The sequence below is a fragment of the Aphelocoma coerulescens genome, chromosome 2, assembly GCF_041296385.1.
Source record: "Aphelocoma coerulescens isolate FSJ_1873_10779 chromosome 2, UR_Acoe_1.0, whole genome shotgun sequence".
NCBI lineage: Eukaryota > Metazoa > Chordata > Aves > Passeriformes > Corvidae > Aphelocoma > Aphelocoma coerulescens.
In genome coordinates, this window is record NC_091015.1 from 42,136,967 (window position 1) to 42,281,145 (window position 144,179).

At 41.0% G+C, this 144,179-nt stretch overlaps 4 protein-coding genes across 18 annotated transcripts; 3 read left to right on the top strand and 1 right to left on the bottom strand.

Moving 5' to 3' along the window:
• The first annotated feature begins 11,483 nt into the window (after positions 1-11,483).
• Positions 11,484-32,492, top strand: NFE2L3 (NFE2 like bZIP transcription factor 3). Of its 6 annotated transcripts, none has more exons than XM_069007144.1 (5): positions 11,484-11,548; positions 11,789-11,849; positions 24,252-24,359; positions 25,230-25,295; positions 27,674-32,492. In XM_069007144.1, exons 1-5 carry the CDS (start codon positions 11,526-11,528, stop codon positions 28,877-28,879), a joined length of 1,464 nt encoding a protein of 487 aa, XP_068863245.1. In that variant the 5' UTR covers positions 11,484-11,525; the 3' UTR covers positions 28,880-32,492. The 6 variants fall into 6 exon arrangements, with proteins under 6 accessions (XP_068863245.1, XP_068863243.1, XP_068863244.1 ...); XM_069007142.1 differs by having other exon boundaries at positions 11,485-11,548; positions 25,230-25,313; XM_069007143.1 differs by lacking the exon at positions 11,484-11,548 and adding an exon at positions 11,572-11,600 and having other exon boundaries at positions 25,230-25,313.
• An 88-nt stretch (positions 32,493-32,580) lies between these two features.
• HNRNPA2B1 (heterogeneous nuclear ribonucleoprotein A2/B1) lies at positions 32,581-49,306 on the bottom strand. Of its 5 annotated transcripts, XR_011149005.1 has the most exons (12): positions 49,109-49,306; positions 43,866-43,976; positions 42,827-42,973; positions 41,349-41,559; positions 40,956-41,057; positions 40,777-40,866; positions 40,205-40,267; positions 39,631-39,750; positions 39,242-39,364; positions 38,103-38,185; positions 36,651-36,781; positions 32,581-35,820 (listed from the first exon to the last, which is right to left on the bottom strand). XR_011149005.1 is itself a non-coding variant. In XM_069007150.1 (11 exons), the coding sequence occupies exons 1-10, from the start codon at positions 49,136-49,138 to the stop codon at positions 38,124-38,126; spliced, it is 1,059 nt and encodes a 352-aa protein (XP_068863251.1). In that variant the 5' UTR covers positions 49,139-49,306; the 3' UTR covers positions 32,581-35,820; positions 38,103-38,123. The 5 variants fall into 5 exon arrangements, 4 of the variants coding, with proteins under 4 accessions (XP_068863251.1, XP_068863250.1, XP_068863252.1 ...); XM_069007150.1 differs by lacking the exon at positions 36,651-36,781; XM_069007149.1 differs by lacking the exons at positions 32,581-35,820; positions 36,651-36,781 and adding an exon at positions 37,466-37,951 and having other exon boundaries at positions 49,109-49,305.
• On the top strand, positions 48,103-60,330 carry CBX3 (chromobox 3). Of its 5 annotated transcripts, none has more exons than XM_069007155.1 (6): positions 48,103-48,619; positions 51,045-51,095; positions 54,838-54,980; positions 56,510-56,675; positions 58,044-58,138; positions 59,685-60,330. In XM_069007155.1, the coding sequence occupies exons 2-6, from the start codon at positions 51,072-51,074 to the stop codon at positions 59,809-59,811; spliced, it is 555 nt and encodes a 184-aa protein (XP_068863256.1). In that variant the 5' UTR covers positions 48,103-48,619; positions 51,045-51,071; the 3' UTR covers positions 59,812-60,330. The 5 variants fall into 5 exon arrangements, with proteins under 5 accessions (XP_068863256.1, XP_068863258.1, XP_068863255.1 ...); XM_069007154.1 differs by lacking the exon at positions 48,103-48,619 and adding an exon at positions 49,394-49,503; XM_069007157.1 differs by lacking the exon at positions 51,045-51,095.
• A 22,480-nt stretch (positions 60,331-82,810) lies between these two features.
• SNX10 (sorting nexin 10) lies at positions 82,811-117,859 on the top strand. 2 transcript variants are annotated; one of them, XM_069007158.1, is made up of 7 exons: positions 82,811-82,871; positions 98,273-98,328; positions 103,559-103,645; positions 106,222-106,322; positions 106,907-107,005; positions 115,004-115,219; positions 115,662-117,859. In XM_069007158.1, exons 2-7 carry the CDS (start codon positions 98,305-98,307, stop codon positions 115,738-115,740), a joined length of 606 nt encoding a protein of 201 aa, XP_068863259.1. In that variant the 5' UTR covers positions 82,811-82,871; positions 98,273-98,304; the 3' UTR covers positions 115,741-117,859. The 2 variants fall into 2 exon arrangements, with proteins under 2 accessions (XP_068863259.1, XP_068863260.1); XM_069007159.1 differs by lacking the exon at positions 82,811-82,871 and adding an exon at positions 88,277-88,530.
• The last annotated feature ends 26,320 nt before the right edge of the window (positions 117,860-144,179 follow it).

The window sequence follows — 144,179 nt, forward strand, 5'->3', positions numbered from 1 at the left end:
AGGTTGCAGCAATCCAAACACTAAATAACAATTCCACACAAATAACAAGTCCACTTACTATTAAAAATAGCAGTGAGAAAGTGAACAATGCCTTTCTTCTCTCCAAGCTCTGGAGGGAAACTTCCTTGCAGAAGCTGCTGTGGTACTCAGGTGACAGCTATAAGCAAAGCCTCTGAAATCCATCAACCTTGGGAGTAATGCTGAAGATTTTCAGACCCTCCTCTATGACATATGCTTCCTTTACCACCAAAGAGCTCTTTCTTTTCCTTTTGTGTGTGGATTTTCATAGGAATTGTAAGTTGTTTCTTAGATAGATGGAATGCTTGACTCCATCCTTTCATTTCCTTTAACAGCAAAATGGGATTTGTTGGGTTTTTCAGAAGAGGGAGGAATAATTTTGATAGCTCCTCCATTAGATCTTCTGTATTGCTGATTAAAAGGTTCAGAATCACACAATAAAAGACCAGCAGAACTACCCATTCTGAGCCAAGAAGTGCATTTCTGGCTCTAATTGTGAAGACAGTAGTTTAGAATTCTTTTATTGCATTACAGAAATCTGCATAATACCATATACAAATGCAGTTTATAAATAGACATGTTTGGGTGAGTGTCTTTACTCCTCATTTGTCCAGGGCATATGGACTAGTGTGATGATAAATGCAGTACATGCACATTCAGGATCTCTGGTTAGGCTAAATGTTTGCCTGATTCAGCATAGCGTGCTTTAATAATGTAATTCAATTTTTCCTCATTTTTAATGTTATTTTAGCCCGTTAACATAATTTGGTGAGCTATTATAGTTGTTACAGCTGCTAGTTTTGCCCTTAATACTGATTTCACTTATGACCTCAGTCAGAACTGGATTTAAAGTTTGAGATGATGTAAGTGAATAAGGATTATTAGATTTATTCATATGGCAATTTAAATAAGAAACTGCCTGGCTTAGAATAAACGGTAAATGAAAAATGCATGTGATTTATAGACCTGTCCACTTTAAAGATTTATACACAGAGTGGGATGATTAAGTAAGAGACAGACCTGATTACATGAAATATGTAATTTTTGTAATGCAATATTGGAAGCAAGCTGCTAAACAGCAGCAGCATAACAATGATTGCCCCAACAGCTTTTATTACGATATTACTGTACAGCTGGTATGCAGACATGTAAACACAAGCAGCAGGCTTATGACCATTTCTTTTCCTTGACAACTGGTAGATGTTGTTATGTTCCCATGAAAAGCATCTTCCCCTCTCAGGGACTGCAGTACCATCTCCTGGAAGCAGGCTGTGGGCCTGGAGTTGCCTCCAGGCTTTGTCCGTCCCTCCCATTTAGGAGCATCATTTTCCTGCTTTCCTACAAGTGTGTGTTCAAGCACTCCCAAGGCTGCATGCCAGGATTACTGATCTTACATTAAACTCTTTTGTATCAGAAATAGGTAGAGATTTCTGAGGCTTGGCAGACGCAATCATGCCTTTCCCTCAGAACCTGAGAAGGTCATCACAGAAACAACAGGATCAGCAAAAATACTCTCATTTTTCTACTACATAACAGAAAGAAAAAGCTCTTCCTTTGCTCTCCGTCAAGCTTGAAAAGCAAAAAACTAAATGTATTTCCTTTCATGGGTTTTAAGGCTGAAAGAAGTTGTTGTAATTATTTAGCCTTTCTACCACAACATAACTCAAGCTGTCGACTTCCATTCAGCAATTCCAGCTGTCTTCCCCCTTAGCTGAGAACTTGGTGAAGCCCTCAATCTCACCAGTGCTGCAGTAAAAGGCCTTCATGAATAACACCAGTGAGGTCTGAGCATTGCTACAACCTCTTGTGCCTCCTAAGACACTGTCTTTGCATGTAAGAATAAAAGAGCAATACTACCTGCGGTTATTGTGGCATTTTTGTGCGTATGAGTATTTTCTCCATGTGGAGAATTGAAGACTTTGTGGGAAAAATGGATGCATTCTGTGCAGAGCTATTAGGCTATGCCATTCTATATGAATTAAGACACTTTATAGGAGAAAGCTTAATAAGTTTGTTTCAAACCAGGGGGTCCTCCATAACATAATTTGCAGAGAGCGAATTGACCCAGAAAATTTTAATCTAAATCCCAATCTGATTTGTAGAAAGTAATTTAATTTCCTCCCTAGTAGTTATATGGATTTTATCAATTATACCAATTAAATTGTCAAGCAGATTTATTGACCAGTCATCTACAAGACACTTTCTTTGATGTACTATTCTGGTGTCATCAACTGGTCATGAACGTCTAGCCTTAGTATTTTGGTGTCATTACGTGCAGTTGAATACTCAAAAGAGAAGGTTCTGTTAAATGAGTGTTGTGAACCAAATACTGAAATGAGGATGGAAAGCTCCTTGTTTTGAATTGCAGACACAGAATTACAGGTGATAGCAGATGTGATCCATTTAGATGCTTAGCCATCCTACATGGAAACCACGCATTTGATTTCTGACCTCTGAGCTGCACCTCAGTTAGAGATCTCCATGCTAATAGCCATTACCTAAATGTAATAATTATTGCAAAAATGCATATCCAGTAAATTTCAAAATTTTAAACTGAAGCATAAAATTAAAGCTTGGTTTTGAACTTGACAGCTCATGCTTTTCAGTATGTTGCATTTTCTCTATTGCCTGAGTTCTGGACAAGGGGCAAATCTTTGTTCCTATCTGTCCTGAAAAATTTTGTTATTGAAATAAATTTCACTTTGTCAGAAGACATTACTAGAATCAGACATCTTGCTTCCACTGAGTGAGTCACAGTGCAACTTCTTTGTGACCTTTTCCTAGTTTTCTTCTTCTACCAGTTTGCCAAATGAGAATAGCAGTAGAAAAAGAGTCAAGAAGTTACAGATCTTTGTAGTCAAGGCAAAAACAAAATTTGTAGTTGATAATCAAGGGAGGTTGCTGTGGAGCACATTCAAAAGTCTAAAAACAAAAGTAAATGCAAGTAATGGACCTGACACCCTCTGGAGTGCTTTGGTGCCTATTTGGTCATAAGACTTGGCACACAGACTCCCCTCCAGTTAGGGGTTCAGAGAATATATACCATAGTCTGTAGCATGTTTGGTCTCCTAGAATATTATTCTAGAACTAAGGGGTTTTTTAGAAACTAGATACCCAGCATGAGTAAGAGAAGGCAGACTTGCCTACCATCAATAAAACTAAGTCCTGTTGTGCTTGTTGCAGAGAACCACAAATCTGGGGGTTGGTATTATGTCCTATTATAACTAAACTTAAGATTTTGCTTTTCACTGTTGGCATAGGAAGTCCAAATTTTGGTTCATGTCACTGCTTGAACTCTAGTCTTAAAATATTTGGAGACATTTGCAAAAATCAGTAAATAATGTGAGATGGCAAACAGAACTGATATGTAAAAGAAAAATATTTTTTGGAAAGAAAATAACTTGTTGAAGCATAGAAGAGCTACTACGACTATTCCAGAAACACTTGGCTACATGCCTAATCTCATTTGGTTTTTCTTTTTTGTTAAGCCTGACTGTGAATGCATACTTTAGCCAACAGCTCTGTATCACTCTAGTGAATGATGCCATGAAAGATACTTCATTATGAATATAAAAGAAAAATGACAGCTTTGTCAGTGCCAAGCTCAGCCTTGAGGAGTAACCTTCAGGAGAGCACTCCAGGGAAGGATCTTCACACACCTTAGGGAGGTATGCTAGATGTCTTCGCCATGAAAAAGTGGGACTGGCCTCTTATAGAATAAAGTGTTTGTCTGTCAGTCATATGCATTATTAGATTGTGTCTTGCAGGTTTACTCAGCAAAATATGCTTTGCTGCTGGAAAGGTGTTAGGAGCTCTTCGGTTTCTTCTGCCTGACACTTCTGACTCTCACTTCCGTATGAGTGCCTGCACAGCCTTGCTGATCCCAGTCTCAGTCAGGAAGCACCTGGCTTTCATGTCCTTTAAAAACCACAGACCCTCTTTGCTCAACCTTATCAGTGATCAGCAGACCCTCCTTGCTCAATCCACCACTGATATGCTGTAAATGTGACAAAGTTCAAGCTGCTGTATCCCCACTTAGACAGAGCACCTTGCTACAGAATCTTAGGGAATATTATTTTCTGCTACAGCAATTGAATAGTTTGGGTTTGATTTCTGGTCTCCAGTGCTTAACCTGGCTGTAATTACCCAGGACTGTGATTTAAGGAGACAGTTTCTCATTCCTTACTATTATTTTAAATAATACATTAAAATGTTTAGTTTAAAATGTACATATTGGTATCATCTGAGCAACTCAAGGAGCAGGTATGGCACAGAAGAAGGAATCATTGTTAAATGAACTCATTCATCAGGTAGGTCCATATCTGATACCAGGGGGGAGGAAAGCAAGGTCAGGAGCAAGGTCCTTGTAAGACCCTACTCCAGAAAAAGACTGATGGATCCCATTTGGTCCTGAACAAAGTGATGGGAAGGATATGAGTTGACAGCAATTCCATCTCCTTCTCTGCCAGCTCTTTTTGGCCACTAACATTGGTGATGCTGCTTTGTGAGCTGTGCAGGCAGTAGCACCTCGGTGGGTTACCCAACAGGTGGCTGTACTCCCTGCACCAGCTCACAGACCCATGAGGGACAGTTTCTTATTTCATTGCCTTCTGTGAAAAGCTGTGCCATTAGTGAATTTAAAAATGTCCCCTACCAGGTCACCAAATAAAAGCTCTGTGCTCAAAATGATGTCAAGTTTTCACTAATGTTTCCTTACTGTAAAGTATTTAAAGAAGGCAAAGGATTTTTAGAGTGCTTGAGAAAGTGGTGGTTCTAATTTGATTATGGGATTTAAAATCGATTTTATACTTAGGGTATTAACTCTATTTACTCTGTTAATTCCATTTATTCTATTATATTAATGCTGTGTCTTCAATGCACACCAAGACAGAAGAGAATGGCTCAGCCAACACAGAATTTGCACATAAATGCAGGTAGCAGTCTCCACCCTAGCAAAACTCACCACTAGCAGAACTTGTATTCTTTATTGGTTCTTCAAATATTATTGTTATTGCTACTTTTATCATCCCTGTAGGCATTTTAGCAACAGAAACCGTATTGAGGGATTTAAAATAAATACAAGATGCAGGACCCCAGCAGATAAGAGGGATGTCAGCTTTTTATTTAGGCATGCATAGCTGGTGCCATCCAATGTGCTCCTCACTTGGAGAATTGGTGCAGAAGATGTTTTGCAAAAGATTTTCAATCTGGCAATAATGAATCATTTTGTGTAAGTCATCCCAACTGTAAAGGATGCCATGGGAGAATACAAGCAGGTGCCCGAAAGAGACCTATACCGATGCTGAAAAATAAACAAAAAGCCAACACAAAAAAGCAGGGTGGGGGAAAAAAAAAAAAAAACAAAAAAAAAAAAAAAACAAAAAACAAAAAAAAAAAAAAAAAAAAAAAAAAAAAAAAAAAAAAAAAACAGAAGAAAAAGATGCTACTCAAATGGTGCCCAGGTAAACACAGTGCTAGCAGTGCCTCTGTTTGCAGTCAGCTTCCAAGAGAAAAGACATTATGAGACACATCCAACTTCAATATGCATTTGGTCTAATCACAGTGAAGATGCAGCCGTTACAAAAGTGGAAGCTGTTGTAGTAACATAGATAATATGACACTTTCTACCTTTTTCACCCTTTCTCTGAAAGCATCTCCAAGCCAAACAGGCTGTATACAGTTGACACAAGGCAATCCAGTAGGAGAGAATCATAGAATCATACATATTTAAGATATCAAAAAGGAAAAGACAGCAGGAAGAGATTTTGGAATCCTTAAATGTCTTGAAGATACAGTTATGAAATATGTAAGCACCAATAGGCACTGAAGTGAGTTTCAAAAATTGCTCAGGCAACTATCAATAGCATAAAGGCAGCTTGACTAAGAAAACTCAGAGCTGAAATATTTTCTTCCAGGTACAACAAAATATTTTCTGACAGGTGTGGATCCCTAAATCTTCCTAAGAATCAGTCTTTTGACCTGCTGTAGGCCTCAGCTAAAGAGAAACTCCCATGCTCCTGTTGAAATCTCCAGTCTGAGGTAAACTTCTAAAATTGCTAAGTCTTTTAAGACTGAAGTAAATTGCAGAGCTATTTCTCTGAACTCTTTGTGTTCCAGCAAACCCTCATGAGTCAAAACATGTTCGGCATTTAGCCATGAACTCTATTGCTGGCTGGATGCTATCTTTCCAAATGCTGTGGCTGCAAAATACAATGCAATCTCCCCTTTCACCTTGCACTATCTTTCCTTTCTATCCTACATTACCACGGTCTCAGTGACAAATTGTTCCTTGCATACAACTGCATCAATAAGGAAAAAGAAACCAAATATAAAAACATCTTGAAAGTACCAAGTGTTCTGTCTCTACTGTTTTTCTCTACTTCGGTAGTTAGTGGCCAAAAGTAGAACAGGGCTTCAGGCTGTCAAGAGTATTAAGGCACTGACTGCCTCCAAAAAGTCAGGACCTCTTATCACACCATATATGTCTGGATTCCACAGATGCCACTACTATGGAAGTGGCAGCTTCAGCTGAAAATGAAATGGAAATGTAGTTCTTTCTACTGACAAGTGCTAACCAAGTTTAGTATGTGATGACTTTTGTCCTCTTCCCAAACAAAGCCAACACATTCCTGCCACATACATCAAATTATCTTATTTTCTGCATTTTAGTATATTTTGTTCTGTTTGAGATAGTTTAAAGGATTTTCTTCTTGGAATTTTTTTTTATTCCATCTTCTTTCCCTTAGCTTTCAGCTAGTGTCACTAGTGGGTTTTTTGTTGTTGTCTTTTGGCTTTCAGTGTTTGGTTCTTTTTTTTATATGGAAGGATCAATCACTTCTCACTTATCACTCTCTCCAGGAAGAAGTCAAGTGCTCCTCAGGTTACAACTGTTATTTCCACCAGCCTTGTAGTCCAAGTGTGTTTCTGTACATGTGTGCTGTCTTCTCCTCTGGCACATGCCATTGTGACTGTGTTGGTAGGAGGAATTCCTGCTGAGCTGTGGCCTCAGCTGGTTCCCAGCTACTGTCTGAAGAAGGAATAAAGCATGAAGGCACAGATTCACAAAAAGCCCTTAGGTGTTTTACACCCACCTATACAGGGCTGCCACCAACTGTTCGTGTACTGAGATCAATAGATGTAACAAAAAGATGCCACAGAGGAACAAAGAGTGAATTTCCCAGAGCTCAGGCTACTGGGACAGGACAAATGGCCTCCCTTGTGGAGGATGGAGAGGAAGCTGGATCATATCCAGGCATACCTTAAAAAATGCAATGTTGGAAGTTGGATGTCTGCTACATTTTGAATTGTATGTCAACGAGGGAAAATGATACCTCCCATGGTTGTAAAAGGAATTGACATTTAATATATATTCTCCAGATGGTATAGAGATAAAACACTAAGTAGGTGGATGGTATGGGTCAAAAGAGAAAACCAGGAATCATCCCTTCCTGTGGGAGACTGCTGTGCATAGGCAGAGTGCCAGAAACTGGGGGGGCAGCTTGGGTGTTTGGAGAAGGAGAGTTGGCAGCTTGAATCTAAGAGATGGGTTGTGCAAAGAAAGTGAGTTTCAGCTTCATACCACTTCTTGTCACACACTTAACTAGTTAAATCTGTGAATGAGTGGTTCAATGTCCAGGGAACAAAGCTTTTTACTTTTTACTCTTTCAATATCTAGAACATAAGGTCTTTCTGTGTTGAGGATTAACTGACCTCCCACCCCTGAGGATAGATAGAGAGAAAGATTAGATAGATAGATAGATAGATAGATAGATAGATAGACAGACAGACAGACAGATTTAGATCTGTATCTGCTTATATCCCTTGCAAGGAGGTATAAAGAGAGACAAGACATGAAAGCATGTGTGTGCTACAGCCCTGCTTAGGAGGACTTCATGAGCCACTCTCCCAACTGTGTCCAGCTCTACAAGCCATGGCCTCAGCAGCACTAATGCAGCTATTTCAGAGCCCTTCCAAAGGATTTGTAGTAAGAGCTTAGCAAGATACATGATCCAGCCTGGTGTTTATACAGTGATTTCACTGGCATTGTATCTGTGCATCTGACATAAAGGAGAGTTGGTTTGAGTATGTGAAAGTGATAAAAATGTGGTGTGTAGAAAATGGGTTCCAGATACCTGCTCGGTTTGTGCCTTTTGACTCAGAAAATGCCAGACCTGGCCACTGCAGATTCATTGGTGGTTTTTTTCCTTACTGCCCATACAAACACCTGTAATGAATTAGTTTTTTGCAAAGCACGGGGCAAATATTTGACCAAAATTAACAAAGCGGTTTTTCTTCTATTTGTTTTATAGTTAAACCTGTTAGAAGTGGTAAATGAAACCACTTACATAGTGGTAGGTTTGTGAGAGAGTGGCTATACCCAGTACCAGTTGTAGAATCTCCTGTGACAAAAAAAGTATGAAAGTGAAACTAGAACAGGGGTGTCTGTTAGGGAAGTAATAAAAGTGTTGCTATCTGGTCACAGTTAGGGTGATAAACTAATATCATGGTGAGAAATCAGTCAGATTTATAATAATAAAATAGAAAAATTATTACAGTCTAAAGCTAGGCAACAAATTCTTGACATTTGAATGTTTGTGACTGACAGTACCTGCCTGCTCTAAGAGTCCCAACTTAAAACTTGCATTAGCTGTTGCAAGGATTTCTACTGCATCACTTGGCTTCTGCTGTAAATGCTCTGATGGTAAAGAGCCTGTCCCTTCTGTTCAACACTGGCATGAAGCACAAAGGTGTGATGGGGAGCAATGCACCAGTCTAGCACAGCAGAATCAACACTAAGTAGTTGAGCAACATACTTATTAAAGCTGATGTCAATGCTTCTCTGAGAGAAGATTATCTAAATAGGTTACCTTGATTAAAAGCATGTTTCAAAAGAAATAGGTTTATAAATTGAAAGAATCCAGAATTATGTATGAAATCTCACATGCAAGCAACTTTGCTGATGTGTTATTAAACAAAATAAACTGTTTTCAGAATTCAGCATAAGGGAAAAAACACAGTTATTGACTAGATTTACTGAATGTAAGACTCAGTATTTGAAACTACTGAACGATTTCTCTGGAATTAATGACTACAGATGCACTCAGGAGCCTGTAAACAGATGGGATGTAATCACCTGCAGCTCCATACATGGACACATATGCACTCTTCGTTCTCTAGGAATTCACACCAGGAGTCTGGTAAAACCATTGTGGCACTTACCTGGGCTATGTGTCCAGCTTTCCCATATGCAGAAACAAGTGTAGGGATCAACTCTCACTTCCATTTGAGTAACTTGGAAGAAACTTTGAGAAGTTACTACATTGCAAATTGAGGTAAAGAAGGAGATGGCAGCTTTCATTTTTATGTGCCCAGGCAGCCAGGAGGGCCAACCATGTCCTGGCTGGCACAGAATCACCAGCTGGGCAAGGGAGGGGGTTGTCCCACTCCACTCTGCACTGGGGTGGCCTCACCTCAAGTGCTGGGGGCAGTTTTGGGCACCACAATAAAAAAAACCATTAAGCTGTTAGAGAGTGTCCAAAGGAGGGCCATGACAATGGGGAAGGGTCTGGAGGGGAAGTCTTATGAAATACAGCCGAGGTCACTTGGTTTGTTCAGCCTGGAGGAGACTGAGGGGGGACCTCATTGTGGTCTTCAACAACCTCAAGAGGGGGAGCAGAAGGGCAAGTACTGATCTCTTCACTTTCACAACCAGTGATAGGACTCAAGGAAATGGCATGAAGCTGAGTCTGGGGAGGTTTAGGTTGGATATCAGGGAAAGATTCTTCACCTGGAGGGTGGCTGGCAGAGGAATGGGTTCCCCAGGGAAATGGTCCCAGCACTGAGCCCGTCTGAGTTCAAGAAGCTTTTGGACAATGCTCTCAGGCACATGGTGTGGCTCTTGGGGTGTCCAGTGCAGGGCCAGGAGTTGGACTCGATGATCCTGATAGGTCTCTTTCAATTCAGCATTTCATATGATTCTATGATTTTTCATAGACTCCGATCAAGCTTTTAGTCAGACATAGGGAAGTTAATTGTCTCTTTTCCCCCAGCAGGGAGCTACCAGAGCAGGCCAAACTGATATGAATTGTCACATTTGCTGTTGTGCTGAACTTGAGTAAGAGGTTTGGGGAGGTCTGTTGTTTAAGGGGTTCATTTTAAAAGGAGTGTTCATGCTATGACATTATCTATGTAGTGGTCCTTGCATTGATTCCTTAGTAAACATGCACAGAAAGAATACTGACTGTGCAGATCAGGAGGAAGGGCTATGTAGACAGAGTGTCTAATGTGCAAAACAGCCACAGCATTGACTGGAAGAGGGCACACAAGCTCTCTGACACCAATGCCTTCTCTGCGGGATAGTGCTAACTGAGCACACACTCGTTCATCACTATTTCGGGGCAGGATTTTAAAATCCTGAATCCTGAGCCAGAGACCTGAACAGAATCCCTAAATCTGCCGTCATGGAATCTTTTCTGAGTGAAGGTTGTCTCCAGTTTAAAGTATCTGGGCCAGCCTGAGGTTTCAGTCCCTCTCTAATGCCTGTGTGTGTTGCTGAGGGTCTTAGAGACCATGATTTAAAACTATGTTCAGGCGAAAACCTAACAGCCAAAAGCAACCGTAACAGTTCAGAGCTTCTGTTAAAAATTTTGAACACATCTTGCTAAAGACTAAACGATTAAACAGGCCTGTTTCATGTACACCGTTGCAGTGGCCTACAGTGGCCACAAAGAGGCTCTTGTCTCCCTTGGGGAGTGGGATGTGCCAAGTTCCTTCCTCCTCTCTTGCAAGAAATTCTACAGGCTATATTCACTTGTCATATATTTTCTTATCATTAGAAGACTTGATCGACAAGCATAAAAATTATGTGCAAAGATTTTTGACCATGCTGAGAAAAAACCCCAAACAATAAAAGGTTTAACACCAATACATAATGTGGAATATAAGGACTAACGGTGGCTGTCTGTCTTGGCCTTTATGCAGTGAATCAGGATTGTAAATGTATTTACCTTAACACACATATAATTTATTTTTCCAACACCAAAACCAACTTTACTTCCTCTTTAAAAGCCAGAGATCTCACTCTGGCATTGGAAAAAAAAAAAAAAAAAAAAAAAAAAACAACAAAACAAACCAAACAAAAAACTGGCAATGGAAGATTGGGAAGATTGTATCCTATGCCAGTACATTTAGATTTTTTAAAGAAAACTGTGACTTCGTTAGAATTCAAGAAACAAATTGCAATAAAACGTTAGGAATACTGTAATACACTCGTAGCGTGGTATCACACAGGACCCCACAAAAAGGGAAATGTCCTCTGTGATAACAGTGAAATTGAGAAACTGCACCGGTTACACACAGTTATCACGGGGGAAGTGACAATTTCAGGGTCTGCCCGAAGAGCCTAACGCCTTGCCAATGCCAAAACAAGTCTGAAGCACTCCGATAAGTAGAAGTGATGAGAAGAGATAAGAGACCTTTTCAGAGGACAGAGAGAACACAGCTGGAAAATGTATCTCTACCATGTGCGAGAGTAAGTTCCTGTAGTGCTGAGTAGATGTGCCGAGGAAAATGCAGTTCAGTAGGTGGGAAAGAGAAGCCACTGGAGAGATACTTAGGGAGCAGGTTGATTGTAGTTAAAACCTGTACCTCCATCCTGTATTTTTATTTGGGGTTTCTATTGACCGGGGCTTGTGGAGAATCTCTTTGCTTTTTACTTTTTTTTTTTTCCTTCCGGCTACTGTCCCATGTAACTCGTCTCCTTTATTTCCAGCTTGCTGCAGCAACCGCATGCTGCTCCTGCCCCCGGCACGCAGGAAGCCCCCAGGCCACAGGTGGGGTCGCGGTGCCGCGGTGTCCCCGTCCCGCCCCGGCGCCGCCTCCCGTCCGCGGGCAGGGCCGGTGCGGCGGCGGGGAGAGCAGCGGGGGGCGGGCTTGCGGCTGCGGGGCTGGGGCTGCGGTCCGCGTCCCCCCGAGCACACGCAGCTCCCGACGGCCTGCCCCGGGCAGTCATGGGGCACCGAGCCCCCGAGCCCCGCGGGCCCGCTCCCCCGGCCCCGCCCCGCCCTGGTGGAGCCGTCCCCCGCCCCGCCGCGGGAGGAGGATGAGGCGGCGGCGGCCCCGGCGGAGGCGGCTGCCCCATGGCGGAGGTAAGGGAGGCGCGGGCGGCCCCCGCAGCCGCCTCGGCCGAGCGGGGAGGGCGCGCATCGGGGCGGGAGGTCTGGGGTGTTCGTGGGGGGCGAGCGGTGGGGACGTGAAAGAGGACGCTTTTCTGAGCCAGGCACTGTCCCACAAAGAAAAAAAAAAAAAAAAAGAAAAATATAAGCATGGGGGGACACACACCTTCGGCGGTGTGCGGGGCTGGCCCGTGCCCTGCCCGCGTCCCGGGCAGCGGGGAGCCAAAGCACCGAGCGGCGGGGCCGGGCTGCGGGGCAGCCTCTGCTAACGGAGCGAGCCGCGGAGTCTCCCTGCACCGGAGCGAGGTCAGCCCCGCAGAGCTGCCCTGGCCCGGGCACACGCCGGGCCCCAGCGCCGCTGTCACCTGCCAGGCAGAGTTGTACGGCCAGGACGGACGATTCTGCTTGGCATTTCCTCCGGCATCGCTTCTGTTTTCTTTATGTGGGCACACAGGCTTCTCAAGAATATCACGCAGCTGCAGAAATGCAGCTTCTCCATAGTGTATCACATAGTGCACCCCTCACCTGGGCGCAGGGCACGTGTATGTCGTAGTCCGGTAACTGCACTTGTCAGGAACATTTCTTACATGTAGAGGATCTTACTGTGCCAAGGCTATCCTCTGGGCTCCCTTATCTGCCCTCCGTTATCAGCGCGGCAGTTTGAAAACTCCCCGTGAGGCAGTAAGCACCAAGCAGTGCTGACCCATTTCCCTGGTTATTCGTGCCTCATGCAGTCCGTGCTGCGCTTCTTTCTCCTTGCACCCACCCTGCCCTCGTCCTGCACAGAGCTGAAGAGTTGTGCACAGCTGTAGCTCCAATATTAGCCAAGCCACTCAGCTGCGGCGCCGGCTTTTCTCAGTTAAATTGCTGTTGAGAATAGAGTTTCATTGTTTCGTGCGTAGTTTATGATCTGGGAATTTTGTGGTGCGCTTCGTGGATACAAAAGATACAGGAATGCCAAGATGGTGGGCTTGTGACTCTGATGTTCAGTACGTTTTGAAATATCAAGTTGAACTACCAACATTTTTCAAGTTGGTTTTGAACAATTGTGGATAGCTGGTTCTTATTATGAATTAATGGACCAGCGTCAAATGGTAATTGTTAAATTTTCATGCATGGTAGATTTTATTTTTCTTTTTAAATTTTATTTTAATTTTTTTTTCTTCTCCCCAATTTCCCCTTGTGTTAACTTGGTTATTTCTGTAAAGTAGTTGCAAAACTAGTTTCAACACCCTGACTGTAAGAGATGACTCTTTTATGTGGAGAGAAGATGATTCATTTCTTTGCTAAATGTAGGTCTGGGCCTCTCTCTTAAGTACAATGCATTTAAGTGAAATAATGATAGGAGCAAGACAAGGCATTTGTTCAGTTCTTGAAATAAAATGTAAAGGGACATCTATGTGGAAACCCCCATGTCTCCTCCACCAGACTTCTTTTGAAGCAGATGGCAGCTCCAAAACATGAAACTCAGATCAAAAAGTAGATCTTTGTTTTAAAGGTGGCCTTTGGTAGGTTTGACTGAGTCTACGTATGCTGTCAAAATGTTCTTGTAATAGTATAATGATTGCAGAGTGGTTCAGCTGATTTATAGCATTCAATTTGCCTTTTGTAAGAATAGATTTGAGCTATTTTTAGCATTTCTCTTATCCACGCTAGATCAGGACAAGAAGTCTATGTAAACAGGTGGAAGTATTTGGTTTTTTTCTGCCTGGTATTGTGTTACATCATGAAAAGTTTGCAGCTGGATTTATCCATCCCTGGATTCATTTTATTCATTGAACTCTGGTCCCTGCTGAGAACATTGCTGGCAACACAATGCAAGCTGTTGGTCCTCGTCCTTTGAGATCTGGTACTTAAAACTGCTCTTGAAGACAACTGCAGATGAAAAAGAAAATTAATTCAGTGGCCAAAGCATGCTGTTGGAGCATGCTAAACTGCAGGGGTTTGCCTATTTTTCTGTCCTGTGCTAAGATGAAGTGAAGTGTTAGAACAGCCTGAGCACTTTGGTTTTGATAAGGAGTGAAGTGAGCAGGTGAGTTCCTACACTCACCTTGTTGCCCAGCAGTCTGGGATCATCCCTAACCTTCATATTCACTATATTCCCCGCAAACTATTTCATGCTGTTAATTTCTGTAATCAAACATAGGCTTGCTCATGAAGTGTAAACCCCACAATATCTTACTGCCTTAGTAATAAAAACAACAAAATGTATTTCCTCTGAAATACACCCTTTAATGGAGAAAATAATCATATTATCCCATTGTCTTGCTACTCATTTTCTTAGATGGATGTGTGTTAACAGGACCAGGGATAAAAGTGTTTGTACCACTGCAGAGACTACATTAAAAAAAGGGGTTTTGTTCCAAGTGCTGAACTGTCCATACTACCCTGTTCTGCATCCCCTACAGCAGGTCAAAGCAGGCTACTGGTAGATGTGCCCTAATGGCTTAGGGTATTAGTTTAATGCCTCTGCGCTGTTCTGATCTGGGTCAGCTACAGAATCCAAGCTCATAGGTTTCATTCTCAGGGATGTTTGAGATTAAGGTACCAGGATTCCTCCCTGAGAACCATGAGTTTAGAGGAAAAGAAGTAAAAAAGTAATAAACAATTACTTTGGGTAACTGGAAAAACATGCATTAGTTCATGCAAGGAAATGGATTCATTTCTGTAGTTATGAAAGGTGGTGATTCAGGCCCTACCTCTTTGCAGAACACCGCACACCAAGAGTCCAGGCTCCTGTGGGCATGTTTGCTAAGGAAACAGATAAAAAGCCACCTAAGAGTGAACCAGGTCTTTTCTTTGGGGTGATTATTTCTCATGCTACTTTTTTTTCCAGATCCAACAGTGTAGTGCTGCACCTAGTCTTTCTCTTCAGTTTGCTGAAAAAAAGAGACTGCAGTCCTGGTTGGGTTTTGTTTGGATTTTTTTTAAGGATTTATAATGGGAGCACCACTTACTCCTTAATAGTCAGCACTTGTTTGAATGCTGACGTCCCCCTATTGAAAACAGGGTACCTAACTTTTTTTGTCCTACTCAAACCTACGCACACAAGTAAGTCACATTGAGTTACTCACACACGTAAAGTTGGGCATATCTGCTTATTTTTCCCCAATGTGCTTGTAAATTATTGTTGGATTGCTCAAGGAAATAGCTTATTATAAGGAAAACTAAAACTGAAATTCAGTGAAATTTAGAGGCACTGTGTGGCTGTGTACATTTTGAAGTTTTAAGCACAGAAAAAAAAAAAAAGGAGGGGACAGGGGAAGACATGTCGCTGACACTGGGTGTAGGTCTTACATTGGTGGGGAAAAGAGAGAAGCCATTCTACAGGCACCTAACTTTGGTTACATTCCATGCCCCACTCTGCCAGCTGCGTTTTCCTTAGGCTTCTCAGTGTAATACTGCCTCAACAACACTTCTGAAAGCTCTTACACTGAACCCTAAGTCCATATGAAAAATGGATGAGACACATTTTCCAAAGCACCTTAAAAACTGCGTGTGGGGAAACGGGAGGCCTCAGTGCCGCAAGATGCGGCATCAGTCCTATGTGTGTGGTACTAATATTCCCAAACAGGGAAAGTCTCAAGAAGCTTGTCATTCAACAGTGTCTTAGCTGAAGGTCTTGCAAGGGTTCAGAACTGCTCTACTTGATCCAGTGATTCTCTTTTCCCTTTCTTTTTTTGTATCAGTATTTCTAATGTAAGTATATGTTTATGTATGTATGTAGATATTTGAAGAAAGGGAGTTTAAAAACTCAATGGGTTCTTTATCTTTTACAGAATATACATGGAAAAATGGATGGACTGTGTAGCTCTTCTACTTTTTCTCTGTGTTAGTCTTACAGTAAAAATGTTCATTCTAAATCCCGTGAACCCCAGGCACTGATGCTGCCCATGCCAGCAGAAGAGACAGTGCCTGAATGAGGGCAGGAGTTGCTGTTTTGGGTCATTGCCCTGCATGTGAAACAAGCTCCAGCTTGGGGTGAGACAGAGAAGGATGGTTCTGCTCCTACACATCAAGTAGGTTTGTTATACCTGAATGCATTGCATTCTTTCAACAGATCTTTGAGGCCCTTTCCAAGAGCTGAATTCCTGCACTCGATTAAAGACCTGCTCTAAGGAATAATCGACAGCATAACATTACTGTTGTTTATGAATTACAATATTTAAGGAAGAAGATGCACAGTGTATAATTTGTATTGTTTGTACTGTTGTCTCTATGTTACTGTTTAGAAAGGGCAGTTTGAGTCAGGTTATGTAAAATCTCATACAAACACACTTCTTTGAACCCTGTCAGAGGCAGAGTTTCATGGTATTAAAGCACTGGAAGGGGGGAATCCATCCCAGACTTTGAGCACCGCTTGAAGTGTTTATATTGAGTGAGAATAATTCGAGTTACGGATTTTTTCTTTTTAAATTTTTTTTCTTGGTGAATGTCAAAGTTTGGCAAAGTGAAAATTAAGTATGAACCAGGTAGGCTTTTCTCTTAAGGTTTTTCTCTGAAGGCTTTTCCCTAGTTCATTTGAGAGCTTCCCACTGAAGCTGTGTGCTTAACTTACAGAACATATTTCAAATTATTCTTTTCTTTTTTTCTTTTTGAATTCATTGAGCAGTAGGACATGGCAATATTGCTGTGGAGGGACATCTGCAAATAGATAAATGGGCTGGGCCCCTGTTTGTGGATGGCCTTTACCTGTTGGCCAGAATTCACCTATGTAGTAAGGAGGTGGGGGAAGGACCTCATGGTGTTCCAGAAAGAGGTGGGATAAGAGAAGAACCTCAAACTTAGTCTTGAAAGGGTTTGAAAAAGCCAAATTCATTCAGAGAGAGTGTTAGAGGAAGTTAGAGTTGTGGTGTAGGACTGACTTGAACCAGCATTTTCCTGCTCTATGGAGAGTGGCCAAGATGTTCCCAGTGCTGGGGGTGCATGAAAAGTGCATGTGAAAGTAGATGAGGGAAATATCAGGCAGAAGGAAGGATTAGAGTGTGGTAAATGTGGAAAATAGAAGAGGAATTACATACAGTGTCGAGGGAAGGTGAAGATACTCAAATCCTAGAGGAGCCAAAGTGTCAAGACTGGCTTTTAGCCATGCTTCCTATTCAGAGTTGTGAGTTGGAAGACATTTGGTGTTGCAAAGAGGCTGGTAGCTTGGGAAAGCTGGGAGTTGGATGCCTGAGAAAGTATGTTTGCCTTGGAGGACTCAAAAGGAGGACATCTGGAATCAAATTGTGTACAAAGTTTTATCTGAAAGGGTGGTCCCTGAGTAATTTTATGTTTCTTGAGTAGTGACTACATCATACCAATGACGATATACAACCAATCTAGGGTAAAGGTAGAGCAGGAAGGGAGGCAGAACTTACAGAACCCCGATGTGAGGTAGTTCATTGACCACAGAAGAAAGTATCTTGGGGCACCAGAGGCATAGAAAGAGGTTTTGGGTTTGGGGTTGGTTTTGGTTTTGGTTTTTTTTTTTTTTGGGGGGGTGGCGGGAGGGCACGCTTTGGGTTTGGTTTGGGTTTTTTTACTGTGCTCTGTCTGAAAGAGTGACTGAATAAATTTAATTACCTTCATCACATTTACTGTCAGGGATATTGCATACTTTACTGATACCAAAATTGGATAGAAACTGGAAAAGAAACTTTCTAACACAATTTGAAGTATTAGACAGCAGGCATTCTTTACTCTCAGTACGCTGAACACACCCAGGGATATCTCCTCTAATTGGGTGTGTGTGAAACTTTACAACAAGGTATTTATTCATCATGACCAGAGATATTCATTACAGTGTAGTTCCTAGCTAATAGGGAAACATCACTTTTCCTAGAACTAATTTGCATGCATGTGCCTCTTACTGGAACTCCTTTTATGGTCCTAGAGGGTTGTCTGAAGGGGTCTCTGGTGGTCAGACTCACTGAGTGCTCCCAGTGTGACAGATGACCTTGCCTTGAACTTGTCTTAGGGCATGCGCTGTTGCTTCTTGTTACATGGCTTTGCCACAAAAGCCACTGTATTCCTCATTATCGGTTTATCCACTGGTTCCAGCTACATTTAGCATCCTGTGTGTCTACTTTTGCGTTCTTTTATCTACTTTGCTGCTTAGTCTTTAAGCTCTATTTAGCAGCTTTGAGGGGACCCGAAAATTTTTATTCTCTTTGTTGTCTGTCATTACAATGAAATCAGTTTCTGGTGGAAAACATCTGCACGGGACCAAATGGCTGGAGTGTGCACCTGTTTGGTGTGTATGTTTGAAGTGGTTTTAAAAGCTCATTTTGAAGAGGATATTGAGCTGTTTTCAGCATGAAAACTGATGTTTTAATTGAAATCAGTGACAACACTATCAGTCTCTGTGTCTTCAATTTTTACCTGTCTCTGCCTCCATCTGGGCAGTAGGTTGGTGTTAATTTTGTGTTAGAACAGAGTGCCCAGAGTATGTGTGTTTTGTAATAGCTGACACAGCTGGCCCATGCTGTCTAAAGCCCTGAAATGCATGTGGTTAGAGGTGCTACCATCTCCCTGCAGCACACAGGAGGGCTCTCACAGGGAGTGCTTGGTTGCAGCCCAGGTGGCATTATTAGGATTTAGAGTAGAAACATCATAAATGTTTGACAGGTGCCGCATTTGGAGTCACATCTATGAACCACTTGATTTACTCAGTAGCATTGCTTAGCTAGCATGGTTTATTGTCATTTTTAAGCCTAGCCATATATAACATAAAAGTTACTTTGATATTTGGTGTTTCCATCAACCATTCCACCCTCCACACGTCCTTAACCCTGGCTGCATGAAGTACTCTTCTGTTCTGGTGTTCTCAGGATATTTTAGGGCTCATTATGAATATAGAGAAACAGCAAGAAATACTTTTTTTTCTTTTTTTCTTATCTACTAAGTAGATAGCAGTTTGTAAGATTATCATCACATATTTAAAGTACACAGGCAAAGAGCAAGACCACTAAACTTAGAGCTGAATGATATCAGCTATGCATCATTATATTTAATTATTCATTGTATTTGATCCTACCAAGTAGTAAAGTGAAACTACTGGTTATGTTACTAGGAGCTGTTTTGCTTAACTTCTGCTGGCATTGTGCAAACTTTAAGGATCATTTCAACACAAACCATTCTGTGATTCTATTCTGGAAATGCTACTTAATTATTCAATATGTGGCGAAAAGCACCAGGTCGGTGCCACATCTTTTCAGCTAATAACAAGGAGAGAGCTAGTTCTACAGAGAAGTGCAGTTAGTAATGGTGAAGGGACAAAAGTTTGTAGAAAACCATCTCAAAGGTTAATAACATCAATGGAGCAGTTTAAAACTTAACGACAAAAATAAAGAGAGCATAATGTGGAGTAATTAGAAGATAGCACATGAACAAGATACATGAGTAATCAGCACCAAAAAAAATATTCTTTTGCAAATAATTGTGGTCATGTACCTTTGCTCCAGCGCTGGGATATTTGTAGTGATAACTCTGAGTCTGACTGCAGTGAAAAAGCTTTCCAGGGGCAGGTGTCCCCTGCCTCTCAGTGCTGTCTGTGCACCCAGCCAAACCACCCTGTCTGCTCTGCTCTCTTCCAGCAAGACCTTTCTGTTACTGCAGAGACAGTTCAAGTATTTCTGGTACTTGTAGCCCTGGGTTGTGTAGGTTTACTCCTGTGTGCCAACTGCACACAGATCAATAGCTGAAAACAGCTTGATTATGCTTTCTGCTGCTCCTTCAGAGGGAGCTTATTCACCCACCCAATACACCGCAGTAGGCCTGTTTGTATCTTGGTGTCATTACAGGTTCTGCTCCCTATACTTTCTTTTAAGGACAGTAGATAAGACATGGGTGTAGGAAGCAAGGGGAGGAGGTATGTGGAGGGGTGGTTTGGTGTACAGTACACCCAATTCATGCTGAGATCAATACTCTGATTTACTTAATTGGAAACTGAAAGCTCTGTTTTTAACACAGAGTAAGAAACTCTGGAAACCTGCCAGAGCAGGCAGCATGCTTCCAATTAAGTGTAGGCCAGGCCACCCACAAAACCATACCTTCTCTCACTTCCACATTGATTCTTGACCCTCCTTAAGTAGCAGTTTTGACATAAACTACTATTTTTCGTATTCCAAAGACTGACAAACTGAAGCCTGTAGCTGACCTGTGGTAAGCTGCACCGCAGGGAAGGGGCAGGTGTGCAGTTAGAGCCCAGCCCTCCACATGCAAGGCTGGTGGATAATTTGGTAAATCAGACTCCATCTCAGACTGTGTTCTTGATGCAACTGAAACTAGTAAGTGGCAGAAGCAAGATGAGAATTTAAGATGCATGGGATTTTATATTTTTTATTATTATTTTATGGAGAATTTCAGTGTAACTCTCGGGCTTTGTGCTTGCACAGGGGTCCTTCCAAATGCAAATCGAAGGTTGCCCTCCGGTAGGGTTGCAGTTTACCATTTGGAAACAGTCTGCTGTTGGAGGCATGAACTTCCACACCCTCCAGTGGTAGAAGTGGAAAGGCTGCTGCGGTAGATGGGTTTGGTGGTATTATTAAGTCTTCTACAATCAGCAAAAATCAAGTCTCTCTATACAGAGACAACCACATGCTGTCTCAATTTCTTGGACTCATACTGGTATCACTATAACTTAATTACTGTTTATTCTGTTACCCTTGTTGCAAAACAGGGAACAGGAAGGACAGAAATACTGAGTGTGGCAGCACAGTAAATAGTATCTACACCTAATCCCTCTTGTCATTAGATTAATATCCAGACTCTGTAATAAAGCTTTTGTCATTAGATGTACATTTAGTCTGTAAAATCAAGGTATCTTTAAGGAAATGCCTTATTCAAAACCAGTGTGGCTGTTTCTCGGGGAGACACCCCTCCTATTCTCCCTGTAGCAGTAGTCCAGCAGTCAATCCCAAGTGATACAACAGGCCTGGAAGAAAGCATTCTGTTGTTGAGCTGTGCTGTTGTTCAGCCATTCTTCATCACTGAGGAAGACTAACAAGCTGGTGCAAGGTGTAATGTCAGAGCATAAGCCTTTATCAGCGTATTCCAGGGGATTTTTGTGAAAAGCCAAAACAGAGAAACAAAGGTGAAAAGGTTCTGGTTGATTTCTGTGTAGATTGTCTCGCTGAAATGATCCCATAGGTAAAAATTGGTGATGTGAAATATATGTGCTGTATCTGTACCACCACTGTTGTGAAAAGCTGGCTATAGGGCCAGGATCCTTCAGAAACTGCTCTGGTAGTGGTGGAAATAGGTTTTTTCAAAGGATGGATAACTTATTGCAGTAATAATTGCTGTGAGCAGCCATGAGTATATTTTAATATCATCTGCCAGAGGGAGAAATGGTGTTAGTAAGACTAATCTTAAGAGCCACACAGTGCAGCATTATTAAGCTCGCTCAGAAGAGCTGACACATTCCCTTTGGTAAGCTACAGGGAATGGCCATGACTGCAAATGTGTGACCCTGCTTCACTCCCTTCCACACTGGCACCTCTGCTCCATTCACATCAGCAGGAGCTCTCTGCAAAGATCAGAGGGAGATTCTGACCTCTATTCGGTGCTTAAGCCAGAGAGTCCTTTAGGCAAAATGGTTTGTGATCCTGTAGTGCAGTTGGTACTCTCAGCCTGGAAACTAAGGGTAGACACCATCTATGGCAGAGTAGAGAAAATAGTCAGACATTTTTTTTTTCTTAAAAAATGTATAAAAATGAATGCAGACTCCAGATAAGTTCCAAAATTTGTCATTAGAAATATTCCCCTTCTCCTTAACAGTCAACAGTTTTATAAAGTAATAAGAAAAGACCTGAAAATTCAGTTATCTTTGACATCCTGGGGAAATTAAATCCACAACAGTTTTCACAAATTTCTATGAGCTTCAGGAGCATTTAGTTTCCCTTTCAGAAAGGAGATATCCTATCAGGTACATTAGAAATTCCGTTCTCCTCACAGTGGTTTGGGGAAGGACCATCTCCATTGCAGACTTTAGAAGACCAGCATCATCTGCAGTCAGATTTCCACTGTAAGCAAGTTGAACTGTGAGGATTTTGAATGATCTGTAGAACACACCATGGGCTCTTACCAAAGTTACCCTGAGCTTTTCTTTTCCGTGGAAATTTTAAAAGGAAGAATCAAGTTGTGACTCATACACCTTCTGCATTCAAACCCAGTGCTTGCAGTTGGTTTTTTGAGGCATCACTTTATAGATACTGCATTTCTAACTGTTTCCTGCATTTGCCTCTTCTGCAGCCAGTAGAGTAATGAACTTGCTGTGTTATCCAGGAGCTGAATGCTCTGCCACAGTAGCAGCTTTCCAGGCCACTTGGCTCCAGAGGAGCTGCTTAAGGTCTTTAATAGCAGTTTTCCTTAACTTCTTACTCACTTTTGATGATCATGAATTTTATTAATTAGAATGATCAACAGGTCACATTATTTGGACAAGTATTAGGTTCGTTTTCTGTAAAATTAAAGACTAGCTGTGATCTTGCAAGCATATAAGTATGGGACTAACTTCATGCCTGTGATCTGTTCCATTGGACTCATTTAAGTGTTTGCAGGTAGTTACTTACCATGTTCTCAGTGTCTTGTATACTAAATTTCCTCTCCTCCTGTTGGTTAGGAGGTTTGTTTTGTTGGTATTGTTGTTTTGTATGTGTGTTTGTATGTTTTTAGGCAAGTAAATTTGTTTTCTCATATTTGGCAATAAAAAAATCATCTGGTCATTTCCAACTGCAGCTGACAAAGAAGACATAATGTTCTGGAATATAATTTCTAATGACTAGAAACTGTGTTAGGCATCATTGAAGGAAACTTCACTCTTACATCAGAGTGACAGATGAGTGCCCTGTAGATCTATTTGTTTTTCACAAATGGCTGTTTATAAAGCTCAAGTTCTCTTTCAGTCTTGAAAAGAAAGTACAGAAAAATTGAAAGCCAACAAACAAAATTAGTTTAAAATAAAATTAGTTTCCATATTTTTAAATATTTAAATAGAATGCACAAAATTGAAAATAATATTCATTTATTTTAAGATTATATTTAATTTTACTCCAGGGTCCTGTTTTTAAACTTTTTTTTTACATTTACTTTTTAATGTGTTTTGTATGAAGGAACAATTTAAATACTTTTATATGTTTTGATGACTGTTACAACTGCAAGTTTTATATAGTTTATGGTTTCTTAACAAACCTGTAAAGTAAATTGTTTGCTGAGAATTTTAGAACTGCACACTATCTCATTATGTTTGCTGCTGTTAAAAACTTGCCATAACATTTTGCTGGGGATATATGGAAATAATGCAGTGTGGCTACTTGATTTTCTGGCTGCCATTCCACTGAGTTTGCATTTCAATAACACAGACTTGCCCTGTAAAAGCTGAAATATCAAAGTTTTTTTAAAATATAAATACACACTTTTAAAAAATACGAATTAGCACTGATTACTTCTTACTTTAGCAATACTCCAGGCCTATATAATAAACAATTAAGAAGTCTGATGATATGACTATAGATAAAATAAAAACTGAAAATTGCTTCTGAGGCCCCTAAATGTGAACAATTTCATAACTGGACATTTAAAAACTCCATCATTTGGATAAATGAGAATGGGTAATGTCTACATGGAAGCGATGGGAAACAGAGTTGCTATTACAATACAGGTAAGCCAGGGATTTTGCTAACTGGCCATATATAATTGCCTATTTTAATACTCCATCATTGAGTATCTATCTGGCTTGTATATGCTGTTGTGAAACTACCTCGAAAGACACTGATAGTCCAAACTTTTCATGAAATCACAACGTGGTTCTTTGTCTGGTTTAGAAGAATTTGTTTCCAGTGTCCCATTTCTACTGCAGACAGGTTCAGTGCCTGGGCACCAGAACAGGAGGTAGTGGCTGCCCCCCTGAACTGACACTGGTCTCATTCTGCCCCCAAAGCCTACACACTCAGTTCATCCACATGACCTGTTCAGTGCATATTTTATTTGGAATGCTATCGCTGTAGAAAAAAAGTGCATTTTAAAGATTAATTCTGACAGCATGCTGTGTAATAGAACTGTTTTATTTGTCTTCAGGATGTTGACCTGAAAGCATGTCAGGGACCTTTGGATGACTGCTGTCCACATCAAGGAGAGGATCAGCTGGAAGTGCAAGAGGAGGAGGAGGAGAAAGACATAAATCAAGTAAATGGTGAAAAAAAGGGAAGCAGGGAAAACTGAAGAGGAAGTGAGGGAGGATATAGAACTTATCACTAAGATAAAAAGTAGTGAAAAGAAATGGAGTGAAAGGTTTTGAAAGGAATAATTTATTTCCTCTTTTAATTTGAAGTGTTCCTTGCCAGGGCAGGAAAGGAATGGTCACTTCAGACAATACTTTGTGAATGATGCTCTTGTACACCTTTTTGAAAATTGCCTCCTTCCCTCAATCCCCCACTATTTTTTGTGTAGTTGAAATACTCTCAGGTTTACAGAAAACACTTGCAACTAACCATTTTTCAATTTGGGTTTATTTTCTCCATTGTGAAAGTGTTGTGCTTGTGGGCAAGGATGTTTTTGCCTACAAACACTAGAGACATGGATGCTAAATTATACTGTTCTCACCATTTATTTAAGCTTGATGCACAGAATTACATTTGGGACACTGGACTGTTCAGTTTTATTCTCTCTGAGAGCTACAATTAAAAGGGCACTCAATTTTCTTGAGACCGTGTGGGAGCTGAGAACATCTGATCCAGGTGTCTTGCCAGCCTCTCTGTTTGCCACTCCCCTGAGAGCTTGGCTTTGAAAAAATACCTGATTTTTCCACACTGGTGGGGAGGTGCAGCTTCAGAGGAAAGCCCAGTTCTGCTGCTGTGGGCAGAGCAGGGATGCTCAGGCCATGGAGCTGTTCTGCTCGTTCTAGCAGTGTGTCATCTCCCATCAGGATGAAGACTTGATGATGGGGTCAGCAGCAGTATTGCACTGTGCTCTTTTTCCTCTCAGACTTTGATTTTTACCTCCTTTTACATAAAATAACTGTGCTTTACAATGCATTTCTCTTTTCTTTTGTCACAGAGCAACTGCAACCATGGAGATTCCCTTCTCTCCTTAGAGGGCTATTTACAGCTTCTGTCATCGCAGGTGGGAAACATGCTAGAGGTAAATGAGAAAATACAGGTATTGCCAGTAGATTGGAATACAGTCAGCAATTACTGGGTAATGACTTACTCTGTTAGATCAAATAACCACAGCCTTCCCCACCCACTCTGGGAATATATTAGCAAATCAATGAAGTAAAACTTACCTGAGGATGCTAAAGAGGCTACTATCCACCTTGTACCACAGCTCTCATTGGCTCTACTTGAGAAATTTTCCCCAGCAACTTGTCTGGTATAAGAGCTGTGTCTTTACTGTGATCTGGTGTTCAAAGCTGGATGGATCTACTGGACAACTCAGTTCAACTAATAGTTGCCTTTCTGAAACCAATGCAAATTTGTATTTATGCAGCAGCTGTGTTTCTCTAGAGCAACACTGATTTATTATACAGTAGCAGCTATTGAGCATTTGTGGTGAAAGATTACAGTTGTCATAAATATTGGGTCAAGTGCTTACAAGGTTACTACTCTCAAGAAGAACAGATCCATCTTCACTGCAAATCAGGTCAGTCAGCATTAGTAGTAAACCCATTTAGTGTTTTGGTTTTTTGGGTTTTTTAAAAATCTTGTAGCCGTCTGATACTATATTTTACTTTCTGTGTGCCTGTCTTCACAAAAAACAGTTGTTACCTTAATTGAAGTCTCCTTCTCCCACAGTTCATAGGTGCAACCTATCCTTTTCTGCAATACATCAAGGGCATCTTACATACACTTCCCATCATAGGATCCTCTTCCAGGGTTATTAGTGTTTTCCATGTAACTTCATGCTTATGTAGTTTTGGGAATCTCTAGGTTGGATAGTACCTTCTACCCCACAAATTAGCCTCCTCTTCTGTTCTGCTCTGGAAATGGATTGCACACTAACCAGATGTAGAAGTTCATCAGTTTAATTTTCTCCATTCTCCTCATAATTTGAAAGGAATTTGGCTGTAGCCTTTATGCAGCTATTACAAAACACAGTTGCATGTTTTATTTAACATTATTAATGCACTGCCATCTTGTGACAATCTATCTGTTGAATATGGATTGATTGTTTCTTCCAAGTATCAAGTCTTTACAGCGAGTGGGATTTTTTAATAGCTGACTGCTAAGAATCATTCTTTTTAAGGGATTAGTTGAAAATAGCATCTCTATCTCAGACTAGAGACCACTGCAGGTGGTCTAGTACAAGGCAACTCCCTAGGAGAAATAAGGCAAGACCTTCTTCTGTTACCTGAGCTCCCAGTAAGCATAACAGAGAACTTAAGGTGTTCTGGTCCTTAGGTACTTCATTCCTTCCCTGTGGAAAGTGCTTTTTACATAGTCTGTTTGCTGAATGTAATCAGAAAGTCCTTTCCTGAGACACAGTGAGGACACTCAACTATGGAAGAATCCTATACACTTCTTACTTGATGTTTTTACATTTTCAAGTACTTTGTATCCATCTATTTTATGACTACTCTGCTTGTCAACAAGCACCCGATATAATCTTGGACAGTGGCTTTGTGCTTTTAAGACCCAGCAGCTATAACTCAGGTCCACAAAAGGTGGGCCTTAGTGCTACTGCAGCATTACCAGTCCAGTTTATTGTTTGGACATCAGGGCCAACAGATCATGTATCAGCTTTGATTTTGTAAAAAAAACCCTGAGTAGTAATTTAAAGTCAAGACATCCACAAAAGATGTGATTTGGTGGGGGGGGATGTTACCTCCAAACTGATTAGTAAAGAAGTTCAGCTTAGTTTTGGATGCAGTAGACCTCAGTTAAGTGGAACTAAACCAAATGTGGCACCTCACAGCCCCAAAAACTTCATAAATTGTAAAATAAGCAGTGAGACTGTGACAGCACAGTCTTAATGTTCCTGGCTTCCACTCCTCTTTTCATCACCACTGTCCTCACTTCTGCAGATGAGTTATTTATCTTCTTTAAAAAGTTCATTTTCTTTAGCACCTTGAACCAGCTCACCCTTGAATCATCAATACCACTACCAGGGAAGGGTAATGACCCCTTAGAAGGACCTTTTTCTTAGACCAGATCAGAAAGAACAGATAGGCTATAGTTTGTACACGTGGCAACAGTCCCATGTTTACCTCTCAACCCTCATCAGTCCCACACTGTCCTTTGCCAAGTACTTCTCCCATTCCTTCAGTCACTTTTCTACTGCACCCTTCCTGCTTCCTTTTGCCATATGCCAATACAGATTATGCTTTGTACAGATGGGAAACAGCATTCCAAATAGCTAAGAGTTTAACATACAAAAAATTTGGCTTTAATAGAATCAAATAGTGGAATATTAAAGAATAAATTGATCATGACTGTGTAGGTGAGGGCTGTAGAAACATTCATTTTGTGAAAGATTCCATTTTTTCCCCCTTCATCTTTTAGGTGAACTTACTGGAAGATCCACAAGTTGCTACTTCTAGTAGAGGTCAAGACCCATCACCCTCACACCACAATATAAATTTGACCCAGACATTTCACAACAGTTTGAGTCCTCCTGATGCAATGCTACTAAGAACAGACTACCCCACTCAATCAAAACCAAGACACTTACAAAGGCAAGAGTTTTTTCCTCAATCAAGCTCTGATACCACAAATCCAGAATCACTATTTCATGGGTCAAATTTGACAGGGCTGTTTTCAGCTGCTGACCTTAGAAATCTAACAGCCCATGATGATAATTTTGATGAAATTAAACTCATGTCTTTGGCTTTGGAGGAAGGCTTTAGTCCTATAGAAGTTTCTCAGATCTTTGAAGAGCCTGGCTCAGATTCAGGACTATGTTTGAATTCAAATCACAGCACCACCTCTTACTCAGTCTGCTGTGAAGGTGCTGTTGGGTACAGCAGTAGTGTTAGATCTGCTCCTTCACATGGCTTAGGAGCTGTTGGTGGCCACTGCCAAGAAAACACTAAACACAGCCTTGTGGAATATCCAGGTGATACAGAGTGTTCTACAGAAGCCATGCTCCCACAGTTTCTTCATAATCACACTTACAATCAGCTGCCAAGTCAAGCAGCATCCACTGCACAGCCTCATCAACAGATGTGGATGAAGAAATCAAACGAAGTAAAGGATAGGTGCCATAATTCTACTGCTACAAACCGGAGCAGAGATGAATGTAGTGCCAAAGCTCTGAGAATACCATTTTCAGACGATGAAATTGTGAGCATGTCCGTCGACTCTTTCAACACACTGCTAGCAAAGAACCAGCTGACAGAAACTCAGGTATCACTTCTACGTGACATCAGACGAAGAGGAAAAAACAAAGTAGCTGCCCAAAAATGTCGTAAACGCAAACTGAATGCAATTCTTAACTTGGAAGAAGATGTGTGTAATCTCCAAACACAAAAGGAGAGCCTTAAAAAGGAGCACTCCCAGTGTAGCAAATCAATCAACCAGATAAAGCAAAAATTAAACAACTTGTACCACGACATTTTCAGTAGATTGAGGGATGACCAGGGCAGACCTGTTAACCCACGCCAATATGTCATTCATTGCGGTAGCAATGGTAGTGTTCTCATAATTCCCAAGCACTTGGTCAAATCTGAACAGAAACAAGGTAACAGAAAAGACAAGAAACAAAAATAAGATGACTGAAGATCACCTAAATCACCTATATTTGCCTGAAAGCTTGTGTGAAGACTAAAGGTCAGTGATTACAACAGTTCAAACAGAAACAACTACGCCTGAGGACAAACACTCTGTGTTCAAGGGTCTGCCAAACCCAACCGCGATCTGTTAGAAAGTCTATGAGCTGAGGCTTCTGGATGAGGAAATCTGTTTCATTTTATTTACAATTAAAGGTGCTAGACCATCAGTGTAGCTTTATAGACCTATGTTAAAACTAGAATGTAGTTACTGGTAATGGGGTCAGAGGGGAGAACATCCTGGCGTAAGTCAACTTTAGATCAACATTACACATGCAAGAAAAATGTTTTAGTCTTGTGTACTTGACTCTTCATACAGAAAATGAACTTATTTTATTCTCTAGCACTGAAAGAAAAATTATAGTTTTAGTGCATCTTCAACTTAAATTCGCTGTGGATTTACATAGTCTCAAGAGAGAACTGCATGCTTTGCATTTATTCAGAATGGCTCTGATTTTCCTAGTTTTCCTTTGAGGAGAGCAACCCGGGAGGGTACTGCATTTTTCCTCACTACTTTCACCATCGTAACTCCAAGCAAAGATAATCTACCACTTATTTTACAACTCATACAGTCAATCTGCAAATAGATGCTGAAAAATGTGTCTGATTCAATATTGTCTTACCTGTATCCTCTGCAACTGAATCATTCTCAGCTTTCTTCCACGAAAATGACCAATGGTGAATGAGTTCCTGTTCTGTTTCCTTGTGACTGTTACACATTTAGTTGTGTACCTTCCCTTTTCTGCTCATTTTGATACCTTTGTCAAGAAGTACTTGAGTTTTCTCTTTGGCTTTTTAAACTGGTATTTTTAAGGTGTCTTTAATGTTCCAGATTTAATTTTTTAAAATAAATATTTTACTTAATCTTTAAACTAAATTGAACCAAATTGCTGTTTATCTATACTTGTAATTATGAGATTACACTCTGATAGTGCTCCAAATGAAGAGGTTTTGGGTTTGACGTTTATTTGTGCTATTAAAAAGGAGAAATTTTATTCACTCATGAACTTACAACATCCTATCCTTTACTGTTTTACAGCCTGTAAAAGGTCTGCAAAAGAGATGGCCTAAAAGGCCTATAATGAATGATAAGGAAGGAATGTTGAGGTATATTATTATGAAAATTACTACTAATATTAATGTCTAAATAACAACAAATACTTATTTGTTTTATAACTAAAACACATAAAGCCGGTATTAAAAAAGTTCTCATTGATCATGGCATGATGACAATGGAGCAAATTTACATTCAGGTATGTTAAAAAAATCACTTGCACCAAACACATAAGAACTACATATACAAGCAATACAAGCTTAAATGCCAAATTATACCTTCTGAAGAAACAAACTGCCACTAGCATGTAACTCACACTGGCTGCTTGCACTTAGCTGTAGCAAAACTGGTACTATCAAATGGCATTTTCTAAAAGGGGAGCACTAAGATAGTGTCAAGGGCACTGAATTACCAATAATGAAATCAGCCTGTTTGAACAATTTGCTCAGCATTTTCTCTTAAAAGATTTCTTTAAATAAATGTGTGCATGTGTTCGTTATCGGTTTCAGCACAGCCTCAAATTGGTCAGTGTAAATTCATAGCAGAAAGTCTCATTACTGAGGCCATGAAATTTCTTGCTGTTGGTTACGCATCAGCGAGAGACACATCTATCCTAATTGGTATTCACATAGGATTTGTCTACTAGCTACATCAGAAACTTCAACCAAAACATGCAAGAGGTATCAGATACATATGATGAATTGTGAACTTTATTTCTAGTTGCAGGGGAAAAAGGAAGTACTTATTTAAGTCAGCATGATTATAATCAATTAAATGACATAATAAACATTTTTAAAGTCCATGCACTTACCCTTTGCAGGACCAAGTCCTTAACCCTACTTCACTGCCCACGTGCATAAATTCTGATACTGGATCAGGCTCATTAACTGAGAAATCCAGAAAGCCAAGTATTTCTGCTTTAGGGCCTCACATGGGGAGGAAAAAAAAAAGTAAAGCCTAAACTTTTTGGTGCCCACTCCTTCAGTAGCAGTGGCAAGTGAGCTCTGTGGATTTTGTAAGGCCAGCTGGTAATGGAGTACTGCATCTACCCAGTTGGGAAACAGCTACATGGTTAAATTTTGGCACATGCCAAAAATAAAGCATACTGTAATCCTTTCAGAACACAATCCTAATGGAAAGCAGCTTACTCCAACTGTTCCATTTAAGACATCAGCCCCAACCCCATTATGTGTAAATTTGAAGATTGTAAAGGATTATGAAATACCCTCAGCTAATTCAACTGTCGTTTTTGTTCAGTAACTTTATTTAAAGTTGATGTAATCAATTGTTGATGTGTTGTTTTGATGTAATCAAAAGTTGATCAATTCCTCAGAACGCAACAAGCAACTCTACCCCTACAAAAATCTCTTAGCTGAAATACTAATTTTGGGTGGACTGCAGCAGTACTGATAGATACAATGAGCATTAGGTCTGGCTGTACATTTTTTCAAACCATCAGCTACCTGCCCACAGGACAAAACTGCAGGTAGACCAATGTCCTGTTTTTAGTTGGAATAGACTCTCTCACCTAAAAGCTCTTGCAGTGTCTTCCCTTTCTGCAACCAGGCTGTATTTAAAAATACCAAACACAATCAAAAACAAAAGGCAAAAAATCCACAAACAGTGCCTGGTCTTGGCTATACCTTACAGTTTCATGTCATTAAATGATGTGTGCAATTGGGCTAGACAGCCCGAAGCTTTTAATACACTTCATGTACTGGCCTTAGTCTGTAATTGCAACCCCTATACAAAATTGAGACATTGTAGAGTTGAGCTTTTCAGGTAAACAGGACTGATCAAAAACAAGTTGTTACTGAAATGGTTGTAAAATGTGGGTAACACCTGACTGAAGTCTGGCTTAGTGTCATTACTGACAGATCACGATTTTCACAAAATCAAAATCCCAAGCGTGCAAACCAGGAACTTTATTGTGTGAAAAGACACGTGGTATCAAACCTACTCTGGAGCCAGATGTGACAAAGCCATTATGGCTGTGTCCTACCTTACTACTACAATGTTGAAATGTAAGTCTCTGAAGTTAGAATGAAAACTTTTTAAAAACATAGCTGGGAAACCACAAAGCTGATGATTGTAAACGTAGCTGTTGCCAACAAAAACCAGAAAGACTGAAGTGGGAGTGTTCATTAAAATACTGTTCCCATGGTAAAGCTTTTAAGTAGTCTGTAACACTTCGGTGGTAATCTGCATTTTTATGTTAAATAAGAGGTTATCTGCAAGACATGAGGAAAGGTCAGATTTAAGTATAAAGGAAAAACACTGGGTGGTGGGGACATCACCATGCACACATACTACATTCCCATTACTGATGGCAGCAACACGCACTATGGAGCATTACTTGCTGGCTGCTCTTAGATCCATACCTGTTCTGGAGAAACACCTACCAGCAACAAACACAAGCCAAGTCCTTTATTAAACTGCAACACCCATAGGATGTTTCTTGAAATAGAAGGCTGAACACTCTCATAAGAGATCCTGTGAACAAGCCCTCCCAGAACACGGCACGCTGCTGAAACACTACAGACACTTTGAATGACCACTACAGCACTGCACTGAAGTGCAGCTTTAAATTCATGTTTTAGGTTTTATTCAAAAGATTTGGCTTTTTTACAAGCTAAGGCTGTTCCTGCTCCAGAGCTTACAATCTAGTTTTAGATGGGGGAACCAGAAGGACAAACTTCAATGACAAAATAAAGAACAAAGCAACTTCATGAGTACCAACTTGTCAATCTTTGTCCCTAAGCACACACACATTTGTTCATTCTCTGGGAGTCAGTACAGTTTTAACAAGAATCTCGAGGACAGAAGAGGCAGAGACCTATAAATGAGGCAACAAGACACTCAGCACCACGGTGTAGTGAAAAACTGTTTATTAAGTAAACCAAATAGATGGCAGATGTAACCATGTGAAATCTTATTACTGTAGTGTACCCATAAAGTACTGCAACTTGACACCTGCTGCACGCTACTAGAACTCCATGAAGTCCATCAGCCACCCATTTTCATACAAGAATGCCAAAACAAAGGGGGGGGGAGGGGAGGAGAAGAGTGCTGGTAATAGCAGTTTTCTAGGACTTTCCCCCAGTCACCCTTTCTCATACAGTGAAGCAGCATGGGAGGTCACTCATGTAAGCTAGTTTTTTAACTACAAGGTCCCCAAACACTGCTGACCTAGTATGTTCATAGCACTGTCAGGCAAGTCACACAGCTATTTTTACACTGTTAGTTTTACTGCTGATAAACAAGCCAGTTCTTGCTCCATTAACTGGAGTTAACTGACAAAATTTCTGTGCAACACAAACCAACAGTAGCTGCAAAGCAAGAACACAACTGTTAAAAGGGACAGTACTTCTGGCAAAATGGATCATTATCACCCAGGTAAACCCTTCCATGTAACACTGCTATACATTCCTAGATCCACTGAATGGTATGGCTGAATCGAAACAGCCATCTCCCTTAGGTGGAAAAGAACTAACAGCAGTACTATGGGGTTTCGCTTGCATCACACACTCTGCTTCAAAAACAGAAACACTAAACCTACAGGGAATGTACAGCCCCAGTATGTTCCCAGCAATTTATCCTCTACCAATGAGGTCAAGCTGCCAAAACAAACTCGGCTGACAACTGCTTGAAAATTCAGATCCATTTCTGGACTTTTTCTTCCCCAGAAGTGATACGATTTCATCCCCAAGGTATCATGTACATTCACCATCAAACTAAAAGAATACAGTCTTCTTTCCCACACATAACAAAGTTCAAGTCCTGTCCATTTTACAGTATTAAAAGCAATTGTTTGCATTTTCCTAAAAACTTTTCAGCACCTGCAGCAGAAGAGAAGTGAATAAAATTCAACTTTCTTTGTAAATGAAGTCTGAGTGGCCAGAACCCTACTACTGACCTCTTTCCTCTTTTCACCATCACTTTGTAAGTACAAGTCAGACGCTCTATTTTTGGGTGTCCTTTGGCTCACATACCAGTTTTATCAACGAGTTATGTTGTTTTTCCTTCTTCCCTCAGTTTGCTGCACAAAGTGTTCTCTGGGGGAAAGCTGGACCTAGTAAGGACAACCTGATCCTCAACTGTTAGTACTTCGAAATACTGTGTTACCCTTACTTGGAAAACAAAGTCTGTTAGTGACAAAACACAACTTGATATAAAGTAAGAATACACTGTCTACAAATTGATGACCAGTAATTGACCACACAATACTGTTTTTATTTGAAGTTGCTAACTTCCAGTATCAGTCTGACTCAAAACTGTGACTTCTTCTCACCACATTCATTGCTGAACTTTGTGACTGTCACTTGCTGTAACTCTTAAGATCATACCAAGAGAAAAGAACATAAAGAAACTTAAATACACCAGGTTTTCAAGACGTTAAAATATCCAGTAATTTCTGCACAGCGCTGTCCCCCTATACACTGCCTTCCCCCACTGCCAACTGATCAAAATAAGAACATCCTTATTATGGAAAATACACTTCAATAAATTTTAAATCCTATTGCAAAACTACTGAAGTAGCATCTCAAATAGAAAAATAATTACTGCCCTTTGAAGTAGTTTTGTTTTTTAAATGGTATATGAATGTGGACTTGGCAACTGAAAGAAAAAACTTCCATCAACTACATCTAAGTTATAGGAAAGAAGGCAAATTCCTTATGATCTGGTCATTCTGTTGGAAAGAAGAAAGTAAAGCAGGTTTGTGCGTCTTCATGTTCTGCTTCCGTTGCAGCCCACCGGTTACCTATGCAAATACTTCAAAGTTTAACTTAAGAAACAGAAAAAAAATGGTACGTGAATCCTTAAACAGTATTATAAAGGTTAAAGACATGATGATTCTGCCAAAGTATATCAATTTCAAGTTTGAATAAACCATGTATGAAGATAAGTGGTTAAAACAGTATAACCTCAAGATACCTTCCCTTAAATACACTTCCAACTGAAGCTTTCCCAAGCTCACACTTCATGTTTTAGTGTTTTTGTTTGGTTTGGGATTTTTTGTTTTGGTCATTTTTTCCGCCCCCAGATGCAGCTATCAGTAATACAGTTTTGTACAGCAGGAACTCTCATTTCAGTCAGTCTGTCTTTGTTCATACTTAAAGCTCTTTAGAGATGAAAAGAATAAAGCTCTTGTCCTATTGCAATCTGACAAACTGACTTAGGTCATTAGTTTCATTAACAGGAAAGTATGAGATAATATAAAACACAGCCAAAAAAAGCTACTTTTAGGCACTTGTGTCCAACAGCGAAGACATCAGCACTTTAAATTTGCAGCACTGTTTCTCCCAACAGAGAACAGATGCCTATGGTCAGAGAAACAAGTTCCATGAACACACTTGTCAAACTGATTTTGTTTTAAATTCACCTCAAAATGGAATGTTTCAAATCATGAAAGGGTCTAAACATAAACATTATTTAATGTTAGATACACACTAATTTTTTATTAAGCATTACACTAGAACTACTTTGGTATAAAAATACTTTATTTTAAAGCTATGAAAGTTATAAATATATGTAGTTAAACTTTCTACTCACAGAATGTTTGCTATTTTAACATTAGTGATTTGTTTCTCCTAACGAATCTGAATTTTATTCGAAAGGTTTACAAGACATTATTACTATAATTTAAAAAACCCATCATTACAGGGAGCTGTACTAATTGTGATGTTTTATCAGTATTCATTTAACCTCTAGATTTTTAATGAAGGCAGCAAAAACAACTATTTTCTGATGATACAGAATTTCTTATTTCTTGAAGCGTTTCTGTGGTTGACCACTTCTTCATTAGTTACCTGCAGCATGGCACCTTCCTGCCAAAGAAAAAAAAAGTGTATCTGAAGATGTTTATCACATATGTCTAAACCAAATTATCAATAGGGGAACTTCAGCCATTTTTAAAAAAAATAAGTATAAGCAGTTCACTGGTGTGTCTAACACAAAAGGAACAGGACTTTTGTTAGCTGAGTCCACGTTCTTCAATGGGTAGCCTTTTAAAGGCAATGAACTTTGAAATGAAGGCATTTTTGGTTGCCTTTTGTTTTTGGTAGGTTTTGTTGATTTTTATTTAAAAACCAAATCTAATAGAGTATGCCACTCTTACTCTGAGTAACTCATTCATTACTTGATAAATTTCCATTAATTTGAGGTGCAAACATTCAATGCAGTGAGAGTAAGGCTGACTAAATTTGGCACTAAGGTTTGTTAGCTGCAAGAACTATAAAAAATGGTGGAAACCTCAACATTCTAGCCAAATTCCAATTTACATAAATACATTGTACACTTATGAAATACCACCTGCAGTTTCATTTGAAGTTTTCACTTCCCCTCCTAAAGAACTGCTTATGCAGTTGTTAAAAGAATGGACGACACATTCCTTCACAGAGGCAGATGTATTCTGTGGTGCAATTTTTCCTTACACGTAAACAGTCTACAGTTACTTGGGAACCTTCAGGATGAAATGTGTTATATAAAATAGATTACAGCAGACAAGACACATAACAACATAGTTCATTTTCAACAGCACAGAACTACCTTCATTGCATTACCTTGCAACCACCATAATGCATAGACTCCCAAGAAAAAAGAAAATGTTGCAGGATGCAAAAATAAAGTTGTATGATTTAATTAACTTGTGACCTACCATTTTAACTACCAACACCAGGGATGGAACCCTTGCAAAGCTTTACTAATGGACACTTGCAGGTCTCATTTGTTCAACTGTAGCAGTGTACAGTGGCAGCAGTCTATGCTTGTCCAGGGTTCATATCATAGCTAGATTCCAGTAGGAAAAAAATATGTTAAGTAGCTGAAATTAACAATTTTTTTTTGTAAAAAAATTTAATAATACAAGAAAACAGGATTCACAAGTTTCTTTTCAATTTGTAATTGTTAACTCAATTCATTGCTATGTTAAACTACATAACAATCACTATACTGAAAGAATACTGTCATACATTATTAGTTTCTTGGTTTTGAAACATTAAGAAAGGAAAAGTAAATAAGATCTTACCTAAAGAAGTTTAACTGAAGCTTAGAACTATTTTGCTCTACACCCTCAGCCTTCGTTGCCATCCTTATAAACAATCTACCGTAGTTAAAGCTTTGCAGAGATACAGCACAGCTTTTTAAGACTGGCTGAACTTTTAGTGACGTTTTCAAGAGTTCTCTTGTACTAGACCTGCGTCCCTGGAAGAGTACCTTGCTGGGGGTATTTCCTTTCCTTGCCATTGAAGAAGCAGCATCTAAAAAATCTAAAAAGGTGTTTCTCCTTGCAGAGATACCCCTTAAGTTACCTAGATATTTTAAACCTGGTAATTTACAGACAACATACTTTTTTCTCACCAGCATTAAATTTTACACGTACAACAATAGCTTTGTATTATTTGTGGGACCTTATACTACCCACTCCTTGCCTTATTTTACAGTATTAAAAAAAAAATCTAAAATTACACAATATTTCCTTTAGAATTATTTTATTAAAATCATAAATGTACAACAGCTTCTTAACTCTACACACGCACTTAAATTTTTAAAAGGAAAACGTTATGTCTTATTACACCATGATCCTGGCTAAAAGCTTTTCAAAACTTTGAGAAAAATCTTAAAAAAGGTTTCACATGTCACCTGAAACTTACAAATTTAACATTATCAAAGGAATGCTTCTACACTTACAAAGACCACTAGAAAGAAACAACAATTAAAAAGCTAAGAAACTGTCTCAAAGGCATTTTTACAATCCTTCCTCCACAGTAAGGTAATGTTATTAAATAATCCAAATCCATTCACAAAATGGCTCTCTGCATCTGCTCTGGTGTCTTCTGCCATATCACTGCATATTTATGCATGACTGAGATAAGTGTTTCCTTAACATTGTTATTTCGATAACCTGAAGCTGTTCTGTTACCTCTGGGCTCTCATCCTCTCCTATTTATACAGTGAAGCCTGTTTCAACAGAAGTAAAGAGTAAAAAAATAGGTTATGAAATTATTCATCTAACCATTTTTTAAAGGAAAGATAATAGCCTAAAAAGCTTTTAACTCCTGCAGCTACTCTCAAGAATCACTGCAATTTTAACACTTATAAACATACTTACCCATGGCATGCTTGAAGAAACTCAGTAACGGCTCCTCCCTCCATATCCACCACTTCCTCCACTGCCCCCTGGACCATAGTTTCCTGCAAGTGCAGAACAAGAAACAGAATGGTCCCATCAGTACACTTTTTTAATCTAGGAATGTTTTTGACTGGAACAATCAACCAGAGCTTGACAGAACAAAGAGTAACATCTGCTTTACTTCCAGCAACAGCATATACAACAAAGACTTCTAACATTTCACTGTCTTCCTCTAAATAACCTCCAAGGAGTGCCACAGGAAGCAACTACCTGCTGAAATCTTAGAATATTCAACACTGCCACACATAATTTGATGCACTGTGCTGGATTGAGCCTGTAAGGGCTGACTTTTTTGCATGATAAACCTTACAAGAAAGGGCTTCATGTTTCAGTTTCCATTTCACAAGCTTTATATTCCATATTAAGTAACATTCAGACAACAAAAAGCAGGAAGTGTCAGAAAAAAATGACACAAAAGAAGGATAAAAAGAAATCCCAGCAAATATGCTAGAGATTAAGTAAAATTAAGTAAACTCTCCACAAACAGTGTAAGCTGACAGCAAAGAACATAAAATAAAATCTTTCAACTTGAAATTGCAAAACACTGTGGAAAAACTTAGTACATTTTATCTGCTTAAAAATAATTTAAATAATTTTCCCTGAGACAAGCTTTACAATCTCAAGATGAGACACTGAAGCCAACTTGCAGAAAGAACACAGGCACTGCAGTCCATCTGTTGCAGAAGTTATCCAATTTCTACCATATCCACCTTGGAATCTTAACAGAATGACCTGGGTTGGAAGGGACTTTCAAGGTCATCTAGTTCCAACCCCTCTGCCATGGGCAGGGATATCTTTCACTAGTCTACAATGCTCAAAGCCCCATCTAACCCTGCCTTGAAAACTGCCAGGGATGGGGCACCCACACCACCCTCTGAGCAACCTGTTCCAGTGCCTCATCAGCCTCACAGTAGTTTTTCCTAATATCTGATGTCAGTCTAACATTTTTTTAGTTTAAAACAGTTACCCCATGTCTTATCTTCTTTTCTATTTCCCCAAAGATCTAGAAGCCCGCCCACCCACTCTGGCTACAAGGAAAGTCAGGACATATACAGTACCTCCACCATATGGTCCACCCATGTTCCTGCTGCCACCAAAATTTCCACTCTTCATCGGACCATAATTTGAAGGTTGTTGGTTGTAGTTCCCAAAATCATTATAGTTTCCACTTCCATAATTGCCTGTATTATCAACACAAAAGTTGAAATACCTAGATGAGCTAAAATGGATACAAACACTCAAAGTTACCTCATTATAGAAATTCTAAATAAAGTGCAAAATCACATATGTATTCCAGCAGTGCATGCACCAAATAGTGTTTTCACTTTATTTCCTACTACGTGAAAAACAACAGCTTCCTTAGGCAACATTTACAAACACCCCTCCCTCCAGCCTCAAATGACTTGCAGTAACTGAAATGCTTGAACATTTTAAGCCTAAATATTACCTCCTCCATAGTTGTCATAACCACCTCCATAGCCCCCACCCTGGTTGCCATATCCAGGTCCTCCTCCACCATAACCTCCTCTTCCTCCTCCATAACCAGGACTGCCACCAAAGTTGCCACCTGTGACAACATAATCCCTTTAAATGAACTTTTCAATATAGAGGGCACTCAAATGATACACAAACTAAGTATATTTTCCTGTTTAGAAGAACAAAGAGAAAGAAAAAGGTAGTTTTGTAAAGAAATTTCTATGAACAGTATTTTTTAAAGCACATACCAACTCCCACCCTAACTGAACTGTGACCAAACCCCACCACTCAGATGCCTAAAGACCTCAACTGAAAGGCTTAATTAAAATCTTCATTTTTCAAGAAATTTAAGACCCACTCCTATCCTAAAGAAAAGAATGGTTGTCCAAGGAATAACCATATAGTTTGCCATATGGAAGTCTGACATAAGCCAAGAACCATGTATGCTTCTTACAGCCAAGAAAATGGCTCAGGTAATTAATATAAACATGGCAGTGTTCCCTAACAAGAGAAAAATATATCAGGAACCACAACAGCAAACTAACCTCCAGGTCCTCCACCATATCCGTTATATCCATCACCAAATCCACGGCCGCTTCCATATCCATCTATTGGGAGAAAAAAACCCAAAGGATTTCAATTTACCTGTAGCAAACTCATCAAATTCTCAAACCCTTATGATCCTAAGAACCAAATCCCAGAAATTATCAATTAAGAACATGTACAATTAACTTCAGAAAAACAGAAGTGAAACATCCAATCATCCCTCTACATATTTTTCCTCTTCTTGCATTTGTATAGTACCCAGTTTTAAAAGGTCAGGCAAATACTGCACAGAATCATAGAATCTCTGATGTTAACAAGTAATTAATTACTTTACTATTAATAACAATTAACTTTTGGCTTTCAATAAAAGCTAAAAAAAAAAAAAAACCAAAAAACCCACAACCAAAACAAAAAAACCAAAACGCAACTTCATTTGCAAATTACTTTTCCCAAGAATTATTTCAACTGCTACAGCTGCATTTAAATTAAACAGCACTAGAGCATACAAAGTTACCCAGAACCAGAAAGACAGTATTAATAAAGTAAAAAAATGTAAATGCTACAAACATGCCTGTCTTACCGGCTCCCCCTCTGAAATTGCTGCCAGGTCCTGGACCAAAGTTGCCACCACCTCCACGAGCATCACCAAAACCAAAGTTTCCTGTAACAGTTCAACATTTTTAAGTAGTGAGATTGTGGAAAGTGAACACAAAAATCAACCACAAACCATTAAGCATTACTTGTAATTACCTCCTCTCCCACTCCTAGAATTTTGAACCTCCTGCATTTCCTGTCTAGAGAGAGCTTTCCTTACTTCTGCGTTATGGCCATTGATGGTGTGGTACTTCTGCACTGTAACCATACAAAGTAAGAGGCTATCAGCATTTAACTGGCAACAAGTCAGGTATCAGACTTCCAATCCATACACATTCTGAGTAATATGGAAGAACACAAAATACCAAATGATTTTTAAACAAAGATGACAGTACTTATTTGAAATACACGTTCCCATGCAATTCAGCAACCTATGATGTAGCAAATATACGGGCACATAATTAATCCCAGTATCTCTAAGTTTAGCTTTACACAACCACCAAGGCTACAAGAGTTAATATTATCAAAGGAAAGAGTGAAATTACTTACATACAATTTTATCCACAGGATCATGGTCATCAAATGTAACAAATCCAAACCCTCTCTTTTTACCAGACTGTCTGTCAGTAATGATTTCAATAGTGTCAATTTTTCCATATTCCTCAAAGTAGTCACGAAGGTGGTGCTCTTCAGTGTCTTCTTTAATACCACCAACAAATAGTTTTTTCACAGTAACATGAGCACCAGGTTTTCCAGATTCCTGTTAGAAGAACTCTTTAAATTAGCACAAAGAAAAACAATTTGGCAAAGCACTATTTTGCTAGGATTTCAGGAATAGAATTCAGATAAACTAGGATTTTTCAAGCACAGAGGTACAGCCCTTTTATGAGTCATGACCTTGCAAGATTGTGTAGGGGGCCTTCTGGGAGGGAAGTAACACAGGGTTACTTGGAGGTTTTACCTCTCCTCTTTATGTCAAAGCCTTAAAAGCACTGAAAAAAACACAAATCACCCATTTGAAAGAACTGCAAGTATTTAGTAAGTTAAGTTAGAGCATGATTCTTGTAATTGTTTAAACAAAGATACACAGCTTCTTCTGCCCAATTCCCCAACAGCATCAATACACATTCCACTTGTATCAAGGTCCTTCAACCTCACCAAGTTCAGGACTATGCGTTTTAACCCCTTCAGACAGTTTGCACACGTGCTGCTGTAACTACTTTTTAAAAAATGCTAACCAACCCTACATTCTGCAGAGAATGGAAAGAAAACTGGGATAGCTAACGGGGTACCTGTGATTACAATTTCCATTTCCCCATACCTTTGGGACAGCTCATTCAATTCCAATTTATCAGTTCAAATATATTAAACACCTTGGTCCAACCTTAATCTGGTAAAGCCTCCCAGAGCTCCCATGTGGTGAACAGAACTTGCCTTATAATCCACACTTGGTCCTCAAGTACCTCTGTGCCACAGTAACCTGGCTTACAGGTTCACCTTGTTCCTGTATACATATCCCTAATTCGTACCCTGAAATTGAAATCAAGTATGCCTGGGGCTAAAATCAGCACAAATCCACAGATGATTCTGGACATCACCACTGGAAAAAAGTTTCCCCACTACATTCTCTGTTTTTATATACCTCTTAGAAATACCCCAAGATGATCTTGGAAGAGTCAGGAAGACTGACAGGAGTTTATTAATTTGAGCCTTAGTAACTGTAACCATTCCAGAGAAGAGTTACTTTGGAATTTGCATAATTACAGTATTCAACATGTTTTCTACAACACTATTTTCAAACCCCAGATGTGTCCCTTGCAGATATAATTCCACAACCAGAATAATCTAATAATTCACTGTAATAACAGACATTTATGTAAGAGACCAGAAGTATGGGAAATAGTGCCCCAACTATCAGCTTTTAATTAGCTAATATAACCAGGCAACTTCAAACAAAAACAAAGTGTCTGACCAAAACAGGTATTTTTCAAAGCATGAGAAGCATCTGCTTTCAAAGCCATACTTACCTCTCTAGCCACAGCTCTCTTAGGCTCAACCACCCTCCCATCAATCGTGTGAGGTCTTGCAGCCATAGCTGCATCAACTTCAGCCATGGAAGAGAATGTTACAAAACCAAACCCCCTTGATCTTTTGCTTGCAGGATCCCTCATTACCTAAAACCAATAAACACATTTAAACCATTTATACCTGTCTCATGTTAAGCTTTTTGCTAACGGTATTTGGAGTAACTGTGCAAGCTTAATTTACATTTTCCTTGATTTGATTTCAAAACACAATTATAGTGAAGTAGCAGACTGCTGATTTAATACATGGATGGCACTGCTTGGGATCAAAGAAATTTAAACCACTGTTGTCCTCCAAGACTCAGTTAACTCAGAATTGCTGCTAGATCACTGAGGTGCATTTATATTTATGTTTGCTTTTGCAAAAAAAAAAAAATCATACACATAATTTCTTTTAAGCTTCAGGAAGACCACACACTCAGCAGAGAACGTCTAGCAGAGCCACCATCCCTGTCGGTACTTAAAAGACATACACAGATGTGGTGCTCAAGGACATGGTTTAGTGATGAACTTGTCAGTGCTGGGTTAACAGTAGATGACCTAAATGGTTTCCACTAACCTTAATGACTCTGTGAAAACACCACAGAGACACACATCCTTTTCCAGCTTTACTGAGGCTGCTTACTGCTTACCACAATATCAGCTTTTTGCCAAATGTTACCAACCACAGAGATATAATAGCGCTCTGTGTAAGCACTTCCTAATGCACGACAGCCAATGATACCACAGTTGAACTGTTGAAATCAGTGGTTATAGATGATCTGGGAGCATTTTACAGAAAACATTGTGAATGCTCCCTAACTCTATCAAATTTGCAAGAGAAAAACATATGCATTGCTACAATGGACTGAACTGTGTATAAACCAACTATACAATTAAAATTTAATATTCTGTCTTCTCTAAGCTAACCACAAAACAAACTCCCCATTTAAAATTCCTATATATTCCATGCCATTGCTATGTATTAGTATGCTAAACTTACCACACAGTCTGTAAGCTTTCCCCATTGCTCATAGTAACTTCTCAAGCTTTCTTCTGTGGTTTCAAAGCTTAAGCCGCCAATAAACAGTTTGCGGAACTGCTCCTTTTCCCTCTGCCACAGAAAAAAAGATTACATTAATATAATTTAAAACACCTCTTCTGCATTAGTAAATCAGATACTAGCCAAGATTTTCCTAAGTGTCAAAAACTTTCAGTAAGACTTATTTCCAAAACAATACCTGGCTCTTCCAAACGTTCTCTTCTAAACATTCTACCCCTATTAAAAAAGTTAACCTTTTATGCAATTCTACATGTCCACTTTTACAATACAATTTTTATTTTAGCCCTTTTTCCTGTCTCTCCCTCTAGATATCAAGAACAAGAGACCACACCTGAAAACTTCCAGAATATTCCTCTCAACAACCCGTATAAGATGCTTCTTAAAGAAAATGAGAACTTTAAGGTTTGTTTTTAATACAGAAAATATGAATTAATTCATACTGTCTAAGTCTATCCCAGGTAACATTCATTTTCAAAAACCCTTCTGGCTTAAATTGTTTTACGTAAATACTACCACACTATTCATCTACGGCATTAAGAGTAAAAATAAAAACATCTAAAGGTGTTCTGAAACAGATTAACAATTAGTATTTTCTCCATAATTACTAAAACAAATTAAAGTCAAGCATCTGTAAAATGAATCTGGTATCCCACACCACTGGAATTAGCAACAAGCCCATACAATACACTCTCAACAAGAGCAATATTAAAATAATTCCCTTTAAAATAGAAATGTGAATAATACATATTCATGACCACTAATGTAAATCTTGCTTCCAGTAAGACCTAATTTCCTTGCAGAGAAATTATCACTGCACTTGTTCAGCAGAGATCTCTTTTGCAATGACAAGTGCATCATAAAAAACCCCAAACAAACCCAACAAAACCCAAGACCAGTAACTAGGCATTGCATTTACTATTTTGGATTTAGTGGTAAACTAAAGCAGGACAACCTTCCAACTTCTACCAGTTCAAAACACTTTAATAGTAATTTTTTATACAAAGCAGGCATCTTAATTGCCATTTTCTATATACAATAGAAAATATACAATACAATAGTACCACTAGTCCATACATGTCGAAATTTCATGCCAAACAATTAAAAAATGCACTAAAAAGTAGTGCTCTTCCACAAATTTATTATTTCAGAACGTTGTTTTCAAGCAAACTGTTCTGCTAGGGACAAGAGAACGCAAACCCAATTACTTCAGCTTTATACTGGTAACTAACTTTAAAAATCAAGAAATTCTGCTTGGGTGTTTGGTTGTGCGTTTTCTTTAGTGTGGTGGTTGCTTTTTATACAATTCAAACATTGCACCAGTAGGTGTAATTGACAAACACAGCATTATTAACTGTGCAACAGGCATTAAGATAAATTTAAAAAGGAAACCAGAAAAACAATGAGACTAAGAAAACAAGCAAAATGCTTCAGTGCACATATGCTTTTAGAATTATTAAGCCAATTTACGTGTAGACCAACACGTTTTCTGAAGTTGTCCAAGGCAGGCCTGGATCTAAATACATGTAACAGGAAGACAATTAGGGTAGGCAGTAACAAACAAGTTTTTTTTCAAAATACACCTCCATATTACCAGCTTGACATACTGCAATCTGACAAGGAAGTAAACTTTCTCCCCTCCCCCCTCCAAATATATATTGTTTGAGACTGATCAGTTCAAATTTCTCTTGAAAATACCTGGAATCTGCTGTTGGATCTAGCTTTTATTTTTTCTTCTAGAAACACAAAGAAAGCTAGTACTGTCTCCTCCTTGCACAGACAGGCAAAATGAGACAAGCTTTTAAAAGCAGCAGACACATGTCTTAAGTCATTTCCTTTCACCTCATCAAATAAAAGGAACAAATCGAAGAACGCTGCATACCAGACCAGTGCTAAAAAAATCGTATGTTCATTGTATGTCATACTGTTATTTATTAATTTTGAGTATGCTGGCAAAGAAAAATTTTTAAGCAACAATACTGAAAAAAAAAGTCCTCCCTTTAGTTCTGCTGCTTGAGAATTAGGGACCACTTGCTTACAGTTTCATAGGCCCGCAAAAGACACTTTCCCCTATATTATCATTTGCCATGCATTTAATAAAGTACATTATAACAAAAATACGAGAATCAAGAAAATTTAGTAGGCAAGTAGGATTTTTCCAATAGGTGTTACGTTTACTCCTGAAAACAGTTATAAACCTGTAAATGAAATGCAAGGAAAGAACAGAATCTATCAGCTGTAACAATGACAAAAATATAACACACATTAGTAACAGACATTGAACAGAACAGTAATGCATTTTACAGAGGTATTTAGGGTCATGCCCAGAACAACATCTAGGCACCACACACGTCAGAACACAGCAGTAACGAAACTCATTACCAGTTCTTTAATGAAAACCACTGTGCGAAAACAGCACAAACATGCTGCTCCACTAATGCGCACAACAATCTCCAGATCCGGAGAAGTTGTTTGTCTTAAATGCGTCAGTTTCAAGAAGCTCTGGTTAGCCTAACACGAAACTGTCCCACCTGAGTCCAGAGAGTTCTGCCCATCTGAAGTTTGTGCTGAAGGTATAAAATGTACAACAGTAATTATCATCATGCCAGTACCTCTCAGAATCCTGAAGAAAATACTTTTCTTTTGTAAAGACACAGACACCTCATAGCCACAAAGGGCCACAACATAAAAGCTGGAAGTAACACCTCTTTCAAGATTTCCACAGTACATCCAGGAACCAAGCGCCAGAGGAAATCTTTACAACCTCCGTAGGATCTTCATCCGTGTGTATTTTAAGCTTTCCTTCACAGGCTTAAACCAACTTGAAAGGACTGGAGAACGCACAGCCTTTATTGGAAAATTCATCACCGGATCAAGGAAAGGTGTTTCATATAGCACTAACGTGCGCACACACAATCCACGCTGACTGCGGAATTAAGAACCCGGGTAACAAAATGTTTAACGGAGAGATGCGACGGGGATCCCTGAACTCCAGAGCTCTGCAATCCCTCAGCGGCTGCTCGCCCGCCGCCTGCGGCGGCCGGGACGCAGCGGCCGCGCCGGCTCCGCCATGTGGCGGCAGCGGGAACACCGCGGCCCCGAGCCGGGCGGGGAAAATGGCGCCCGGGAGCAGCCGCCGCCTCCAGCGAGAGCACTGCAAACCACTTCTAGCGTGCACCTACACACACGGTACCAAGACCTCTCCAGCACTCCTCGCCCCCGCGAATACTAGACGACTACAGCTGGCCCCCAGCGATCTCCACTCCCAGAGCGATCACCACTGCCCCTCGCAGTCGCGAGTCTCGGCCAGGCCGCCATTTTACCCCTCCCCCTCGCCACCGCCATTACCCGCAGCGCCGCCTCGGCCGCTCCACGCCTCGCGGGGCCAAGACTGCCCCCGGCCCGCGGAGCTCTGAATCCCCCTCCTCCTCCTCACCAACAGCGCAGCTAACACCCACGACCACGGGCTTAAGAACGCGCTGTCCGCCGTGCACGGTTACCGCAGCTTCCGCCGCCTTGCCCGGCTGCGCACCAGCCCCAGCCGCCGCTTCCAGAACCTTCCTCTGCGCAAAGACATCCAGCATCCGCCCCCTGCTGCGAACCTGCAGCGGCGCCCGGACTTGCGCGGACGACTCAAGCTTTCCTGTAATTCCTAGCCCCGAAAAAATTCACTCTGTCTGCACAAGCAAACGCGTCTCCCTCCTTAAAAGCAAACTCTAAATCCTCCCATCCCACGTACCATGTTCTTCATGGTTTACGTATTCCTGCTCGAGAGTGCCGTACAACCGGTCGGTAATGGCTGCCTGAGCTGTTACGTAATTTGAAATTCAGCTCCGCGTAGTGTTAGCGCCCTCCTTCTCCAGTCCGGGCTCGCTTCCGAGGTTTAATTAATTAAAAAAAAAAAAAAAAAAAAAAAAAAAAAAGCCAGGATCTGGAGCTTAAGTATCTCCAAAGGGGCTGCAGTTGTGAATAACGCCCCTACGTGTTTTTATCGTGTAATGAAAAGTCACCGACTCCGTTAGTAATGGCCGTCTCCGAAATGAGCCGAAGGAGCCGTAGTCGTCGAGCTTATCCGCTTCGACAGCCGCCGGAAAAAGCCGAACCAGGCATGGCAGCCCATTCGGATCGCTTCGGTAATTTCCGGAACCTGCCGCAGCACACGAAAATGGCGCTCGGCGCCACCTCGGCAATTTCCGGAGAGAAAGACGCAGCAAGTCATCGGCTACCTCAGCCCGCTCGGCACTTTCCGACAACGGAGAGGCTCGCGAGACGTGCCCGAACGCAGCCGAAGCGGCCTCGAACGCCGCTGGCACGGTGTCACTTTTTTGTTTGTTTTTTCCGGAAATTGACAAAAGGCCCCGAAGGCTCAAACCTCGGCATTAGTATCAACCGGGGGCGGCCGCGCATCGCCCCCCCACACCTGCGGTAATGGCAGGGAGCGAGCGGGGGACAGCGCACCCCCGAAACCTCGCCCTGGCCCCCTTCCCCCTCCGCCCGGGCAGGAGGAAGTGAGAAGTACACAGATTTTGGCACAAGCGCGACACATCGCGGGGCCCCGGCGAAGGGAGGCTGACTCCACCGCAGCCCGTTCCGCTCTACCCCGCTCCGCCGCTCTGTTCTCGTCCCCTCCTTCATCCCCTCCCTCCCTGCCCTCCTTTTTTCTCTCTCCGGCGGCCCTGCACGCACCGCGACAAAGGGTGAGTGCTGCCGCCCCGCGCGCCAGGGAAATGGCGCTGGAGCGGCTCCTTTCTTCCCGCCCCCTCTGCTCCCCCTCCCTTTCAGCTTCACCGCGGATCCACCCGCGATCTCCTGCCTGCAGCGAAGCCTCCCCAGCCGACTCCCCGGACCCCTTTTCCCACTTATGAATGAATTTTGAAGCCCCAGAGCCCCACTGCTTTTCGAGCCCGCTTCCCTCCCCCCGCCCCTCGCTCACGCCCGGGCCTCCCCGCCGCAACGCGGGAAATGGCCGCGCTCCAAGGGGGGGGGATCCCTCCAAACGAGCTTCAAACCCACTCCGGCGCTCCTCGCCCGCCCTCCCCGCGCCCGGGAGCCGCCCTACCGCACCGACCGAGGGGCCCCCTCCACGGCGGCAGGCAGCATCGGCCCGGCGCGCATTCGCATCGGCAGCCATGATGGCGGCTGCAGCGCCCGGGGTCCGCCAGCCCGCTCCGCTTCCCCGGGCTTACCCAGTCGCTTTCCCTGTCGCCGCGAGGCATCTTCCTTCTTTTGGACGCCTGGCGCGGTCCTGCGCTCGCCCCGCGTTGGAGAGACGTCTTGGCCCCCCTCCTGTGCCGGCGGCGACGACGGTCGGAGGTTGTAGCGGCTCGCGCGTAGGCGGCGGCGGCGTCGTGCGCTCTGCCCCGTCACAGCCGCCGGCGCGCAGTGCTCGCCCAGCCCAGCCCAGCCGCCGCCGCGCCGCTCCCCGCCCTCCGCCTCCCGCCCTCCCTCTCTCTCTCCCTCCCTGCCCCCACCCCCCGCCTCAGCCCCCCGCGGATGTCGCTGTTGCTGCCGCCGCCGCTCAGTGCGCGCAGGGCGGGAGCGAGGAGGAGACGGGAGACCCAAGCCGCTGGGCACCATTGAAGTCTGTATCCTTTTCTCTCTCTCTCTCTCTCTCTCTCTCTCTCCCCCTCTTTTCTCTCGCTGCAGCCGCCTCCTTTCACCCCACTCACCCTCGAGTCCCCTTCCCTGACTCCCCTTTCCTCTGCGGCTCGCTGCGGGCCGCCGCGGGGAGATGCGGAGCGCAGTCCGCCCGCCTCCCCCCACCGCCGCTTCTTCCCCACCCCCGCTTCCTTGGCGGTGGGGGGTGGCGGGCGGAGCGGGGCTGCCGGGGGGTCGGGGCCTCGGCACTCGCGCGCGGAGGGAGGGAGGGAGACCCCCGGACCCGCGGGCGCTGTCGCCCCGGGAAGGGAGGGCAGCGCCGGGGGCGGGGGCAGCGGCACCCGCGCGGCAGACAAAGCCGGCCCGCCGGCGGTCCCTGCGTGTGCCCGGCCTGGGGAAAACGTGGAGGGGCGGGGGAAAAACGGCGTGGAAGAGGCCCTGTCACCGGCGGCGGGAGCGGCCCGGGGCCTCCGTCCCCGTTACCTCGCCCGGGGCGGCCCCGCCGGCCTCATGTGCGTCCGCCGTAGGCCCGAGGCGCAGCCGCCCGCAGCAGGCCTCCGCGGGGCTGCCTCTTTTCTGGTGGGGGGTTTGTTACTGGTTTTGTTGGTTTGGTTTTTTTTTTACCCCTTTCTGCTACCTTTCAAGCGGAGGGACACAAGGCAAGACCCTCCGCACTGGCGCCTTGGCCCCGGCCCTTCTCCCACGTCGCCTACCCCACCACCCATGGGACTGCCAAAATCCACCTCCCGTGTCAGGGGAGGATTGGGCGGGATTGCTGAGGCCGGGAGGCTTTCTCGCCTTAAAGGACTTTTCTGCCTTACCCAGGCATATGGGGAATTCTAACAGTTATATAGCTCACTGCGGGGCGGGGATAGTACATGCCTATGGAGCTGGTCGGTATGAGAAATGACATGGAAAAGGGGATGGATTGTGTTCAACGTAATTTACGTAGGTTAAATGTGTAGTATGTACATTTTAGCTGAGTTAATACTGCTCTAGGACCTTAACTCTTGCAAACTTGAGAATCAGAAGGCAACGTTACAGTTGCATTAAGATAAATATTTTCTGTTTGTAAGAATTTGCTACCATGTAAGAATAATGGGTGATTCATTACACCACAAATATGTATCTGTTCCCCATCAGATTTGCAGTTAATATACCTTAGGTATATCTTCAACTGCTAGAATCTGAACTCTTGTTCTATTTGGTTTAAGGAAATAAGCATCCCTGATGGTCCTCCCCCTTTTCCCTAGAAACATGTCTATGCTTTTGAAAGCCTTGGGAAAAACCTTTTTTCAAGTCTATATACCACCTTGTCCGTATAGTTTATCCTGGCTAGCCTAATGGTGCATTACTGGGTTATACCGGACAAAGTAGTAACCTACTTTTTGTTCTGGATTTAATCCGTATAAGAAATGTTGTATGCAATGAATACATGGGGGTTGGAACAAGGACCATGCTTGTCTTGGGATGCCTTTCTTTGAGTAATGCAAACTTCCTTTTAATTGTCATGCATTTTTCTAGTAAAAGCTCTGCAAGTCTGCAATAAAAATGGCCTCCAATAAAACTACATTGGTAAGTTCATGCACACCTAAAGTATATAAGGATTTAATCAACATATTTTTCTTCAAACTTATAACTTGGCATCTCCATTTAAAAGATACATCCACATCTCCCCTCCCCAGCATTATTCTGACCAAAATTTCAGATCCAGAAAGTAAGGCTACTAGAAAGGACATTGTCTTTGGTTTTAATAAATCTGCCATTTCTAAAGAGAAACTTGTTGGGTAAAAAGTGTGAAAGGACTCTGCACTATTTCATCTGTCCTACAATAGAAAACACTAAGGATTTTTTTAGACTCCTTTCAGCATACCATGTAATTCATCATACATGTAAAAAATAAAGTCTAAATCATGTACTCATTTAATTTCTCCCAGTGTATTTGGAGAAAACTATTTGCCTGACAAAAGGCAGTCTTTACAGATGAAAAGTAACATTATTGAGAAATGATGTGGCATAGTTAAGATGCCTTTTGAAATGATTTTTAACAAATAACAGTTTGTTTGAATTTCATAGGAGCAGAGATTATCAGATGTCAACCCCTCCTGGACCATTTTAATGATGCATTCATGGATCTCAAGTCCTCTAAAGCTTTGCTTGACATTAAAATATGGACTCCTAAGGGCAGTTGGTTGCTGGTTACAATTCAACTAATAATGATACATAGTTTCATGAAAGACAGAACTGTAGAAGTATAATGTGAGATATATCTGAGGTTGAGATGGGGAAGTAAGCAAAAAATATATGTGCACAATTCAAAACTTCAATAGCAGAACAAGTGGTTTATAATACACTCAAAAGGCCTGTTCTTAAATTTTCAGAAATGATTACTGGTTTACTCAGCTCAAAATATATTAAAAACTTGTATTAACTCCAGGCTTAGAAGTGCAATGGAGTGCTTCCTCTGTGTTGTACTGTTTTAAAATACTTCAGCAGGGTGAATGTCTGAACTTTCTGTTCGTAATTGATTGTCCACTTATCCCTAATTTGAAGAAGAGAAGGAGTTAGCCAGCTTGGGGAGGGGGTGCTTTGGAGAGAGGAAAAAAAATCTATGAATGCAGTATTTTTAATCTTCTGATGTTGTTGAAAATTTGCTGCACAGGTCAGGAAAATCAGTTATGGTTCCCATGGGAACCATAACTAATTCTGCTTCGTTATGTATTTGCATGCAAAACCTAAATGTGTTAAGGGATATAGGGTAGCTCTAGAGCTGTAATTCCAATTTTCTTACCTCCTGTATGGTAAAATTCTACACCAAAGTGTCACATCAGTATTTTAACCTTGCCCCTCAAAGAAAGAGTGATTATCCATAGATCTGCATCTGTTATATGTGACTTCTGAATGCAGAAAAAGAAATGAGCTGTACATGAGCCTTCAATGATCAAATGCCCAAGTTACAGCTTACAACATGCAACCCTAGAGAAGAGACCTTCAGGGGTCAAGTGGACATTTAGAACGCTTTAACTTCAGTCAGATGTCGCAATTCACTTGTGGGCTGAGATTTGCATGGGCATGTATAATCTCAGAATGTACAGGTTTTTAACATGTTCAGTATTTCTGCAGGCTCTGCAATCAAGTATTATTTTAATAGGCTCAAGAATTTGAAGAGCAGTGCTGATGCATGAGACCTAATTAAATCTCTAATATTTAAAGCAGAAGCAGCATACTCTTGATTTTGCTATTTCTTACTGCACTTCAAGAAATAAATACAGACCCCCATGACATTTAATTTTCCTCTGTGGAAGATACTTAAGATACTTAAGTCTTAGAAAGTAAAAAAACAAATTGTTGCTTTGATACAGAAATCCAAAACATTGATCTTTAAGTGACAAGAATTAGTGAAGCCGAAAAGAGTACCAGAAAACATTCTTCCATTGAATCAAAGAATTTTAGTCCAACGGAGAATACAGATGGAGATGTTCCCCACTTGTAGCCTGCTTGCCTCATCACCAGTAATTATAATGTTATTACTATGGTATAGTGAGTCTGTCTTTTTCTGTGTTGTTGTTTTTCCCTCTCCTACTTCTATTGTTTGTTTATTTTCCTCATATCTACCCCTTTCTATTTCACACTTCCATTTTTTGAAAGAAGCTGCTCTCATAGAAGCCTTGGACATCTTCATGTTGTATATCTCTTCAATATCAGTCTTGCATTCTTTTTCCTGTGGAGGCAAAAAAAGCCAATGTGCTTAAGTTTACACTTTTCAGATATGAATGCTGTGGTCAAAATACACCTGGGATATGCAGGCACTTAAAATCTAATTGGAAATACATGCTCTGTTCTCCCTTCTATGCTCTCAAATCAAAACGATTGCCATGTGAAGTTATATACAGAAACTTGCTGTTTAAATGAGAAACTAGAATCCTTTTCTCCTTTTTGTTGTTTGAACCTTCAATTTATGGGTTGCTAACCATAAAGACTAAAGTAGTTTGGGGAGGGAGGGAAAAATTAATTACAAAAAATAAGGGGTACAAAGACAGGGCTTTGGCAAGAGAATCATCTTCCAGTCTTCAGTTTACTAAAAGAAGACCGTTTTTGTTCTAACATACATTTTTTTTTTACCTTTCACCACATCAAGACAAAATTCTACTGAGTCCAAAAGTTTGAAAATTTCAAAGTTAGAGAGGACTAGAGAATGGCTATCATGCAAATAGACGTGCTTCATGATATTTGCTCATCTGTTTTCTGTTGTATAGGAAGTGCTTTAGTGAGGAATTAGTTCTGTCCACTTTGATTTAGGGTGCTGCATAACTCTGTTTTAGGAGCTTAATATTTAGTTGATGGCTGCCACTTAATTTCCTTAGGAGGTGCAGTCCAAAATGGCAAGCAAACTGCTTTTGGTCTGCCAGTCCTCTAGAAATGTGATACAACATGATAGGCTTGTTTGAACCTTTTTAAGATTACAAACAAGGAAATTCTGAAATGTGTCCTTCTACTACTATTTAATTGTGCCTTATTAAACTGGGAATGCCTTGAGGATGATGTGGATGTAATATTTGTTTTAAGACCTTAAAGAATATTACTTGAAATATCAAATGTAAACTTTAAAACACTTTAAAAGTTTTGTAAGTTAGCAAAATTCCATTTATGTGTTAAGTATAAGCTGTACTTAAGTGTAGCAGTCTTAAATTTATGCACCTTTGTGACATGTCTTTGTAAGTTACATGGGTGCATGGCTAAGAATGAGAAGGGACTGCAGCAATGGAATGTTCCTAGCATGTGTCCTGTTGGGGGACAGGGGGTTATTGTTGAGTATTTTGCTTATTGTAGCAATACAACATAAACTTTGCTGCCATCAGTTTCTCCTTGGTTTTTTTGGAAAAAGTAGAAACCACCTTTTTTTCAGTACCATCCCTTTTCTATTTTATGCATTTTCACAGTTACCTTATTACTTTTCTTTACTTCTGCCTTGCCCTCTGCCTTTTCACAGGCATAGAGTTAACTTTTAGAAACTCCTGGTGTTTTGAGCATGTAGCACTGAGAATTAAATTTTTAAGGGGAGTATAGTCGATGAGTATGTGGACAAAAATTTGTTTAAAAATTTTTTAAACGTTTTTAAAAACTGGTGTTGGGTATCTCATTAAACAACTGAAAAAAACCCAAAACATTAACATGTCTTGCTCAGGTTACGTGACCACATGCACTAACGTAAAAGGAGTCTGAGCTTCTGGCTTTAGTATTAGTAAGCCAGTGAAGTAACTGTGTAAAGCGGGGAAAAAAAAAAAAAGAATAATGTCATTCTGAATTTCTTTTGTAGCACAAAATGGGAAAGAAACAGAATGGCAAAGGTAAAAAAGTTGAAGAGGCAGAGCCTGAAGAATTTGTTGTGGAGAAAGTCCTGGACAGACGTGTTGTAAATGGAAAGGTGGAATACTACTTGAAGTGGAAAGGATTTACAGAGTAAGGCATTACCCTTTCTTTTTCTTCTTCTGATAGAATGATAAACACTAATCATAGATTTGAAACAACTGTGCAAAGAGGAGATTGAATGATGGGCATCCACTTCAAAGAACCTTGAGGGAAGGACATCCATAAATGCATAGTCAAGGGGGACAGTCGAGTATAGAAGATAATGTAGTTCATTGTTTGCGCTGTATAAAATATTCGAGGACTTTTACCAAGTTCTTACTGATTGTTCTTTTACCACTCTGATAGAGCTTGTGTCCATATCTATCAAGGTAAGATAGACTAACAGTTGTTATATATATAGCAGCATGAATGGTACTTCTGAGTAAGAAATCATGCAGGGATTTCAACTGCAGGCAGCTCTGAAGCAGATAGTTCACTTACTATTAATTTTCCAGAACCGTTCTCAAATTAACTGAATTTGCCTGTGGAATGGTTGCCTTCATTAGGCATACCTGAAAGGAATTTTTGAGTGCCTTTCCCAGGATTTATGTATGTACATGAAAACTTTACAGTAAACTTAAGAAGTTGATTAAGAAGGAATGCAGTAGTGCCTCCTTCCAGTGACACTCTGTGGCAGCTTGCTTTACCAGCTGAAAGAAGATGGTGCACCTAGAATTTGTGCATAAATGGTTGTGTATGGAGTGGTGGTATTGTTGTATACCTCCCAAAGTGAGTGCATTGCAACATTGTGCACTCTGGCACCTGAAGTATGTGTAATGATGTGTGCATAAGCACAAAGCACAATGTTTAGTATTTGAGGGTCTGATTTGAACTTGTAGTAATAGGGATTGTATTAGAAAATAATGTGTAGGTATCCTGCTCGTGCAGTACTGCTGTGGCAGTATTTGTGCGTGAGGTGCATAGCGGTTGTGGAGAGCATTCATGGACTTCTTAAAATTTTAGTGAACAAAATGCATACTCACTGAAACATATGCAGTGCCCAGCTCTGCCCACGTTTGTTTGCTCCTGCAGTCAGTCAGCTAAGGAAGAAGATAGTTCTAGGTATAGTTGCATTCAGTGCTCAGAGACAACTTTAGAGTGTTCCTTGTATCTAAGAGCTTAAAAATACATATATGTATATATTAGGCTGTTTGCAATGACTGCTGTGTACACTGTTCTCTGCAAGTCTTAGTGCTCATATCATATTGTTTGTTTACATGGACAGTCTTTAGAGGAACCAGGGAAGTGAGTCAGTTTAAATGTACAGGTAAGTTTTGGGAGGGTGCAGATTGCTTAACTCTCATACTCCACTGAGAACATAGGTGTTAGTAGAGCTGCTTTTTGTGTTACCTTCAGTTTAAGAACATTGTTTCTCAATACTAGTGGAGTGTCCTTCTTCCAATCACCAAATGCAGTACATGAAGGCTATTAAAGATGGCAAGATAAACATCCTTAGGGTTTAATAAACCTACCTTATATAGTGAGACAAAAATTACCTTGCTTAAATGAAGGGGAGCCATGGGGCTACTTTTACATTTTTCTTCTTTACCTAGTTTTACATAAATGTGTGTATGTTTCAGTGCTGACAACACATGGGAACCTGAAGAGAACTTAGATTGTCCAGAGCTAATTGAAGCTTTTCTGAACTCTCAGAAAGCTGGTAAAGAAAAAACGGATGGTGCCAAAAGAAAATCTTTGTCAGATAGCGAATCTGATGATAGTAAATCAAAGAAAAAGCGTGATTCTGTAAGTATATGTTCACGTATTAAGTTTTTGTTTCCCTGCATCTCTTCCCTACCTCTCCATCCCCCCAAAAAACATATGTTGACTTTGAGAATGAGACTCAACACTGATTTAAAACTGTAAAAATTGCATAGCATCTGGATCTGTGGTTGAAAAAGGGTATATATTCATTGTGGTTAATGAGACTGTCCAAATGGTAAGTGAAGGATGATTGACTGACAGGATGATTAAAAGTTCTTACATTGTCCCATAACACTCACTGAAGAATTGAAAGTAGGACTGGTTAAGAGTTATTAATTAATGGTATTAGGTGATCAGTTTATATTAGAGAAATGGATGGAACATGAATGGAACAAAGATGAAGTTCTGGTTTGGCTTTCATATTTAGTATATGATTTTGAATAGGTGAGTGGCAAGGTGGCAAAATGTGAAAACCAATCAGTTACTTTAACTAGGACCAGACATGATGGTAGAGGAGTAGAAAGGGTGAATGAAGAAAGCCTACCTTTCCTGAGAGGTCTGAATTTCTCCTTCAGTTTAAATGAGTGAACAACTTGACACATTTAGTGCTGATAAGTACAAAGTAATGCACACATAGTAATGTCTTCAACAGTTCACATTTTCTTCCACAAACTTTCAGACTAGCAGTTTGAAACCGCTGACACTGCCAACCATTTTCATGTACTGAAGACAGCAGTTGGACATGTGGTTACTGTCAAAAAGGTTGGAAGGCATCAGAAATAGTTCATGAATAACACAAAGAATATTTTGGGTTCTGTATGGAGTCGGTTGTTCAGCTTCATCTGGTACAATAGTGGCCACTGTCTGTAAAAGGATATTGTGAACCTAAAAAGAAGCTAATACAGGAAATAGTTGTGATATTTTTTGTCACCAGTGTGATCTCAGTGAACCTAGAAGAGTTGAGGTGTTCCCCAAGGGTGCAGTTTCATTGTTAGCTTAGCCAACCCAAACCTGTTGTTTTGCTGGAAAGGATGTGTTTTTTCCACTTCCAGGCGTGCATTTTTACTTTGCTGCTTTTGTTATTTTTACTGACCATGCTTGGTTCTTTATCTAGTAAAATGATTTTAGACCATTTGTTACATCTATTGTGTTTTCAGAAATACATGCTGGAAACATGGATATAAAATCCTTTATTATTACCCTACATCTGAATGACTTGGCCTGAAAATCCGTCATGAAAAAATCCATGTCATATTTGGACAATAATACGTAATTACAGATTTGATGGGGTTTTAAGGCTATTTTTTTTCGTTCTGATACACACACATACATGTATGTACAAAAATTTATGTATCTAGTACCAAAATAGAATTTTGTCTTAAACTAGATAATCATCTTCTAACTTAATAGGTTGATAAACCAAGAGGGTTTGCAAGGGGTCTTGATCCTGAGCGGATAATTGGGGCTACGGATAGCAGTGGAGAGCTTATGTTCCTCATGAAATGGTAAGTCATATCCACAGTTCCTGTTCATGAAGGGAGGGCAGGCAGCTGCACTTAGACTAAAGAGATAACTTCATTTCAGGAGTAAGACACAGATACTGGTGCTCTCCTTATTGTTTTCTTAGAAAGACAAGCTTTATATATTCAGTTAGGATTTAATCCCTCTTCCTTCAAAACCCAAAATATCTTTCATTTCTGTTGGTTCAGTTTTACTTTGAAAGGTAGTTTCTGATAAAATAGGGGGAAATTGGCATTTGTATGGAAAAACTGGATCTTGGTAATGCTCTTGCTGAGAGAATGGCAGGCAGAATTCCAGCTTTACATGTTTCAATAAGCAGAAGCCAGCTGCTGGATAGCCAGCCATTTAACCAAGCAGAGTGCCAGCTGTTCTGCACGCAACAAAGTGAAATTGGAAGCAACTAGGGAAGAAAGCAGAGGTGGAGATGAAAAATAAACAATATGGAGAGGCTTGACCTTATGGGCTAGTAAGAGGGGAGAGTGGTATGGGGAGTTTGTGTTGTTGGGAGGGTAGGTGGGGACCAGCTTCATTAGCTGCAGTGTTGGGAGAAAGATTTCTTGCCATGTGAACAAATGGGATAAAATTAGTGCTTCCTCCCAGTGTTGAGAAATCAAGAGTTTGAATTGACATTTGCTGGGAGTCAGATTTCTTAGGGTGATGGGATAAGAAGAAGGATGGCTTTCCACAGCCTTTGAGAAGGGCAGATTTGCAGAATGGAGTCAAAATGAGTGATCTCCTGAGACATGATTTGTCTTGGGATGTGCCTAGACTGCTGAAGATGAGTGTTGTAGGAGATTGTCTCCCTTCTGCCTTCTCAAATTCTCTGTAAATTTTAGGGGAAGCTTAGAAAAGTTGCAAAACAAAGATCATGAGTATTTGAATTTCTATAGGGATCATTGGCAAAATCAAACACAGAGGACTTCTTTTTTTTGTTTAGTTAGTTGCAGCTGATTAGTTTTTAATAATTGGTCATCGGTAACAAACATAGATATGAGTTTGTATGCACAAAGCTGACTTTCAAGGCAGCATACACTTTAAAATGGAATCTGAAGCATGTCAGACTGGCAAGCGTGATTTGTTACCCCAAGACAGCATCAAGAATAACAATATGAAATACAGGAAGTTACTTGCATAAACAGTAAATATAATTTGCAGGTAAGTACCAGTTCTTAAGATTCGTCCTATTGATTTTTAAGTCTTACTTTGAAGTTTTGATTAGCCTTTAAAAGACAAAATTAACCAAATTTTACTTGCTTCATTGCATACTGCAGTATGTAACCTTATAACTGGTTCCCTTTCAATAGCATTTTCCTTTCAAACAGTAAAAAATATGGGAAGGGAAGAACAGTGGAGCTATGAAACCTCGTCATTACCATTAATATGGAAAGTCTTGGTAGCTTTAGTGAAAGGTATGCTGGAAACTGATTTCTAGCTGACATTCTTTTCAGAACTTAGGACTTACCAAGAGCTGCTAAATGTTCTGAAATACTGATTATTCATTTTCTTAAATCCTGCTCTCTTCTACATCAGGAAAGACTCTGATGAGGCAGATCTGGTGCTGGCCAAAGAAGCTAACGTGAAGTGTCCTCAGATCGTAATCGCTTTTTATGAAGAACGGCTAACTTGGCATTCATGCCCAGAAGATGAAGCACAATAATTGTTTGCATTGCTTTTTTTTATATATAAGAATATTAAAACCCGAAATTTGATTTATTAGCAATGTGAGAAGCATACATTCTAACAAGTTTCAAATTTGATATTTTTTTGAAGTAGTATGTTTTGCATCAACAGCAAGTAAATAAAAGCTTTCTGCAACTTGTTTCATTTATCACAAGAGAGCATTTGATACTACTACTTCCTCCATATTAGGTAAAAGCTTTTATAAAACATTGATGAACTTCCATAGTTATTACGGAATCATAATGAATGTCTAAACAAACTCACAGATGTTTTGTAGTCTTCTATACTATTGTTGTGCATGTATCTTCTTTACCCAAACCTAGCCCTTTAAACCTGTAGGGTCATTCTTTTTAGTATTTGGGATCACATGGTCTTAAGAAGACCAGGTGAAAACTAACTTTGTAGTAATTTGAATGTTATCAGACTGTATATTGTTTACTTTATTGTAAATACTGGTGAACAGTGGTCAATAAAATAGTTTTATATTCTTCCTTTATACTGATAGGCTGTGACTCTTTTGAAGCGGGGTATTTCTCAACTTTTGATATGTTAAACTCAATTTGTAATATATTTAACTGTAAGTTGTTTTTTTGGGGGGTAGGTTGATTATTAATATTACCCCACTGCTACTCTTACCACAATACTGGACAAGTACCAGGCTTTGATTATAAGTTGGGGGTTTTTGTGAATACTGCCTGAGACATGGGTTTTTTTCAGTTAGGAAGGTCCTGTAAAATGAATATGCTTTGGGTACTCCTATAAGTCACAGATGGCCACCACATGGCTTGGGTATAACAGTTGGTCACAGGGCCAAGAAGCCTCTGCAGGCATACTAGGAAATATTTGATGTGTGTTGACAATATTAGCCTTTGCTTTAATTTCATGTCTTAATAAGAGGCTATAGTGTACTTAGGGCTGGTTCAGATGGAATTATTCTTCAGGCCATTGCCTGAAGAATACTTACATAGCTGAGCCTTTAAAGTGGAATATTTAAATGAAGACACTTAAGTCATATACTTGGAACAAAAGACTTGCTTTCTATTTCAGATTGAATTTTGAAATTAGTCCTATAATCAGCTGCTTGGAGAATGCCTTTAGAAGGGCAGAAGTGAAGGGTGGGGAACTCAGGAAGAATAAAGTTGCCATTCATCTTTTCACTTGCTTTTATCTACATGCCTTTTATTTGTGTTTTGACTACCATAGTATAGTTTGCCTTAAGGTGTGCTTATATGTCAATGGCCAAGATTATTTCAGAATTAAACTTAATTTAGAGTTTTGACTAAAAAATATAATTCTGTAGTATGTTGTCAGTGTCAATATAATCATAGAGTGGTTTGGATTGAAAGGGACCTTAAAGATCATCCAGTTCCAACCTGCCTGCCATGTGCAGGGACACCTTTCACTAGACCAGGTTGCTCAGAGCCTCATCCAACCTGGCCTTGAACACTTCCAGGGATGGGTTGTCAGCAGCTTCTCTGGGCAACCTAACCTGTTCCAGTGCCTCACCACCCTCAAAGTTAAAAATTTCTTCCTATAATATCTAATCTAACCCTACTCTCAGGTGGAAGCCATTTCCCCTTGTCCTGTCACTATATGCCTTTGTAATTCCTCTCCAGCCTTGTAGTAAGCCTCCTTTAGGTCCTGGAAGGTGCTCTAAGGTCTCACTGGAGCCTTCTCTTCTCCAGGCTTAACAATCCCAACTCTCTCAGCCTGTCTTCACAGGAGAGGTGTTACAACCCTCTGATCATCTTCATGGCCCTTCTCAAAGGTGAGACAGTTGGGATTGCCTGGGAATGTATTGTTAGAAGATAAAAAAAAGATGGATGTTCCTGGAAACCCTAAGACGGTGTGCATAGCCTGAAGAGTGAAGGAATCCAGTCTGTGCTTGATGTTCTTTTGATACTGTTTCACAAATCATTGCTATGATTATTTGTTGCTTCCATAGTTTCAAAAGCCATTTGTATTGTGAAACAAAACCTGTCACCGTAGAACATCTACTTATAGTTAAACAGCAGTGGCTAAACTTGCTATGTGAACTTTTTCCTAAAGATTTTTTATTACTGGTTTTGGGCAGAATTCAGTCTCTTATCTATTGTGGCTCTAGGAAAAATCTGATATCCCTGTTAACGTGGGGCCAGATAATGATAATTTCAGCATTTAACTAACCTCTCTTGCCTGTTCCTTAGACAAATCACCCCAACTTTGTCACATGTGTAAGCCTTCTACAGAGTTCATGGCTTAATTTTTGGGAGGCCTATAATAGAAATATTTATAAACCTAGTATATAGGATTCTGAAATCCTTGCTTTTTTATCCAGTAGCTTGAGAAACACATGGCTAAAGAGGAATTCCAAAGCAGCTTGTGTTCTCCTGCCAGTTTCTTCAGTATGGAGTGCTTTGTAAAGAGTCTTAAAACTGTTACTGTACAAGTTGCATTTTACTGCCTGAAACTGCAGTTTCTGTAACTCGTTTCAAGTGTGGGTATCAAGTGTGTGAAGTTGCTGATTTGAAGCGATACAGGTTAAACAGTTGTTTTTAATTATTGGTTATTGTAAGTGGTAGACAAAGATTTTTGTTGAGAGGTTGGTTCTTCTCAATTTGTGACCCTTAAAATACAGATTTGTAACTAGATACAGCTTTTTACATTATATTTGGTTCTTCCTTCTGACTTAATAAAAATATGCTGTATTCACTTTTAAACATCTTTGCAGCTTGTTAGACAGTTCTTTAGATTGCTGATTTTTTAATATTATGATGGTAAATATGCTGACTGGCATTTGTTTCCTTTTTTTTCTCCTCACTTTGTGTCAAACTGCATTTTGCTAGTAATGAAATGCAACACTTTAAAGTTACAAGTTATGTAAAGTTATGCTGAATGTGCTGCATACATAGGCAAAAAGTTAACAAATGTTATTAATTTAAAATTAACTGATTAAATAAATGAGATATCTTCTGTAGTTAGTGAGTTGTGCGGAGGTTTCTTGTCATTGTCTCCTTTCTTATACCAAACCAAACAGGTTTCAGTCTGTCATTTCGTGATTGCTCTGTGTTAATGCTGCTGTTCTGGGGAAAAAAAAACACAAACCACAAAAAAACCAGTCGTGTTTGCTCCAATGCTTCTCAGTCTCCCTGAAGAAAATACTCAGGTTAAATGTAACTGGGGAGCGCTAGGTTTTGTAAAATTGAAATCGTGATCAGTTATTACATCATCCTCTTATAGCCTGGTTTCTACTTCTTTGCTAGGAAAGAATAAAACTCCTAATTTGTTAATTAGTATTGTATTAATTGCAAATGAATCAAAGAGTAATTGCTGTTAAATGGAATAAAACAAATACAGTACCTGCAAAAGAACTGTTAGCATTGCAAATGATTTTTATCAGTTCAGCACAAATGGATTCTGCATGCTTTGTGGTAATTCTTCTAGATTCATTGTGCAGTTCTCATTAAAACTGCTTGACAGTTTCTTAGCAATAGATTATAGTACATTTAGGACTCAACATATGTTGTCATAACTTGAAATGTAACTAGAACTACATTTTCCTTTAACTGCAAATTATCTTTCTTGCTTGCCTGAATTAGGCTCTTGCAGACTCTTTCCTAGTCTAAGACCTTTCTCCAACATTCCCAGCATTTTCCTTGCCATTGGTGTCCTTCTCTTTCTGTTTAATATGTCTTCTCAAAATGCCACCTTTTATTCAACTGTTGAATTTAGCTGCTTATGTTAAGGCATGTATACTCTGCTGAGAGAGACTTCTAAACCTGGACTAGTAGCCAAGCCTGATGCCCCCAGATTTGTTTCTGAGGTGCCTCTCCTGAAATGAAAACTTGCTGCACAGACCTGCTGCACCTTAGAAGCTGAAGTGCAAATACCATGGAAATGGGGCTGTGTCATTCCTGGAACAAAATGTCACAGGATCAAATAGAACCATGGTTTTCCCTCTAGTTTTATAAAGCCATGTCTCCACTAGCGTAAGGAGCTGTACTTTGTTTTGCAGAGTGAATATCCAGACTAGCTCCTGGGGGGCTTACCTGACTCTGAAGCATACTTTCACAGGCAGTTTCCACCTGACAGTGTTTTACTGTTCTCCTAGCCCTTAGTTGTGACAACACTTGAAGGCATGCAGCAGTGGAGGTAAAAGTGTTTGGTAGTACCTTCTCAGCAGGACCAGGAAAGAGTAGCAGAGGCTTTGTGCTTCATTCCTGCTCCTTCTTGTTGGCACAATCCCTGCCATCAGTTTAGGTAACACCACATCCTTTTGAAGTTTAAATGGAAAACTTCCATGTCTCAAAATCCCTTTCAGAGACTCCTATGAAAGCATTCTGGGTTCTGATTTAAAATAAATGATAGATGGTTTAAGCTAAAAGAACTAATAAGTTATGCCAAGCAAAATTGAAACACTTGTCCCAGAGAAAGAGCCTGCAATTGTTCCAGTCCGATGCAAGTGGAAATGGTGCTCTTCTTCCTTGTAAAGTGCTGTAGCATTTTTTAACTTGGTGAGAGAATTGGATGTGATTCCCAGGGCTCCAGATGGCACCTGCCAGATGGAAGCTCATATTGTCTAAAGATGCTAGTGTTGATGGCATGGTGTTTGAGAAGGCAATAACTTTTTGTGATGGATTTTCTTACTAGATAAAGTAAGTGGTCAAGTATTTGCATACATTGCAGTGTCTGCAAAATTATTTTAATCTGGTGAAAAGGTCACCCTTCTGGGCATGGGATGGCAGAGTTTGGTTCCCTCTTTTTCCTTGATTAAATGTACAAATCCCTCCAATTTGCTTAGACCAGAGGAGGCATCATTGGCTTCTAGATATGATTTCTCCTTCCCAGAAATGTTATCCAGGTGCATTGCTCTGCTCAGAGTTCCAGTGTGAAATGTGCATGTAGTTTTGCTCCAAAATCTTTCTTGGAAAGCACAGGGCCTTGTTGCCTGAGTTTCTGTAAGCAGGGCCAACGATCAGGAGGTTCTGTCTTTATAAAGAAAAGGCATGTTAAAGAAACTTAGAATCAAAAGAATCATTTCGTTTGGAAAAGACCTTTAAGGTCATTGAGTGCAAACATGAACCCAGCACTGCCAAGTCCATTGCTAAACTGTGTCCCTAAGTGTCACATACACACATCTTTTAAATACCTCTAGGGATAGTGAATCTACTACTTCCCATGGGCAGCCTGTTCCAATGATTGAGAAGTCTTTCAGCAAGAATATCCAATCTAAACCTTCTCTGGTGCAACTTGAGGCCATTTCCTATCATCCTGTCACTTGTTTGGGAAAAGAGACTGACCTCAACCTAGCTACAACCTCCTTTCAGGCAGCTGTAGAGAATGACAAGATCCCCTCTGAGCCTCTTCCAGGCTAAGTGACCCCAGCTCCCTCAGACACTCCACATAGGACTTGTGCTCCAGACCCTTTCCCAGCTCCGGTGCCCTTCCCTGGACACGCTCCAGCCCCTCAATGTGTTTCTTGAACTGAAGGGCCCAAAACTGGACACAGGATTTGAGGCCTGGCCTCACCAGTGCCCAGTACAGAGGGACAATCACTGCCCTGGTCCTGCTGGCCACACTATCCTTGACCCGAGTCAGGCTTCCATTGGCCTTGGCCACCTGGGATCACTCCTGGCTCATGTTCAGCTGCTGTCGACCAGCACCCCCAGGTCCTTTTCCACTGGGCCACTTTTCAGCCACTCTGCCCCCAGCCTGTAGCGCTGCCTAGGATTGTTGTGACCCAAATGCAGGACTCAACATTTTGCCTTGTTGAACCTCAGACCATTTACCTCAGCCCCTTGATCCAGCCTGTCCAGATCCCCCTGCAGAGCCTTTCTACCCTCTTGCAGATCAACACTCCTGCTCACCTTAGTGTTGTCCATGAACAGATTGAGGGTGCACTCGATCCCCTCATCTGGATCATCAATAAAGATATGGAACAGGGCTGGCCTCAGTGCTGAACCTCTTGTGACTGGATGTAGCACCATTCATCACCACTCTCTGGGACCAGCCATACAACCAGATTTTTACCTAGTGAACACTGTACCTGTCCATGAGCAGCCAGTTTCTCCAGGAGAATGCTGTGAGAAAGGGTGTCAAAATCTTTGCTGAAGTGCAGGTGACAAAATCCACAGCCTTTCTTCACTAAGAGGGTCACCAGGTCATAGAAGGAGATCAGGTTGGTCAACCCATGCTGGCTGGGCCTAATCCCCTGGTTATCCTGCACTTGCTAGCACTCAAGATGAGTTGCTCACTAACCTTCCCCAGCACCAACACTAGACTGACAGTCCTGTAGTTCCCCGAATACTTCCAGCCCCTCATGCAGATGGGTGTCACATTTGCTGACTCCCAGTCAACTTGGACCTCCCTGGTTAGCAAGGGCTGCTGATAAATGATGGATAGTGGCTTGGTGAGCATTTTCATCAGCTCCCTCTGTACCCTTGGATGGATCTCATCTGGCCCCACAGACTTGTGTTTGTCTAAGTGGTGTAGCAGGTTGATGACCATTTCCCCTTGGATTACGGGAGCTTCATTCTGCTACTTGTCCCTGTCTTCCAACTCAAGAGGCTAGATACTGGACTAGATAATGGACTTACCATTAAAGACTGCAGCAAAGAAGGCATTAAGTATCTCAGCCTGGGCTCCAGCCAAAGCTGTCTGTTCAGCCAGGCTGGTTTTCCCCACTGGTTCATCTTTTGCATATGGGGACAGCCTGCTCCTCTGCCTTTAAGATTTCCCTGTTGAAGAATGACCAGCCTTCCTGGACTCTTTTGCCCCTCAGGGCTGCCTCCCAAGGGAAAATGTTAATCAGTCTCCTAAACAGGCCAAAATCTGCCCTCCAGAAGTCCAAGGAGCAGTTCTGCTGACCCTCCTTCTTACTTCTCTGGGAATTAAAAACTCTTATCAGTGATTGCTGTATCACAAGACAGGATGTGGAGACTGAATGCAATGTAGTATCACATGATTTTAAGTGGAGTACCATCACCCACCCAGAGCAAAGATGAATTACGTCTCTTTGGATGGAAGATGAGCAAATTACATTATTCTCAGCTTGAAGGTATTTTGAATTCTAGAACAGAGAATGTTTGTTCACACATTTAAAGGCACATGTCTGCTCTGGGAAATCATAATGAAAAGATGGTGGCATTTTTTTTTCTCAATAATTTCTAGATTAAATCATTTCAATCTGAAGTAGTCTTTTCCCTTTTTTAAGGAAGGCACTATTTCTTATCATGTTCTTCTAGAGCCCACCTTTCCCCTTTTGTGTCCATCTCTGCCCCTGTCTCCTAGATGGGCCTGGGATGTGCAATGCAGAGAGATGCTGTCCTGGATGGACCCCTCACTTCTACATCAGAGTTTGTCGTGTATAATGCTGGGCATAACTATTCTATTTTATTCATAGAATGGCCCGAGTTGGAAACCTTAAACATCATCTAGTTTCAATTCCCCCACTGTAGACAGGGACAACTTCCACTAGACCAAGTTGCTTAGAGCTCCATCCAACCTGGCCTTAAATGCTTCCAGGGATGGAACATCCACAACTTCCTGGAGCATTCTATTCCAGTGCCTCACTATGCTCACAGTAAAGAATTTTTTCTATTCTATTCCCTGAACTCACAATTAGCTGAATAAAAATGACACCATTAGTTGCATGAAATGCCAGGGGTTTGTCAGCTACAAAAACCACTTTCAAGAAGACAAATAAAAAAACCCTGAAAACAGGGTTTTATTTTTCTGAATTTGTTTCAGAGTTGATGCTGACAAGCATTAACACAATGTGCATGTGGGCAGGCTTGTAGCATTTCAGAAATCTCTTGGATTTGTTGCAGGGAGTGTTTATAAATTTGCTGGTGTTAATTAATATTAATGTGTCTAGTCTGGGGGTTTACTTGTTGCATTTCTGCTTGAATGCAACACTGCACTGATTGCTGCTTAATTCCATATTGTTGACAGATCAATAAAGCATTTTGATCCCAATTTGGTTTAAAGCTGTGTGGACTGAGCAGGTTCCCTGCAAAACTCAGGAAAAGCAAGAGTTTAAAAAACCTCACCTAATGATCATGTAAGGGTACTGGATAGAAGGCAGATATTTAGAGATTGATAACAAATCACTCTGGCAAGGTTGTTCACATCCTTGAAATGCAGAATGACTGTTGATCTCTCTCCCAACAAGGCTTATTTCTTGAGTGGTCTATCAGGGGAAAAGGGAGAGTCACTGTGCTTGTTATTGGAGATGCTGTAGGCTGTAGAAGATGGCCCCAGCTGGGCTCCTATCTGAAATGAGAAAAATTTTGTGCTTGTTTGAACAAACTGTTCTTTTAGGCACAACACCGTTATTCACATTCAAAAGAGCAGTAGAGAATGCTAGTGTCTTTGCCTATTCCTGGAAGAAAGTGAGCAAAATCACCTCTTAGAAACCACCAGGAAAAAACCACACACACACAACTACACACATCTGTATCTGTATCTGTATCTGTATCTGTATCTGTATCTGTATCTGTATCTGTATCTGTATGTCTATATCTATATCTATATCTATATCTATATCTATATCTATAATCTGTGTGTATATATGTGTATATGTATCTATACCCATCTGCTGGGTTAGTGCAGATAAACCCTGACATTACAGCAGTACTGGTAAGCCCAGGTGAGGGTGTGTGCTGAGGACACCAGTTCAACACAGCAGCACTGCAGCCAAGGCAGAGGGAGACAAGCTGGAGGGAGCTGCAGCAGCAATGCTATTGCAGGGGAGGTACCTAAGCAAAGGCAGGAAACAGGAGAAGCCATGAAAGGACAGGTTGCTGATTCATGCTATATCCTGAAGTGGTACTCAAGGAAAAGGCATGACCTTCTCCATAATTTTTCCAGGTACTGAATCAGTTTTGCACACAGAGTTGCACACCAGTTCTACATCGCCACAGAAAAGGAGCTGTTACAGAAAATTGGGTGAGGTCTAATGATTCTACCAGACCCTACTGTAATTCAGGACTTTGTGTTCAGTGGATTGGTTGCCGTCATTTGAAATTACTGACCTGAAACCAAAAAAACCTGCAGAAAAGCATTGTCTTAATGTTTCAGAAAAGCTTGTATTGCTGAAATCATAGATACACAAGGGAATCTTCTTTGCATAACAAAGAATAGTAGTTTTATTAATTAATTTTTAATCATATGAACAGAGTTGCAGTTTGGGTTTTCAGTTAATTTTCATTTATTTGTTTAATTGAAGAAAAAAAACAAACGGACATACAACTAGAAAGGAGAAATTTTTCACCAGGGCAAGGAAGGCAATCAGCTTATATGCTGAATCTTTAAACTTGATACTCCAACAGTTGTACTAAACCATATATCCTGTGAAGGCAGTAAAATCAGAGATTCAAGGGAGAAACAGCATCTCACCTTGTTGTCAGAGACATTCTGCAGTTGTTGCAGGAACATCACTCTCTGTTACTAAGCAGTATTTCTGATTATTCTCTATGATTCCATTTATTGCAGCTGATTAATCTGCAGTTTTAGATGTTATTGCTAAACATTTCTTGATTTTGACAAGTCACAGCATGGTCAATTTTCTAGCAAATGCATTTCTCTGAATTCAGGATTTTATATTTGGCAACTCCCTTGTTTCTCTCACTGCAACATGAAATCTGACAAAGAAATAGGTCAGTGCAACTCTCTGGATGAGGAAATTTATGGCGAGAGATACTACAAACATACATCTGAGATGTATGTAAAGGTGAATAAAGAGCTCTTGCTTCATTAAGAAATTAGGAACTACAAATTTTGATTTTCACTATAATTCTCAGTGATGTCTGCCCTAATAGACTAAGTTGCAAATTTTCAAGTATTCTGTAAATGATGTTAGAAAGTCAGACCTTCTTTCCCTTTAATGACAACTTTAAACTAGATAACTACAGTTAAACAAATAAAACAGGAAAATACTGAGGAATACATAAAAGCAGTTCTCAGCTAGAGAGAACAATAACACTTACTACCACAATATTGATTTGTGTTGTCTTTTGCTGTCCCATAGGCAATAACAATTTCTCCCAAGTGTGCACATGCTATGGTCAGCAAGCTAAAAATAACTCTCATTTTTGTGGACCATCTGTTTCAAAAGAAGCCAAGAGAATGTCACCAATCAAGATGAATACAGTTATGGAGGCTACTATGATGCCATGAGGATTTTTTGCCTTTTCTTTTACACCCCTGCTGTACCTTTTTTACAACTTCTGTGTTCTTGGTGCTTTTTGCCTGCATTCTTGGACATGTTTGTCAAGCTGAGAGACTGAACATTTTGGAAGCTTCGTAGCTGAAAATCAGTGTGCCCCGGACCCCAAGGTCCTCTCCAGAACAGATTCTGTGGGCTGAGATGAGGCCATCCAGGAGAGAGCTCCTTGGGGAGGGAGGCTCACTCGAGCCTCTCATTAAGGAATCTTTGGTGGATGTGCTAGTTGGTGAAACCTGTAGTGTTGTGCCCGATCTTTTGAGGGGGGCATTTTTGTGGGGTGCATTTCAGTGCATATGACCTAGACGTGTGCACCTAAGGATCCTTAAAATAAATACCAAGGTAAAATCCCTTTTCCCCTTCTAACTGTGTATGACTTGATTTTAAGACCAGGAAAAGAAATCAACTATACAGGAGCCAATATATTCACACAACCTGGACAACAGAAGGCTGCTAAATGTATTTTATTCTTCCACTGTCTGCAATTCAAAGGCTGCTTGAACTTCTTTTCCCCCACCTGTTAAATTACCGATCAAAAGGCAGGCAATGAATTGTGACTTTGGTTTTCCCAGAACCACCAAGTGCTGTTTGTACTAAATGTACTGGGAGGGTGGAGAACCAAAAACCTATTTACTCCTTCAATCACCAAGCACCACAAGAAGCCTGGACAGGACACAACATTTCTGTTGAACAAAAGCCAGGTGAAACAGCGTGCAGGCAGCATGCTTCCAGTCACCTGAGAAATGCCTGTATCCTGACAGTGTTAACAATCATTTTATTAATGATCCAGGTGAAGGTGCTTAAAATTTCTGCTATTTATCTAAGAACTACTTATGGTAGTTCTTAGATAAATAGCAGAATTTGTGTACTTCCCATTAAAATTCTGTTGTTTCTCCAAGCAGTCATAGATGTACAGGTGGCATGTCTGTCAGTATTCTGCACATCACTGCTTAGAAAATGTATGCTATACCCTCAATTTAGAAAAGAACCTAGTCAGATCTATCTTTTTTTTTTTAATGAGTTGTTGACTTACAGCTGATTTTACTCATTCAGGGGCAGCTGAGGACATAATTTCTAGGTTTAAGCATTTGAACATTTGGTTAGATATACGACATAACTGAAGTATCTCTTCAGTTGCTGCTTTTGTTTCAAATTCTCTGGCTATATCACCAAATTGCCACGGGTAGCAGTGGTGGTGATTCAGTAGGTGGCACTCCAGCCTGGGAGTCAGGTTGCTGCCTGCGCCCAGCCCTGCCAGTCCCCAGCAGATGGAGTGGCCGTGCCCGCGCTGCCTGGGCGGGCACCTACGAGGAGATGATGGGGAGCCACGGGCGACCTCTGAAAACACCTGGTTGTGCATGGTGTGAACGACGTCGTGGTCGTGCAGGGAGTCAGTCATCCTTGTGCCATCCTGCTGTTGACTCTTCCACGAGCTTCATGGCTAAAGGGACCCTAAGCTCTTGTGTTTTAACAGCAGATTGCAGCAGTCTGTTCCTCCCCTTTCAGAAATGTGCTGGGTGGTGATGTTTGGGTTTCCCCACATAACTGCAAAGAATTCATAGCCCGTGTGCTATTCTGCAATGAAATACTTTATGTCTGCCCCATGCAATGTGTCTTACAACCTATCAGAATACTAAGGATTGGGGTCAAACTGACAATGTACCCTTTTTTCCATGTTCAGTGCTCCAGAGTAAATTTGCTGCCAATGTTCTGGGTGCCATATTCAAAATACCGTGCACCATCTTTCTGACAGACACTAACACTGAACTGTTCTTCAGCCATATTGGCCCTTGTCTTGGTGGGTGACTTCAAAGAGTTGGAAGATGGGGCTTTGAGCAACATGGTCTAATGGAAAGTGTCCCTGCCCATGGCAGAGGGGGTGAATTAAGCAATCCTTAAGGCCCCTTCCAGCCCAAACCATTCTGTGATTCTATGATTCTATGCCACTGTGACATAACATGCGGAGAAGGGGGACCGTGAAAGCAGCTGTTTCTGTATGGCCATCTCCTTGTGAAGGTCCACTCAGGATGTGCTAGTCCCAAGAATGGAATGGCAAGCAGTGGCTGAAGAATTTCAGAGGTGAGTGGTGACTTCCCTCAAGATGGTTCCAGACATTGACATCTCCTCCAGGAATCTAATTATGCTCATTGCTTTCTAGTGACTGATCTATTTGCTGCCAGTAGATCAGGGGTCAGAGCTGCTGTCATGAAGATTAGTGCTTCCATTAAGAGGATGTTGTGTTCATTTAGAGGGAAGTAAGTGAACCAGGGGAATAAAGGTAGTAATGTAAGTCTTCGATATTAACTGCTTATATGTGGTTCAAGGCTTTAATAATGAGATTTTGATTTTCTTTATCTCATGGCAGATATGCAAGATGCAGGCTGAAGTTTGTAAATGCATTTTTAGGATGAATGATGACCAAATATTAAACTTAAATTCAGTAGATCTGTAAAATGGATTAGAACATTAAAATCCCTTGCCAAAGACATTGTAAAGGACTCTTTTAAAAACTACCAATAGTTCTGATGCAAAAGATCAGCTTCTCAAGCTGATTTTGGGGGAGTCATGGTTGCCTTCCTGCATGTGATTTCATGGCTGCTTGTCACACTGGTAGTGGTGTGATGTTCTAAATACACAACTTACTATGTGCTTCACTGGCTTACAAATGGCCTTACTGAACCTTAGGGCAGGAGGCAGAAGTTGTTTAACTTCATCCAGGACAGGTGTGGAGTAGCAGGAGAGAGCAGATATGGAGGAATGCAGCCCAGCTGTACACAGCAATGTACAGTTTGCCTGCTGTGCCTATGTGCAAGAGCAACAGAAGAACCAGAGCAAATGGTGATAAACAGATCTGGGAAACTTCTCAATAGCTGGAAGTGTTGCCTCTGCAAAATGTGAGTATTTCGAATAGGTTAAAAGACTATGCACTGATAAATCACTATCTTTCCAAGAAAGCTGTAGTGCTAAAAGAGCCCTTGAAGCAGCACCTACCGAAACATTCCTGCTGTTTTTGCAGTAAATGCTGGACGAGACTCACAGAGCTGACCTGCTAATGCAAGGCTCAGGATGCAGCAAGGCACCTGAAGAAAAACAGTGAAAATAAATGAGAGCACTTTACCCATATAGATAGAATGACCGAGTATATACTGGGGATGTTATGTGAAAACAAAAGACTTGGAGCCTTCTTTTTTAACACAGTTGCAAGAAACCTATAGCACCAATGCCATCACAGGCTTGATTCCTAGTCCCTCACTCTTTCCCATGATGAATATAAAAGTATAAAATATAAATATAAAATGAATATAAATGAATAATGTGAATAAATGAATAAATATAATAATATTTAATTAATATAAATTAATAATTAATATAATAAATAAATAAATAAATAATGAATAAAATGAATATAAATAAGATGAATATAAAATATAAAATACTTCTCTCAAAGTAAGATGCTGTATCTTGGAAAAAGGGGGAAATTGATTTGATAGTGCTTTGAAAAAGCAAAATTGAAGTTTAAGGCAATACTAAAGCTTGGATTAGCAGAGGATGATGTATGTACCTAAAGACATCAGCGCTGAAGTAGATTTCAAAGACAGTTACAATCTTAAGAGATACTCTCTCTTGGTGGAGAAATGAGGTTCAAACATTTGAACCAAAACTGAGGTTCAAGCATCCTTCTCTTTCTTATCACCCTTCATATTCCTTGCCATCTGAAGCTGCTCAATTAGAGTGGCTACAGACAGCCCACCACTTGTCTCTATTTTGAATAAACACAAAACCAGATCTGACTTCATCTTTTTGAGTCTGACCCAGCCACATGTCACTATTAAGACAATTTGGCAGGATCTCACTTGAAATTTGCATGCCTCTACGTAGGGAGAAATGAATTTACTAGTTGCTGAGGTTGGTCTGAGTGGAGGTTAGTATATCAAGGCCTGGACATTGCAGATATGAATGAATACATGCTCTGCAAAGGCAGGTGAGTGCCACAGGTAAAGGAGAGTTGCTTATGTAGTCCCTTGAAATCTCAGTTCTCCCTGTTCCCCAGCTATTGCACAATGTTTCTGTAATCAGAGTATAATGGCTGTAACAGCAACAGCAAGCCCAACTACCACGCTCTCCATTCACACAGGCAAAATGCTTCTTTATTATTTCATTTTCGTTTGGTTTAGTAATACAAAAACTTTCTGGGAAAAGAAATAAATAATTGCAAAGATGCTTCTGGTTTCTTGCTTAACTGTGCTAATGAAGTGAGAGAATGCAGCACAGTACAGCATGGAGATAATTACATGAAATCATAGCAAGTGCATAGTAGAGTCCCACATCCCAAACTGAGATGAGACAGGAGGCATTACAAATCTCCCTAGGAATATTGCAATACCAACAAATCTCAAGGTCAGACCAATGACTTTTGTAAAAATTTAACCAAGAAATTATTACCATTCTTCACACATTACATTGTTATCCAAAATCAGTGATTTACAAGGTAATTAAAAACAAACCCAAATGTTTTAAAATTTGGAGTCAGAAAGAGGAAATCAAGCCACAGGTGGAAACTAGAGTCAATCAAATGCCTAAAGCCATGTCTACTTAAGAAACACATTTCAGATAGACCTTGGCATTAGCTTTTTTGGCCATGTAATATAATTTAAAACCTCACACGAGGACATTAAGGGCAGGCGAAGCAATGATCTACACCACAGGACTTGTCTACACAGGAAAGAGCTGAGAATAACCACTGCAGAATATCTGTTCTGCAACAGCTTTCCATGGGGACAATTTTTTTTTTTGCACTAAGTACTCATTTGTGTGGTTTAGCTGACCATGAGAAGTGAGCTGTGTTAAAAGCAAACAGACGCATCCATCATGGAAAATAAGAGCATCTCCTTTAGGAACTGGTATACCACAGCTGCTGGGCTCTCAATTCTGCACTTCAGATCGTTTCCCAGTAACCACCTTGCATGGATCAATCCAAAGTGCACTACTCCTTCAGTGTAAATGCACAAAATGAAGGAAATTGAACAATAGACCACATGGATTCATGATGAGGTAATAGTTAGCCAGAAGTGGCTTGTGGTGCTGAGCTACTGCTGCAACTCGCACAGGTAGGCTCACAAAGTCCAGGCTGCCAACTGCAAAGAAGCAACAATAGTCCAGCACCATTCACACCCTACAACATGTCTCTTTGGCTGTAAATGGCATTGCAGATGTTTTTCAGACAATCAAGAAGCTGTTTCAAATTACACTAGTGCATACAGTGTAATTCATATTGTAAATTCAAATATTATACAGATGTGACTGTTTATTCCATGCAGATTTTAGACTGTGCCTGAAAAAACTAGCAGATTTTCTTTATGGTAATAACTTTAAGACAACTCTTCTGAAAGGAACAGAATATGTGGGAAACAGGGAGGGCAAAACCTGTCTGATGTGGCTGTGCCAGGCAGCAGGCGGCATCTGATGCATCTGACTTACTATTGAAAGAGCCAAGCAAAACATCCTAAAATACAAGAGGGGATTCTGAACAACTGATAGTTTTGCTTGCCCATCTCCTTTGCTGAACAAACCAGTTGGTTTAGTAGATTTCAACCAACTACCTGTACTTGTAGAATTTATTTGCAGCAATGAGGTACTGATAGAATTAAAAGTGACAGCCATTGACATGTTAAATGCTGTAGGTACAGGTTGCCTATGGGAATCTTACCAGCACATGAGAGTAGTCTCATTCTAATTATGCAGGTGTGCCTAAAATAATAAAGCCTTGTTGAAGAGTTCACTAAATTGGCATTCAGAGGGTATATGCTTATGCCTGTGCTGAGGAAGAGACTACATTACACTGTGGTAACATAGCTTTAGATCAATTTAATATATTAATGCCAGGAATTGTACCAGTATATTTATTCTGGCAAAAAAAAAAATACCACCCTAAACAGCTCCTACACCAGCACAAACCCTGCATGTAACCAGGCTATGGGGCCAAGGCAGGGGTAATGGCAGGAGGAGTCCACCATGGGAGTTCACCATCATTCCTTGGCCTGGTGAGATCCATCCACAGACACCATCTCAGAGCACTGGGAAAGCAAGGTGACAGCCTTTAGTTTAAACCTCTCTTGTTTCCTGCTAAATGAGACTGTATGATGTGCCATTAACATGAACCAATAGCAGAGTCACTGAAACTCAGCTGGTGCACAGTAACTTGTTTGGCTGCCACATCTTCAGCAGAGGTGTAAGCCCTGAGACTTTGCTGTCAAAGTACCAGTGGGAGAGGCTTTTTCTGTGTGTGACTAGTATACAAGCACGTGCTCTTTGGATGTTAGGAAAAGGGGTCTGTTCCCCAATATCCTAAGCACTGTCAGTAATGCCAGACCCTGTAAACCTTGTTGTTTCCAAGCCTGCTTCTCCTAATTTCATCTCTGCTGTTCTGGATCTTCTAACTCCATTGGTAGCCATTCGGCTGCAGCTTCTCCTAAAATATTCACCTCTAACTTGACTCCTCCTATCCGTGCTCATCTCAGACAAAAACTATCAATCCAAATGCCTTTCAAAATTACTAATTCCTCCCAGCCTCTTCATTGTCACACCTGGTTCCCATTGCTGGTACTCCAACTTCCTTCTGCCTGATGGGAACAAAAAGTTACCTTATCAGGCCATTGCACAGACACTGCTTAGAAGTCAACTGCAGAAGTCTCACCCACCTCACTGGGTGAGACCCACCTGCCCCTCAGGCTTGGGGTCCCATCAGCAGAAGAAGCAAGTTTCTGAGGCTTTAGGAGTGTGGTGAGAACTGTGGGGTAATCTGCCAAAGGAGAGAGATGCTCATTTGGAAATACACGTGTGCAACCTGCTTAAAGCAGGTCTCCATCTAAAGTTTATGAAGAATAGATAATACTTTAAATTTTATTTTATTTTTTCCAGATGTGGAATAAATGGCTCATGAGAGTTTTAAAAAAAAAAAAACAGAAAGGCTTGTACCAACTAAGAGTATTTGGACTGAAAATATCACAAGCCTCTTCTTATTCTACCTCTTCTTATTAAAGGATCAGGACAACAGTGGGCAGTACACAGTAATCCATGTAGGCACTGCCTTTCATATGACATGCACATATTCTGTGCTAACCAAATGGCAGCTCATGGCCAAGCCTCTGGAAACCCAAAGAAAAAGCTACCATTTTATAGCCTGCCTGACCCAGCCATCTCCCACTTGAGGAACGGAATTGCCGTCGGCTGCCGCTCTGGGCCCTGGGGACACAGGTGTTTTCAGAGGACCAATTAAATCCTAGGCAATCTGAATTTTCTGAAGGAAGTGTTTGTATCTGCCTTGACTACAAACATCTAAGTACCCTGTATAAGCAGGGAAAATAGGGCAGCTAGCTGCTTGGCCTTTGTGCCTTGCATCCCAGTAGAAAGGGACACAAAGAGAAAGAGAAGATGGGAAAGATGAAAAAAAACCTCACTAATCTCAAGTCTCTTCCAAGAACAAGATTGTTCTGGTCTCACATTCTGCAAGAAACCAGCACACAACCAATAAGAAACTGCAGATTGAAAACCAGTGTATGAGGCTCTTCCAGTCAACCACTGCTTTGCACTATTATTACCTTCTCTGAAATAGTCATAAATATCAAGCCAAATTTGAGGGCTGTATATTTTGTTAGCTTAGAATTTTCCCTGGATGTTGATTTTAATTGGTCAGTCTGGTATATTCATGCAAATAAACAGTGGCTCTATGCTATTTTATTAAACTTGACTTTGAGAAACAAAACTGAGCAGAATAAAAATTGCCTAGAAATAAAGGGAGGAAACAATAAAAACCCTGTAAGAAGCAAATTTAGGGGAGAAAAAGGAAAAGAAAATCTGTATTACTTTTTTTCAATCAAATGTGTAAAGGAGGAGTCCCTTTAAAAACATTCATGTTTCTTTCATCCTTGCTTATTTTTAATGCAGAGTACCATGCAAGTCCTGCAGGTTGACTAGACAACACTGTGAAACACTAAGCATGTGGTAACAAATCATAGCTCTCTCTGACGGTTTCCAGTTTTTAATAATGCTCTTGGCTTCAGCTCAAGTTGAAAAGTTGGCAAAGGAATTTCATTAATAATCCTTTTCTTGTCAGTTGATAACTTTCTTCTTCTTCACACTAAAAATATCAAGGCCTTCCATTTGACTTTGTCTTCAGATCAGATCTAATATGGAAAACTGGAATTACTTATGGGTAAAAAAAGAAAAAAGTGAAATAAACAATTCTTTTCCATATTACTTGCAAATCCAAATAATCCTCTTCCTCCCACAGTCTGACCCAATTTTGCTTGGGCAGACTTTGTGCTTCTAAGCCAGACACCTTTGAGACTGCAAACTTAGCAGATACTACTGAATGTGAGAGCACAGCTCTTGCAAAACCAAGTTTAAAGCTACTGCACTCATTGCACTAAAATGTAGTGTACTGGAAACTTGCCTGTTCTAACCAGAAGTCCCCCCTTAGGCGTGGTCACATAAATGGACAAGCTAAACCAAGAGTTCCATTCCTTCTGCAGTTTCCAACATGAGAACATCTACCCAAGTTGCATGAGGGAATGTTCTATTTGCAGGCAGGAGTATTTAAAAATGGTCATCTGCTTATTGCCATACATACTTGAAAAATGGATGCAAATTAGTAGCAAGACATCGGAAAATGTGTTGCTTTCATGCTTTATTGCAAATAAGCTGCAAAGAAATCACTCCTTGACAAACACGACACCATTGTTGAGGGACAATTGTTGTTTTCCACCCCAGAACACAAACCAGTAAGGGGAAAAACATTTGCAGAGTTCCTTCTTTTGCTCTTCTCATTCTTTTCTTAATCCTTACAACTTCCACAAGATGCAAGCACTGAGCATCTTTACCAAACATTTTTCAGAACTGCAGTCATTGACACAACTCCTCTCATATTTTATTAATGCTTTCTAAGATTAACACCTAAGAATCCCACTGCAGCCTAATGCTGCATGATTTCCTTCCCCTTTCAGCCATGAAAAGGAAATCATGGGAAAGTCTTAAAAATATTTTTTAAAAATTTATGTTCATAACATGCCATATTTCTTTGTTCTTTAGTTATTTCATTCAAGGTAGTGTACTTTGGAAATTTAAGAATCTTCCTTTTTATCTGGAATTTTTCATTATATGGTCAAGCAGTCAGGATCCAGTCCTGTAGCATTCTCTGGATGCAGAAATTTATTCAAATCCAATGAAATAATTGAGGGATTAGAAACATGGGGTAACAAAACCAGCACTGTAATCACTCTGTGACTTAGACTAGGTCTATGTTAGCAAGCAGCAGGATTCCAACAGGAAAAGCTCTGCAGTGCAAACCAGCTCATGTGGAGGATGTAACCTTCCCCCTCTGTGTACTCTGGAAGGTTTGTTCCAGGCCAGCTCCATCAGTGGATGGACTGCAGCTTTTTGTTATGTTTCAGGTGGATCATATCTTACTGTGTCTTTTGGGATTGCTCCACACAATGAACCAAAGATTAAAAAATACATACCTCATCTGAAACAAAATGTTAGTGTAGATGAATGCATGCTTAAGTTTACCCTTATGAATAAATAGATGGTCAGGTTTAATCTGAAATAAATCAAACTGATGGAAAGATAGCAGAATAAAATCTTATTTCTGTAGAAATTTTAAGAGAGAGCTGTTGTGGAATAAAGTTCCCTTTATTTTTTTGGCTGAAAAACATAAAAAATACTTTACATAGATTGAATAACTCCCTGAATCGCAATTAGTTTATCATAGCATTGAGAGGCAAGTTCTTGGCGTAGGGAAAGAATTCCCCTCAGACCAGCAGGTCAGCCAATGCCAGCAGCAGGCCCTATCACCCATCCCAGCACTACAGCTGTACCCCAAGAAACATTTGGACATCATGTCAGGACACAGTGCCACTGGCACAAAAAAACTGGACAAAATTACCATGAGGACTTCACAGAAAATACACAGGAATTTCCTTGATGAAAATTATTATCTGTCAACAGAATAAATTGGCAACACCAGTTTTCTAAAATTCCCCCTTGCCCTGATTTCTATCCCTTTCCTCAGGAAATCAATCTCCTTTTTCCAGTCCTTTGATCTTTTTCTCCTCCATCTTTCCTGTCTTTTCCCTAGGATGTTATACTTTATTTATCAGCTGTAATAATATTGAATTTTGCTGTTGAGCTGAAAGCTGTTTTCACTTCAGTAGGTCTGGTGGTAGATGCTCTGAGCAGTTACCAACTGGTCCCTCTGAATCTTTCACCAGACAGCTTTATATAGATCAAGGCAAACTGAGAGCCTGTTCTGCTGGCAAAAACAAGGAGGAAAATCAGTTGGAGTATACAGCCCCCATCATCCATGAATAAATGGAGAGCAGAACATAATATAAGAAACATCATGAAGATGACTTAGATTAGGAAAATTTTGTCCATGCTAGCAAAAACTAGGTACATCAACCAAATTAGGTTATGGACACAGAAGCCCACCCCTGTGAGGAAATCCATCAAGGAGGTTTTGGACAGATCTTCCACTTCAGAAACACAAAATGTGAATATTATGATGATCGGCATCTGGTCTTCCCAATGCAAACTTGCCTATAAAAATGGGAAGGAAGAAAAGATGCTCTGTAGGAGCATCATTCACGTGTTCATTCTGCTGCTCATCATTCTTAGTAAGGTCTGATGTCTTTCATTTTCCATTCTTTCCTTGGAATATATCTGCACACCACAGCCTTATGAAAGGTGGCTATTCAGTATGACACTGAAGTGGGACTGAACAAAAAAAATTCTGGAAAATGAATTAAGGATTGAAATCCTACAAATAAACTGTTTGGAAGTTTGAAAAGACCCCCCAAAAGAAAAAAAACTGTTCCCTGGCATAATTGTTTTTCACATTTTTCCCATTAAGAACACTTGCCTTTATAGCCCCTCTTTGCTAAATTTAACTATATTTAATTATGATTTTTTCTTTGTTGGCAAAATTGTGTGGCTTACAGGTAGCACTATTTCACATTTATGCAGAGGAAACCAAGATTTATAAATCTCATTGATATTAATTTTTTAATGCTAGAATATAAGAAAAAATTGATTTCTGATAAGGAGTTTACACTGGCAATCCCGCAGAGAGCTATTTAATTATGTTAGTCTCATTCTTTCACTTTGGCCTTTTCCCATGCTGGCCATCCTTTGTGAATCCCTTCTTGGACAGGGTGGATGTTCAGAGCCGCTGTTCAGCACAACACCTGACAGCAATAGCAAAAAAAAGGTGATGTTCAGCCTTTAGGTGCTTTCACCATCCTACCACAAAATTTGCCACTACAGGACAAGCGCCACTTGGAGCCCTGTCTACACCCACGTGGGGTCTCCACTGCCAGCGATGGTGAACCACCATCGCCAGATGTTTTGTGGAAAAGACTGATGCAGACACCTCATGTAACATCCCCATAATTCTCTGTACAATGTTACTATGATCCAGTAGTTGTTCATGTTGATCTCTACCTGTCTCTGTAGTGTTTTGCTAAGGGCTCTTATCAGATAAAAGTTTCAAGACAAATTAATAATTATTTTGAGAATTTTTATCCTACAATTTGCATCATATTTTGATGTATTATGGGAAAAGTTAGCCCACAGATTACAGAAAAAGGCAAAGAAAAGAAAATATTATAGCCTTTTCAGTATTTAGAAATGAAGTAAATATGCATAATGGTATTAAAATTACTTCCCTTTTTCAAAATAGGAGAAGTTGCTCAGATCCTCTGGTGATTCTTATCAGTACTGAGATAAGTAAAGATCATTCAAGCTCTTCAGAAGCAGAAACCCTTACCACTTCTTATTGCAACAGAAAATTAACTCTTTTCCTTCCACTCTCATCAGTGGATATTTTCCAAGGTCTCAGATAAATTTCGGCACAAAAGGAAAGCCTCAACAGCAAGAGACAAGCACTGCCACAGATAAATTTTTTCCTTTAGCTTGCCAAGCTCTTTTTCAGAAGACAGATTCCAAAACCCAGGAATCCAAGGTTCCAGAGTTGTGGCATAAAGTTACTACACTATTACGAAGAAAATATCCAAGTGATGGCACACAACATTAATCCCGTATTTCAAATCCCTCTTGGAACTTTAACATCTAGCCAGTAAGGAAACAAAGAACTTAGATTTCCTGAGAAACCAAGTAAAGCTGAAAATAAACCTTCAGGAGATATTTTATTCACCTTTTAAAAACTAGCTGATGGATTTTATCAATCACAGAATAACAGAATCCTTTAGGTTGGAGAAGACTTCCAAGATCATCAAATTCAAGCTTTGACCTATCAACACCTTGTCAACTAAACCACAGCATTAACTCCCATTTCTTGTAAAACTCTAGGATAATTTAAATTTCTTTTCCCCCTTCTTAACTAAAAGGCTTCTAAAAGACTCCCAGTAAAACCTGTGCTTTTTCAGTCTGAGCAAGATGCGTGCATACGGTGCAATGTCATCAAGCACATCGGGCGCCTGCAAATGAGGTGTTACACGTTGCAAACACCGAAGAGCCCAACTCAGTCAAGGTGACGCGATCACGGGACGCTGATTTGATCAGGATGCAGATTTGATCAGGATGCAGGTCACAGGACACCTCCATCCCCGCTCCGCTCCATGGGCGCGGCCCTCGCGCTTAGCCTCCTCCCGCTCCCAAGCGGCTGAGGCTGCCAAACCCTCAGCTCGGGGAAAGCCATTCTTTGCACCTCTGGGTCTCCAGGGGCCGGGCGGGGCGGGGAGCGCGGCCCCGCCCGCCGCCGGTGACGCGCCGGCTTCTGCCGGGCGCTGGCGGCGGCGGGAGCGGCGGCGGCGGGGGTGAGCCGTGGGGCAGCGGGATTGGGAGCGGGACTGGGAGGGGGACTGGGAGGGGGACTGGGAGCGGGACTGGGAGCGGAGGGGTCAGACCCTCCGGACAGCCGGGGAGCGCCGGGCGGCCGCGGCGGGCCGGGCTGCCGGGGCTGTGTCTGTGTGCGGCGCTGGGAGCGCCGGGCGAGGGGTGCGGGCCGCCCTCCCCGGGCTGCGGGGCACGGAGGGGCGCTGCCCGCGCTCGGTGGCATCGGCCGCGCTTCAGGAGCGGCTCGGGAGCCCTGGCCCAGCGGTCAGCCCTGTCGCCCGGCTCCTCCCGGCCCTTTGGAGTGTGTTTTTCCCCCTGATCTTTGATAGAGGGCTCCGCCGCGGTTTACGGCGCGGTGACTGCTCTTAGCAATGATTAACGCCGGGCAGCGAGAAAATTCGGTTTAAGCAACTACTAATCTTGTCTTGGCCCACTCCTTTTTGTTTTGCTACAGCAAATCCATCGCCTTTGGCAACTGTGATCTGAAGATCACAGGGATGTACAAAAGCTCTGTCTGTATATATACACGTTATTGTTGTGTATTTACATTATATAACATACAATATACTTATACAAATATATAATGGATATCATAGCATGTTTTTGTATTAAATGCATCGTATTCGATGTACTATTCTGTTAGTCAGGAGACTGCCTTATTTTTAAATTCTGTGTTATCTAAGTTAAGCAGCATGAGAAATGTTTAGGTACATATGAAGACAGCCTATGAAAACACAGTATGCAATTAAAACTAACTGATTTATAAACCAAAGGAAGTTCCAGTGACTGAGGGTTGCTGGGTTTGCCTTGGGTCATATTCTGGAGTTGGGCACAGAGGCATGGGGGCAGCTGCCAGTGCTTTTCCTTGAGGCGCCTGTGTTTGCTGCTCATCTCACACTTGCTGGGATCACCCCCCTAGAGACACAGTTGCCATCAGATCAGGACAACTGGCTGGATGTTCTCACAGTCCCTCAAGGATATGGCAATTCTAAGTAAATATTGCCTAATTCTGCTAGCAGTGTCCAAGGGATAAAGGCAGATGGAAATGTGGAGCCAAGCTCTTGAGGATCAGGATCTGGCCCACTCAGGTGTGTTTGAGGCTCCCACCTGGCACGTGCCCACATCACGCATTTCCCAAGGGAAACTGCAACTGGAGTTTTCATTGCCCATCCTGTTTCTCACATTGACAGAAATGGCTCAAGTGAGGGGAAAGGTTTTCCTATTTGTGCTAGGGACAACTGAAACTGAAAGTAATGCAAGACAGGGCTTTCCTGAATGACACAGTACTGGACTTCCTTTAGGAAAGTGGAAATACCAACGTTTTATTTGTGTAGAAGATGCAAATAATAATTATGCCTGACTCAGCCTAGGGCATTATTTATGATGCTTGCCTTGAAATCCAGAAATCTCTTGCTTATAATGTATATTTTGTGTTGAATCTAATGAGTGTTTACCTTTTAATGAATTTAAAGATCTTGCATTGGTATACCATGGTTGTATTCACAGAAATACTTTACCTTTATTATAGATGATGATGATGATGATAAATTTTATTAGGAAAATAATTACATTTAATTATTTTTTATAGAAGGAGGAAAATATTTCGAAAATGTTACTACTAAGGTTTTGTGCTCCTGTAGCATTGCAAAACAGCTGTGGTTTCCCACATTAACTCCTGAAGAACAGCTGTTCTGGAGGTTAGCCAGCCCTAGTGTAGCTGCTTGAGCTAATTCTGTGATCTCTGCATGCCCACAGTGATGAGATGCTTTTAGCATAGGTGCAGCATACAGGTCGCACATGAGTGGTGCTCTGCTGTGCCGAGGCTCCAAGTGTCCTGAGATTTCCCTTCCCAAGCACTCTGCCGTACTGAGCAAAAACTACTGAGGATTTGGGTCAAACTGAGCAATTCTCAGGCATAAGAGCAAGCGGAGCATTGAATCAAACCATCAGTTGGCAGACATGAAGTGACCTCTTGGTGGGCTGTAACCATCAAGCCAGGACTGGTGATGTGACTGATGCAAGGTGTTTCAGTGCTACCACTGAACAGATGAGGAACAGAACATAATAAGGGTGAAGGCTCTGTTCACTGAAATTTTAGAGCCCTTACTGCCGCTGTTGCTGCACATGGATCTCTTACAGAATAGCTTTTTCCACCCAAAGGCCATGGCAGTCATCAGTTTGAACATACCTAGCTAAGCAACTGTAGAGCACCTTTCCTTGATGCCTCCCTCCCTCCTTCCCCTGGCAGCTTATGGCCCCTGCCACAGGGCAGCGTTGCCTTTGGCCTGCTGGGTTGAGCCTGCTGGTCAGGCATGGGCTTCAGTGTGGTGTTCCCCTCTGCCCACCTTCTCCTGGGGAATGAGAGATACTGTCAAGGGTACCAATGCAGAAATTGGGGCCTTTCTGACCATAAAGGGCTGAATCAGTCTTGTGGCCTCATTTTAGTCAATTTTTGCTTGGTATGTTTCCTAATTGTCATAGTTTCAGGCAACTGCAACTGTCTCTGCTTGTATCGTGCAATTTTGTAACTTCTCCATGTGAAAGAAGGAAGCGCTCCTCTGGCAGGTTGATTTAGAAAGCAAATGCAAACAAAAAAAACCAGAAGAACGAAACCCACACTATGATAAACCACAAAGCAAAAAAGTTGTGAACATTTACTCAGCAGCATGGACTGCTGGGGGTGTTTCTTGCTTCCTGAGAGTAGGTAGGTGGTATAAGACAGGTGACAACTTTGGTGTATCGTATCTCTGCAATGTGTCACACAGATCTTATTTCCATGCATGTGCTGTGTACTATGCATAAGGTTTTGGCTTTTGTAAACAGAGAAAATAATAATAATTTAGGATATGTGATAATTTAGGATATTGTGTTTTTTCTTTCTTATTAAACATTTTGCATATTTTTATAATCTAAAAAAAAAAAAGAAACCCTCAGCAACTTTTTTGCTCTTCTGATAAAAATACAAAGAGAAAAGCACAGCTATGTGTCCTACAGGAATTTCCCGACTTCTTGGCAAGATAAGTCTTGGAATAGAGAAGCAAATCCTGCATCATGCCTACAGGGAGCTACATGCTCAAGTTTGCTGCATAGTGTTTGGCCCTGGATCTTTGTATCATTGCTTGCTAAATCTCTACACAGATCTTAAGAATAGAAACACCTTTAGTAAGCATTCTTCTTCCCCAGATTGAAGGGAAAAGAACAAACCCAGAAGAATTCTTGATTAGTCTGTTTACAAAACATTCATGTTTTGTATATAGACGCTGAAGGACAGGAAGGCAAAAAGAAAAAGCTTGTCATCCCACTTCACTGGTGGCTGCAGGAGTGATCCCTCCACCTACAGAAAGCGGACTGCCATCACGATTTCCTTGTTGGCAGAAGCTCCAACTGAATCACAGACTTGGTCAACAGCTCTCTATACTCCTAAAATCAAGCATCTGTGGGAGGGAAAGAAGAAGCAGAGAGACTGCAAAGACAGCTTGGAGCTGAAACCACTCGCAGCGGCCCTGGCACAGACAAACCCTTGTGGTGGGAGGTGTTGCAGAAGGAGCAGGGTCTCCTGAGCAATCCCTCTGCACTGCACGTAGGACCAAAGTGCTGCTTGTGCAGCATCCAGCAGTTTGGGCACGGGTCAATTGCCTGATGTGTGTGACTGGTGCCTTTCAAGGTGACTGTCTAGAGGGATCCAAGACACTTGTATGAGGCTGGCACATGACCTACAGTTGATCCACTGAGCAGTAGCTGAAGAGTGAGTAGGACACTTTGTGAGCATTCGTGAAGACACTGAACATCTAAGTTTAGTTGTCTGAATCCTACTTGTCCAGATTCCTGTAGACCAGGCAGAACAGTGGGAGTTTTAATGGAACATAATCCAGTGATGAAATCACAAATGGTTCTGCAGTTTCCATCGTGTTCCTCCAGGGATCCTCTTTCAACTTGGAGAAATTCAAACCTGTATTTTTCTTCTCAAGGTCTAATTAGTGAAATTTCTTCACAGAACCCTTAAATGTCCTCAGGGCTCCTGGTTTCAATTTCCCTTCTGGTTTTGTTGGGCCTGTTCTCCACAGAGAAAGGAGCCCACACTGTCTGCCAGCTTTGTGCTGGCCATGACTTGCTCCCTGGTGTACTTACTCCTTCAGTACTTAGGTGACAGACATAAAAAACATACACACTACATTGTTGCTTGTTTTCTTCTGTGTTGCTGGAAGTCTGCAGTTAAATGGGGTATGTCCCTGGATTGATGATGTGCAGGTGTTGCTCAAGGTGTTCACAGCACACCAGCACTGCACGTTGTCCCACTGGCACCTCAACATGACTTATGTCAAAGTGTCTCCCAGTATGGCAGGTGAATTCATCAATAGACATGAACCTTGCAAAAACCATTACAAAAAGCATCATCCTGTGGGCCCGGCCCGAAAGGAAGTCCTTGATTGGATTGAAGGGAGTTTCTCTTTGCTCCAGCATCTTCGTGTTACTGGTTGTAGATTGTCACAGAGCTGAGGGGCACGATGCACACCAATGAGGTCCATTTGTTTGAGAACAAGTAAACCAGCAATGATTTCATAATGGATCTTCTCGTTGGTAACTCTTGTGCACAAAATGAGGAAGCAATTTATCCCCCATGCCTGCTTTTTTGTGGTATGAAGGAATTCCTGTTTCCTGATATTGAAAGGATTTGTGGCTTAAGAAAATTACTATTTCCTCTCCTTTTCTTCTCCAGCAGAAATGTCTAGAAAGATGCACTCACTTACAGCTAAAACTGCATTTCAAAGCCAAATGTTCTACTCCTGTAGTAAAGCATCTATTTTACTGTAGAATTGACAATGAGTAATTTACTATGACCTCTGTTTGTGTGCTGCCAACGCATCCTTCAAGTTCCTGCTCCTCCTTTCCTTCAGGGAGGCCCTAACTGCTCACCTACCTTGCTTCTTGTGTACAGCAACAGTCACCAGGTTATAAGTTTTGCCTTCTAATAGTCTCATTGTTTTAATTGTGTAATGGTGATGTGTGGTTTTAAATTAGTCATAACTTTAACTTCTGTTTTAATGAGATCTTCAGTTGTGTTCCCGGAGGGGAAGGCTTTGTTTTCCCAGGAGTAGTGTGCTTTTCCCAGAAGAAATGAATTTCTACTAATGACATATGAAAAGGTGAGGTGGCAGTGGAGGTGTTGGGGAGTGGTTATGGGGAGGAGGGACATATCTGCAAGTCTCAGGCACTGAAGAACATCTTGATAATGCCAGAGCCTATGACGTGCCGGGCACTCGTGTATAAATAGTCACACTGGCACGTAGTGTCATTGCAGTCGTGCTTTGAGAACAGCTGAGTCTAACAGCCTTGTCTCTCTGGCACAGCCCAAAGACACCCTCACGTGTCTTCAGACATGTGAAATTATGAGGCTGGTGTTTAATGGCTGAGACATGAGTTGTTGTGCTCCCCAAGGATTTATGACTACGTGGCATTTGTTAGATCAGTCTGGCCACTGGTTGCAGGTATGACTGCTTAGAGTTGGGGAGACAGGAGGGGACATCACTCATTCCAGAAGAGAGAGAGCCCTTTGTCTCCCCCTCTCTGGGTGGATGAAGATGAATCACAGAATATGCCAAGTTGGAAGATCTGTTTGACCTGCTGGCTGGGAAAAAGATGGTATGTAATACAGTGCTAAACCTTAGAGTAGAAATCCAAGATCCTCTCCCAGCTGAGGTCTTTTTTTTTGTGAGCTTTCCACAGCTGAATCTCTGGGGTTTAATGCAAACCCTGGTAGGTTGGTGTTAATAGTGTTAATGACATTCATTCTCCTTCCTGTTCTCCTGCTAGAACAGTAACACAGACCCTGTCAAGGACAGTACTGTCCTTACAGAGTTCTTTCTGAGTACGTAAAGCACTTGCCTGTACATAATGTGGTGCAGGATTTGAAACTCACCTATAAAGGGGAATGCATCCTCAGTAGTGATTGTTTACATCTCTGGTGCACTAGTGACCTAATTGTGTCAGTTGCAGAAAAGTTACAGGCAGTGAGGAGTAGGCTGGATACCTGCAGCGGGGCTTTCCTCTGTGGGCTTTCCAGCTACAGGGGTGTGTGGTAAATGGTACCTTCAGTTTCTGCTTCATCTGGGCTATTGGTTTCATTGAGGCGCTGTGATTGCAGTTTCCTTCAGCAATCCGCACAGAGCCCTGGGATTGTAATTGTCCCTGCAACATCTTTGTGTTTCTACAAGCCAGTAGAGCTGGAGAGGATCTCTTGGTGGTTATCAGATCCCACCAGCCACGTGAATGACATTTAGTATGGATTTAACTGTAGGACCACAAAGTAGCCCTTCAAATACGCCCATACATAATGTGTAGGTTTCAACTGCTTTAGTTAAAGTGATCAATATAAATTGACACTTGTTCTGTTTAAAGACTGGTTTGTGGGTTTTTTTGGCCTGAAGTAAATACATTTAAGTGAACTTGGAATAAGTGTTACTTAACACAAACCAGTTTCATCTTGATGCACTGTTTTCCCATGGGCTTGCCATACAGATCTGTGCATTCTGCTCATTTATGCAGCATCTGCTCTGTGAGTGTGAAATCTTTCTCCTACTGAAGGCAGAAATTGTTGTTCAGACCACTTAGTGGTCTGCTTGAATTCATTGTTGGAAAAATATCACGTGGGTTTGGGCACTGTGAAAGCAAGCTGTGAGCCATACTTGTCCTGCAAGCATTGAGTTTTCTACCTTTGCTTCTTTTATCTTGATCGTGAACCAGTGTTTGTTCCAGGCTGACCAGCAACTTCTTTGACTTGGCTGTGATGGCAGAGCAGTCAAGCCCAAGTGCTGCTTTTCTTCTCTCCCTCCCATTTTTGTGTATTTGTTATGCCTCCTGCTGTTCTCTCACAACTTTGGAAAGAAGTTTGCCACATCACAGATGAGCCTCCTGTGCCAAGAGTTGGACAAAAGCTGATATCAGTCTTTTAAAGTTATGCTGCAGCAGTGGGATGAAAGCAACCAAAATCACATCTTAATGTTCAGTAGGCACAAAACAAATGAGAAGTAGAAAATCCAGGGATATGGATGAATCACTGATTTTCAGCTTGTTTTTCTTACTGGTCAGTCTCATGAAAAGTTTCTCCTGCCAAATGCCGTTTGTTTCTCAGAATTGCTTGCTTTAGTAATAATTAACACTATTTTGAAGCTATTTATTTCCAAAATACTGTTGTCATGCCACTGGCACAGGGTAGCATCTAGAAAGATAACAAAGCCTGTTGAACAAGCAAACTGCCCAATCAAATTCACTGTTAATATGTTCTTAAATGGTTAATTTGATGGTTGATAGACCCAGCCCACAAACTGGTGCCATGTACGGATGCAGCTACACAGATGTGACAGCAGTAGGATTTTGTGTCAGTGATGGGCCATCTGATACATTCTTCAGAGGAAGAGAGCCCAAAGAGTGAATTGCCATAGTGTGAAAGACTGGACATCTGATCCAGCTGCGCTCTTGTAATGATCCTTCATGGGCTTGGTCTGCATAAAAGACACAAGAGACACAACAGTTTGCAGAGAGTTGATCAAAATGCTTTGTGGGCACACTGTATTGACTGCAGTATTTCCTATCTTACCCACTCTTTTGAGCTGCAGTTATACAGATTACTTAGGATCCATCTGTCTCAAGATGTTACTACTTAACCGTTCATTTTATTTTTGACCGTATCTGTGCTGGGTCTTTCCCAGCCATCTCCCCAGACACATGTCATCAGACTGAGACTTCTAATTCTGTGGCTGTGGCCAAAACTATCACTTATGCTTTACTTCCCTCTCTGGGCCCAAGTCCAAACACTAACACTTCCTGGATTGGAGCAGGTAGCACATCACAAAAATAGATGTTTTGATGGCACAAGAAAATTTGCAGCAGGAAAAAAGCCAAGCTAAAACATGTAGTGCAATTCAAGCAGCAGACAAAAATTGTATCATAAATTAAAAGAGTTTGAAATGAGCAAAAAATGAGTAGTTTCTGGCACGTGAGATTCAAAATGTTCCAGTGGGTGAGTCAGGAAGGGAAGGGTCCGGTGATGGCAGCCTCTGCATGTGAGAGACAGAGTCACAAATGTAGTGATAAGACTGCATGGTATTTGCTGACTTTTGCTCTGCTTACTCAGCAGCAAAGATAACGGCTTTCACCAGCCCTTCTTTTCCTGTGATAAGTAAAAGTTAGTTATTACAGAGATACCTTGAGAAAGATACTATTTTTAAGGCAACTTAAAGACTTAATTCCTGAGAGAAACATGCATTTTTCAAAGAAAGACATACATTGTCTGAACCTTCCTTCAGAAGCAGCATTTACTGTTTTTCTTAGGAATTTAATCTGTGTTCCAAAATGCTGAGACTTTAGTCTCTCTTTACAACCCCCATCTTGTTGGTTTCTAGAAGTTACAGCTGTCTGATGTGTTGTTTGTAACTGGCATTATGTGAAAAATACCTCGGGGTGGATTATCTGTCTGTGTTGGTGCACCTAGTAAGATCTGAGTGTGGTTTATGAGTGCAGAACGTGTACATCTTCACTCATCACTTCTGCAACTGAGCGGAACTGTCACTTGCAAAGTACACAGGTGCTATTCAGCAAGTGGTTTAGCCTGGAAATTTCTTGCTGCTTTCCCTTCTCAAAGGTACTTTCAGTGCCAGTGGTCTGCCTGTTCTGTGTAAGTATCAGTAAGAAGCCTAGTGCCTGTCCAGTATTTCCCATGTTGAGTACAGCTGAAAAGATAGTTGAATTTGCTGGCTTGCCAAGGTTGCTGTTTTTTCTGAAATTGATTTCTGCTAGCTCAAGGGATCTTAGAAGCTCTCTGCAGCAAGCATGCTTCCTGAAACTTTACTCTGAAGGTCACCAGTGCTTCCCTTCGAAGACTGCCTTATCTCTTTGTCAGCCTTCTGAAAATGTCCTAACAAAACCTGTGATTATTTATGCCACAAAATCATTTTGTGTAGTTTAATGTATTTCTTATGCACCATGAGAATTGGAAAGAGTAGCAAAGGCAGTCTCACATGGCAGACCAGCTTGACAGGCTGCCTGGAAAACACAGGAGCTGGAGCTGCAGGAACGTTTTGAGTGGTCCCCAGGTTGTCTGCAGAAGCAGTGACAAGCACTAGCCCTGAGTAATAAATAATTACCATGACCAACTCTGCCATGTACTGTTCCTTCAGTGACATGACCCACAATTACTGTTCTGTAGTCGTTGCCTAAAAGCCCAAGATGCCAACGTTAGCCTTACCAGCAGTTTCTAATATGAGAAAACCAGAGTAATAGTTGCTCTGAGATCAGCAACCCCCTGAAACTGCAGAATATCCATGAAGTCCTTTGGTTGTGCGTATGTCTGCAATTTGAGCCTGAAAAGCAAAAAACAAAACAGACCAACAAAACCACCCGTCCCCCCTGAAAACAAACCAGCCCAACAAAAAAAAAGAAAAATAAGAGAATGGGGAAACATATGATGCTCTCTCCTACTCTGAACAGATTTCCTAGTACTTCTTCCTTGTTTATCTTTAGGCTTTTAGAGGTTTCAGAGAGACTTGGTAAGTAAGTCATATTGCTGTCCAGCAATATGGTATTAACTTGAAGCAATTCAAAGTGTGGTATAATACCACTGTAATTGGAAATCTGTGACCCACATCTGACACTGTAATCCTTGTGATGTATTTGTTTTGGAGGGTAGAGGGAAATTAACATTTTTCATTAACTCTTTGATTCTCAAGTTCCTCTGAAATGAGTGAAAATTTCTTGTATAGTGTCTTTTTTTTCTTCTGGTAAAACATGTCTTGATAGCCAGGAAGATTGCAGGACAAGGGAATGGCTGACTGGGGGGAAATGCTAGTGTAATGGTTGAGGAGAAGCTGTCTTATACCTGGTGGCCATAAACAAGTGTTTAGAAACCAAATGGAGTGAAATGCCATAGGAAGGAGTAGTTAACTAAGCATCTTGGCAGCAATGCCTGGGAATTTCAAGTGCAGCCAAAAAGGCATGATGTTTGGCAGTGTCTTTCGAGATTGCATTGTGGTTGAAGGGAAGGTGTGCGAGTTCTGTCAGTGGTTTGGAAAGCTCTTGTTCTTTTAAAAGCAGTTTAGACAGTGTGTTTGTTTTTTGCTCAGCAATGAAGTGATTCTGCTCCTACTGTAATACAACACTGATGAAAGAGGTACCTTGAATATGGGAAGTGTGAAGGATTGGCTCAAGAGGTACTTAATTTTGTTGACTTCACTAAGCAGGCTGTGGCCCCCTGACCGTTGTGTAGAGTTTAGATGAAAATGCTGATGTCTTTCATACTCTTTCCGCATGTGACCAACAGATCCTTATAGAAATTTGCTCAGGGAGGGTGAGGCAAATAACCATCGGGATAGATGAAAGGAAAGATGCTCTGTCACCTGCACAGTCTGGAGTTTCAGTCCTCACCATCTGGTTCATGAACAGTGAGGAACAGAAGTGAACTCATTACCCTCATCAGTGCAGTTGGGTTGACCCCAGGTGTTAAGGTGGAACAGGTGAAGTAGAAGGCATTTGCTTATGCTGAGTTTGAGTTATTCCAGATTGACTGAAAGTCCCTGCTTGAGGAACAGCATTTGAATAAGATTTTTCCCATCAACAAGAGCAGTAGTTCTGTGATAGCCATGTACCCGATTGCTCTAAATGCCAAGCTGCATTAGGATGTGGTCAGTTTGGCAGCACAGAATGGTACACTTTATGTAGGTGGCATACACTCATACATATATAGTTTTCTTTTTTTTTTTCTTCAAAACTGGGGAATAAGCCCTCAAAATGTTGCCTATTTCTTGTATTCTGAGGTTGCACAGTAAGTCACACCTTATATCACTGCTGGACTAGAAGACCTTTCCATGGATACATACAGTATATTTGATCTTACAATTTCAGGCACTTTTGTTCCATAAACAAATTAACATCACTTTTTCTCACTTGTTATCCTTTCATTTGAAACCTCTAGTAGTATTTCATCCATGCTTCTGACTAGCTATGAGTTAGTACTAAGTGGGGATTTAGCTCTGTTACTTCCTACTCCCTTGGAACAGCAGTGGCACAGGCGTCTCAGGAGATGCTCTTTCTGCATCAGTGACTTTCCCTGCCAGTGACTGACCTTTAAGAATTAGTCCAGAACCTGAGGCTTCTGCAAATACAGCGAATGCTCCCCAAAAGAAATTTGCATTATCCTATCCCAAATCTTAGTAATAGTTATGTTTTAGCATGCAATTGAGTTTTTTATAGGTTCAGGGGTTTTTTGAACACTCCAGATCTTCTCTTATTCTTCCTGTTCCTCCCCCTTCTTTACAAATCCACGTGGATCACTTGTCTTTCAGGATTATAGCATGGCCAGGTGTACATGGGCATGTTCTTTGATAGTGAACTCCATGTATGGATGCAGCTGAACTTTCTACAGGCTGTAAATGAAAATTACTGTGATTTTTTTTTGAGTCTTAAGGTGAGCAAAACATAAAATGGAGGAAAGTCTTGTAAGCATTTAGAGATTCAATTTTTATCTTTCTCTCTCGGTCATATTGAAGCCTTGAATGAAAGTTTCATTTGATACTGATGATGGGAACAACCTTGAAAGCACAGCTGAGGACTTTGCTTGTGACTGGATAGTACTTTCAATCATCACCAAGGTCTAAAAATAAATCACACTTCCCCATTAAAGCCTGAAGGTGGTCATTTAGTTATATGATTAGAAATAACCAAAGGTGGTTGGATGGATGGATGCATGCATGCATGCATGCATGAGCTGACTGCCAGCATTTATCCTTGAGAGCAAACACTGGGCACAGGGAATGTGTGAGCATTCCCAAAGCAGATAAGGATATTGCATAGGTCAGTATGAGTGAAATCGTAACATTTCAGTGCAGCTAAATACAGCTACTAGTGAGGCAGCCAGGAGGGTTTGCATTTGTTCATGCTGTTCTTAGAGCAAGTGGTTTTTGTCTGTGCTACTGCTTGAGTTTTCATCTTTCAGTTGGGGAACACTGGGGAGAAATTACTTCCTCCTTTAGCAGCAATCTATCTACATAATAAAAGGGTATTTCCCTAGTAATGTTAGATTATCTGTTTTAATTTAGATTTTAAAATACAAACTAATCTCTAAAACATGAAATAAAATATAATACTTGATATTTTTTATCTATTGCTCTTAAGAAGAGCACTGCAGTTTATGTTTTCCCTAAGAAAAGCACTGCAGTACTTGTGGTTTTTTCCCCCCTCTTCTTCCTGATTCTTTTTTAGGCACAGGAAGTATGGCAGTTCATCCTACGTAATCTTTTTGCTTTTGAGTGGTTGTCATTGGCAGTTGTGGAGCTGTTCCCTGGCAGTTTTGTTGGTTATACAATTAAGAACCATCAAAAATATGTACTGCAAGGAGCAGTTGATATAGTAAGGATATGAAACTAAAAGAAAAAAAGAGGTCTTTGGATTGATAATGGATCAGAAGGAGAACAAAAATGTACTCAAAGCAATGTGGGGGGGGGTTTTCCCAGTCACAACAGAAAGTGTTTTATCAAAACTACAGATCTACCCCTGGCTTTTTTTGATTCTGTTTCCCAGAACTCATTCATTTCTGTCAGAGGAAATTTTGTTTAGAGTAAAAGAGACCAAAAGCCTTCTGTTTGTCTTCTGATTGATGTCTGCTCCATCACTGGTATTTTGGGTAGTTTTTTTTTCAAGATAAAAAGATAACCTCTTAAGCTGAAGTTTCACTGGCTTCACTGTGTGTTCTGCTTCACTGGCTTCATTATGTGTTACAGAAGTCCCCAAATATATATCTTGCTACCAGACAGCGTATTGCATTCAGTATATTTGCAAGTGGCTGCAGCATGACTGGGCAATCTCACGGAAATCAGTGAAAAAAGGCAGCTTTGAGGGGTTTGCATTTTCATTATTGATTTTTTTTCCAAATTACTTCATGAAAAACTGATGTATTTTAAATATTTTAGGAAGCTTTTTGGTGTTGAAATATTAATTTTTTGCCATCAAATATTTAAAATTGTGGTGGCTGTTGGGAGTTTAAGCTGTTCTTGCTAACCTGCACCAACACATAACTCGGTCATTAGAAAAACAGATGACAAAATGAAACGTGCTATTTCAGCCTTGTCATTTGCTAGCAGTGTTAGGAATGAGATATTTTGGGCTTGCATAATTTCTCACTTAAATCAGCTTAGAGACAGGAGAGAAACACACTGCAGAATTTGATGAAATAAAGATATATAACTAGAAAAAAAATTTGAATTGCCGTCTTGAAAAAACCACAGCAGATTCAACAAGGTCTGAAAGGGGGGAAAATAACATCAAACTATATAGGTTTACAACTATGTTTAATGGGGAGAGACAGCAGAAAGAATCTTCTTCAAATAGCCTGAACCCAACACGGCGTTTTTGTCTGTACTCAGCACTTGTGAGGCTGCACCTCGAGTCCTGTGTCCAGTTCTGGGCCCCTCACTTGGAGAAGGACATTGAGGTGCTGGAGCGAGTCCAGAGAAGGGCAGTGGAGCTGGGGAGGGGTCTGGAGGGTGAATCCTATGAGTGGCTGAGGGAGCTGTGGTTGTTCAGTCTGGAGAAAAGGAGGCTCAGAGGAGACCTTATTGCTCTCTACAAGTGCCTGAAAGGGGGCTGTAGTGGGGTGGGGATCAGCCTGTTCTCCCAGGCAACCACTGACAGGACAAGAGGACATGGCCTCAAGCTGCACCAGGGGAGGGAGGTTCAGGTTGGAACTCAGGAAGAATTTCTTCACAGAAAGGCTTTTTAAGCATTAGAATGCACTGCCCAGGGAGGTGGTGGAGTCACTTCACCATCCATGGAGAAGTTCAGGAAACAGCTATACATGGTCCTTAGTGCCATGGTCTAGTGGACAAGGTGGTAGTGAGTCAAAGGTTGGGACTAATGATCTTGGAGGCAACCTAAATGATTATGCAATTTCGTGAAAGGTCTGTGATGTGTGCTTGTGCTCTCCTGTGAGGTAAAAGCCATTTATCTCCCCAAAAGGAAAGTTCCTAATACACTTTTGCATTAACAGCAGTTAGAACCAAATTCTCTACCCCCACCTTGCAGAGGTGCTTGACACTGCTGAGCCTGTGCAGGAAGAAATGTCCGAGTGCTCTTCTATAACTTCAGCTCAGAACATTCATGCCACTTAAGCATAAATAAATGGAGTTAAAAAAGAAGAAAATTTGAGTGTGGTTTTGATATTCCTGTTCTATCAATACCATTCTAGCTATAGAAAAGAAGTGACAGCCTTATCTTTATGGAGATGGGAGCTATACAATGGCACCCCTTAGGATGAAGTCTTATGTATGGGCATTTTTATTTGGAAAAAGAGTATCCTATTTTGATAGAACTGAGCCTATAGAAATTTGACAACAAAGCGTTTGTTCCAAAATAATTTCCTGGTCACAGAAATGTATGTGTGCTTATCTTTGTGCCCTTTTTTATTTAAATGGGTGGAGTTTGTAATTTGAAAGTGTTCATAAGAGGCATCAGGCAGGGGTGGGGTGTTCAGCACTCCTTGGCTGGGCTTGACCTAAATATGTAGTTGTATAATAACAAGACCAGCTTCAAGCTCTGTATCACTAAACAGGAGGTGGTGTGTGTATAAGCTGGCAAGTAAATAAAGCTGTTCTGCTCTTCCCATGTGGGTACCTGTCCTGAGCAAACTGTCCAGTTTATTGGACTGCAGACGCAGTTAAAAATGTATTGAGATTTTCAGTGAAGGAGTAAGTTAAAATGTAAGTTAATGACAGGATATTTTGATTTGGTCTAATTATACCCTTCCCTACATGGAGGTTTGAAAACCACAGGCGCTGTGAAATTTAGCCTGAGTTTTAGCTAGCCTGAAGGATCCAAGCAGTTTGTGTCTCCAGTTCTCTGAGTTTCAGGGAAATAGTTGGGTTGGGCATTTGATTCTTTTGACTCAGATGTTTTAAGAGTCTCTGGACCTCAGCTGCAGTCACTCAGACCTGTGCTTGGGCATCTGGGAGTGAGGCACAGGCAGCCCTGCCTCGGCTGTGTTTGTGCACTGGGAATGCTGGCAGAGCGGAGCTGTTGGGAGGTGGGTGGGTAGGAGGATGAACCCTGGAATGGCTCTTGGAGCAGAGGAGAAAAGCACTGACTTCTGGAGATGGACAGGCATCACTGGACTGTTAAGTATGACAAATATATAGAGCAGGGGACTAGCCCAGTGCTTCTAAAAAGGGATTATTTTTAAGATTAATAAATTCTGAGATATAGTTAATGCAAGGATGTTTTCTGCTGTATATAGCACTAACCCTGGCTTTTTCCACTGTCTACTAATAAATAACAAAAGTGATAATGACCTTTAAATAACTACTAAATGCCAATCTGATGTCTACTCTGTTTTTTTTTTCAGGTTGATTTTTTTTGTACTTCAAACCAGTGAAGATGACGCCAAAACATGAAAAACAGGTAAGTTGTATCTAAACTTTAAAAGAAAAGTATTCAAGTGTGGCAATTGTGGATTGAATTTCATTAAGGTTCGCATGGATCAGGGAAGATTGGTTATATTCTTCATACTTTTAGTTGCCAGGATACAGAATATTCTGGAATGATGCAGTGCCAGTTCCTTCTGTTAAAGTCTGATAGAAGAATCAAATACTCATTCCGACTAAGTGATTGTGCATAAGGGGCTCAGACATTGAGATTGGAGAGAAGGATTGGGATTGGAGTCTTCTTTTTATCAGTCTTTAGATATTTTATAGAACATAATGGTTGGAGCTGGGTCTGAGCTCTGATTACCAGCTGCATGGACCACAAGAATCCCACTTGCATGTTCTCTTCTGCTCAGTCCAATGAACATTAAAAGTTTCAACAAATTATTTTGTTCAGCTGTTAGTCTCTTATCAGCCTTACTACTCAGCATGCATGGAGTGAAGATGCCAACACCCACAGCATGAAAAGCCCCATGTCTTTTGTGGCTGATCCTTTTACTAACAGGCAACCTGATGGGACACTATTTTTCTTGGAAGCTTTGTGGAAAATTACGCTTCAGGGGTTATTGACTAATCAGATGTGTAACAGGAGCACAAGCTTATCACCTGATACAGTCCTGAGCATAGACATTTGAATTAAAATGCAGCTGAAATGATTAATACAAATAATCAACCAATGTGAGATTGTTTTTATTCCTCCTTCTTGTGGTAGATTTTCCCCTCACATTAAAAATAGATATTTCCATGTCAGATTTCCTATTTTCCTGGTAGGAAAATGTTAGAGACTTCTGAGAGGGACACATTTTTTGTAGTCAGATTCTATATAGTCAGGCTTCTGCCTTATCCTTGTCTCTGAGGAATCCATTGCATTATGCAGAAATATATCCAATGAGAAAAGAGAGAAGGGGAAGAAAAAAAGAAAGAGAAAAATGAAAAGAGAAAGATTTCTAGTGTTTGCTTCAGCTGCCTTTATGGGTTATTTTTCCTTTTGAGGCAGATCCAAATGGAACATTTTGTTTTTCCGTGATTGTGTCTGTGTGACCTCAGCGCTGTCCTTTTACTCTGCTGTCAACACTCATGTTCTTTGCATAGATCTGTAACCATGAGGGAGTAGGTGTAATCTGGGTTTGGGTGTCACTTTGGCCATTTTGTCATTTATGTGTGACCCTATCTACTTGGACTGCTCCTGGCCTTGAGGACAGGGTAGCAAAATACCACCAGTGCCATGCTTAAACTGGCTGGTCTAGCCAGGAATTATAAGGCACATCCAGCCAGAGAAACTGTTCTGCAATTCCTGCTTTTTAAGTAGTTATGATTACTTTGGGGGCAGATTTGAAGATTCTGAATATTCATGAGGATGTTCAGGCCAGCATGGCTGCTGGGATCTGTATCAAAGCTATAGCATTAGCAGTTTGGACAGAAAATATCTTGCCTTTGAATTTAGCACTTTCCAGAGAAAAGGAATAAATGGAGATGCCACATATTTCAGTAGCTTTCTCTCGAGTATATGTTGTTCCCAGTGCAAGAGACCTCCATGCCCAAGCCTGGACACTTTTAAGTGTCAACATCAAATTTTGGTTTTGAGAGAATTGTTGCACTGAAGCGTTACAGGACACGCATTCTTGAATGCATTGATATAAATGCATGTATTGTGCCCCTCAATTAAAAAAAAAAACCAAAAATACAATCAAGAAAAAACCCCAATCCAAACAAAACTGAAAATACATGTAATGTGGCATAATATCTAGATCTGCAATTCTGGAAAAACCAAGCAACACTGGTCAGGAGAGGAAGACACCTTGTACACGATTGCAGCTGGCAAAAGTAAAAAGTCCCTGAAACCTTGGTGCTCCTTGTACTGAGTTTCCCATGTTGTACAGCTGGACTGCAATACAGTTTTGTGACAGATGATTAAGTTAGTCTTCAATTGGTCTGTGGGAGGGAGAGGTCAGCGTCACCTCCCCCAAGTGGACAGTGCATTACTTGAGAATAGACACGTCTATTGAGAGTATCCTCATTTTTATAGCAAGATGGGGAGGGAGTGGAATACATACAGAGGAGAAAGGCTGTTATTGCTCAGTACTGCTGTAACCTCCTGATTGTTTGTGACTAGGGAATGCAGGATGGACTGAGCATACAGCAGCAATCTCACAGAGGAATATTCTGCCACTTAACTCTGCTTGAGCCATAACAAAGCCTGTATGTGAATACTGGCCTTTACAAGCCTACTTCTCTAGGGTTGCAAAAGCATAGGCACCTTTTCTGGCAGCAGATCATCATTTATACTGGGCGGTTAGGTCTGCTTTGATTAAATCAATGCTGTTTTCCCAGTGGGTTCTTGTATTCTGGAGAAGTCTTAAAGGTCAAAAGAGAAGGAACAGCCTACATGTGCAATGCCACTGTTTCAGAGCAGCAAAATCTGTAATGGGCATGGGGGTTAACACTTCCTGGATTCAAGAGATGGATAGGGGAAGTAACCCAAAATCTTGAGAAAGGCTGTACATTTTTATTTTTCATTTATAGTTGCTTGCTGTTTATCTTGCTTCATTCTAAATTCAGTTTTGTCATTTTTTCGGTAAATAAGGGGGGAAAAATAAGGAACACTCAGTCTTCTGTTGAAATCCTGGTGTTTCAAATCAAAGCTGACAGTGACTGTGTGCGAGGGATGAAGTTTTTGCTGAGGTGCTCTGCTGTTCTGCAGATAGTTTTTCCTCTTGGCTCAGTTCTTTACTGCTTAGACACTGCCTGCATATACAGCAGGTCTCCCTTCTTCGGTAGGTAGAGTCTGAAGGGTTTTAACTTCCTCCATATTGAAGCTCAGTGACTAGTTAATTGCAAGTTAAAAGTGTACAGAAGTTTTCCAATGTAAATCTTGTGGTCTGGAATGTTTTGCAAGGTAAGCCATAGTTAACCAGCAGCATATACAATAGCAACTTTTAGTCACAGTACTTTGGTATAATAGAGGTTCGAAAGAAGTATTTTACTTCAAAGACTACTTTGATTCTGTACGAAGGAGAGGGTTATAGAAGGTTATTTGGAAATGGGGTAATTTGGGGGATCTGGACAAAAGGAAGGTCAACAAGAAGCTGATACAGCAGTAGATAAGGGGAAGGAGACTGAGGTCAGGTTATAAGCAGGCTGCTTGAGGTTGTGACTCCTGTGCTGCAGCAGTTGAAGGGAAGAGGAGTGCAGTGTCCTGTTTAAAGCATCTTGGCATCATTTCTCTTCTTCCACTTGCAGGACTGGTGCATTTAGTGCTCAGCAAAGGAAAGAAAATACGTTGAGAAGTGATTGCAGCTTTAGAGAAGATTGGGACACAGGGAAAGAGGAATTTGGGGAAGACAAAAACTTTGAACATTAAAAGATGGTACAGTGGATCTGAAAGTATGCCCTATCTATCTATCTGTCTGTGGTAAATATTATAGACAGGAAGGCAGGTGGAGAAAAACAACCAAAAAAATGGTTGCCCTCTCCTGTGTTCAGCACATTGCTGATGATCTTCTCTGGAGCAGAAATAACTTCCTCATATGTCCCACTAGTGTTTTTGTAAAAGTAAAGGCATGACCCTCAGCTGGTAGAAATGATTAAAGCTCTTGTTCATTTGTTCCTCTTATGTCATGCTGGCTGGGGTTAAAGAGCTGCAGGGGAGAATTGGCCCTCCAGTGCTCCTCAGTGAGGAAAGAAGCATCAGACGTGGCAGGAGCCTTTCAAATGTGCTTTCTTTGACAAGGTGTTCATGATACTCACTAGAAGGGTAACCACCAGTTACACAGAAAGCACCCCTGGGACCAGAAGCCGGGCTAAGGTGACATAAAACCAAAGGCTGTGTCCAGCCATCAGACCAGAGGCTCCCCATCTCTGAAGCAGTAACACCTGAAAACCAGAGAGGAAAATTATTTAATCCAGACCTTGAATGCCTCCCTGCTACGTACAGAGTGCAATGGCTGTTCAGGAAAAAGTGTATCTTGGCCTATCAAGGTTGTTGTTGCTCTCCTGTCAGTCCACTGAAGGTTTGCAGTGGTGGTACATGGAAGTGTGTCTCAGGGGAGAAGACTTGGCTGAAGAGTAAGGCTTTTATTTCTGATGTCTTTGGTTTGGGCATAGGAAGACAGATTTTGAGAACTTTCTGGTTCGAGATTTCTTGATTTATGCAAATATGTACTAAAAAAAGCATGTTTTTTACCAGAGACACTGTCATTCCTCCCACAGTCGATTCCTGTACCTGGAGATCTTGTGCAGTGCCATCCTCTCAGGAGGAATATATCTACAGCTTAAAGTGATATGCTTTTCTTTTAGTCTTTGCCAAGTGGTTGGCTTAGCTTTTGGGGTGAAGAGTTTATTTAAGAAACTGGAGTAGGGCAGCCTGTGTATTTGCTCCAGAAGTAGCAGGTATTTAAGCACACTTTTGACCTTTGTATTTTAAAGGAATATTTTCCATCCTAGTACGAATATACAGATTTATCAGGATTTTCATGTTTGGTTTGGTTTGGTTTTTTTCTACAACAAAATTTTGATCATTAGCTGAGGGTATTCAGAAACATTTCATTCTTCAGTCTCTTCCAATTCCCATTAGCGATGCCCAGTTACATTACAGTAACGTCTGCAGGCCCTCTCTCTCGCTCTCTTTTGGGATCCCTCTAAATTATTATATAAATGTAGAAATTACAAGGAAGTAAGCTAGATATGACATCTACAGCTAATACTCGATATGATTGTCCCCTCAAAATGAGAGATTATGCTCTGCAGTATAGCTGTGTTGCTTTGATGGGCAGATTGGAACAGAAATGCCCCAGTGCCACATCTTCAGCTGTACTCTGTCAGTGTTGATTACAAATGTGGGAAAAGCCTAAAATACCTGCCTCGTTCTCCTTTACATGTGTGACTTAGGATGTAAGGTTTTCAGTTTGTCGCTACCAAGATCGCATCTCCCATGCATGAAGCGTGTATGACTTCTCACAGTGTTACTTAATCTGAAATACTCCTTTTCAGCTAGCAGTTTGGCAGGGACTTTCCCAGACATGTGGTGTATCTTAGATGATTCATTGCTTTTTGCTTCTCCATTTATAGGGTTGCAAAATTCAATAAAACAGCAGTTCAGCTTTTAATCTGACTCAGTAGTTTGTGGAACAGCAGAACAATCAAGAGAGTCTTTAAGGCTGTCTTTGTCTTCTGAAATTAATTGCTTGATTTTTATTATGCACTTACAGGAATTTGTAACTGTCTTGGTGCGAGACCCCAGGGTACAGAAAGAAGACTCGTGGCATTCTTACATAGACTATGAGATATTTATTCATGTAAGTATAAAAATATCAGAACAGATTCTTCAGGCTCTTATTGCTGTTTCTGTCCAAGCCAGGATTGTCTTTGGGATATAAATGGAATTTCTGCTTCTGGGATGCTGGGGGCTATTATTCTTTTTCAACAACAGGGTTGCAGTGGAACAGGTAAGGTGGGTTTGCCAATGGCCATGTAGTAGGTCTGGCAGAGCTGGGGTTGAACCTTATGTGTTCACTTGTGCATTCCACAATGTCTTGCAACAGACAATTCTTAGCTTTACTTACCAGCTAGAAGACTGTTACAGTCAGTGATATCTTAACCATTACAGAAGAATGTTCAGGTATTCATGGGAAAACAACTTTCTCTTCAAGTAATTACCTGGTTATTTGTACTTTAAATTCTCAGTTCTTTTTGCCAAGTTATTTTCTGTTGTTTTCAGTGTACCTTGACATTCATATTATGCTACTTTAGTGGTCCTTGGATGTGTGAAGTAATTGCATTTGGGTTTATGGTTGTAGTCCACCGTATATTAATGGGCGTGCACTTGGAATTGTGGTGCTTTTGTGCCTTAAATCTGTCCTATACATAATTTTGTTTTCTTGATTGTTCTTTGGTGGATGACATATGGAAGGCGTTACCCTAATTTGCCAAATCTAGATCCAGGGATTTTAATTGCAGTGTAAAATAAAGGTATTTGAGAGCAGCAGTTATATGGTTAATGTTTGGCACAAGACCGAAAGCATTTCCTTCCTGTGGGGAAGAGTTAAGCAGTTAGTGTAGGAGAGCAAGCAGTCAAATGATGACTTATTAAATGTCTGTGTGACAAGTATTTCTCTCCTGTGTGGCAATCAGAGTTGTGAAACTTTCAAGTTTGCAATATGCTTCAAGTACTGGTTCCAAAGCAATTGTATTTTTCATTTCTGGCAAATAGAAATTCTGTAGATTTGGCAGGGTGGGTGCTGTATTACTGTTTCACAGACATCAGTGCCTCTGAATAAAAGTGTATTAAGGCTTTCTCAGCAATTGCTAAGTTGAGGAGATGTTGTTTAGATCAAATGTGTCATAATTCAACTCCAGCCAGCAACTAAGCACCACACAGCTGCTTGCTCACATCCCCCCTGTCCCACAAGCAGGATGGAGGGAAGGGAATTGAAGGGCGGTAAAAGAGAGAAAACTTGTGGGTTGAGATAGGAACAGTTTAATAATCAAAATGTAGTAGTAACATTAATAATAACATTAAACAATAATAATAACAATACTAATAAGAAAAACAGAAAAATAAATAAAACTGTAGAAAGACAAGCGATGCAAATGAAAACATATGCTCAGCACCAAGTAACCAATGCCGTGGCAGTCCCCAGCCAACCTCCACCCTAGTTTAATGCTGAGCATGATGCCATATGGTATGGAGCATCCCTTTGGTCAGCTGGGATCAGCTGTCCCCCCTGTGTCCCCTCCCAACCTCTTGTGCACCCCTAGCCTGCTCACTGGTGGGCTGGGGTGAGGAGCAGAAAAGGCCTTGGCTGTGTGCAAGCACTGCTTGGCAGGAACAAAAACATCCCTGTGTTACCAACAGTGTTTTCAGCACAGATCCAAAACACAGCCCCAGCCACTGTGAAGAAAATTAACTCTCCCCCAACAAACCCAGCATACAGTGTTACATGACCAGCACTGGGCATCTCTGAAGCCTTTAAGCATCAACTCAGCTTCCTGCCACCACAGTGCCAGGGCTTTCGGAGACCAATCCCTAGGTCAGTCCTCCCACCCAGACTTCTCAGTGGACTCAAAGTATTGTGTCTGCCTGGATTTTAGGGCAGCTGAGTTCCCCTTCTACCCAGCTCGTAGAGCATTTTTCTTCTTAAACTGTGTGGTATCCTGGGTGCTCCTCTATTCCAGAAGGCTGTCATCTTTGTGCTCTCTACAGTCTGCATCTTGTGGCTGGCTGGAGTTACGGCTCCTGGCAGGCAGGGAGGGTAGGGTGGGCTGGACTGCAGGCAGTTTTCTAATGGAGTCCTGTCTGGTATGTGGCATTTCATCTAAATGTATGGTCCATGGGAAAATTCGGCAAAAGTATTTAATTTCCACATACTGTTTCTCTTTTGATGAATTGTCATTTTCCTAGTGAACAGATAGTGTTCTGTGGGAAAATTTCCAAATGCTGATACTTGGAGAGCAGTCGCATTGGTTTCTTTGGTTTGATTTAAGTGGGACTGCGCAAGGAAAAACTCTGTGTAGCTGTTTGCAGGATGGTAACTAGAATAGCTAAAGATGATCCTTTTCCCCTGCAAAGATTGACATTACCTACTGAAACCTTTTTTTGAGGTCTGTTTTTCCTGTTACTGTAAACGGCACTGTAATCCAAATCTCTTGCTTTTAAAAAGAAAGCAATGAAAAATATTTCCCTGAGAAGCAGTAGAAGCTGTCACCAGTCCTGTCTGAGGTAAAGCACCGTCCTTAACATGAATTGAATTAATGTCAAACTTTCCATTGGTGTCTCAGGCATCAGTATAACATCTTGGATGAGTTTTTAATACCATGCCTGCACTTCAACTTAAGCTGATTTGCGAAGTAATTGTTTTTTATTTCCCAACAGACAAACAGTATATGCTTTACAAGGAAAACATCCTGTGTTAGACGACGCTTTCGAGAATTTGTTTGGCTCCGGCAGAGGCTTCAGAGCAATGCAGTGCTTATGTGAGCAACTTTATATATGGCTATTTAATAATCTGTCAGTGATGGAGGGAAGGATTGTTTCATCTTAATTCGGAGAACTACAGAAATCAGATCTGGAAAGTATCCTGTGTTTCTTACTAGCTCAAGTTTATTCTGTACAATGCATTTTATGTGCTTTAGACCCAGAAGAATGTGGTTTGTACTGATAGCCTTTGCTTGGTGAGCCCCCCTCTAATTTGTAAGACTTGGTCTGTATTTTCTTTTGCTATGCAGAGGTAGCAGAAATAACAATCTAGTGTAGGTGCTCGTACCTCCTCTTTGTTCTTCTTTAGTTTGCTTAGGTCTTGCAAGCACCATAAGACACCCAGCCAGACATGGATGCAGGCTTAACAACTGGACCAGAAAAATCAGATTAATTTATTTTCCCTTTTGAGGTGTGTGAGAAGCCCTTCAGTTTCTCAGCCTGGTGTTCCCAAATTGATTTCAAGAGCTTCTGGAACATGACGCATGATTTTCACATGCTTGGGGTTGGCATTTGCTTACTGCATTTTTCTCTGCTGTTTCACATTTGGTTTTAACTGTGTATTTTTTTCCTGTTTATAAAGACAGCTACCTGAACTGCCATCTAAAAATCCCTTTTTCAATATGAACAATCGTCATCACGTGGACCATCGCCGTCAGGGTCTGCAGGAATTCCTGGAAAAGTGAGTACAGCCTATCCTAGAGATGTTGGGATTTTTATGAGGTCATCAATTCCTAGTTTAAAATAGCTCATCTCTGGTACTTGAGAGCCACCGTGTGGTCATCTGTACGTGCTACACGTTTAGCTATATTTCTTACTTGCACTGTCATAATTCATACACGTGACTTCAGCTCTATTGGTTATAAGGAGACTTCAGCTGGGGCTTTTCCATTGTGTTTCATTGCACTGATTATAGATAATAGGTTTAGATTTAAATCACGTTGCAATTGCATACTAAGGTTGGGAGATCTTTCACTGTGATGCTATTTCTAGCTTTCAATAATGAGCTAGATGCTTTTGTACAAAGAAGAAAGCTCCCGCCCCCCTTTATGTTCATGGAAAATCAGTGTCTTTGTGGGCTAAACTTCTGTGAGCCTGGGAAAATTCTCTAGTGAGATCTCCTAACACAGAGCTTTCCTATAATGCAAATTACTTTGTTTACCAGTCTCACTAACATAAGCAAGCTCTAGCAGCTGTGACCATTTTCAGTGTAGATGCAATCTGTATAAAATCGTTCATCAGGCTTAGCTAGAGTCTGACCTGCATTACAAGGGAGTACTGTATGAGTTTCAGTACTGCATCCCTGAGTCCCACTGCTGTGACCACTTCACCTTCTGTAGTGGCTGAGCCCCTTTTGTTGTAATTTTCTGCTTTTTTCTGCCGTTCTTGTAGTGCCCTGGCACTGCTGGTGTGAGAGCAGGCTGCTCACAGCTGCTGGGGCAGGAGCTGTGTGTACTTCTGCAGGCTGTTGTTAGCTGCTGCTCGGGGTAAGGGCATGGTGAACCACTGCAAGTAGAGACTATTCATCTTTCCAGTCAGTGTATTATAAGCCTCCCTAACAGACAACAAATCATTGGTCCTGAGGTATATTTGTTAGGCTTAGCAGCTGAAGGCAGGGACAGCTAACTGCTGCAGGAATAATATTCTGTATGCGGTTATATAGGATCTGTGGCCAAAAGGTCAGCCAATAAATATTGGCTGAAGGCATGTGAGACAGGGAAGAGAAAGCAGAAAAGGATTAGAGTATTTTTGCACCTCAGAAAAGAGAAGCAGTGAAATGGAAGGGCTGTGCTCCTAGAAGCATGTCAGTGATAATGAAGAGTGTGGTAGCTCAGGTTTCTGAGTCTGAGCAGTTCTATCTTAGCTGTGCTGCCCCATGGAGTAGTGCGTTTCAAAAAAACGCTCTCATTTTAAAATGGCAAAGAGGCCATTCTGGTAGCAAGATATGGTATATCAGCGTCAGAAATGTTTACAAACACTGTCTGCACTTCAAAAGGCAAAACAGAAAGGTAGATTATCTTAAAACACATCCTCATGCTCCAATCTTGTGGATGACTGTAGCTTAAATGGGTACTGACAGTAGACAAGGACAGAATGTGGAGTATTTCACCATGCCGCTGTTAGTCCAGAAGTGGGAAAAGAGGGAACTCAGTTGTAAGGTAATGATTTAAATGTTTGAACTTGAGTGCTAGAAGAGTGTCAGCTTTCTCTCAGCCCTGGGGAGTAGTTGGAAGGAATTTTCAGAGCTTGCGTTGAGATGTATTGGCCTGGCAGCTTATGTGCTGTACCATTGCCCTCTGCTGGCTGGCCCCGCTGTGCTGCTGCTGCTGCTCACACAAGGCACCTTCCTATTGGCTCAGCGACGCTGCCAAGATGCTTCCCCCCCATTTTATGACTCTGAGCCAAAGGTTATGATTTTTTTTTCTCTGAAATTGAACTTGTGGAACTCCCTAACAAGAAAGAATGTATTTTATATATATATATATATATATATATATATACACACACACACATATACACCTGTGTATAATATACAGGTATAATATACATATGTATGTAAAATATACACATGTATTCTGTATATATGTAAGTTTTATATGTACAATATGCATATATTACATATATATTGTGTATAATATAAGCACTTGAGTTTACTGAAGCTCTGGGTGTGGATGCTACACATTCTGTGGGGTGGCAATACCAGATGTAGCAGGACCTTTCTGATACATTAGAAAGGGGGCATAACCGAAAACTGCAAAGCTGAGAGCTCCATTCAGCCCAGCAAGGACACCAGTCACTGTGCACAAGCTCACAGTCCTACTGGTGTTTCTTTGTGGCATTGGGAAGAAATGGGATTCAAGCCTGCGTGGACCTGTCTTGGGAGAAGTTTGCAGGTAACATTTTTAAATGCCCACCTGTGATGCAGGAATCCCAGGTGTTATCAGCATCCAAGACATCTCTGAAAAGGGGATTTAGATCTTTCAGCATCTTGGTTTGTGCCCTGTGCCTGCTGCTGTATGACCAGATTGCTGTAGTGCCTGCCTGTGCAGGAGCCACATGCCTGAGATGCAAGGCTTGAGCAGCTGGAGGCTCTCTAGTGCTCAGCTTCTGCCCCTGGGAGCACTTCCATATTGCCTATATGTGGATGGCTACAGAGTTCTCTTGTCCTTCCTCACTTCCCACTCCAGGGTGAGTTAGCACAGGGCATAGTGCATACTTAGAGCCTTTGTGAAGCCTCTCCATGCTGAGCACAGTAGCGTAAGAATTAGGCCAACAGCTGGGAAGTTAAGCTGGGAACAGGTGTCCCATTTTGATTTGGTTTTACTGCACAAATGCAGGGTAAGATCTACTTGTCTTACAGGTTATTATCTCTGAGTGATGAAGAGCTCTAAAGCTCACTTCTTGTCTGGGCATAATTTAATATTTCAAGAGGCCATTTGCATTAACGGAAGTCAGCTCTAGCCCCTTTTCAATTATGAATTACTTTGTAAGAATAAGAAAAATTATGTGTTTTTCCTGCTAAGTATCCTTGTCCTTTGAGGATGCCTGTAAATTTACAGGAAAAGTATATTCTTAAACTAGAGGTCAAAATGAAAACACTGTGTTATAATTTTAGCTTTTGGAAGATCCTCTCTGCTTTCATCCCTTTGTAGATGTGTATGTCTAACTTTCGGATTTAGATTGCCTTCACAGAAGATCATTTGGGTTTGCTCATGAGAAAACTAATTAACAAAGCCATTTTGAATGAAGTTGAGTTCAATTGATGACTTTTCTTCTTTTTTTTTTTTTATATTTAATATAGTTGGATCCCAAAAATTTATGTGATTTAGGGAGAAGGATTACTCTTCAATTACTTTTCAGATATGCAGTTTATGATGGAGTGAAAAACATAGTAAGAGTTTTGAGAAAGGAAACGCTTGGATCCACCGGGGATAGAGGGCATCCACAGTGTTGCTGCTCCAGAGGGCCATGCATTGGGCTTGCTGGGTGCTGGAGTGAGCAAGCCACCCAAAATTCATCTGCCTATGGCAGAGCCATTTTCTGAAGGTGTCTGGTGTTTTGCCCCTTTCTTCCCACCTCCTTGCCTTTCCCACTGCAGTCCCACAAGCAGCAGCTGGTGCAGGGTCAGAGGTCTCTTCTGGAGGTGTCTCCACTGGGTGCTGTCTCAGGGATGTGGAAACTGGGAGACTGGCTCCAAAAGGGATGGATGGCAGCTTGCCCCTGCCAGGGGCTCAGGCAGGAGCATCAGCAGTTGTAGGGCAGGTGGAACCACCTTGGGCAAGTGGCCAAGGAGTGGCAAGTTGGCTCTCTCCAGCGGAGCCTTGCTGGTATTTCCTGTCTGGTGAGGGAATAATGTGCAGCAGGCACGTGTCACTTAATCATCTCCTAACCGCACACATTATCACATACCCAACAGTTGCTTCACAGTTGCTTGATATCAGTAACATTTCCTCCCTTATAAAAAGTGAAGGAGGAAACACAGGCAGCTTTTTTAAAGAGGAAACTGGGGCTTTGTTTGGTGTGGGCTGGGGCTGAGGGGCTGGATGCTCAATAGAGGGCACCACAGCACAGGCTGTCATCCCCTGCCTCCCTGCTCCTTGCTCTCGTGATCTGATGTAAATGGGCAGAGTAAATTTGTCGAAAACAAAATCGGAGTGTTAACCTTCCACACACATTCAAGTGTGCATCTGTCATTGTATTAGGTTACAGTAGATACAGGAAATCTTTAGTTAGGATTAAGTTGTACTGTTCAGCCATATGTTGTTTTCCTCCAGCAGAACAGTGTATAATATACCTAATAAAATCATGTTGAAGAAAACCAGATTTTGGACTTTGTCCAAATAAGAAAAAACACGTTTTGTCTTTCGTAAATATTTTTGCCGTAACACAGGAAAAGAGAAATATTCCTCATATAGTATCCAGCATTTCCTCAAAAACAACATTATTTCTTCTGGTTGTGAAGTGATGATTTTCAGCCTTGCTTCTTTAAAGGTCTAGAGATCACAAGCATTTACTGAAAGCTTACAAACAAGGATTCACGTGGCTGTGAATAAAAAATTATTTTATTATCTCTAATTCTAATGTAGAGCCTTATCCTGCAGCCCCCTTAATCACATAAGTAGTCATTGTGCATGTGAGCAATCTGGCCAAGAGGAGTGAGATTTCTGACAAGTAATGACTACTGATGGGATCAAGACTTGCAGGGTTTAGCCTTTCCTTCTTCTTCCAGGCGTGCATAGAAGGTCTGTTGTTCTCTTAAATATGCTCAGTCAGTTTATAGGAATTATTACCGTGAGCCGTGACTCTTCCATTAGCGCAGTGGCAGCGAGTGCTGATTTACATCACTGTAACCACAGCCCTGCCTGGCACTGGCTGCAGTGAAAGTGTTGCAGAAGCACTGGGAGTGCTGCCGGTTGTGTGGAGACTGCGCACGCGTCCAGTCTCTGCAAAGACATCAGAGTAGTAATGTTGTGACACTCCTCCCTTCCTCTTGCCTTTTTCATTTGTAAGCGGTGGTTTGTAATTTTTATTTTTAAGTCCTTGAAGCCAGGTCTACTTTTTAAATGTACAACCCTTCACACAGTGAGACCCCAGGACAGTGAAAGCCCCAGAGAGCAACTGCTATACCAGCACTTAATACTAATAGTACCATCTGGTGACAAATGTATGGGTATTCCCTTGAAGAAAGAGTATTTTGAACAGGAAACCGTAACACCTATGGGTAGTGCAGAATTTATTTTTCAGTTTGATTGCTTGAAGCATGCAATTAAAAAGCAGTCTAACCTGTTGGTTCAGAGGGGGCAGGAAAAGCAGGAGTTATTTTTTAATTAAGAGAAAACAGAAATTCTTCAAGGGTACGGCCAGGTAAAAGGTGTTTGTATATTTGATTTCAGAATGGTTTTAAATGACTCGCAAAATGCATTGAGTGTTTGGTCTCAATGTGAACACATAGTGAACACACACACAAAATATGAGTATATGAGTTGTGGGTGTGATTAGCTTTATGAACATCTTTCCATTTCTGCACTTTGGTTTCTCTTCACTCCCTTCACCTCCAGATGGCACTATGAAGCAAAAAAGAAAATTACTGTGAAATAATGAGTCCAATGTAAAGTAAAATTGGAAATTGAATTATAGCTGCAGAAAAAGGACAGTAGCCTTGAGGTCCTGATCAGTCTGTACTCTTATCACTTTTGTTTGCTGTTCCATGTGTTAGGTTACTGCCGAGTTAATAACAGTGCTTTAGCAGTTCAAGGCTTAGCAGAATTGTACTGGACATGAAATAAAGCTAAAATGAATTTGTGTCCAATATCATTGACATTAGTGCTCATTACTTCTCTGGTGTAATGCCTCAAACCATCTAAAATCAATTTTAAAGATTACCCGTTATTTTATAAAGAAAATAAAATACATTTCAAACAGCAACAGAGCTGTAAGTGTAGTGTAATCTCATGAACAGTTAGTTACTCGTGTTTTCACTGGTTGGCAGGAAACTTTTGAAGGTGCAGCAAGAGGAAAATTTGTGAAACTAAATGCCATTCACAGAATTTAATGACTTAGCTTTTTGCTGTGTTACTTGGCATTAGACACGCAAATATTAGAATTGCAGAAATGTGCATCCCCTCATTGTGCCTGGGAAAAACTGTAACTGTAGTTACTCTACAGGAAACTCCAGCACATTATTTTTCTTTTGTTTTTCTTTCCTTTTTTTTTTTTTTTTTTCTTTTTAAGACAAGTAGAAGGAGAATATTTACTCCCCCGATTGCATAAACTATAAAATCAGATTTATTGTCTGGAATGATACTTCTACTTTTTGTTGCAATGTTTGTCTTTGTTTGGAATGTGGGTTTATCAAGAGTCAAGGCTGAAATCCTCTTTTAGTGGCTGCTGAATGATGGCTTTTCGAACTGTAATCATGAAGCTGTTGCTGTCAAGGTGTGTGGACCTGTAAATTCTGTTTTGAATCATTTTTACACAGTCTTTGCTGGCTTTTAGGCTACAAAGAAGTTTTCCTGTCTATTAATACATTACACCATTGATTTGACAGATGTCTTATTAAAACTGCGAGAATTTGGACTGGATTAAAAAGGCTTTCTCTAGGTATGAAAGTGTGCTTATTTTGAACTTCAGCAGAATCTGGTCTTTCTGAGACTCAGTTTCACCTGCACCTGGTAGATCATTAGGGTTGTTGGAGACATTTCCTTATTGGAAGGTGTCGGAGTTTAGTGGTTGAGACTGTGTGTGTGTTCACCTAGGCAAATGAAATGGGCATGCACACAAGTACCTCGTGGTTTCTTACTACTTGTTTTAATTTGTCAGATTTTTATAGGTTGAATGAAGCCAGAAATCCTTTTGTGTGTTTATTAAATGTTATTGTAATGTTGGCTGCTTTAGAGAACAGTTTTCAGAATGTATTTGTGTTTAAAACATTACAGTCCAAACACACCATTAATCTTATTCAAGAGAAGGAACTAATCAGTTACACTTTTCATTTTAGTCAGAGTACCTTTAAAATGCAGTATTTCTTTCTGCTCTTACTAGTTCTTACATTAATGTCATCTCTTGTTTCCTGTTGCACAGCAATGACTTTTTTTTGGTAAAAACTGTAACCCAAATGGGTATAAATAGGTAAATATTGACTCTGAGTAGCGTTAAAGATATTTAAATAATTTTCTGTGGAGCATTCTTTGGCATGGTCATAGCTTCTGATGTCTTTATTACATGAGTAAAATGACACACAAATTTAAAAAGTTTCTTGTTAATCATTCTAGGATTTGCATAGTAAAGAATTCCTTCTTTAAAGAAATGTTGAAGAAAAGTTGCATATCTTTTCTTTAAATATAGTGATGATGATCCTCAATTCTCAGGCCTTGAAAAAGTCTCTCTACAACTTTCTGTGTTACTGGAATGTATTGTATTTTGTTTACTGTTGGGTGTTTTAAGTAAATACTCTGTGCTAAATTTATTTGGAGACTTAATTTAAAATCTATATGAACCAAATTTTAAAAGTGGTTTTTGAAAATAATAGAAGGAATTAAATAAAATTTAAGAGTCCCTGAAAACTATCTGCATGTAAATTAAAATCAGTGTTTGGTATTAACATTTTCATTGTAGCTTAAATATGTGCATATTTTTAACAGTGTAAATAATTTTGGGTAGTGTTGGCTCAGTTGTTAACAGGTATTCCAAAGTCCTGATGTTGCACGTGCATGAAGTCTGTTCTGCCTACTCACTGTCCCTCTACACACTTCTTTATTCCACCAAACAAATCGGTGACTTGTAATTTTTATAAAAGTTTGGCTATTAAAAAAAAAAGACCAAATTTTTGTAAGAGTATATGCCTCCAACTGCCTAAAAATCATTAATTGATCCATGTGGTAATAGCAGATGGTTAAATGGAAGAAATGTCCTTGAAGTTATTCTAATAGCAGATGTGCCTAACTATTAGCTTCATGTTTTTACTCACCTAAAATTCCAAATAATGTAATAAGAAAGTAACACGCACCTAATCATTTTAATACGTTCATTGCCTTCTGTTACTGATTTAGGATTCATCTGAAAACTTTAAAAGCAGGGCATCGTTTAGAATTTGTTCTGGGAAAACACTTTCGAATGTGTGTGTGTGTGTGTGTGTGTGTGCAGGTTATATATAAGCATTTGCCTTTTTTTCTTTTTCCAGGATCCTACAAGATGCGTTACTGCTTTCAGATAGTAGGCTTCACCTCTTCTTACAGACTCAGCTAAGCCCAGAAGATATGGAGGCCTGTGTGTCTGGACAGACCAAGTACTCTGTTGCTGATGCGATTCACAGTTTCGCCTCTCTGAACAGACGTTTTCCTATAGAAGATGAAGAGAGAAAAAAAGGAAAAAACGATGCAGACTCTGATTCAGAGAGGTGATTTCCGTATATCCTTACTTTCTGAGATTATATATCCATACATACACACGCACATGCTTCACTTTTTTGTTGATGTAATACTAAGATAATGAAAAAATTAATTGACTGAGATTTTATTGAGCTGTGACAGCTCATCATAGAAGTCTTCACACACACCTCCACACTGAATTAATGAATGCAGTAGAAATTCAATTATCTGCATTCTGATTATGTGAATTTCATTTAGTCAGACTTGAATTATTCGCGTTTAAATTATCTTGCTAAAAAAATATCCAACTGCACTCCAAATGGCTAATTAAAAGTCCAAATTTCCTGTCTCTCTTTGTGACTGGAGATAATTAAAGTTCTCCTCTGTTACTCAGGCTTTGAGTGTGTTGTGAAAACCAATTTCCTCCTTTTATTTTTTTTTTTTTCTCCCCCCCTCTCCCCTTTTCTGCAGTTCATCCTCCGGGCTCGGACCTAGTGATGACAGCATTTCATGTGGATGTAAAGCAAGCCCAGCTTCTGAAGAATCATGAAAAATCCTTCCTGTATTGCTATCTTGAGGACAGTACAGAGCAGTTTCTGCTTTGTTTACTGGTTACTTGTACCTCACAAACAGGGCTGTCTGGTAATGTGTACCTAAAAGACCCATCGTTAATGCAACCATATGTCCTTACAAAATATTGAAAACAGACCTCGATACTATCTTTTTGGTGATTTTTTTTAAATGTATCTTGATGCAGGTCTACAGGCTACCTATTTATGTGTTTGTGACTATTAAAATCTTAGTATTGGGTAAGTCATGCTTTTCAGACATATGTGGCAGTTAAAATATTTCCATCAGTGGGTGCACGTCTCGGATCTGAAAAATAAAGCTAACTTAATTCTTCATCTAAAAGTTGGTATATCGTATCAAACATATTCAAAGCATCTTTTAGTAATTTGCATCAGAGAAGTTTCATCTTTAGAAGTCATTTGACATTGGTGATGAAATTACACACCCCACCAAGGTACTCACTTTTTAAAGTAGCTCAGCAACATCAGCAAAACAGCATTCGTACAAACTGTATGCTGCTGACAATCTGAGATATAAATACATCTTCCTCTGGTCCTTCTGTAATGTTTATGGAAAGACTGGTTTTATCATGCCTAAGTACTGAAGGCAAAAATTCTTGAGCATGGTTGCTTAGAAGTTTAGAAATATAAATAAAAATTACATAATTTGTAGGCTTGCTGGAGATTCTCAGCTCCCAGGGAATTATGGATACTCCTTCCCAGTGCAAATCCTGGATGAGGTCCATCGAAACTAATGGCTGAATTTTGCATTGAGCTCGCTAGGGCCAGGATTTCACCCAACATCTTTAACTTTAGGCATCTATATTTGAAGATGCTGGTAGAGGTGTTTTAGTTCAGCAGCTGAAATGGGGAGTATCTCCCTCTCTGAGATTATGATAATCACACAGCTCTAACACCCTGCATGGATGTGGCCCTCTCCACTCTCTGTGAGTAACAGGAGCTGCTGATTTCATTGTGGCTGTAGTTAACACGTTGGAATATTGACTTTTTCACAAACAAAAGGCAGGCTTGAACACAACTTCTTAACCACCAACACTTATTTTGATTAAACGTCAGTTTTGCTCTTTATTGTTCACAGCAGCTGCGTAGTGTCTTGTCCCAGATTCTGTCAAAGGAATATGTTTCACTGTGGTGTTGTATTTATATTTGACATTTAACTGCTATTAAAAAGAGCTAGGGGGTCTGATCACCCTAGCAAAGCTCTCATTAACTTCAGTGCAGTAGTTACCGGCCTAGAAATGGATATACATACATGCCTTTTATTTTTTTTTTTTTCCTTTTTTAAGAATTCTGTGGTTACTTTCAAAGAAGAAGCATTTAAAACCTGTGAATTACAGAAACAATAGATTATTAAATAGACAGCTAGTAAGGGGTAGCATAAACATGTGTGGGCATGCTTTTTTAAAGCATCCAGCTGGGAATGTGTAATTTTAGAAACAGGTTTTATTAGCCTGAGAATAACATCTCTTAGGTAACTACTTTAAGCCACTGTATTTTGTTGATGGTAGCACTTTGTAAGATAAATATCCATGTTTCTTTTTGCTCGGTCTTACTGCATTGCACAAATGTATCTATTCACCGTCTCAGCTTGTGTGTGAGTTAGCAGCAATGCTATTTTTAATGTAAAAGTGATAACGTTTAATTAAAGCAACAAGTTATCACTAAAAGTAGCTTAAAAATAGCTGTTATTGCCAGGGAGAGATTTGGATTACTTGATTTTTTTTTTCTATATTTTTTTTTTAAGATGGCACATTACAAAAAAATTTGTTTAGCAAATTTATTTAAAAGATGGGAAAGATATAAAACTAAAAACTGGAATAATGTTGAGAAGGGTATTAATATTTTTATTTAACACAATGTAAGTTTTTCTTTTGCTTTAAAAGACTGAGCTAAACTCTTGAAGCACTTTACAGTTCTGGCTTACTAACACATCCTCAGTACCTGACAAAAATTATAGAAACACAAGGTTTGGAGAGCGTTTGTTGCTGATTTTACTTTTTAATTCTAGGAGCTTATCAGTACACCAGCAAGTGTTTTCCAAATGAAGATGTTTCTGAAATAAATATCTGTTTTCTAATAGCTCTATTGTTGTTCTCTTACTTTCTTCGTCATCCTGTTAAAAAAAATGTAAGACTACTATATCTTTCTTCTCAGCTTTGACAGAAATTTGTTCAAATATTTATCTTTTGAATGTTGTTTGTGTAGCTAGTGTTACTGGAATTTTTCTTAGTAATGGGGGAGGGAAAGTACGCCATGCTCTCTAGTATGTCTCCTTCCTGTATCAGCTGTATATAACCACATACAAAGGCTTTAAGGCATTTTGTTTCATTGGAACATTAAATGTAACTGTTACAAGTGTAAATGCTAAAAAAAAATAATTTTAATGTCTTTTGTTACTTTAATGATTTGGTAATTTTTCAACACGATGACATACAATTTGATGAGTTGATTGCTGCTATTTTGATTCTCATTTTTTAGTTTTGAATAATGCTGACATTTCCTGCTAGCTTTTTTTAAAAAACAGGATAATACCTAATTTATAAATTAGAAGCAGTAATCAGATTACATTATATCTAATTGCAATAATTCTGTTTTCAAAAGCTTTTCTTCATCTTTTGCTTATAACTTTATATCCTCATTTTTATGATGATTTCTTAAAAGCTTTTAAGTAATTAAATAAAGCAAGTTACTACTTTCTAGCTCATGTTTAAACCTGACAGTAAGGTTTCCTTTATTTCAATATCAATATCCTAATCACCTTATGACTTATCTTGTGTAATTTACTCTTCAGTTATTTTTGTAATATGTGTCTATATATATATAAAAAGATATATGTATACATATATAGTATATATATATGTGTAGATATACACACTGTGTATACATACACAATCTGTTGTGTTTGGGTTTTCACTTCTTTAAATTTTCTTCAAAAAACATAGCAAAGGAACTCCAGAAAGATGTGTATTTGGAATGAAAATTGGTGTTTACATCGCAGTGTATTTCTGTAAGCACTGAGGAAAATTTATACTCTAAATCCCGCACTGTAGAACAGTGCAAACTTTGGTGTCCATGTCTTTTTTTGATAGGTGACATACTGAATTTGTTTCCCAGATGAATATTAAAATTTTATGTAATTACTATGAACTATTAAAACAAAAAGTGTTTGTGACTTGCTTTGTTTTACACGGTATGGACAGGAAGAAGAAACCTTGCATGGCCCTGTGTCGTTTCCCTGTAATTGCAGGACTAGGCTCAGGGCTAAGGATCGGAGGCTTTACCTTTCTTCCCTAGCTTTTGCAAGGTTGCAAAAATGTAAATAATAATTTCCAGTCTCAGGTTGATTCTTTTCACAAAAGGCCTAAACGCTTTAGGAAAGACACAATTATTCTCTGCTTCGTGTTAAAAATGCGCTAAAACGGGTTAAGTCGCTTCTTTGCCTTCTGGAACAAAACCTCCTTAGAAATTAATTCAAGTGGCCTTGTAAAACAGAAATCGAACTGTGGCCTTTGGGCTCGCTGCTGACTTGTGCGGCGTCCGTGGATGCTCCGCAGCCGCGGGTGTGGGTGCGTGTGCGCCCGCAGGAGCGGCCCGCAGGCGGGCAGCGGCAGCGCCGGCAGCCCGCGGGGCTCCGCCGCCAGTACGAGCGGCGAGCGCGGGGGAGGACTTAAAAAAGGGGGAGAGGGGGAAAAAAAGAACAAAACAACGAACGGGGGAAAAAAAGGAAAAAGGAAGGCAGCATCCCAGATCGCGCTCCCCGCTGCGCCCTGGCCCGGCCCTTCCTCGCGCCCTGCCCTGCCCTGCCTTGCCCCGGGGCCGCGGAGCGGAGCGAGAGCCTTACCTGGGGCCGCCGCGCTCTCCGCTCCGCTCCGCCCCGCGCCCGCTACTCGGGGAGCGGGGCCGCCCAGCCTTCATCCGGTAACTCGTGGCAACCGCAGCCCTTGGCAACGGCGGAGGGGGAGCCGGGGCGGGGGCGGCCGCCCGCGCTGCCGCAGCGCTCCCTCCCTCTCTCCCTCCCTCTCTCCCTCCCTCTTTCCCTGCCACCCCCGCGGAAGGAGGCGGCCGCGCCCGCCCGGCTCCGCACCCCACAGCCGGGCGCCAGGGGGCGCTGCGCGCCAGCGGGAGGCGCCGCCGGGCGGGGCGGGGCCGGGGCGGGGCGGGCGCGGCCCCGCGCCGGGAGCGCGCTCCGCGTGCGCGGCTCTCCGCGGGGGCGGCCCGGCGTTTTTTGGCTGTTTCTGGGTTTTCCTGCTCGCCACCGGCTCCCCCATCCCTGAGCCCGTCCGCAGCCGCGCAGCTCTCAACCGGGCGAAACAGGAGGGCGCCCACCGCGCTGGGGATGGGCACAGCCGGTGTCGGGGGGGCTGCACCTGCCGCCTCACAGGGAAGCCCCCGCCGCCCCCCCCGCATTGGCCCTCACGGCTCCGCCGTATTTAGAAAATACATGTTACTATTAATTAATTAATATTTTTATACAAAAACAATTAGGGCCCAGCGCAGAGCCCAGGCGTGACATTTGCCGGCCTCGGTGGCAGGCAGGCTGCTCTTAAATGGAGGCCTTTCTGTGGAACAGCAAGATCCAAAAGGCCTGGTGTCACCCAGTTATGTAGGACACAATCTCGCCTGAAAATGCACAATGAATCGGGAAGGATTTATGTAATTAATTGACCAGTCTTAACCTGTTATCGTGATGTAAGGAATTTGGAACTCATTAATTTGGCCCCTGACAGATTTCATATTAGAGCTGGCAAATATGGATTGAGCCTCTTATTCTTGTAGCAGCTGGAATTTCCATGACAGTGAGGATTAGTGAAGAAGACCTATTGCTCAAGTCAAACTGCCTCTTTTGTAATCAGCAGCCCTGCTCTGCATTAAAGGGGTAATGGGAAAGAGAAAAAAAAAAAAAATAAACACAGAGAGGAAAAAAAAAGATAAATTTATTCATGTTTGGAGCAGAGCAAGGGAGGGAGAAGAGGGATGTATCCTGGACAGCACAGGCACCAGAGTGGGGTTTTCCCAGCTCTGTGGCAATGAAAATGCCACAAAGGCAGCCCTGGGGTGATAGAAAGGGAAAGTGCCTGGAGGACAGGTCTGTGCCATCACCATGGGCCTTGTTGTCTCTCGGGCCCACCTTCAGATGGACTCTCCCAGGAGCCACGGAGCACTTGGGGCCTCAGTGTCAGAGGTTCTGGGAACAGGGTCTGGGCTGCCAAGAGCTGAAGGGACTTTAGAAAAGAAGGATTTGGGTCATGATCCTAGGGAAGGCAGGACTGGGAGGTACCTGTCTTTCAGCCTGGACTGTGACACCCTCCCCTGTGGGGAAAAGGATGCTCAGGGTGGGTGAGAGCTGGGTGCAAGGACAAGGACAGGCCTCCATGCAGCCATGGCAAGGATGACTGCACATGATATGCCTCAGCTTCTCCAGTACAAAGACAAAAGTTAGAAAAGTCCTTTTGTCTGCTGATTTGCGACAACCTCTCTGTTTGGTTTTTCACGGTGCCTGGCCGGGGAGTGCCCTCATCCCATTATCATTTCTTGGCATTGATGTGGTTGCAATAACATTGAGTGCAGACGGTATGGAAACAGTCTCGGAGCTTACATTTTCTCTCCTGGCAACCTGTTAATGACTGCCCTGGTAGTGAATACAGTTGTTAGCAATGACATTAAAAGGTTTTCATGAGGCATCATCATATTTCTACATGCTAAGTGTTTACCTATCCTTGTGATAAATGCCATGCAGAGATGGAGGAGTGTTTTTCCTTTTCTCATTTTTCCCTTGCTTTATCCCATTTGGCAGTTGATCATTTCCCCTTCACAGTTGCTTAGGTCCACCATTTGCTGCTGTGAGGAGAAGTGAAAAGTCATAAAACAGGGGTATGGACAGTAAAACCACAATTATTTGCAAAGACTGGAAAGTCAGATGCAGATTTAAAAACACAGATAATAAGGCCAATGTGCCTCTAATCCTCTGGGTATCTTTGACCATATACATATTGGCCTTGATGTCCATCATTGTGTTGGGATAATTAATGAATCCTGGCACTACAATGTGAGTATTCAGTTCTAAATTTGGGCCAGTAATCTGGATCATAGCTTTGATCTCCTTGATGTAAAAAACCAAACCAAACCAACAAAAAACCCCCAACAAACCAAAACAAACAAAAAACCCCCAGACCAATGGATTGCAATTTGATTGTTCTCCTTCAAAGAATGTATTTTGTCTTACTGTCTCCTGGTACATTAAAAAATCTTCCCACATGTCAACTATCTCACTCTTTTCCCAAAGGTAGGGAATAATTTATCTTTTATGACGGTATAGCCAACTCAACCATTGTCTCACTCAGTTTATCTTTGCTTTTCCAATGATCAGGAGCAGCAAACCACCCAGGTACTGCTGCAGATATAGGTTTTGTTCAAATGTTGCTCTTGTTAAAATGTTGATCAGGCACAGCTAATTTCCATGTTAAATGTGCCAGCATATGTCTGAGTTTAGAATTATTTCAAACAGCAATAAAAAACATTTTAAAGTTTAAATGGATACTGTAATTACAAGTATTTGCACGTTCTCTGATTTCTTCCCATGGTTATATTTAAAATATGCCTGAGTGGTAGAACTTTCCTGTGATACCCATGATTTTGAGTGCTTGCAAAATTACTTCTCGTGTTTGCTCCTTTTTTGGTTTTTTTTTTCGCTTGTAGATAAGAAAACAGTCATCAGATGAGATGAATATTTTTGTCAGATTCTTACACTATTTTTATTCTTTGATGGTTAATCAGAAAGCAGGGAAAAAAATTTACAGAAAAAAGCCCCACGGTTAAGCCTTCTGAAAAAAATATATTTGCTTCAGATATTTTGTATTTACAACAATACCAGAGGACTGTTTTAGTTTTGTGCAAATACTAAATGAAAATTTCACAGTAAAAGTGGTTAAGACGTATCAATCACTGATTCGGTTAAAGTCAATGGTAAAAACTTTGTGCTGCTTGTGCTGGGGGTTAAAAAATTCTGTTTTCTGAATGGCACTGAGATTAAAAATGACATTCTTGTTGGAACCAATAGGAGGCCTTTTTGAATGCACTGTAGTAATTTTTTTCCTGGAAACAGAAAAATATTTGCTTTTAAGTAGAGAATGTCTTAAAACAGTCATTTTCAAATACAGGGATTTTTTTGTTTGTTTCCGAAAGACAGTCGAGAGATTATTTTATGGATTTATTTCCTATTTTTGGTGTACTTATGTTAAGTCATGAGTCTTCATAGGCTTATAGAATGGGTTGGGTTGGAAGGGACATTAAAGTTCCAAACCCCCTGCCATGGGTAGGGACACCTCCCACTATACCAGGTTGCTAAAAGCCCCTTCCAGCATGGCCTTGAAAGCTCCCAGGGATGGGTTGTCAACAGCTTCTCTGGTCAACCTGTTCCAGTGTTTCACCAACCTCACAGTAAAGAATATATTCCTTATATCTAATCTTAACCCACCCTCTTTAAGTTTAAAGCCATTTTCTTTGTCCTAAGTGATCAATAATAGTGATGATAAAGTGGACTGCAAAGTCTATCCCTTCTTTTTTCATGTTCATGCTTTCAAAATGCCATATATTTCCAGTTTCTAAGACCTCTCATAAGTTCTTATTTCCTGTTACTTCACAGTTAATGAAAATGGTTTCAAAAGAACAGTATCTCCTTGTGCTTCAGAAAGGGAGTACTTGTGATTTTTCTTGAGGGTTTTTTTTTTAATTTCCTATATAAGCAATACATTCTTAAAAGGTTTCTGCAAGGAAAAGGCAGTCAGCTGCTATAGGTGGCCAAGCCTCATAAAAGCCTGGGTCAGATGAGGGTGTTAAAAACCTGAAAATGCAGCCCTGAGTTCTTCATAACACTCCTCACTTAGGCTGGATGAGGTATTTTAGCAGCTCATTCTCTGACCTATGCATTACTGGACACATGATTATTTTTTGGAGTTGGTTGGCTTGTTCTAAATTTTGGGCTTGTGTTTTTATCCCTGGGTGGGGATAAAAACAGCCACTGTAGGTCTGAGAGCTGGGCAGGTCTCCTAGGAGAGAGGCACCACCCTATTCCTGTCTTCTCCTTTCAGTCTACTTTCAGCATTTGCTGCTGGCCCCTATCTGAGAGCAGATTCAGAGTCACAGGACTGTGGTTTGACCCAGTTCCTACTTTTCTTGAAGGCAATGGCTGTCAGGTAGTAACACAGAACTTGGTCTGGACCCAGCACTCATCCCATGAAATTGGGCTTTAGTTAGAATCCTCACTGTGGGACAGGAGTTCACCCACCATGTTCAGGGTTCCTGTGTTCCCATTTGTGTCTGCACAACACTTTTTACTTTCGAAGATCATTTGAGGGCTTTGTGTGTTGAATTATGAGACTGAGGCACTAAAAGTGTGGGGAGAGCTTTTCTTAGAAGCTGATACTCACCTAGGGATATTGGTTCCTAAACAAATTTAGTTGCTCTTCCTTGAAGAAGCCCATCACTCCCCTGATGTACAAGAGCCTTGGAAGACCTGGTCCTAGGATAGAAAAGGAACCATATGAATGTCTACCTTGGGACATTCTTGTAGCCCCAAGAAATAACTTTGTTGGAAGAGTAACCTGTTTATATAAGATTGCTTGTTATTTTTTTGCCAAGAAATGCCCTCTAAGTGCTGCTTATATGAATCTTCTATTTTATTACTATTTCCTGCTCTCTAAAAGGCTCAAGACTCTTGTTGCATCTAATGATCTGAGGCATTGGGAGAGGACGAAGGATATGAGTGTCTGTCCATAAAAATGCTGTCGATTTGGTCACACACAAAAACAAGTCTGAAAGCAAGTTCAGCTCCTGGATAGTTTGAGCTTTGCTGGGAAATCAACATCCACCTTGGCACCAGAGTGTACACATCATGGGCTGGATATAGGAAGTTAATAACTTGTCTGTGTTTATGATAAAGCTTTCCTGTCCAGAGTCTCAAAGTCTTTTGCGATTAGGAATTAATTCAGCCTTACAATAAACAGGATCTACTATTTTACAGCTGAGGAAACTGAGGAACAGTGAGGTGGCCACAATGATGTACAGGGCATGTCTCTCAGATGAGGGAAGAACAGTGTTCCTCCTGTTGCTGGGCTCCACTGCATTACCTGTTGGGAGGGACAAAGTGCCACGCTCCTTGTGAACATCTCACCCCAGCTATCAGCACAAAGCACATCAAAGAGGTAGCAGAGGGGTCCCAGTTTTTGATGTTTAACTTGAAACACCTGAAAGGGATTTGCTTTTTGCTTCCCAGCACTGTGCACTCTGGCACTTTTAGAAACCAAACTCTCTCTGGCGTTGATTGCATTTGAAAATTTTGGGCTTATTATCTTTTGGGTTGCAGCATTCATAACAGAGACTTATGTCTATTTTGGAAAAAGAGACTTACTCACTCTTCTCACTAATCATAAAAACAGGAGGTGAGAGAGGTAATTAGGGTACCTTGTTTAGCTTGGTTAAATAAGCAGTACTGACGGGATTTTCTCTGAGGGACACTTGCAGAAGCGCTGTGGTCTTGTTGATATTAGATGGTGTTATCATTGGAACTGGACTGAAGGAAGCAGAGCTGATGTTGACTAAAAAGTATAGAAAAGATTGATTTTGGCCAGATCTTTCAGTCTTTGCTCATTCATCCATGACACTAGTTATTAAAACAATTTGGGACTGCTAGCATGAGTAAAGACCATTGGTGTTAAGTGAGTACTGCAACTTCTTTTTCCAAAGTTGTCTTGCCTGTTCAGCGGATTTCAGCAGACCTCCTCTCCATGTGAGTTTATTTTACTGGTGGGATGTATGACCTGGTCTTTCATAAGTAAAAACAATTCTCAAAAATTGACATAAAATGCAAGCATTATAGGTAAATACAAATTTCTCGATTACAACAACCCATTTAATTAAATCCAAGCAGAATATTTTAAGGTTCATATTTTGCTTTCTGACCAGATCTTTTTTCTTGGAGTGGTGACAGAGACACTTCACCAGAAGGCTCTGCAAGCTTATCCTTAATTCTGTATTGTTTGTAGAAAGTGATGATGACTTCTGAGCAGGAGATGAAGACTGTGCCAAGGACAGGGCATTGTGCTGTTCCTGGAGCTTTACTGGCTCTTCGCTCCCAGTTTGTTCCTTTCTAATCACAATGGCTTCCTACAACACATTTATCAGGGCAGGCCACTGCCTGTAAATATGAGAGGTTTTGTCCTTTCCAAAAGCCAGGAGTACAATGTTATCTTTCCTTTTTCCCACAGAAGAGAGCTGTTAGGAAATTCCTTGGTTTAGTTTGTCCCTCCTTGTTCCTGGATGATGTTGGAGCCATTGTAAAAAGATGAGGCTTATGTTTCCTCCTGAAGATGGCGAACTCATTGATGCTTTGGATTGATGAGCTGAATGTTCCCTAATGCATTGCATCCTGTAAGAGTATTCTGGGCTACTTCAGGGCTTAGAACTCCACAAGGAATTTGGCCGGTCTGAGAACTGAGTACTTGGTGTTTTTCTGGTTGCAACACAAGGAAGCAGAGATCTGAATGTTAAATTTAGTGAAACATGATTTGGGGGGAGAGATCATGACAGTGGTGGTGATGTGCTTGCGCTAATTCATAACCATCAATGTCAGCACCTCCTGAAATTTCTTTGAAGACAGGACCCAAATTCCCCTGTGGGAACAACTCAAGAAGGAGACCTTGAAGATTTGTCTTTGTAAAGTGAATTGCTATTCCTAAAGAAGGTTCCTCTGGCAGTTCTCAGTTTCTCTGTCTGCCAGAGCAGGGAGGACATGAAGGGGCCCCTGGCTAAAGCTTTTCTGACCCAACAAGGCCTGTGAGTGGTGTCAGGGATGTCAGCAGCAGGAGAGTCACCTCTCTTGCTCATTCCCCGTTTTTTCAGGTGGTTTTGCCTTGCCTACATTTCCCCCCCAGAAAATGGTGCTTTGGAGCCTGCTGAGAAATGTGTGCTGAATTCTGCCACCTGAATGCATGATGGTGTGCAGCTCCCCTGATAGATCTGAGAAGTTCAAGCTTTCCTCTCAGTTATGCAGCTATTAATACTGTGCACATGCAGAAACTCCACAGACAGATAAAAGATTTTACTTCTCGCCAGTCACAGATTAAAAACCAAACCATCCTCACTTACAGAAGTCATCCCCTGGGGTCAGAAGAACCATTTGTGTTAGCAAGAGAGGTGAGACCTCCCAAGATGTGCCAAAATGATCCTGAGATGAAATTGCTCCACTCTTCCCGGGAGGGCCCATAGTATCTTGCAGGGTCGGCTCCATAAATTGTATGTTCTTCAGGGCAAGGACCTTGCCCTCCAATTTGTCTGGGAAGAATGTGTTCGGTGTGCCATACCACAAATAATAAATAACTACTTTGGCTGCTGGCTGGGCTTGGGATTATGAGTCAATTCTCCCTCCTGATTCATTTCTTGTTCCGAGATACCAGCAATGCAATTTTACTGGAGTATGTCAGTGCTGGTCTTAGTCCCCTGTTCTTCCCTTGCTCACAGTAAGGCAACTGTCATCTCCTGTCTGCAGCATACTTTACAGCACTGAGGAAGAATATTAATAAGATTTCCAAAAGGCTTGCTGCCACGTTTGGTGGAAAGGTTTCCTGCAAAGAATATGCAGCAAAACTCCCAGGAGACAGACAGAGAAAACCCTCCCACTGAGAAGAGCTGGTGTCATCCAATTTCATTGTCTCTGTGTCACTGCAACACCCCTGTGACTCTGACATACTGCTCTGTGCTGCCCTAGCTTGTGCAGTTCAATGTAATTTCCTTGGTTGAACATCTTTATTGTAGAATTGTAACAAGGTATTAACTAGTTTCCCTATGCCTAACTGTTGGCTGTTCGCTGTTTAAGTAACAGTCTCTTTCCTGCTCAGGTCAGCTGGATTTTTGCTTTTACCATTTGATTTTGCTTCACATTAAAAAAAAACCCAAAAAACTTTATATGCTATATTTCCATGCAGGTTAAGGGTTCGGGTTGCCAGCAGTTCATGTGACAAGGAAACCAGAAATACCCCTCGTCAGTGAGTAACAAACACATGTAGCCCAGCAGTCAAGAAAAGAAGGACATAGACAGAGAGAAGCCCAATATTAGCTGATGAGGCCTGAAGTTTAGTAGATGGGATTCTTCTGGGGGAGCTGGCAGAAGTCAGTGTTACTGTGAAATTGCTGGGAGTGCCCTCTGGAAAGCAGTGGGCAGCCCTGTTGTGGTTTCTGAGCTGTATCTCACTTGCTGCCATTGCACCTAAGCTGGTGCCAGGAGGTCCTGAGTGTGGCCACCCCTTCCCTGCTCTGGCAGGATGCTCTGTGGTCCCACTGCCCCTTGCCAGGGGATACCTTCCTCTCCATGAGCAGCTCTGGCACGGTCCAACTCTACCAGAGGCACCTTGTCAGGGTGTGCCTGCTATCAGCAATCAGGGGACAGGCTGCCTTTTCCAGGTCTGGTCCTGAGAACACCCCTTAAATGCAATCTGGGCATCCTCAGTAAGCCTGTGGACATAAGCAGGGCTGCTTTCTAAATTAAGGGATAAAGTGCAAAGAAAGAAGGCTTTTAATGTAGAAACCCCCTTAATGTTAGTCTTTGAAGAGCTCCCATTAGATGCTGGCAGTCTCAAGCCAATCCAGCAGCTGCATTTGCAGGCTTGACCTTTGTTATTTTTATCTTCTTTGGGTTCAGGGAGACAACTCTTAAATTGAATTAGGAGTGAGCTGTGAGCTGGCTCTGTATTTTTAAGCAGATGTTCATCTGCTTGACCAACAGATTTCCATACTTTTTATTGCTCATTTATGCATCATGTAGATATATTTATATAGTAAACAATCATAATACTTTAGAAAGTTTGACTAATATATCAATTGCATCATCCAGACATAAATTTTTATATGGAACAGTGATATTGCTTTGTGTATTCAAATAATATATCCCTAACTACTGCGTAAGGCACACTGAGGTTTTGTTTCATTTTGTTTTCAGATTGAAACCAGGAAGCTAATGTACATGAGTTGGCCTGTTCTGAATCTTTGTCATCTTAGACAGCCCTGCTTATTGCCAGCTCATTTCACAGAGATCTATTTCAAATCAACTCATAAATTATTAATAGTACATGTGTAGGTCAGAGAGATGCTAACCCTGACAATCACACCCTAATATTCTCTCTTTAGCATCAGAAATAAGAAAGGAGATGTGAATAATCAATATTCAACAACCATGGTACATCTTATACAGATATGGTATATGCACTTAGAAAAAAAAAAGCCCACATCTTTGCAAAACCTGTCAGGCTGGCATTAATCTTGCATGATGAATAATGTGGCAATCTATGAATTTTTAACACCTTTAAAATGATAAAATTGTGGAATGTGATATCCAAAAGTAAATTTGTTCAAATTGGAGAATATTTTTGATCAAATGGAGATATTGAATAATGTGTAGAGAAATATTTAAACATCAATTTAAATTGCACAGCAGGCAAGACAGTTTGTACGGGTTTGTGACTGGGAGCAGCTTTCCGTCACAAATAATTCGCCTGCAGATTTAATTATAACTCAAAGCTTAAGCAGTAACTCTTTTGAGAAGAGCCCTAACTCTGGAGGCCCTGAGCAGCTCCTGGGACTGTCTGGCAGTGCAGGAAAGGCCACATAGTTCCTTGCCTTGCCTGGTTCCTGCTGTGCAATGCCCTCTACAGAAAACCCCACCAAACCCGGAGCAGGGCACTTCCAGAGGGGATGTTACACAGCAGCAGAAAGGGGCAGGAGCAGAATTGCACCTTTTATTTGCAGCAGGGCTTCCCAGTGAGCAGGATCAGGCCCTTGCTCATCTGATTGTGCTTGGTGGGAGAGGGTAAGTTCGGGTTCTCAGTCTGGAAAAAAATGAACCGCTAATAAATAGAAAATAATGGGATGGATGCTGTCCTGCTTGAAGTTCTGTACAAATTTTTTGTTGGTATTCATGGGGACAGGATGAGACTTTACATTTGAAGTCACCTCCCTCTGACAAACTGTCTGGCAAGCACTAAACCAAAATGCTTCATTTAGAAACTGTCAAAAGGGAATTACTAACCTTTTATACTTATTAAAATTGCTATATGTGCTCCTGTAAAGGGACTAGAGAGCAGCTGGACATTTTAATTTTCACTCTATGCAAAATAAAAATGACACTCAAGAACCTTATGTATTTTTTAAAATACTTCTAATAAAAGCATTTTATTTTATTTCATATTTATTGAACAAAAAATAAAATGTGTTTGTTTCCCCAGATTTGAGGAGAATTAACATGTATCTGATTGTTAATATTTGATCCTTCTTTAATTATTTATGGTATCAAGGAATGAATCTGTCAAGTAAATAATGAAATGCGTACATGCAGCATATGTAATTAGGTTAGGTGCATAAATCCAAAGTGTTCACTTTATAGTTGTCAGTGCAAAATTTATTAATAATGAGAAATGCTAAGTGAAGAAAATTCCTAACAGTCTACTCATTAGTGTAGGTTAGAGCAGTTGCTGAAAAGGAAAGTTATCATTCCTCTCTTACTGTATTTCATCATTTCAGAATGTTAGTAAATCGTTACATATTTTCCTCATCTCTGTTTTAAATGTGTAATAAGAGCAGTCTTTAAGTTGTGCTGGGAAAATGCACTTTGTCGTCACTCTGGAAACAGACGGCTTTATGTAGTTTAAAGCCAGTGTTATAGCCCAGTTTTGCTTCCTTAGGACACAGGAGTTCCCAAGTGTTTAAAAGGGATGAACTTCACTGTATTTATCCCCTGGAATTTTAGAACTGAAGGTGATGAATGAGTGCTTATGCACAAGCACAAATACGACTGTATATTTGTCGGGGAGGTAGGACACAGGCAGCACAAAATGGTGGGTGATGCAGTCTGTGTTTGCTCGTGTTGTGTGTCATGTCCTGCCTTAGCAGAAGTCACACAGACACAATCTTCACACAATGCATGTCTGCCTAGGGCACACCTGTATTAGAAAAGCTCAGCTTTTAGAGGTCCAAGTTTGTAGCCAGGTATAACAACCACAAGACCACCTATTTCGTGTGGAGTGGTGCATCTGAGTACTTCTTGGGCCATGTGTGAGTTGGTCCACACGAACACAAACCTTAATGCATTGCCAAGGGCGGTGACCTGAGCGAGGAGCTGTGTGGCTGTGCCTGGACCCAGGAGTATACAAGCCAGCTAATAGGCTTTAAGAGTGGGGCTATGTCCCATGTTTCTCTTATCACCCCTTCACCTTAGCTTGCTATCAAGTTGTTTCTGCTTTTTGCAAATTAAGGGAAAAATGGTTCTAGTTAATAAAAAACCAAAACAAAATTAATCTGTGAGTTTATGCCTTCTGGGGTCTGAGAAAAATGTGTGAGAGAAATGAAACACCTGTTTGAGACAGAGAATTGTCATTGTGAGACCACAAAAAATCTTTCTCAATCCCAAAAGGTATTTTTCAGAGCTCCCTGTCTGAAAGAATATTTGATTGCTAAATGCATATTTAAAACAATATTTCAGTATCATTTTGAAGCTTATCATTATCACAAGCACTTCATGGGCTAATTCTCTATATCCAAGGATAGGCATTCACCCCAGCTCACTTTTGCTGTGGAAAATTAGATATCTAGTCTGAATTAGTCATCTGGGTTCCCTTTGCAGTCATTGAGATTCAACCCAGCCTGAAACTGGTGCTCGAGGCTAAGCCTAAGTTAGAGGAGGTGAATCACTCTCTGGAGGCACCAGCTCTCTTCTTGGGATGCAGAAAGCTGATACTGGGAGCCTAACTTTTAGTCTGCTGAATGAGATGAGCTGAATCCCTCATTATGCAGCTGGATCTGACTTCTACTGGGGATCTTTAAGAAAAGGTCATCAAGTTATGACCCTAAGGTAGTTGAAGCTCTGGGAGACTGACCACACAACCATAGCAAAATGCTTATGCTGGCTGTGCCTTATTTTTCCAAAACATTAAAATAAAGAGGACTGGATTTGCTGATCAGCAGAGGCTGACCTAAGTTTGGGCTATCACTGAGAGCCCCCAGCCTGAAGCTGCATAGCTATATCCGTATCCCTCACTTCTGCTGGCCTCAGCATCCACACAGCGCAGCAGGCAGCTGCTTTGAGAGCTGATTTGGCTGAGCACAAGTCTTTGGGGGGTGTTGCAGTGTAAGTTTTCATTTTTAGAGATCTAGCTGACCATGCAGCCCCACAGTCACTAGTGCTGGCACAAGGGAGAAAGATGGAAAGGCAGTGATTACCAATGTTGTGAGGTGGCAGTGCAAAATCAAACAGATTGTGAAATTGAACCCAGAGCAAAAGGATGCTGACAGCCGTTCATTAAATTTTGTATCACGCTGTTAGATTTTAATCACAACATTTTGGATCAGAAGCACAAATCCTCTTATCTGCCGTAAGAACTTCTTTCAAGCTTAACATTTTTATGCTCCATGTAGGATGCAACAATATTCATCTCTGCTAGTCAAGCTTAGAAATGCATTAAACTGTCCAACCAGAAAATCAGGAACAGGCATTTAGTGATGCAAAATGGTCATTCTGCAACCTAATGCCTAAGGGACAGATCAGTCATCACAGACTCCCACTTCTGCCTGAAAAGACCAATTAGGTGACTCTGTCTATTCAACTATCAATACAGGATTGTTCCCAACAGTATATTCCCCTGTGCTTTATCCACTCTGATTTTAAATTACTCAAGTGCCGAGACTTCTATCACTTCCCTGGGGTGACCATTGCACAATCGAAGGCCTCACAGTGAGGAAATGTTTCCTGATATTCTGCCACAATTTTCCTATGCTTAGACTCATGCATTTTTACCAAGTTACATGGTCTTAAACAGCTCTGCCTTCTTTTATAGCCACATTATTGCAAAACATAATGACAGTTACCACCCCCCACTTTTTTTTTTTTGGTATAATGATTCCTAGGCAGTAAACACATAAAGGAAAAGTCAATTATTTCAATTATTGGTTATCATTATTGGTGGTGTGCCAGTGCTGAGGTGCCCTGGTCATTCCGCACTGAACCAAGTTACTCCAAGAGGAAGAGTTTTCTGCACACATCCTTTGAGGAAGAATGATAAAGGCTAAACAAAAGAAAGTCTAGGAAAAAACCCCACCAACTTTAGTTATATACTACTGTGGAAAGAGGAGTTTGCTACTCACACATGAGAGTCCCCTAACAACAAATAATTAGGATAAAGCTCCTCACAAAGAAGAGCTTAAGGCTTACTTTGTATTTCCAGGTTTTTGTAGGTAGGTAAATGTTAGAGCCCAGTGGGTTGTGACTGGTTCAAGCAAGAGGCAGCAGAACTGTGCCACAACCCAGTGCTCTCAGGCACTCAGGTGCCCTTGCTCCAGGAAATAAGGCTTGGATGCATCTTGTATAGCAGGAAAAGACTTATCTCCAAATACCTTGGGCAAATGAATGGCAGACCTCCTCCTAAATAGTCTCTTCATGCTCAATAAAAGGGCAATAATATTATATTCCTGCTCCTTTTGTCTGTACCAATGCCACCCTGAATTTTGGGTCAGGTGTATTCAGAATGAGCTTTCCCAAAGTTGTTGCAGGACCTTTCGACCTGCTTTAGGTAGGATTTCTTTTTGAATTTTTCCCCCGCACAGTGAGTGTCGTGTAGTCAAACTGTTCATCTGTTTTATCAGACAAGCAGAACTGGAAGTCTGATATCTTTTAAAAAAAGATACAGTTCTCTGATTAACTGAAGAGTAATAGCATGAAATTCTAGTCTCCAATAAGTAACATATTGATGCTTATGTCTAATTTAATCAGCATCAGAGGGGACAGGGGTGCCCATTCCTTCACCATCAGTTATACAGCAGTTCAAGGTGATAAATCCTATCTGCAGAATGATATTCCGTCGACATTTCTATAATATTAATTAGATCACTGTGTCAGGCTGTAGGAAATTTGCTTAACATTCATTAGAAATTTCTTTTAGATAGGTAGGCATCCCTCCCTCCTTCTCCCCTCGCTTTCTTTCTTCTGTGATTGACAGATGAGGTCAAGCCGGAGACAGCCCCCCTTCTCTCCCCGTGCCTGAAGAGCCAGGTCACCGGACTCCATAATGCATGGGGAGTGGGAGGGGAGGATTATGCCTTGAAGAGATATCCTATTAAATTGGACAAAAGCTTGTCTGCCTCCAGGCTCCATTGCCAGGTCTTTTCAGCCTGCAGCCAGCACACAGAACGCAGGCGAGTGTACAACGCAAAAGCCATTTGCATTACCCTGCAGTCATTTTTATATGTGGAGGTAATGAAGTTGTCAGCGGAGCCTCGAGTGTGGCAGAGCCTGATATTCAAATAGACCTGCCAGCTCTCCCCTCTCCTCACCACCGCCCTCTGCTCCCCGCTCTCCCCCCATCCCCACAGCTGATCTACTGACTCCCTGGATTACTGCTTCACTGGTTCCCTGGCTCTGACTGTGCTTGCACTCTTGCCCCTGTCAAGCGCTTTTGTTTCCAAGTCAGGGAGCAGCAGCCTCAGCCTGGCTGCACACCGCTGCCCATGCTCCCACACACGCCCACAGTGCCCATGCACATGGGGTGTCATGGGCTGACTGAAGCGCAAGCCTGCAGCAGTAGTCCTGACAAGCTTGCAGGGAAAGCCCTTAAGACACTACATTAATCCCAGGCTGAACGTCTGGGGCACTTTGTTGAGGTCAAACAGAAGAGAAAGGTTTTGCATTCCTGTAGATTTTTGAAGTGAGGTGGCATGTTCGTGCTTGGTGTGCCCACCATGCCCTTTTGCTGTGGAGCAGCAGAACGTGGTGCAAATTGTGCATGCAGCTGGGAGAGAGGCAGAAACCAAGTGGTTCCCAGCACTCATGTTCACCAGTATCCAGGGGATGCTGGCAAAGGGCATTAGAGAAATACCTTGTCCTCATAAAAGGAACCACAGGATCATAAATAACAAGGCAGTCAGAACTGGCCTTTGGTAAATTTTACGTCCATTTTAGGAGGAAAAGAATTTTAAAATTCCCTGTGGCAAAGCTGCCTGGTAAGCAAAAGGTCTGGATCAACCCCATTAGCCTTGGAAACTAGCTTTTACTAAATATGGGGCTAGGCTGTCAGCTGGTGTTAATTGGCGCAAACCTACTGAAGTCAATGGAATGACAGTGATTTATACCAGGATGAAGACTTGGGGGATGGATACTTAACAGGAAGGCTGTCTTTTCTCCGTTTTCAATAACTGGACCCACTTGTGGTCACAAATCATAGCTTCTAGGCTTGATGGGCAGATGTCACTAGGTAGATAGGCATCTGCAGGTTGTCAAATACACATTGCAAAACGGAAAACCATTAAAAAAATTCATCACCCTGGTAAATATTTAGCTGCCTCAATAGTCTCATTTTTGGATCAGCAACTCATTCATTATTTGCAGAAAAGGATACTTTCTGTGCTCTTATGAAAATGATCAATGATCCTTTAGCACAGAAGGCCCCTGGGATTAATTTATTTTGTAAGCAGTGTGCTAAAAAGACTGGTTCAAGCATTTTTTAAAAACTTACAGGAGGGTCAAAACCACAAAGGTTTCAGCAGCAGCATTTTTTGGCCTTTGTTCTTACACTGAGATCTTGAAAGATTCCCTGGAACCCCAGCAAGCTACAAATTTTCACGGCATGATACATCAGTGTGCCAGCGGAATTCATATGCCTTCAGGAGCTCCTTTTGGAGAACCCGAAATTTATTTAAGAAAGTGAACTTTATGTTTACAGTACAACAGTTAACCTACGAGAATTTCCCAAATACAGGGCTACTCTAAATGCGCCAACCTGCAGATTAAAGGCTCCCTGAGTATAAATTGGCATGATGCACTGTAAATGATTCACAAATGGAGGAGTCCCTAAGTGTGCATTGACTCGCTACACCATAACGTCTCCTACAGAGATTTTACAGCATCGTATGCCAATGATCCATGGATTAAGGGCTCCCTAAGTGCACATTGACACGATAGACTGGAGCTGTTTTGGTCTATCGTGTCAATGATCCAGTGATAATGACAGTGTCTTGTGCAGATCCACTGAGACCAGAGTTGTTGTGGTTCCTAACGGGAAAGCCAAAATTGTCCCACTTAAGTCATATTGACTATTTTGGGTGCTACAGGAACATGGACAAAGTTTTCCCAATGTTCTCCTCCTTCCTATGAGTTGAGGAATGTCTTCAGTGGTGCAGTTCTGTAGTCTGGGTGGCTTCTGTTTGTGTATGTACATGCATATGCAGGTTCATATGAAAAAACGTGGACAAACGCAGTCTTATACATTTTATATGCATAAATCTTTCTTCACAGAGAGGCAGACTCACACTAAAATTTTGTCACTGTCATTGAGTGTACCAAGGCTCCAACTGAGGGAGAGTCATTCTAGATACAGATCGACTTGGTATGTAAAAGAGCATAGTTCTCCCTACTATAGAGTAGGATGGGGAGGGGAAATGAGGACCCAAACCTAAATATTACCTAGTTATTCTGCTTACTTGCATCTCAGAAAATGCCTCTCCAACAGTTGTAAACCTCCCCTTGAACAAATGGGAAAAATTGGAAAGTAACAAGTTTAATGTGGTAAACCTGTGACCACAGTGCAACTATGACCAAAATACAGCCTAATATGTCTCAAACCCAACAGCAATGATTTGACACGTTGGAAATAATATTGTCTAGTCCTTGTGCTGTTTCTGTGGAGACAGGAGAAAAGAAGTCAGGAAGACAGAGACAGGTAAGAAGAGAGTGTTAGCAAGTGTTTATCATCCAGAAATTGTCTGGCATTTGCAGCATCCTCGGTCAACATTTTCACCTTCAGCTACTCAAGCTTTAGCATTGCTAGGGTGGAGGAAAAGTTAAGATATCAAAAAATTGGGTCGCAAATGAAAAAGCAGGAGAGGCAGAGTAAAAAACATTTAAAAAAACTATTTTGGAGGATTGAAACAAAAATATAGAATTTTAAACATACAATTAAAACTGGAGTTCCATCAACCTCCACAGAGCTATCTCAGAAGAAACTCATAATATTCTGAATGCATTTAATTGGAAAAAGAGAGAAAGTCTTTGACTGTGATTACAATATAAACAAATTCATTATACATTGACAATGACAACTGGATCCTTTGATGAAAGACTGCTTATAGGTGCATTATATTGGCTTTTCAGGTCCACTGACATTCATTATAAAAATTTCCATTATAAAATACCATCTTCTGAAATGTTTAAATTCCTTGACTCCTGACAGTCAGGAGAAAAAGTACATACTAAGAATACTAAGAGTATTTCCATCTTCTGCATAATTTTACCTTCACAGAAAGTGAAGTCTGACCTCCATTTTATCTTCAGAGGTAAAATACATGCTACTGAAAAAACTGAGAAAAAACTCTTTAAGAAAACTGAGAAAAGTCCAGGGATCATCACTGATGTTTGGTAGCTGGAATCCCAAATAGCTTTTACTGTTTATATTCCTGAAATCACAAATTTCGTGAAGTTTACCATTTAAAGAAAGATATCACTTTATTTATAGCATACATACAACTACTTTAATCATGTTTAAGAGGATGAATTACTTTATTTTGTAATGTATGAAGTAAAAGTTTCCCTTCACAGGATATTACTAGCTGATTTTCAGGTGTGAACTACTCTAGTCTACCCATTCCTAGAAGTTCCCTTTCCATGAAGTTCTGACAATTTTTGATGACTGGTGTGGAGATTTTGAGAAACAGCAATTATCCCAAACATTCAGCTTGTTAATGGTTCATTTCAAGAAATACAAGACAAAAAAGGTTATAAGCAGTTGTCCAACCAACTTCTCTCTCTGACATAGAAAGTCAACTGGTAGATGTTATTTAGTGGTAAGGTAGTGACAACTGCGACCCCACCTTGGACAGCAAAGTACAGATGCAGTAGGAATTCAGGGTATTGGGTAATCTGTTTTGGGCTGCAGGCTGGCACTCCACACAGTTTGAAGAAGGCAGAAGTAAGGGGGACACTTCCTAAAGAAGTATTGGGAATACAGAAGAATCACATCGTCTTCAAAAATGGAAATGTATCTTTGGAAATGTTCTTCGTAACACCTATCTTTGACTTCCTCACACAGAGGCTTCAGAAGCTCATCTCGGCTTATAACTGATGATGCCTATGTTCAGAGATCCCAGATGCTGGGGTGAAGTTCTTGTTTAAGGAGAAGCCGTGGGACTTGATTCCAGGTGAGGCAAATCATGACTTTGTTTATTTCTAATGCAAACATGCCTAGCACACTGTGTATGTATATATACTGTGGATTCACCCATGTAGGTAATTATAAAGACTTTTTCTGCTCAAGAACATTCCTTTCACAAATCTTAGCTCCATTTTCAACCAATCTTCCTCTTGACTCCTTTGCCTATAAATACAGGCATCATGAAATTGCAGTATCAAAAAGAAAAAGAAACAATGCCCACAGTATTTAGTATTTTAAAAGTAATTGTGTAATTGTTTTGATAAGATAACCAGAATGAGCCTCTTGCATATGTTGCTCTGAGGCACTTTTGACAGTCCCTGGTGTATATAGAAATGAGCTAAGAATCTCAGCCAAGCTGACTAAACTACAAGGAGTCATTATAATTATGTTCAGTGGGGCTGGGGTAAAGCATAACAAATGGTACCTGTTTCTGTTAAGAAAGATGAAGAGTGTAGGCAGAAGGAAAACATACTTCTAAATTTCTATTTTCTCCCCCGTCATATAAATATTTTAATATTTTTAGCTGTGGATAGTTAGTTGTGCTCTGTCTACCTGTACAGGTAAAGCCACCCAACAGTAGTGCATGTGCAGGATAAAACATTCAATGCTGACCAGACACTTTGAGTTCTTTGGTCTTTTACTTGGGATGAACTCTAGCCTGACCCCCATGACTGAACACCTAGTAGCAGCTAGAGTGTATCAGGTACACTCCTGGAGCTCATCTTCTAGTTTGTTTTCCTCCAAAATTAATTTTCGTGGTCCAAGACTGTTTTGCATCATGACCCAATATGAAGTAATTGGGGACAGTCAGGAGAGTTTTGCTTCTTCTTCTGCAGGCTCCTGCTAAAACCTGAAATGCTGCCAATGATGAGCCCTTTAAGTGTCATTCAGCCCTCTTCCAGCTGAATCTCAAGATAAGCTCTAGTATTTTATCTCAGTGTAGTGCACAGTCTGTATTGCTCAGCACAGCCCTCAGCTATTACTGCTCACAGAATACCAGAACCTGCAAACCACCATCTCTGCACACCTGGGTGCATGATACACTTGCAAACCCCTCTGGTTACGGCATCCCTCCGACCTACTTGCTTTCCACATCAATCTGCCATGGTCCTTACCTTCTGCCATAGGCCAGAGAGTTTATTCCCAGTAAGAGATCTATGAATACACACACAACATTTTACAGCAAATTCCTATTTTTCTGAAAATGTTCCACGCAGAGATGCTTGGTATGCTTTCAGTAGCACCACGTGATGTCTGAACAGGGCTGAACCTGTCCTCATCAGTAGCCATGGGATACCCTGGGGACAGCCACTGTCTATCTCCTGCCGAGGTTGCTCCTACATATGCTGCACACTTCAGCCAATTTGAGAGAGAATACTGCTTTTCTTTGCAGTATTAATGGGAAATGATGCAGGAGTGTAAAACCTAACATGGATCTGATGCAGCCCATTCAGAAGTTGAAAGGCTGGAATAATAACTATATTATCTCTCCTTGAGAAACCTAACCAATGCCAGTTACTACTGTGCTCAAAATCATGCTGCAAACTAGAGCCCCAGCTCTCAAGTTGTTAAAGAATGAAAGAATATGGTCACAGTCCTGATATATGTGGAGGAATTGAAAGTCCAAATAGGAAATAGATGGAGAAATGAAGGGAAAAAGAAAAGTTCTTGGTTGATTTCAGCTTGGCAATCAGGATATAAGTGGATCTGAGAGAGCCAGGTCAGGGAAGGATCTGAGGCTCATTTTTCCACAGGAGTGAGGAAGAAGAAAGGGAAAAGATTGGCACTAAGGAAAGAATGCAAGAAATACATCTGTGCTTCAGAAGTGTTGGTTTTGTTTTTTTTTTCTCAAATGGTAAGACCCACTTTTCATTGGGTGTCTGGAAAGAAGAGCTCCCCAGGGTCTGGGGACACCTTCTGATGCACTCTGGGATAAAGCCGCATGAGATTTGTATGAAGATGGATGGGGTAAAACTCAGTTATTAATACATGGTTGCCTCCTTCCATTGGAGATGTCCTTAGCCACTTCAGGGGTCTGTTCAGGCTGGGTGGGGTGACACAGGATCTGTAGGAGACCTGTGCCCATCTGTGGAGGCAGCTGAAGCCTATCCCAGCCTATCCCAGCTGTCCAAGGGCGTCTCAGGTGACATATCTTGTCTAGGTAACAGATTCAATCCCAAAAAAACCACACATCTTGTTGCAAAACTAGTGCTTTGCATGTGCAATTTATTGCTGTCCTGAGAACCTTTAAGTCCTGTGCACATGCCTGAGATAAATATGCCCTGAAAAATATCCTTCTTTTTTTTTTTTTAAAACTTCCAGATTTTGACATTTGTACCCTTAGTATTTAATTTTGAGATGAAAGGAACCTGGCTTCTTTATACAGATGAAAACTACACTAAACTTTTCCTTTATGAAAGATCTTTCAAACATTAGCTGAATAATTTTTGTCCATTTGACCATCTGAGTAATTGCTTTAGAATGCCCTCTCCTGTACTGCTTTGCTAGCAGTCAGGCTTCTGTAATAAAATATTATGTTCAAAATATATTTTAGAAGAAAGGTATATAATCCTATTAATGGATTTCTTTAAATTCTCTATATGTGTTTTGCAATGAAATAAGCATATCTGTAGCAATATCTAAAGTTCTGCTTCAGGATTTATGCACTCTTAATGGATGGAGATTATTTCTTTGGATAATATAAATATCCCAAAGATTTAATGAAGCCATAAAGACATTCATTAGACTTCTGTAATTAGAATTATAGCTACAAAGGCTTCAGAGTGCTAAATATACATGCAGTATTTAATTTTTTCAATTTTTCAGTAAACAGATTTTGTCCAGGGGAAGAACTCAGAGCGGTGGAGGAAGAATTCACCTCCAAACTGGTGAGAGGGCTCTGAGTGTCACCTCCTCTCAAACTGGGCAAACAGCCCATGAAACTACATTTTTGGAGACCAGCTCCTCCAGACAACAGCAACCTTCCAAGGTCCTCTCTTTGAGGGCTGCTGTGGAGCATGGCTCAACTAAATGTCGCCTCCAGCTTGCGACAAAGGCTCAGATAGATCCCTCATTTCTCAGCCTGTTGTTTTTGTCATGTCACACGAGGATCACAGATATGTTTTGGAAATTGCTTGGAGGCCTTGCACAACTGTGTGTGTAAATGTTGGGGCTGAATCTGGCCCTGACTTCTCACGGTAAGTGGAGCAAGGTAATACTTTTTAATGTCACAAATCCAGTAATTTCTCCAATTCTGGGTTTGCTCAGGCCACTTCACTCTCATGCAAATGTTTTCTCTGTTTTCTATGCAAAGAACAGCAATGACACAGAGCACAGTGATGACGTCTCGGAATCCAATCAGAAAACCTGCATAAAGATGAAAGGTCTTACCAACAAGAAGTGAGCTTGCTAAACTACACCTTTCAATGAATTCAGACAAAACTGAAAAATGTTGTTGATATCAGATCCTTAGGCTGATTACTGAAGCGTTCGATTTTTCAGCATGTCAATTCATCACTGTCTACCTGGTTATATTTAACACTTTCTCCTGTTTCCATCCTGCCTGCTGAGATAGGCAATCTCTGTCACACGGTATCTGCTTCACCAGAAGGTCAATAGACCATTGTGGAGGCCCGTGAGTCCTGTTCCCAAGTCACCTTGATTGTCTTCACAATATTGCTGACGGCAGGTGGAGCTTCCATGTCTTGTGGCATCTAAAATATTAATGAGATTAGAGCTTCCATCCTTCAAACAGTTCAGTGCTTCCTTTTCGGTGCTTTGAAGTTGTGCATCCAGTCCATGGAATGCAAAACCTCCGCACCGATGGTTGCTGGCCTGTGCTGGTTTGAGAAAGTGCCACTTTGCATTTTAAGCTAGCCATAAATTCAAATTTTTTGTGGAAGATAATAAGCTTTGGATAACTCAAGCTGGAGCTGAGAGGTTTGGATGTACATACAGAGTTTATGTTCGGTTACAGTTCATTAGTCCTGGCCAGATTATGCAAAATATACAAAAGGAAATGGTGGGTCACAACTTCCATGTACATTAGCCAGCTTTTGGGATTATTTGGGAGGAGTTCTTAGGCTTCCTCAACTCAAGTCTGACAGAGGCTACCTGTGGTACCAGAACTGTGGTGTGAGATTGATGAGGATTAAACAACCTTCTCTTCTGCTATTTCATTGTCAACGAGGGGACAGAGCAGCTGCACAACCTGTTAGGTTGCCTCCCTGTTTCTGTCACACTATCCCTCATTATGTACCTGGATCCCAGATGCATATATAATGTATATACAGCATGTATAATGAATATACAGCTCTTAAGATCATCTTATAAATCAATGGTTGACTGATTAAAAGTCATTTATTGTTAGAACTTGCTGATAGTGTAGCACAAAGTGGCTTTCCTAGGGATTCTTTTTCCAGTATGAGTCCTAAACCAAACTCTGGATCTGGAACATTCTAGATGTTAGGGAAATCACTTTTTGGTATTTGGTTTCTCCCCTTTGTAAAATGATAATCACACAACTTGCATAGTTTTGTAAAGAGCTTTGAGATCTATAGGTGAGACACAGTATAGGCATTCTAAGCATGATTTATTTCCTTGCTGGGCCTATCCCTAAGTGGCTCATTGAAGAGACAACATTTATAAATATGCATAGCTTCCTGGTATAGAATTTTTCCTATTCTTTTCAGAATATACAGGCTAAGCTGTTATTATTCACTTTTCCGTTTTTAGAATCAACGATTAAATTGCACCACACTGCTGTGTTGTAGCAATTAAAATAACTACTCTCTATTTGGCAGTCCTTTAATGGGAAATGAAATTCACTTTTAGGCATATATCATGGTAATACATATATCATATGGTATACAATTTAGATCATTTTCGAGCACAGTAGCAGGATTAGTTCTTATTCCCTACCTAACCATCATTACAAGCATCAATTTTGTTAATTAAGAATTTTAAGCCCTGTGAATTTATAGTACAATTATGTTTTACTTCATAAGTAGGTCTTTACCCCTCTACAACTATTAACAAAATGTCCACTTGTATTATTTGCTGGTGGTTTCAAAGGCTTATGAAATTTTTGATGAAGATATACCCTTTTGTCTAAGCTTTGCTCACTGTGTGTCAGCTGTTTGTCAGCAAAACGTAACAGTGAAGACTTTTGACTTAAATCTTTTTTTTTTTTTTTAAAGAAAAGCCAATTCATCAGGTAAGAAAGACTGCTGCTCACACTCTCAAGTCCTGCCAAAGACAAATGGCTGTAAAAATTTAAAATCAATCATTAACAGATTAGCTGTTGGTCCAAAGTAAATAGCAATCAGCTTATTAGGCATCAGGCAGAGTGAGATAAAGGGGAAGAGTTATTGAAAATGAGGATGTTTGCTGGGGCTGTGCTGATGGAGCAGAACAGGGAAAGGCTGTTTCTTTGTTGCTCTAATTACAAATGGAAAATAACCTACAGTGCTGAACAAGTTGAGCTCCCTAGCTGAATTGAATGGAGCATAGTGCTTATGTTCTACGTCATGGTTTGATTTATCTTGATTATCAGTAGTTTGCACTACTTCTTCCCTCCCCAAAGGCTCTGTTTGGCATTCTCTTATATTGAAGTAAATGCAATTTTTGGCTCTGCAAAGAATGGGATGTTGTGGGAAGAGTTGCCACAAGAGAAATGCCCTTCTCATCCAAAAATATAATTTCCATAGAGGAAATTCCTCTCATATGATGGAATTTTGTTTGTGACAGGGTTTCATTATGGTTGAGTGACAGATTGCTGGTGACTAAATCACAGCAGGCTTTGTGCCATGGTTGTATTTGGACACCATGAAATTCTGCAGAGCAGATAAATTCAGAAAAAGGCGGATATTGTAAGAGGAAATGGAGAGAGAGAAGGAATGGAGCATCAAAAAGGCTGGGAAAACAGAAACAATAGAAGGTGGGTAGGAAGCAAAGCTGAGGGGAAAGAAGACAAACAATAGCTGAGAGTAAAATGACATAAGGAAGCAGAAAACTCAAAGAGAAGTAGGAAATAGAAGGAAATGGCTACAAGTTAAACTCAATGACAAAAGCTCCCTTTCATCATATAAACATTGAAGTGTTTACATAGAGAGAAACTGACCATTAGAATGATTTACTGGGAGTGGGGGCCATTTCCCCATGGC

Coding starts and splice junctions, on each gene's coding strand:
- NFE2L3 (XM_069007142.1), top strand. CDS start 11,526: ATGTATCTCTACCATGTGCGAGA. Junction 11,549..11,788: donor TATCTCTACCATGTGCGAGA/GTAAGTTCCTGT, acceptor CTTTATTTCCAG/CTTGCTGCAGCAACCGCATG. Junction 24,360..25,229: donor AGGAGAAAGACATAAATCAA/GTAAATGGTGAA, acceptor CTTTTGTCACAG/AGCAACTGCAACCATGGAGA.
- HNRNPA2B1 (XM_069007150.1), bottom strand. CDS start 49,138: ATGCCTCGCGGCGACAGGGAAAGCGACTGG. Junction 40,867..40,955: donor TTCTAGGAGTGGGAGAGGAG/GTAATTACAAGT, acceptor GAACTGTTACAG/GAAACTTTGGTTTTGGTGAT. Junction 39,751..40,204: donor ATATGGTGGAGGACCTGGAG/GTTAGTTTGCTG, acceptor ATGTTGTCACAG/GTGGCAACTTTGGTGGCAGT.
- CBX3 (XM_069007153.1), top strand. CDS start 52,991: ATGGAGATGTTCCCCACTTGTAGCCTGCTTGCCTCATCACCA. Junction 53,033..54,837: donor GCCTGCTTGCCTCATCACCA/GTAATTATAATG, acceptor TTTCTTTTGTAG/CACAAAATGGGAAAGAAACA. Junction 58,139..59,684: donor CTTATGTTCCTCATGAAATG/GTAAGTCATATC, acceptor CTTCTACATCAG/GAAAGACTCTGATGAGGCAG.
- SNX10 (XM_069007158.1), top strand. CDS start 98,305: ATGACGCCAAAACATGAAAAACAG. Junction 103,646..106,221: donor ACTATGAGATATTTATTCAT/GTAAGTATAAAA, acceptor ATTTCCCAACAG/ACAAACAGTATATGCTTTAC. Junction 107,006..115,003: donor CTGCAGGAATTCCTGGAAAA/GTGAGTACAGCC, acceptor TTCTTTTTCCAG/GATCCTACAAGATGCGTTAC.